Below are 144,179 nucleotides of genomic sequence, written 5' to 3' on the forward strand. Positions count from 1 at the left end.
GGATGGGTCCCACTGCGGATTGAAGGCGAGTTCTAGGCCACAACCACAGTCCAGTATATAAATTAGCACTGTCACAACAAGGCTGTATTCCCCAACACGGTCCTCAAGGCTCCCCAACAGTTCAAGTTTAAAGCTGCATAAACACACACAACGATTTTTTTGAACGATCATCGTTAAACGGTATCATTTAACGATAATCGTTTGAAAAAATCGTTCACTTTCTGAGTCAAACGATGAATGATTATCGTTCATACGCATTCACGTTTGTAGTTCAGTCACACTTGTCAACTCAACGATTTTCATTAAGGGAATATGCAAAAATCGTTTGTAGTTCAAAAAAATCATTCATTACACTTTAAAAAAAATCTGACAGATAATCTGACAGAAAATCGTTCATAAAATCGTTGGTAACAAAATCGTTGTGTGTGTATGCAGCTTTAGAGATAGCCATGGTTGAGGACACATGGTTTAATCAAGTTGACAGAGGTACTAATTAAGTCACCTGTGGTCAAGCATGATAGCCTTAGCACCTAAACTGTAAGGTTGCCTAGAGAACGGAGTTTGGGAACCTCTGTCATAGTGTAACACTCATATAAATATTTTAATCTAAGTCCCAGCTAGCCCTCTCATTCACAATTTAATTGGCTGCCAGGGCATACTGGCACTTGGAGAAGTTCCATCATACCCTGGTACCCAGGGTGCATGGGCCTGCGGGTGGTGCACTTGAATAAAAAAAATAGGGGCGTGGCCTGGCAGCCATTTCGAGAAGACGCTTGGCACAGGGGCTCCCGGCGCTCGCCTTCTCTTTGCCGCCCTGCAGTGCTTCCGCTGCTGCCATCTGGCTCTGGGAGCATCTCCCCGGTATCCTACACCGGGCGCGCATCAGGTGGTGGCGATCGCGGAGCCGGGGGAGGATCTCCCGTCTTCCTCGCGGGTTGCGGCCCTCCACCCTTCCACAAGCCGGGACCTCGAGTTTGGAGGCCTCCCTGACAATCGCGGAGGTGACGGCGCTGAGGCGCGCAGCACTGGCGCAGCACTAACTCACCACCCTCCGCTGCCCTGATTGGAGACCTGCGATCTCCCCCCCAGGTACCTTGCCTCCTGTCGCGGGATCTGGACCCTCTCTCACTGCCGGAGCTGACCTCCGGAGCTGGGGACTGTCAGCCATCTTGGTCCTCCCAGCTGTGCTGAATCCTGGTGTGCCTGTCGGGGCCTGCTCCTGGGGCTCATTGATAGTGGGCTGGCCTGTGTCTGTTGTCCTCGGTGCGGCTCGCCCCTGGGGCACTGTCAGAGGCTTGTGTCCTCTCTGCCCCCTCTACCACCAAGACTCCTAAACAAGGGGGAAGTGATATTTCGCAACACTTCACGAGAGGTACGAAATCATCTCAACAAAGGGGTCCCCCTTCCCCCCCTTTCATTGCCATGGATAAAGGTGGTTCTCACTCACCCACCCCATCCACTAAAGAAGACATTCTAGCTCTTCGCTCCCTCATTACGGAGTTTAAGGACTCTCTTGAAACCAAACTCGACAATGCAGTTGCCTCTATTAAAGCTGAAGTCTCAACTCTGGCTGCAAGAACCACTAAACTTGAGTCTCGCCAGGATGGCTTTAAGAAAGCCTTAAATGAAACTAGCAGAGACCTGGATCATGTCGTCAGTGAACTTTCTGACCTTCGCTCTAAAAACGAAGATTTGGAAAACCGGGAATGTAGAAATAATATCCGCATTCGTAACATCCCGGAATCGGTTTCTCCTGATGTTCTGAAATCATATCTGTATAGACTTTTCGCTTTCCTACTCCCTGACCTTGGCTCACGCTCACTACCACTTGAAAGGGCTCACCGGGCTCTTCGGCCGAAACCCAGGGACAACGACCCTCCTCATGACGTCATTATGAGGTTCCTTAGTTATAAGGACAAAGAACTCGTTCTCAACCCTACAAGGGGTAAACCACACATCCTATTCGAATCAGCCAAGCTCCAATTCTACCAGGATCTTTCACCCCTGACGATTGCCAAGAGAAGAGACTTTCGGGACTTAACCAAGGCTCTTCATGATAGAAGAATCAGATATCGCTGGGGGTTCCCCTTTAAGCTTATTGTAGACCTGAACGGCAAGACGGTTATCATTCGAGATCTTCGTGAATGTAAGGACTTGCTTCACTATCTAGAGGAATCGGGCCCCTCCCCTGAAGGGAACCCCGATGTTTCGTGAGTGCCTTACCCATCAACAATTGTCCCTTGTTTCTGCTATATTATTCTTCACACTTAAGTCTTGTTTTTTTTTACTAACTTACAACCATGATCTGATTACTGGTTTCCGCTCTGTATTTACCCCACCCCGTACCTCTCCCCTTTCTTGCTCGTCTCTCTTCTAAGTAATATAGTTGAGTTGTAGATTGTTTATTTACTTTCCAGATATGGTTATCATTTGTTACTAATATCTGAAAAATTCGGTATTATCTTCTGTAGCTATTTTTTTACATATATCTTTAGCTGTTCCCTTTATTTAGCTACTAGCTAATATTGATCCGTTATGCTATTTACTGTATATTTTCATTTACTTTATTCATTTTTTTTTTTTTCTCTTTGTAATTATAGTAATCTTTATGGTTACCATTTGTTGCTATTATTGGGACAACTCGGTGTTATGTTATGTATCCATTTCCCATAATTATCCCATATTATCTTTAGCTGTTTTTTCAGTTTAGATACTAGCTAATACAGATCTGTTATGCCGCTAGTTGTTTATTATTATTATGTTTTATCTTTTATGCCTTGCTCTCCTTACTACAATTGTAATCTATAACTTCACCCTATATATGTTTCCTCCCCCTTTTTTTTTTTTTTTTTTTTTCTCTTGTTTTTATTTTTTGTATGTCTCTAAATTTTGCTCTTTTTGTGATTGAAATTACCAATCTGTTACTTCTTTCCCCTTCTCGCCCCTTTCTGCACCCGGGGGATGCTTCTGATCCCATACAAATCCTTCTCTGTTCTTTTCTTCTTCTCTTTTTTAGGAGATTCAGATCTTTCTCTAATTGCGACACTGTCAACATTACTTGCTATTTTTGTTGTGTTCTACTCTATTAGAGGGTTATTTGGCTTTTTTAGCCTGCTCCTCTCTGGATTTCTAAGTCCAACCTTTTGAGTACATTCTCCTCCTTCTTTGTAGGTAGGGTTTTCGTACTCAGTTCCTGTTGTTGTTGTGGTTTTTTTTGTTTTTTTTTCCCCTTCCTTCTTCTCTCCTTTTTCTTTCTCCCCCCTTCTTATTTTCTCCCTCACTCTATTTTTTCTCTACATTTTCCCTTGCGAGCTGGGACCCTTCCATTCCACTGCTCCTTCCTAGCCTACACAAAACTGACCAGATATGCCTCTCACTATAGCCTCAATGAATGTCCGCGGCCTCAATACTCCTCAAAAGCGTTCCCACCTGTTTCGCACTATTCGATCAATAAAAGCCGACATAGGCCCTGATTCAGACCCACTCGCGAGCGGCTGTCCGCTCGCAAGTGGGTCGATGTTCTGCACTGAGCATGCGCACGACGGAGGGAGCTCCATCGTGCGCATGCGCCAGACGCGACGAGCTAAGGACTTTCCTTCGCTCGTTGTGTCTGATCAAAGGGGGCGTGCTGTCGATGTTGATTGACAGCACGCCCCCTTTGGTGGGCGTGCCGGGGGCGTTCCTCCCTGACGGGGGCATTCCTAAGGGAACGCCTACCATCAGAAGCCGGCCCACTGACATCACTAGTGATGTCAGTGGGAGTGATTTTGGCTCTGATAGAGCCAAAATCACTCCGGGGCTTGCGGTTGAAAACCTCAACCGCAGGCTTCGGCTCGCAGTTTCGATGGTTGCGATGGTCACGACCATCGCGGCCATTAAACTGCACGCTCGCATAGGCTGTGGGTGGTGACCCACAGCTATACGAGCGTCCAGGAGGACGCTCCATTTTTATGGAGGGCGGCCCTCATTCAGAGCGTGCGCTCTGCTCAGAGCGCACGGCTCTGAATGAGGGCCATAGTCCTTTTGCAGGAAACCCACTTCCGCTCACCAAACCACCCCTCTCTTACCTCCAGATACTTCTCCACCATGTTGTATTCCTCCAGTACGTCTAAACATAATGGTGTGGCCATTCTCATTAAAAATAACTTACCTTTTTCCCAAGAATCTGTATATACCGATGCGGATGGTCGATACATTATTTTCACTGGCAGGCTCGGACACACAGAGGTGACTATCGCCACAGTATATGTAGGCCAATGTCGTCTCTTTAATTCCTTTTTTAAAATACTGTACAAACGTCGTATTGGTCACTTGCTTCTTGGTGGCGACTTTAACTCTGTTCTGGATCCGACCTTGGATAAGTCTCTTTCTCGGAACCGCCCTTCCACTTGTCCTATATCTAAAACTCTAAATAAACATATGAAATCGGCTGGTCTATTTGACACGTGGCGCTCCCTCAATCCCTCTTCTAAGGATTACACATTCTATTCCAACCCCCATCGTACTTATTCCAGAATCGATTTTATTTTATGTAGTCTCCCCATTTCCAAACACCTTACAGATGCGAGTATCATTCCTAATTCCTGGTCTGATCACTCTATCGTTACTTCCTCCCTCGATTTCTTAGATACCCCGGTTATCAGGCCCACTTGGCTTTTGAATGAGACCCTTCTTAAAATCCCTCACTTCCAAACAAAAATTATAGGTGTCTTAAAGGATTGCTTTGCTCTTAATGTCTCCGGCTCCGGATGTTCTCCCATGGAGTGGGAGGCTCATAAGTCCGTCCTTCGTGGGCACATCATCAGCTTTGCTTCTCACAGAAATAAAGAACACAAGCATCTTCTCCGATCTCTCACAGATCAGGTTCACCATTTGGAGTCTCTCCATAAGCGCACGCCCACTGATGCTCTCTATAAACAACTCACCACTGCAAAATCTGCCCTTAACTCGATTCTTTCTGAAAAAATTTAAAAATCTCTTAGATGGCTGAATCAGCGATTCTATGAAAAGAGCAATAAGGCGGACACTCTTCTTGACAATCGTTTAAAGGCTCGCAAGGTTGCTATGGCGATTCCTGCGCTTAAGGACCATTCTGGATCTCTTCAATACAGTCCCTCCAAAATCAATTCTATCTTTAAAGATTATTATTCTTATCTTTATAACCTTACAGATCACGATCCGTCCCCACCCCCCCTCCCCATCTCCATTACTGACTACTTCACTTCTTGTGATCTACCCCACATCGATGCTTCCACCTCTGAATCACTTAACTTCCCCATAACTGAGGAAGAGGTTACCTGTGCACTTAAACATCAGAAACCTTCGAAGGCACCTGGTCCGGACGGTCTCCCCTTTTCTTACTATAAAACATTCCAGAGCTCTCTAATCCCCCATCTCACAAACTCTTTTAATCAAATTTTTGAAGGTAACTTTTTTCCCACTGATACCACCAGGGCTAATATAACAGTTATCCCGAAACCATGTAAGGACCCCCATTTGGTAACTAACTATCGACCAATTTCCCTTCTAAATACGGATCTCAAACTTTTTGCAAAAATCTTGGCAAATAGACTAAACCCCATTCTCTCTTCTCTTATTCATCCGGACCAGGTAGGTTTCGTCCCCTCCCGACAAGCCCTCGATAACACTAGGCGTACAGTGGATCTTATACATCATGTAAACTCTATTAAACTTCCCTCTCTCCTTCTTGCTCTTGATGCCGAAAAGGCCTTTGATAGGGTCTCTTGGCCCTTTATGATTAATACTCTTCTTGGCTTCGGTTTGCATGGTAGATTTCTCCAGGCCATTAGGGCCCTTTATCATAACCCATCTACTTCGGTTCTTGCAGGGGGTCTTCTTTCTGACCCCTTCCCCATCTCAAATGGCACTAGGCAGGGGTGTCCTCTATCCCTGCTGATTTTCGCTCTAATTATTGAACCCCTGTCCTGTAAGATCCGAGGGAACCCAGACATTTCTGGCATTCAAGTAGGCGACTCCTCGTATAAAATCTCTCTATTTGCCGACAATGTCCTCCTTACTCTCACCAACCCCTTGATTTCCCTCCCAAATCTGTTCCAAGAAATCTCCCTTTATGGACAATTTTCCGGTTATAAAATCAACAATGACAAATCAGAAGCTTTACCCCTCCATATTCCGAGGTCGTCTCTAGAGCTCCTCCGTCTTAATTTAAATTTTAACTGGCGTTTGGAATCTATTAAATATCTAGGTGTCAACCTGACAAAATCTTATCACGGTCTCTACAAGGCAAACTATCTCCCTCTGTTTAGAGCCATAGAACAAGACCTTTTACACTGGCGCTCTCTATTTATCTCTTGGACAGGCCGTATAGCCGTGATTAAAATGAATGTCCTTCCCAAACTCCTCTACCTTTTCCAAACCCTTCCTGTGGCAGTCCCTCCCCGCGTTCTATCTTCTTTACAGGCAAGTTATGGTAAATTTATCTGGAATTACAGAAGACCTCGTATACGTAGAGCAGTCCTTTTTAAGACCACTTCAGTTGGCGGCCTAGGTCTCCCCTCGTTATCCAAATACTACCAAGCCTCTAGACTTAGTCAATTAGTCTCCTGGCACTCTCCAAAGGGAACCAAACGATGGGTTGATCTTGAATCAGCACTCACCAAAACCCCATCGGTCTCAAACCTACCGTGGCTCCCCAGAAAACTCAGACCTCTCTCTATCTCTTTGGTCCCATCAGTTTCTCTTACTTTATCTGTATGGGACTCTCTCCATACTAAGTTCTCTCTGTCTACTCACCCCTCGCCTCAGACACCTCTCTGGTTTCACCCTTCTTTTCTCCCTGGCCACTCGCCCCATATGATCTCTACATGGTCTGCAGTTGGCATCACCCGCTTTCATCACATCCTGGGCAATTTTGCCCCCCATTCTTTTACTGAGTTACGGGAGATACATTCTTTACCGCAGTCCTGCTTCTACCAGTATCTCCAGATTCGCCACTTTGTCCATTCGTCCCTCTCTTCTCTTGACGCTTTACGAAACCCCACGGCTATGGAACGCCTTTGTATTTATAGACCTGCGGAAAAGGGCTTAATTTCTCAGATCTATCATTCTATACTAGATCAGGATAGCCCGACCCTAGAGACCCATGAGTGTTGTTGGGAGATAGACTTGGGTACCTCTCTGGGAGAAGATACTTGGGAGGCTATACGCCTTAATATATCAAAATGCTCAATTAGTGTCTCCATTAAGGAAAACTCTTATAAGGTGTACACTCGATGGTATCTTGTCCTGGAGCGTCTTCACCAAATATACCCTAATTCTTCTAACCTTTGTTGGAGACAATGTGGACAAGTCGGCTCTTTCTACCATATTTGGTGGTCCTGTCCATGTATTGTCCCTTACTGGTCCATGGTCCAATCTACTATATTGTCAATGATTCCCTATGCCTCCCCTCTTACTGCTGCTTCGTTGCTTCTGTGTGCCCCGATCTGTCAACTTTCCAATCATGAGAATAAGTTGGCCCTACACATCTCCTGTGCCGCCAAGTATCAGATTGCTAGCTCTTGGAAACAACCACTCCCTCCTACTCGTCAACAGTTCCTCAACCGCGTCTGGTTTGTGGCCAAAATGGAATATATCACAAGCCTTCAACACAACACGGTGGACAAGTTTAATGCAATCTGGTCTCCCTGGTATGGCTTCCAGGGTGTGACCCCTCCTGGTCTCTCATAATTATTTGCCCTCTGCTCTTTTCTTTCTCTTTTCTCTCCCTCACCCTCTCAAATTCTTTATTCTATCCCCCCAGCTCGTTCTCTTCCTCTCCACCCCCTGATTTTTATTTATATAATTTTTTTTTTTTTTCTTCTCTTGATATTTTGTTTCTTTGTTCTGTGCTACTTTTTTAAGGAATTACAAAGAAAAAGGAGGGAAAAAAGGAAAAGTTAATTTTCAATATCAGTATATCATTATACTTGTTACCTATCTATTTGTATGATGAATAATTACTGTTTATTTTGTTCCTTAATCCCCCTTGGGGACTGCACTGTTTTTTTTTTCTGTTTCTCTTGTATTGATACCCCAATAAAATTATGTGATTAAAAAAAAAAATATATATATATATATATATATATATATAAAAAACAGACACACCTAAAAGAAAAGCACTCCTTAAATAAATAAACACTCCCCCCTTTCACTAATGTACTGTATTACTCACTTAAATCCTCAGTGATGGTCCTTTGCTGTTTGTGTAGGTATCCATGAACTTGAGAAAAAAAAAAAACACATATATGATGCATGACTTGTCCGTAAAGGGTCCCGTCGCAAATTACAGGTTATTTCCGGTCATGGCCGTAGGAATGAATAGGAGCACTATGATTGGTCAGAACATAGTTTTCACAATCCGCCAATAATTCATGTTTTCAGGATTTATTTAACCAGGCAATGATGACAGATCTTTGGTTGGGTCAGTAATTATCCTACCGGCTGTTTCCACAGGTGGAAATCCTGAAAACATTAGCTGTGGTGAGTGCGTGGTACTTTTACATGTATTTACATCAGTGGGGTGAAATAGAAGGGGGACACTGCCAGCAGGGGCGCTGAGAGGAGGGGGGGAGCGGGTACAGATTACCCGGGCCCGGGTCCGGCTCCACTCCCCCCTCCTCACAGCAGCCCAGCACACAGCGTGTGCTGAGCTGCAGTTGACTGCTCGTGGCTGCTGAGTCTCCTATGCCTGTGCGGGGGAGCGATCACATCTTTTTTTTTTCTTCTTCTTCTCGGCAAGGGGGCGTGGCCACGCCTCCCGCGATTAGGCCACGCCCCCTATTACCGGGGCCCGCCACGGCTCTTGGCGGGCCTGACTGCCAGGGTTGGCCAAACATTATGCAACACTGGTCTGCACTTTGGGTCCTTGTTTGTGGAGTCCTGGTCTCAGCAGGAGTCCTCACTGGCCTTTAGGAAGGGGATTTCAGGTGAGTATCCCCTCCAATTCGAATAAAGGCGACAGGACGTAAATTAAAAATATACTGAAAAATAATAATTAAAATAAATTATATTTTACAAGTTTACATAGGAATTCAGGGCCTGATTCAGAGCCGCTCGTAAGCGGCCACTCGTTTGCTCTGAGCGATGTTCGCACAACTGCGCATGGGTCGTAATGCGCATGCGCCAACCAGTCATTGCGGTCGGAAATCGTGCGCTCGCAAAACAGCGAGGGGCTGCTAATTTGATTGTTAGAATGTACCGTTTGTGGGTGGTAACAGGGGAAGGTGCTTGAAAACGGGGGAGTGGAGATCCGAACGCAGGCGTGCGGAGGGGGGAGTGGAGCCGGACCCGGGCCCGGGTAATCTGTACCCGCTCCCCCCTCCTCTCAGCGCCCCTGCTGGCAGTGTCCCCCTTCTATTTCACCCCACTGATGTAAATACATGTAAAAGTACCACGCACTCACCACGGTCAAAATGGCGTTTAATGGGAGTGCATAATTAGTAAAGGAGCGTCATCGACCAAGTCACTTGGGTGTCTTTTAGCCTGAACTGCTCGCAGTGATTGCGGGAAGTAAAACCTACCACAAGCACTGCGAGCAGCTCAGATGCCTTTCGAAGTACCCGACTAATCTAATAAATACCGGAGATGACGTGTAATGCGAACGGCAAAGGGGCGTCTTTACAAAATAGCGAGCGCATTTTTTGTTCGTTCGCTCAGACATAGAGGCGTCAACAAACCGCAAAGAGCGAGCGCTCAATTTAAATAGCCGGCCCCTTTTTTGGAACGACCGTCCGCAAATAGCGTCCGGCTCTGAATCAGGCCCTCAGTTCGGCCGAGCCCTGTGGCAGTTATAGGCCGGTATCCTATTAGCCGCAGTAAAGAACCGCGGCTAATTACCTCGCCCGAGGCTATGCAATTTGCCCCGATGCCGATACTTATCAGAGATTTTGTTTCACCTGCTCGTAATAAGAATCCATTTTTCCCACGATCGCGGCAGTGAAAATATATAGGTCCGCTAATTTTCACAGATCCTATGTCGTGAGAAAAATAGAAAGTTTTCGGACGGAAATATAAAAAACAACAAAAAAAAAAAAAAAAAGATTTTTGCGTCCAAAATTTTTTCTCTGCTAATAGGATCCTGCCCATCGTGTTAGAAGTCTCTTGTAATCTCTATATTTTAGCAAATCTCCGCAGACACGTGAGACAATGGAAGTAGCGCCCAGACTGTAGAACAGCTGGCGACACCACCCTAGCAGAGAGGTGTCTGTATCAGCTACACAACACCTCATGAGAGCTGACACTAAATCCTAAATCAGTTTAGCAGCCAGAGAGGCAAGCTCGGCCTTCCTGGGATAATAGGTGTAGCTCTGCAGGATTAGCAGGTCATTGCATGCCAAACATTGTGCAGACATGATTTCATTTCATTATTAACTTAATTTGTTTTTGTCATAAACATATGCGTTTCCTTGCAAACTTGTAAAACTTCCGCCTACATAACCTTTATTCCTTTTAATTAATTACATTTTTTTTGGCATTTGGAGAAGTAAACATTTGATTATTCTTACCTTTCATGATGTAGTAGGGGTGACTTGCAGTATTTTATCTTCTCTTGGAATATCACTGTTGGCTGTTTACTGAGGGGAAAAAAAAAATATAGAAGTTGCTGACTGCATGCTGCCATATTTTATTAAAAACAACTCACACTTGCTACTGTGTTACATTATGTTTTACAACTGTTTAATACATGACTAATACATGTAACTGTCCTATGTGTCAAACACCATTAAAACGGGATGTTATATGCTAGAACAGAAATGGCGTTAGCTACTGGGACCAAGCTCCGAGCTTGGTAAATTCACCAATTAAGCAGCTCCCATATAGGGGTGGGGGGCAGCTTTTGTTGTAGAAATTGAAGGACTGATAATGGGTGTGGGTCCCCATAGATACATTCAGGGGTTCCATTTATTTGCCTGTACCACCTGGAAACATCCATGTGCAGGGGATATGTTTCAAATATATTTGATAATTATGCCCCTTAAACCACAGAACTTTTAAAAAGATTCAATTAACCAATTGGTCCTAAAGGGTAAGCGGGTTACTGTATGCCATATTTTTTATTTGTGCATTTTTAAAAAAAAAATTATCAGCAAAGCTGCAAATATAGGTGCAGCCACCTTTTATGGGGCGGTTTGCATTAAAGAATGGGGAGCTGGTGCTTCTAGACATTGCTCCAGGTAAGTTAGTGGGCAGTAATAATCAAGATTTGAAATTCCAGACAGATTCTTATTTAATGACTTGGACCTTGCACCAGGCTGGTTGTGTGACACAGAGTAAAGTCTCCCCACTTACCTAAAACATAATGTTTACTCAGCTGACTATTAGCCTGATGTCCCACTAGAAACAGTGAAGGACCTGGTTAGAATGTCCAGACAGGATTCCCTATTAGGACCTTGGATGATTGATGACATGGGGCAATACTCTTCCCTTGAACTCATAAGTTGGCTCACTGAACTAGTACTAGTAGCCCAGTGCTCTTCAGGCAGAGATGGTGGACATCATGGTTCACAGTCCTTATCCCGCTGACTTCTTAGTAGTATCATGAATGTTCCACCAGGTTGTTTGAAGCCACCAGTACAGACAGCATGTTCTTGCTCAGGGGACAAGTAGCTAGGTTCATTCACTGTGAAGGTTCTGGTTCTAAGCACCATGAACTCTTCTTTTAACTCCATGGATGTTACACCAAGCTGGTGGATGACATTGATAAAATTCAACATATTCTTCTAAAAGATAAACTATCTTAGCGGATTAACACCCAGGGACTGTGAAGGTAGAGGTCCTGGTTGGAATGTACAAGCATCCTACTGTTTAGTATCTTGAATGCCTAGGTCATGAGCTGTCTCAGAAGGCTCATAGCCAGGTTCTCTACTAACAGTGATGTTGGAGGCTCTGGTTTGAGTTTCTGGGCAGGATGCCTATTATGAACTGGGGTGTTACACCACATTGGTTAATAACATCGAAAAAAGTTTCCACTCTTATTTAAAACATTCTCTAGAACAGTAGTCTAGAAGCCGTGTGCTCTCCTGTGGGCAATGGTGGAGTCCCAGGCAGACTTATATTGTAGTACCTGGGATCAGAGCTGTAACTAGACTTTTTGGTGCCCTGTGCCTGAAAGAGCTTTGGCGCCCCTCCACCCCTCCTTCCCTATTTTTCAAATAGGGACATAAGACACACTTGAAAAAGGGGCCATGGCCTCATTAGGAAGGGCCAGGGAAGAGATAGGGAAGGCCATAAGATGCTGGGGATAAAATAAGAGGAAGCTACAAGTGAGAATGATAGTAAACAGAATATTGACAGGCCCTAACAGCGCCCCCTGCCCTGCGATGCCCTGTACTATGGCACAGGTCGCACCACCCTAGTTACGGCCCTGCCTGGGATATTGCACCAGGTTGCTCAATGAAATTGAGTTTATGTTCCCACTTACATAGAGTAGGCGGATTACCTTTAGTACTTGTTTTATTGAATGAGGCTGGTTGATAATATTGAGAAATGTCTCCCCATTATCTTGAAACATGAGCTGGTGTCATGGGCTAGTTGCTTATAGTCAATTGCCATTGGTAATGGATGCCATGGTTCGAATCCCCAGGCAGGCTTCTTTTTTCTACATTGGACATTGTCCTTGCCTGACCAGTGACATTGAGAAAAATGTTATGTGTTACCAAAAGTGTAAGTTTGCTCAGCAGAGTTCTAATATGGAGCGTTTTAACAATAATGGAAGTGTCATTTGTTTAAAGGGACAGGTATTTACCTACTGCACCAGGGTGGATGATGCCATGGAAAAAAAGTTTATATAGTCAACAAAAGCATAAGATGGCTCAGTGATATCAAAGCCAGGTGCTCTACTGGCAGCAACGGTGGAGGCCCTGGTTTGAATCCCTAAGTCTTGTTTTCAGTATTTGATATGTTCAATCAGGCTTCATGGTGACATTGAGAAAAGTATTTGGCATGCTCTGAATTTTGGCTCTCTTGTATATTTGAAGCCAGATGATGTAATGGGTCACTTGTTCAAATCCTCAGCAGCAGGCTTCCTTTTAGGAAATTGCTGCAGATTGATTGAAGACATTGGGAAAAAACCTCTCCTGTTGCATGAGGTGTAGGTTGGCTCAATTGGCTGGTAGACAGGAGCTCTCGGTAGAGTTACTAGTTTGAGTCCCTCCTTTTAAGTTATTTGGATTTTCTTGTTTGATGACATTGAGAACAATCTCTGTAATTACTGAAGCAAGGAGCTGGCTCATTTGAGTGGCCAGATCTTTTCCTGTAAAGGTCATACAGGTGAAATGAGATAAAGTACCAGCCAGTCAGCTCCTAACTGTCATGTCATCAGACTGTGTTTGAAAGAGGACAGTTAGGAGCTGGATGGTACTTTATCTGCGTCCACTTTCTCTCCATCCAAGGCTTAGTAAAGAGACCCCATAGTTTGAATCCTTATGAGTTTCTAATTACTTTTAATATTATACCAGGTTCTATCCTGGGTCAGAGTATTAGCAGCTAGATCAAACACTGCCAGGTGGTGGGGCTGCCTCAATATACCAGTATCCAAGTGCTCTGTTGGCAGCTATAGCAGAGCCTCATGGATGACTCCTCAAACAGGGTTATCCTTAGTACCTTATTATTATTATTATTATTATCCTTTATTTATATGGCGCCACAAGTGTTCCGCAGCGCCTTACATAGTACATAGAACTAATAAGTGAACAAGAAACAAGTAACTTACAGTACATTACAGTGCAGGACAGGGACACAACTTATATACATTGCTGAAATAGTGATTAAAGCACTCACAATAAGCTGCCGGGAGTTGGCGGTCCCGTGTTAGGTGCCCTAATGGGGAGTAGAGAGTAGAAGAAAATGTAAAGAGAAGCACATGAGGGAAGAGGTCCCTGCTCATGAGAGCTTACATTCTAAGGGGAGGGGCAGACAGACAGGCGTGACACAGAAGGGGAAGATAGGAAGGAAAGAGCATGAGGTGGGTTAGGAGGAGTGCTGGAAGGCCTTGATGAAGTAGTGGGTCTTGAGAGCCCGTTTGAAGATTTGTAGAGAGGTGGAGAGTCTGATAGGGAGAGGGAGAGCATTCCAAAGGTAGGGAGCAGCACGGGCAAAATCTCGGATGCGGGAGTGGGAGGAAGTAATCAGTTGGCAAGAGAGGCGGCATGCATTAGTTGAGCGAAGTGGGCGGGTGGGAGTGTGAAGGGAGAGAAGGTCAGAAATGTATGCGGGAGAGGATCTGGTGAGGGCTTTGTAGGTGAATGTAAGAACCTTGAATTGGCATCTGAAGGGGAAGGGGAGCCAGTGTAGGGCTTGAAGGAGAGGGGAAGCAGATATAGAACGTCTGGAGAGGAAGATGAGCCGAGCAGCAGCATTGAGAACAGATTGTAGTGGAGAGAGGTGAGAGACTGGGAGGCCAGCTAGGAGAAGGTTACAGTAGTCCAATCTGGATATGACCAGTGAGTGGATGAGGGTTTTAGTGGCATCCTGGGTGAGGAAGGGTCTAATCCTGGAGATATTTTTTAGGTGAAAACGGCAGGACTGCGAGATGTGCTGAATGTGCGGTTTAAAGGAGAGGGAGGAGTCTAGGATAACTCCAAGACAGCGCACTTTGGGGCTAGAGGAGATAGTTGTGCCATCAATAGATAACGAAATTGTGGAAAGTGATGTAGTGGAAGAGGGTGGGAAGATGATCAGCTCAGTCTTAGACATGTTAAGTTTAAGAAAGCGCTGGGACATCCACGAAGAGACAGCAGAGAGACAGTTGGAGATACGGGTAAGGAGCTCAGGGGTGAGCTCAGGGGTGGAAAGGTAAATTTGAGTATCATCTGCATAGAGATGATATTGGAGGTCAAAGGAGTTAATGAGTTCACCTAAAGAGGATGTATATAGGGAGAAAAGGAGAGGTCCAAGAACAGAACCTTGGGGAACTCCTACCTTTAGTGGAAGTGGAGGGGAAGAGGAGTCATGAGAGGACACAGCGAAGGAACGATCAGAGAGGTAGGAGGAAAGCCAGGAGAGGGCAGTTTCACGTAAACCGAGAGAGTAAAGGATTTGCAGGAGGAGAGGGTGGTCTACAGTGTCAAATGCAGCAGAGAGGTCAAGGAGAATGAGCAGAGAGTAGTGACCCTTGGATTTGGCAGCAAGGAGGTCGTTGCTGACTTTCGTGAGGGCAGTTTCCGTGGAGTGGAGAGATCGGAAGCCAGATTGAAATGAGTCAAGGAGGGAGTGGGAGGAAAGAAAGGTGGTAAGGCGGTTGTAGACAATACGCTCAAGGAGTTTGGAAGCAAAAGGGAGAAGAGAGATGGGTCGATAGTTTGAAAGTATGTTAGGATCAAGGGTAGGTTTTTTAAGAATGGGGGAGACAAGAGCATGTTTGAATGCAGAAGGGACAGTGCCAGATGATAGGGAAAGATTAAGGAGGTGAGCCAGATGGGAACAGGCAGAAGGAGACAAGTGGGAGAGGAGACGGGAAGGGATAGGGTCAAGAGGGGAGGTGGAAGGAGGGGAGGACCGGATGAGGGCCAAGACTTCCTCTCCAGAAGCAGGGGAGAAGGATGTCAGAGTTGGTGAGACAGAAGGGGAGGGGTGGTAAGGGCAAGGAGGGAGAGGAGTGCTAAGGGTCTGATGGGATATGATGTCCTCACGTATGGAGTCAATTTTAGATGTAAAGTAGGTGGCAAAGTCGAGGGCAGAGAGCGAGGAGGGAAGGCGAGGAGGGGAAGGGCAGAGTAGGGAGTTGAAAGTGGCAAAGAGACGCCGGGGGTTTGAGGACTGGGAGGAGATGAGGTTCTTGAAATATGTTTGTTTGGAGAGAGACAGGGAAGCACTGTAGGAGGAGAGAATAAATTTGAAATGGAGGAAGTCAGCCTTAGAGCGTGACTTTCTCCACTGATGCTCCGCAATTCTTGAACACTTTTGTAGGTATCTGGTGCATTTGGAATGCCAGGGTTGTGGTGTGGATCTGCGAGGGTGAGTGGTTATTGCTGGAGCAACAGAATCAAGAGCAGAAGCAAGGGAGGAATTGTACAGGGAAGTAGCTTGTTCAGGACAGGAGAGAGAAATGATAGGGGAGAGAAGAGAGTCCAGCAGGGAGGAAAAAGCAACAGTGTCAATAGCCTCAATATTACGCTTAGTAATGGTAGCCTTAGGAGTTAGAGGAGGGCAAGGAGAGAGGGATAGGTTAAAAGAGAGAAGGTGATGGTCAGAGAGGGGGAATGGGCAATTGGAGTAATCAGAAATATCACAACGGTGCGTAAAGACCAGGTCAAGTGAGTGCCCACTCACATGGGAGGGTGAGGAGGTCCATTGGGCGAGACCAAATGAAGAGGTGAGGGTAAGGAGTTTAGCTGCAGAGGATTCTGTGGGAATGTCAATAGGAATATTAAAATCACCTAGGATAATGGAGGGAAGATCTGAGGAGAGAAAGTGAGGGAGCCAGGAAGCGAAGTTGTCAAGGAATTTGGAGGGAGAGCCAGGGGGACGGTAAATGACAGCTACTCTGAGGTTTACTGGTTGGAAGAGTCGTATAGCATGAACCTCAAATGTGGGGAATGTAAGGGATGGTTCAGAGGGTATTAGCTGGTATGAGTAACTGGTGGATAGAAGGACCCCAACTCCACCACCATGGCGACCCCCAGGCCGGGGGGTGTGGGAGAAGGCAAAGCCCCCAGAGGATAGAGCAGCAGGAGAAGTGGTGTCAGAGGGTGAGATCCAAGTTTCAGTGATGGCTAGGAGATTCAGAGAGTTGGAGATAAAAAGGTCATGGGTGGGGACCAGTTTATTACAGACTGACCTGGCGTTCCAGAGGGCACAGGAATAGAGAGATAGCATTTGTGGGGGAGATGTGAATGAGATTGTCCGGGTTGCTGTAACGTGGAGGTGAGATTAATTTGGGGGACCGATATGAATAGAGTTTAGTGATGGTGCGGGCACCTGAGCTGGAAAGGGAACCAATAGGAGGTGGGCAGGGAGGGAGATGTGGATGGCAGTGGGGTGAAGTGACAGGGAGAGGAGTGTAGGAGGAGGGTTTGGTGGTGGGGTAGTAGGACAGAGGGGGGGTAGAACAGGAAGAAAGTGGAGTAATGGGTGAGGAGTGAAGAGTAGGCAGACAGAGGAGGGGGGAGAAGGGGAGGAGGAGGTGGAAGAGATAAGGGGGAAAGGATAAAGGAGGAAGCAGGGGGCAGAACAGAGGATTAGGTAGAGACAGAGGGAAGGAGGGAGTTGACGAAAACCTTGTCATGGTGTTTATAAGTAAACAAGAGGAAAGAAATTTGGAAATTTAAATGAGATATGAGTGCAAGAGATTTGTAGGAATGCAAGTAAGAAAACAGTGACGTATCAAAGAACAGTGTATCAATATGTATGCAGATTAACAAGATTGTTATAGGGAGAAATAAAAGTGGGGTTCTAAAGTGTGCAGAATGTGAAAAATAACGCAGATTGTAAGCAGACAGAGGATGTGAGGCTAGGCAAGAGAGCTGAGATAAAGGACAGTGTTTCAAAGTTGATAGATATAAACTGACATGGGGAAAAGTACGATAAGCATTGAATTGTATGCTAGAATCAGTAGGCCAGCATTATTAATAGCATTAGAAGTGTTCTTGCCGTGATTGTACAGGGAGTCCAGTTGTAGTCTGAGTCTTTAGATTGTTGGGGTTTGTTGCGTGATGGACCTTTTTTCTCCTTAGATTACGTACTAGACTGAATGACGACAATGAGAACAGTAACTAGGCTAGTCTAACGGGTAAGCTGGATCAGTGTACTAGTAGTTCTGATCTATCGTTGCAGAGGAGGTGGAGGTGCTGGTTCAAATCCCCACACAGGTTTAATATTAGCGCGCACTGTATTGTTTATGCCAGGCTTGTTGAGGACATTGAGAAAAGTTTCCCGGCTTGCTTAAGTCTGCCCAGGTGACCTCTAGCCATATGTCCTCATGAGGGTGTAAGTCCTCTTTTGAATAATAGCAAGACTCCCAACTGGCACTGCCATTAGAACACTCAGCTACTACTGTAGTCCACCGAGCCACCTCAGGCTCTGAATAAAGGTGAGACTTGTTAATGGCTTCAGTAAGATGGCTGCAACATACGATACTAAAAAGCCAGCAAGGTGATTCCAACCGAGGACTCTGTTTTGTTTGCGTTTCTATGTATAACATCACTGGAGCATAACTACGGAGTAATAACTAGAGATGAGTTGTTTGGTTTTTCCGGGTTATGTTATGTTCGGATCTCAAAAACGACATGTTATTGGCTATCCGGCTCTCACGTGTTTTGGATAGCCAATGAGATAAATCCAAACTTAAGCTAATTTGGCGAAAAGAACAGAATCAAAACCAAACCGTTCATCTCTAGTAATGAGTGTAGCTCTTCTTTATTCAGCCATAATAAACTTTACACACTCTGGCCTGATTCAGACCCGCTCGTTAGATGCGGCCACTCGCTCCCAGTGTATGGAAATTCAGCTAAGTGACGTCAAGGCAGCGGCTCGCACAGCAAGGCATAAGCACGCCCATTATGTCTTGGCGAGCAATCACTTTGTGTTTACAGATGCCCACCAGCCTGTCTTTAGCCGCCCACTAGCGTAGGTCATCTCCAGGAAGCATATACAACCATCGGTACATCGGGTACCATCGGATCTGACCGCTGCGCTTCCGGTTGACTGTACCCTACTGCAAGCAGTTCAGTGTAAATAACAACCAGGTGACGTGTACTATGACGCTGCCTGTTAATTATTCTCGCTTCTGAAACGGCGTTGAAACACTCTAGCACGCCTGCGTCTGCAACTCCACTCCCCCATTACTACTGCCCTGCTCCTGTTACCACCCACAAACGGGCTCTCCTGTCACTCATTCCACTGGGCTGTCTTTGCAGGGCGAGCGAGCACATTCCGATCACTCGTACTAGTTTGCACACACGCACTGCGAACTACACGCATGCGCACATTAGAGAACATCATCTGCAACGAGCGGCTGCTTGCTAGCTAGCAGTTCTGAATCAGGCCCTCTATACCCAGGACTACACCCACTTCCCAACATTCCCCATGGTCCCAAGGAAAGATGCTGAAGATTCAGGCTTACACATTTAGGGCGCTACTTATTAATGAGTTTTATCATACGGAGCAAATTTTAAAACTTATTGCGTATGATAATGGTGCTCCAGCCAATCAGCTCCTAACTGTCATCTGTTTGAAAAATGACAGTTAGGAGCTGATTGGCTTAACCACCATTTATCATACACGAGTTTTAAAACTTGTTGCATATGATAAAACTCATTGATAAATCTCATTGATAAATGAGGCCCTAAATAAGGGAATGTCTACAAATATTAAGCATACATATATAATGCAACAACATCACATCCTATTTTCTTTAACCACTTGCCTGGCATGGTTGGATCAGATGCAACCACGCCAGACTGGGCTTTAACTGACATGGTCGCGTCTAATGCGACCAGTCAGAAATGCCCACTAGGCGGCTGCGGGAAGCTAATCTTCCTGCAGCTGCCATTATCAGAGGGACCTCCTAGTCCCTCTGCACCCCTCCTATGTGTCCCGATCATTGCTGGCCACAGTGATCGGGCACCCGGCGGCACCCCCCTCTCAGCGCGGCTGCAAGGGCAGCTGTGACACACATGCAAGCAGCAGCTGCAGCTCCTGGTAGTCGCTGCTGCTGTTGTGTCCCAATCACTGTGGCCAGCAATGTCCGGGAAGCCAGCTTTACCCCATCCCCCGGCACGGCTGCAGGGCAGCAGACACTTCAACCAAAGCAGTAGCCGCAGCTCCTAGTACCCGCCGCGGCTACTGCATTGTGTCCTGCAGCTCCCGTGGACAGTCGGGAGGTTGGGGACACTCAGGCACTGCCACAGCTCTGATCTGTTAAGCAGAGAGCAGCGATGCCATGAAGCTGAATGAATGCCACATGCATGCGCGCAGCATCCATCTAGTGGGGGAGGGCTGGTTTCGCCCCCAACATGATATAAAACAGGGGCGTGACTTGCAGACATGCCCCAAAAACCGCATCACACAGGGGGTGTGGCCTCATCAGGTCCGGCGCTAGGTGTCTTGGCACCCTGCGTCATCCCGTGTTCTCCCCGCCCCTTCCCTCACTGCACACTCCCCCTGTGCTTACATTATTCACAGCAACCAACAAGGTGGAAGGCGGGCTTTCCTACTGCCGGACCTCGGCGCCCCTGTGTGAACGCACAGCCGGAACATACCTGGAGCCGGCCCTGAGCTTTATGGTATAGAGGCCATGCCCCCGTTCTGAGCATACGCTCCTTAGGAATCTAAAATGTTGAAATATATATATATATATATATATATATATATATATATATATATATATATATACATATACATACACACACATATACACACTGCAATACCCGGCACTCCGGTGCCCGCAGGGTATACTTGCTCCGGTGCCCTCTCCAGGAATAAAACTTCCATGCATAACAACCAGGTCAGAGCGGCACTCAGAGGCTGTAAATTTCTTAAATCAACTTAGGTGTTTATTTTGGAGAGCGCCAGTATATATTTAGTTTGCCAATATTGATTGGTTAATTATAAGTTAATAACCTCAATTTCAAAATGTTATTATAACATCTCCAGAGTACACCCAAAACAAATTTCCAATAATCAAGAAAATATTATTAAAATCAAAACTTATAAAGAAAAATTCACAAATACAGAATTAATATCACCCTTGTGAGTTACAATGTTTACTCTTGTTAGTTCCCCATTTGAGTAAGGTTCTGAGGTCAACCAGCTAGAAACACTGTAAACGACAAACGGTATCACCCAACGCATTTTGGCAATCGTGACTTCTTCAGGGGTGTCTTTAAGGACAGAAAAATGGGTGTCTCAGTGTATAGCAGATATAATTTAAATGTTTTCATTTTTTTTTTTTACAACATTATACTTTTAAAACCATAATGTTAATTGTATATATAATATCTATTCATCCATTTGAATAGAGGTTAGGTACAGAAATGTTAACTTTAAAAGATTCCAAGGGTTTAGGTATGGGAACTTTAAACAGATCTATATAGACCTATTTCCATTGTAAATATAATTGACAATATAACTTAGAGCTTTTAAAAGTACACACAGAGTAAATGGTTTCAATTCCAGGTAATTTCTTTTAAGCAATTATAATGCTATAGTTTCTTAATAGCATCTCAATGACATACAATTGGCAATATTTACATACAATTGGTTACACACAGGATTAATTCCCTGTTAAATTAGTGTTAATTAACTATAGGACTCACAATTGGTATAAGATACCCTTTCAATTGAATTTAGCTATTACAATTAGTACTCACTTGGTATTGATGGCTCAGGCTTCTCAAATTAAGTGTATAATATATGCTTATAGGTTTTAGTCCTCAAGTAACAATCCTAATGGATAATAATTGATTGTTAGAAACGTACACAATATTTTTTGATCTTGCACATTGTTTTTTGATATTTATTCCGTTACTTAGAATATGTACTTGCTAGTTTAATATGTGAAGCGGTTTAAAATCAGCTTTCATTAATAACAGACTTTATACCTATTAAAGATAATAATTAAATTATTTTCAAGTCATTATTATTTTAAAGTCATTATTATTTATACATATACACACCTATTTATAGTCATGTAGTTCTGCACTCACGTCAATCCAGAATTAATCGCTGGGTTGCTTGTGATGAGATGATGTTCTGACTTTGTGTAATTCCACATTCCATTGGATATGGAAAATTGATTGCAAGCCTTGATAATGGTCTATGCTTAGACTGAAACGTTGGTATTTACTGCAACCTGGCTTGAATTTCCTTACTATAGATAAAAAAAGAAACTGCTGATTTTTTGTCAAGTCTGGTGAGTGCCCTTGTAACCGCGCTTTTTAGTGTGTGGTTCGGATCTTCTATACACACATATATATATATATATATATATATATATATATATATATATATATATTGTAGCAAGGTCGGGGAATTGGTACCATCTCCTGGGGTAGATGGCACTGCGCAGCAGCTGAGAAATCACACAAAGTCCACTGGTCTGGTGCAACTGGTCTCCACCAGTTTTATTAGGCAAACAAACAAAATAAACAGAAATAAACACCCTGCCGTCTGGCACTAACTATACAGAAGTGATCCTAGCTCACTAACAAACAAAGTATTAGAAGGGTTTTTCAGGTTTAATTTACCTGCTTCCATCAACCTGATTCTCACACAGAGACACGAAAGTCTGTCCTTTCCCCAGGCATTATCTCCTTCTAATGCTCAGCCTCACAGCACTAAAAAACAGCCACACAGGTGAAAACCCTAATTAGCCTCCTGTGAAGCTAATAACCCAAAAAGCTCCTAACACAAATACCTTCCCGAGGTTTCAAAAGACACAGGTCAGGAAGCTAGGGCAAATATACCTGCCTTCCACTATGATGCCAGTGACTTTGTCACTATATATATATATATATATATATATATATATATATATATATATATATATATATACATACACATACCTGTCCCTCATTCCGTCGCCCCAGCTAAGTTTTATTTTAAACTATTAAAATAACTTTCTAATAAAAAAAATAATACATTTTGGGGACATTGTTTTGAAATTAGCCAGTTAAGTGGTTAAAGATCAGTATTCCTCAGAGCTACAACACAACAATGTAATACAGTGTATGTTAAAAACATTTAACATGTTTCAATGGGTCTCTCATTTCTGCAAATTTCTTTTTTGGGTCTCTCATATACTGTTTGTGTTTCATCAACCATGCTTTGACCTTTCGTGATACACGGTTATTAATTATACATGTCAGATGAAGGGTATTTTGTCTTCATGATGGTTAGCTTGAGGTCCTAAATCCACCCAATTTCTTCTTACTTCTGTTCCATGTTCTGTGCGTATAGTATAATGAGGGTGCCACTTGTGCTGGCACAGTGCCTTCCTGCACCCAAATGCCTTTCTCATGGTGTCCGAGATGGACTTGGTCACCCAATCTAAAGGGGTGATTCAATAAGATTCGCAATTGTAAAGCTGCATGCAATTACGTTCTTGCTATTATGCAAATGCAGCAGGAGGTGTATGAGACCACCTCCTGCATTTGCGATTCCAGCACTGCGACGGAGGTCGCAGGCTGGGATTACCATCGGTGGTCGATGGTCGCGATGGTGGATGGTGCCCGGCCGCCAGCCAGCTGAGTAAGCCCCAGCTTACTTATCAATGATACTCGCTTTCCCTTCCGTTTTCAGAGCTAATCTAGTTTTATTTTCAGCTATTTATTAAACGCAAACTGTCCAGCGAGTGAAAACGTTATTTAAGGTCTTGGAAAGCATTTTTTTACACAATTTTGCTGCTGACGAATCAGGGGCTTCGTGGGTATGGCCCAGATTGCACATGCGCAGACATATATCTATGGCTGGTAGAGCAGTGTCGCTGTGTACTGGGGGAGGGGGAATACAGTCACGCTGTGCAAGGGGAGCATTGTGAGGGGGGCAGAGTGACCACTTCTGCCCGGCCTCCAGTGAATGCCACCCGCAGCCCTGCTCAGTCATAGTTAAATGGCGGAGCGATATGGACCGATGTCTGCCTCGCTCTCTGAGGTGGATGGGCAGGGCCAGGGGGAGAGGAGAGCACTGATTGGCTGGGGTGGGGGAGTCGCAAAGTATTGTGGGAGCTGTTATATAAAAATCACCGGGCACCGAGTAACCAGCGCTCACCAGCGCTGGATTAACAGCATCTTGTACCATATAATGCAGGGATCATCGCAGTGACCAGCATATAATACAGAGGACATTGCAGTGACCACCATATAATGCAGGGATCATCACAATGCCCACCATTTAATGCAAGGAACATTGCAGTGACCACCATATAATACAGAGAACATTGCAGTGACCACCATATAATACAGAGACCATCACAATGAGCACCATATAATGCAGGGAACATCGCAGTGACCGCCAAATAATGCAGGGAACATCGCAATGACCACCAGTTAATGCAGGGAACATTGCAGTGCCCACCATATAATGCAGAAATGTTATGGGGGGTGAAGCTGCCCCCTTACCCCCACCCACGTTCCGGCACCTATGGATGTATGTAGTGTCTTTACCTCAAGCTAATTAGAGTAATAACACTCATCAACATTAATTTTATTGCCAATCATATTTTAGCAATTTTGGGGTAACTTTGTGGTGCAGATTCTGAATAAGAAATTGGTTTTGCTAGATTGGCTCTAATTTTTTAGATACACGGATGAGAAAGAAGGAAAACACATTAGACCAGAGTTTCCCAAACTTCATTATTACAGTCTAGGTTTTAAGGATATCCATGCTTGAGTCCAGATGGGTAAATTAAATTGACTGAAGTATTAATTAAGGCACCTGTGCTCAAGCATGGATATTCTTAAAACCTGGACTGTAATGGCAGAGTTTGGGAACCTCAGCAATAGACAACTGTCAACTGACAGTCGGCTGGTTGGCCAATCACTTATATATGAAGGGAAGGAAAATTATAGAATGATCGTAGAGTGAACACTTAGGGGTAAATTTACTAAGATGGGAGTTCTATTTAAGAAGTGATGTTGCCCATAGCAACCAATCAGATTCTACTTCTCATTTATCTAGCACCTAGATAATACCTGGAATCTGATTGTTTGCATTGGACAACATCACTTCTTAATAGAACTCCCATCTTAGTAAATTTACCCCCTAGAATATTCACGTGTCTCACCTTCTAGAATGTTCCAATAGATTCCCATATGCATGTGCCGTAGCTAAGTTCCCTATTACTTGAGGGCATTACCTCAAGAACTAGAACCAATTTGAAAAAAAATACTTTCATTTTTTAATTCAGCGGCCTCAAAATACCCTAAATTGGTTCAAATATCCTTGGCAACTAAACATTTTTTTTGTTGTTGTTGGGCTGTGTAATCAATCAGTCATGACAATCTACGTCTTCATATTTCTGTAGTCTTATAAGCATTTGTTGAATTCTCATGGGACAGTCATGTAATGATTAAGTCATAATAGCTACTAATGGCTTGTGGTCAGTTTCTACTGTAAACGCTTGACCATACACAAGCTGATGAAACTTCACACATAGTAAATACAGAGAAGAAAGAAAGATTGTCTTTTGTGGTGTACAATACAGAATATTAAAACATAACTTTTATTGTTCATGTTATAAACATAACAAAATAAAAAAAACATGTAATTATTGTTTGTTATATCATGCAGAGTATTATGCTTCTTAGTATTTTGCCATATGTAAGCCATACTTGCCAACTCTCCCTCATTGTCAGGGAGACTCCCTGAAATAGTAGCAATCTCCCTGTCTCCCTGAAGAGTCTAGCAATCTCCCTCATTTCATCCTTACCCCCATTATGAAGCTGTTATATTAAAAAACAGAGATATATACATTCAAATGGGATCATTAGTGTCATTTCCTTGCGTTGGTTATTATAAGGCACAATGATCCCTATGAATTTCTGAAAAGTATTAGTGTGTTTTCATCAACAAACAGATCTTACTAACTGCTTTTGGGCTGGTTACATTTGGATGTAAGTCAGGTTTAGGACACGCCCCTCAGATTTAACAGTACACGCCCACTGTAACACGCGCTCATAGGTGCTGCTTTCACAATCTCCCTGAAATGCTTTTTCAAAAGTAGGCAAGTATGATGTAAGCTTGATTTGACCCAAAGTGGCAAATACCTAAGTGTGCATTAACTTACTAGTCGTTACTCAATAAAGGTATATTGAGTTCCCCAACATCAAAACTTGAATTCCCCCCAATATTAGCAAAAATAATAGCAAAAATTCGGATCACCGACTCTCATCAGTGCGCAACCCTGGTGCTTACCAGTCTGCTCAGCACGGAGACTGTTTGGTAACACAGAGGGGCCTATTCATCAACACGAAAATAACGGTTTTAAGGACATTATCCGTAATTACCGTTATTTTAGTATTCATGAAGACACTTAACACGGTATGCAGTCGGGAAGCCGGTGGACCTAATCCCCGACAGCCGGCATCCCGACTGCTTAATCCCGGCGAGGGTTAAATGACAGGCGTCTAAATCTAGACGCCTGTCATTTTACTGATGCCGGGAGACTGGCGCTCGGCATCCCGATCGAAGTGATGCCGGGCGCGCGAGCGCGGACAGCTGCCGGGGGGAGGGTTAGGTTAGGGGCTCCCGGGGGGATTTAGGATTAGGCACCCCCCCGGGAGATTAGGTGTAGGCTAGTGGGAGGGATAGTTAGGGTTAGGCACCCCCGGAGGGAGATTAGGGTTAGGCACCCCCGGAGGGAGGTTAGGGTTAGGCACCCCCCCGGGGGACTTAGGTTTAGGCGGCGGGGAAGGAGGGTTAGGTTTAGGCACTTAAAGGGGGGATTAGGTTTAGGCACTGGGGGGGAAGGTTAGGGTTAGGTACCACCAAGGGAGGGTTATAGTTAGGGGGTAGAATTAGGTTAGACAATACTTACCTTGGAAGATCGGGATTTCCTCCTCTGCTGGGATGCTGCTGTCGGGATTCCAACCGCCGGGCATGGGTCCGTCGGTAAATCATACCGATTTCCTTAACACAGGAGATATCACTGATATCTCGTGGTTAAGTCCGCCTGCGTTAATTTCCACACTGCCAATACATTAGTATATTAGTATGGGGATATGGAAATTAGGCTATTCATCAAATTCCGAAAATTATGTATTTTCGGAATTTGATGATGTTACTATCCGCCACTCTCAGGTGGCGTATAGCAAGTTACACTTACCTGCTGTCAGCTGGGCAGCTCCTCTGCCGGCTCTCTCCGTCACTCTGGTCCCTTCCTAGGCTCCGGCCGCTGCGCTGTGTTCTCACAGCATTGCGGCTGTGAGAATTAAATAAAGTTTTTGGACTGCCTATCCGTGCTGTCTGCTGCAGACCGGGGCCGGGCGGGATTATAGCTGTGATAAGGTATGTATAGGCAGGGAAGAGTATCTGGGAAAATTATCTATTTCCCGAAATGCTGTCATCGCAAAAATGACAGCTTTTCGGAATAGATAGTAATGGAGAGGAGGAATGACGGATTCCTCCGGTAATTAGGTAGAGCTCCAACCTAATTACCTCCAGAAAATTTTTTGTTATAATGAATAGGCCCCTGAGTACCTTGTTCCTCTAATGTCTGTGGAGGCTATTTCAATATGGCAGCTCTGACTCCTAAAAGTGAATGCAAAGATGCAAATACACTTTTCCTATCTATCGTGTAGCCTACTGTATATGTTTTCCTTAACTTTTTTAGAAAAATGGAACAACAGTAGACTGTACCTTTATAGAGGGTGGTGCAAGATGGCCGACGTCGACGCACCTGCTTCTCTATGGGTGAATAAAATCTTTGATAAGTGCTTTATTTTTTTTTTTTTTTTTACAGACCATGAAGCAGGTTGTTCTATTTACTGGTGCAATGTACAAAGGGACCAGTATTTGGCAGCGGTTCTTAAATATTTTAAAATAATGTTCTCTGCCCTTCGCCCCTCTATTTTCTTGTGAATGGAGGCGTAAAATGTGTAAAGGGTGAGGCTGCTCCCTAAGCTTGCGGGATTTTTTTTTCCTATCGTTGTTGTACTCTCCTAACTTCCCTTTTCTCTTTGTTTCACAATAACTCCCAATTTTAGGTCATTTATTTATCATGTGCTGGAGAAAAGTCTGCAGAGTCCGGGTAAGTGAGAGAGAATGAATAGCCGGAGGCTGCATGGCTGTTTACAGGCACAGAGGAAGTGTCAGCTCGCGCTACACCGCAGATTTGGGTCCTAGAAGTGGCATTTAAACATCTGTTGGGTGGGGATGATCTGGAAGCAGCCAGGCCCCCTGAGTGATAGCCTCACTTTCTGGCGGTGTGCCTTATCCCTCATCCTGTTCCCTGCCTCCATCTGTAGAGCAATGAAAAAAGCGGGGCTATCTGACTGACCTTTAAAAGAAACATTCTTTTAAAGAAGAGGCCACTGAACATTACACACAAGCAGATACTGGGGCTGATTCTGAAACTAACGAAAGTGGAAACGCGGACGGGTCCCGTGGATATCATATCTGCAAACTGCGCATGCAGTGAACGGAGAACGAACGTGTGGACAAAGGACCTGATTCAGACCCGCTCGCAAGCGCGCAGCGCTCGCAAGCGGGTCGATGTTTGCCCCCTGCTCTTGCGCCGCGACGGGGCGGCTGTCGATGTTGATTGACAGCTTGCCCTGTTTTGTAGGCGGGGAGGGGGGGGGTGCACAAACGCAGGCGTTCCCTCAGGAACGCCTGCCATTTGTGGGCGACCCTACTGACCTGGAGATGGAAAAAAGAAAAAAAAAATGCCCTGATTCAGAGCAAGCGGCACTGAATCAGCCCCAAAGTCCTCTTTCTGAAATATGGGCAGGAACTGGTGGGTGGGAGTGTCATGAGAGTGCTGTGAGTCTGTAGGCTGAGTTCAGCGCACGCTCACAGCGTGCGAAGAGGGGGCGCCTGTCTCAGACAGATCTCATGGACCCAGCATGGTCCTGATATTGATGATGATGGCTGGGGAAGGAAAATCAGTGGGCGAGTCAGCCTTCCACATGAAAACAGACAGATAATCAGCATACTCGGAAGGAGGCTTACCGCAATGTCAACAGTTATGATGTTGACATTGGAATTGTCGGCATCTGCAGAATGTCGACATGTCCATAATGCTAACATGTGAAATGTTGACATTCTGCAAGAACCGGAGGGTTAGGGCTAGTCAACAGGAGGGGTAGGTTAGGGTTAGGTACTCGGCGGAGGGTTAGGGCAGGGGCGTTTTAAGAGAGGTGGCAGCCCATGTGCGGACTCAGTGCGGGCCCCCTCCTCTCTCTTGCGGTGCTGCGGCGGGTGGTGCGGCAGTAGATTCTGGCTTAGAACGGGCCTCTGGGAAAATGGCGCCAGCGCCGTTTTCCCGGCGACAGCAGTACTGCGCATACACGAGTCACTGGGAAAATGGCTGCCCCCATTTTCTCAGTGACTTTTGCTGCTCTGCAGAGCAGCACTACTAGAGACAACGAACAGGTAAGTCCCGATCGAAGGGACGCCAGGCGCCGATAGCCACGGGTATGGGTTAGGTTTAGGGTTCCCGGGGGGGACTTAGGGTTAGGCACCCCCCCGGGAAGTTAGGTTTAGGCTAGGGGAAGGGGGGTTAGCGTTAGGCACCCCCAGGGGGAGGTTAGGGTTTGGCACCCCCCGGGGGACTTAGGTTTAGGCAGTGGAGAAGGGCGGGTTAGGTTTAGGCACTGAGAGGGGGGAATAGGGTTAGGCACTGGGGGGCTAGGTTAGGGTTAGGCACCCCTAAGGGAGGGTTAGGGTTACAGGTTAGAATAGGTTAGCAAATACTTACTGATCGGGATTTTCACTGCTGCCGGGATTCTGCTGTTGGGATTCGAACCGCGGGCCATGTGTCCGCTGGTAAATCATACCGATTCCGGGAGAGGGTTAGGCAATAGGGGAAGGGATAGGCACTAGGGAGAGGATTAGGTGTAAGCACTAGGGAGAGGTTTTGGGCTAAGCTACGAGGGTACAGGGTATGGTTAGGATTAGGCACTTTGGGAAGGGTTAGGCACTAGGGAGAGGGTTAGGGTTATGTACTTTGGGAAGGGTTAGGGTTAGGCACTAGGGAGAGGGTTAGGGTTAGGCACTAGGGGGATGGTTAGGGGTAGACTATATGAGGGAAGGATTAGGGTTAGGCACTAGGGGAGGGGTTAGGGTTAGGCACTAGGGGGATGGTTAGGGGTGGACTATATGAGGGAAGGATTAGGGGACTAGGGGAGGGGTTAGGCACTAGGGAGAGGGTTAGGGGTAGGCTACATGAGGAGAGGGTTAGAGCTAGACACTAGGGAGAGGGTTAGGGGTAAGGCTAAGTGAGTGGGGGTTATGCAGTAGGGGAGACTTAAGGGTAAGGCTATGTGACGGGAGGGTATGGTCAGGTTTAGGCACTAGGGGGAGGGTTAGGCACTAGGGGGAGGGTTAGGAGTAAGGCTACATGGGTAGAGGGTTAGGGTTAGGCACTAGGAAGAGGGTTATGCTACCGGAGGAGAGGGTTAGGCTTTATGGAGAGGGTTAGGGGTAGGCTACATGAAGGCAGTGTTAGGCACTAGGAGGAGAGTTAGGCACTAGGGAGAGGATTGGGGATAGGCACTAGGGGGAGGGTTAGGGTTAGGCACTAGTCGAGAGCATTAGGGGTAGGCACTAAGGGGAGAATTAAGGGTAGGCACTAGGGGGAGTATTAGGGTTCGGCACTAGGGAGAGGATTAGGGGTAGGCACTAGGGAGAGAGTTAGGGTTAGGCACTAGGGAGAGGATTGGGGATAGGCACTAGGGGGAGGGTTAGGGGTAGGCACTAAGGGGAGAATTAAGGGTAGGCACTAGGGGGAGGATTAAGGGTAGGCACTAGGGGGAGGATTAAGGGTAGGCTTAATGGTGGTATGGTTAGGCACTAGACAGAGACCATGTCGGCGGAAACTCTGCTGTAGGTGATTTAGGAGTCTGTGTACTAAGCCTTGGAGAGAGATAAAGTGCAGAGAGATAAAGTACCGACCAATCAGATCCTAACTGTCACTGTACAGGCTGTGTTTGAAAAATGACAGTTAGGAGCTGATTGGTTGGTACTTTAACTCTTTCCACTTTATCTCTCTCCAAGGCTTAGTACATAGATCCCTTAATTCTCTTCTATTGAGGTGCGTAAACGTGTTCCAATGTGAGATGGCGGGAGGCTCCGCTATTCGGCACAGAAGGTAGCAGCGCTTCTACACTGACTGATCTCTTTCTGACCGTATGTTCCCAAGGACTCTGCTGCCAAGAGAGTAATATACCAGCTGGCATATTAGTGAAATCGCCCTGCACATGTCCAGGAAAGTAGGCGCACAAGCAGATGCAAATAGCGGATGATGATGATGGTCCCCGGGACTACTTGTGATTGGCTGTATGTGAAGGGTCCGTTGTTGCTGATTGGTCATTTCTTTGTCGCTCAGGCGTATATTATACTTTTGTGTGTGTCTGTTTAAGCAAATCATTTTTCCCATCCATTTGATGGGGAGTCATCTCTGCTGTACTAGAGCGGTTCTAGCAGTTTAATGGATGCCCAAATATGGTCTAGCCCCTGCTATACAAAGCTGTGATTCCCGGTCTTGTAAAATGAGGGGTGGGGACACCATGGCCGTCATCAAGCCACTTCATTCGGGAAGTGTGCCGGCTGTTGATATTGCTACATATTGTCTCTCTTCCCCATACCCCAATGCCCTTCAAACACCGCACATCGTCCCTCCCCAAATCTCCTACACTCTTCTCCTCCAGCTTGTCAGTATTACGGGCCTGAGTCATAGATTCACAGTACAGCATACTTGCCGACATTTAAATGGAGCTTCCCGGGACCAGGCTCCTTCACTAGAAGCAGGTGGGCAGTGATAGGGCGGGGCCAGATGATAGTGTCATTAGGTCCCACCCTCTTATAACAAAAATCGTGGACATTTGGATAGGGGGCGGAGCCAAATGACACGATTATCATATAATTGCATCATTAAGAGCCCCCCTCCCCCCACCTGCGGATTCATAGTAAGATTCCCCCCATTCTGCCCACTTCACTGGGAAGTGAGCAAGATTGCAGGAGAAGTGCCTACTCTTCCGGGGTTGCAGAGGGGTCAATCATAGAGCAGCTGTTGGGGCACATTACATCGGCACATGTGCAGTGCGGCTACTGGGAACACCCAGACCGAAAAACGATGGAGATTTACGTAAATACTGAATTTGCGCAAATCTCTGCGTACACAAACTCTACTTGATAATTAGAGGTTTTTCCACTTATAAATTATTATCGGACAGGCGCCTTAGGCCCTCATTCAGACCCACTCGCGAGCGGCTGTCCGCTCGCAAGTGGGTCGATGGTCTGCACTGCGCATGCGCACGACGGAGGGAGCTCCGTCGTGCGCATGCGCGAGATGCGCCGAGCGAAGGACTTTCCTTCGCTCGGAGTGTCTCATCAAAGGGGGCGTGCTGTCGATGTTGACTGACAGCACGCCCCCTTTGGTGGGCGTGCCGGGGGCGTGCCTCCCGGACGGAGGCGTTCCCATGGGAACGCCTACCGTCTGAAGCCGGCCCCACTGACATCACTAGTGATGTCAGTGGGAGTGATTTTGGCTCTGATAGAGCCAAAATCACTCCTGGCCTTGCGGTTGAAAACCTCAACCGCAGGCTGTTGTTCGCAGTGGCGATGGTCGCGATGGTCAAGACCATCGCGACCATCATCCTGCACGCTCGTATATGCTGTGGGTGGTGACCCACAGCTATACGAGCGTCCAGGAGGACGCTCCATATTAATGGAGGTGGGCCCTGATTCAGAGCGACCGCTCTGGTCAGAGCGTCCGGCTCTGAATCAGCGCCTTAATCCTTTCCCTCAGTATGATGACCTCAGAGTTACAGTACGTCTCAGAGTCTATGACGCATCTTTATAATGAAGACACCTCTAGCATGAACAGCATTCTGTGCCCTGTAATTCATTCCGTAAACGTGTCCTCGGCCCTCCACCTAAATATACAGACACAGATGCTCTCTAATCCCGAATTCGTCAGATTAAACGTTGCTGTCAGGGCACCTGACTGCTCGCTGTCATCTTCAGCGCAGATGAAAAGTCAGCTGTTAGGAGACAGTGATGGATCTGTGAGTCACACCTGATTCATGGATGGCCCCCATGTCTGTCCCCATAGAATGCAGATTAGGAAACTCCAGGACGCTTTGTTCATGAGCATTTTGTTAAGACCCAGAACATTAGCAATGCAGTCATGAACAGCAGGACTGATACAGACCCATAATACCACCACCCATGGAATTATTTTCAGCTACTCTCAGCTTTCATTGAAATTAACTAGTACTCAAGAGAAACAAGAGTACAAAGATTAATATTGAAGAGAAGTCTGGGGTGGGAGCAGCTGTTCTTACCAGAATGATAGATTAGATAGATTTTTAAATAGAATTTTAATAAACTCACAGTTTCAGCAGACGTGTTCTACACCCTTACCGTGCCTTGGCAAATGTCCACTATTTGGTAATTTATTATTATTATTATTATTATTATTATTAATAATAATAATAATAATATAATTATTATTATAATAATAATATATTTTATACAGTGCCAACATAGGGCACGATTCTATTCATCACGATGTAAATAGCGATAGTAAAGAGCTATTCAATTCATCGCGATGTTAGGTCAGGGAAGGCTCGTTATCGTGTCTTAAACAGGGTGTTTAGGCGCGATAACGGGCATTCCCCGACCTAACTTCCCGGCGCGAGGCTGTTTTCCAGACGCGAAGGGCAGAAAACAGCCTCGCGCCGGGACTTTTGTCGGATTTCTGCTCTCATCCCCGGAGGGATGAGAGAAGAAATCATTAGTCGAACTTGGCAGCGTGGTGTATTGAATAGCTCTTGGAGCTCACTCCCGGAGCTATTTACATCGCGCTGAATAGAATCGTGCCCATAGAATGCAGTGCTTTAAGGTGGGTAAACACTAGATGATATGTTGTCCTATCCCGCGAATCGGGCTGACATACCGGACGCATCGTCTAGTGCAGTCCTGGCCAACCTGTGGCTCTCCAGCTGTTGTGAAACTACAAGTCCCAGCATGCCCTGCCACAGTTTTGTTATTAAGGAATGCAAAAACTGTGGCAGGGCATGTTGGGAGATGTTGTTTTACAATAGCTGGAGAGCCACAGGTTGGCCAGGCCTGGTCTAGTGTGTACCCACTATGCGCGCTCCCACGGGTCGTTCATTGGGGTCGTGTCATCGGCCTGCACTGCACGTATGGCCGATGGAGCGACCCAGCTGCCGACACCGGCAAGGTCAATGTTGCCGGTGAACGATATATCGGGCACCGGATTATGCAGTGTTTACCTCCCGCCCGTTATATCAGTCAACGGTGGCATTGGTGGGTGGCTAAGTTTGTACCCAGCCTTAGAAATCTATGAGTGTTACTGAGACACATCACACCCTGCGCCACTAGAATTTCCAATCTCATTTTCCCATCATGGGGTCTTACACGCACCTGTGATTCCTTGGACCATGGAATAAGAAAATTAAAAAGAGCACCTGGATAAAACCCACATGAACAAGAGGAAAACATACAGACTCAGGGGCAGCTTAAGAGAGGAGGGGGTTCACGTGCAGTATGTGTGCGGGTAGCGCAGTTTATTACACTCTGGTACTCTGTGTCAGAGTCTACTGTGCGTGTCATGTTCCCCAAGATTGCTCTACTGCACATGCACAAATCTCCTGGAAAATGGCCGCCGCACCATTTTCCCAGTGATTCGTGCTGGGCCACCTCAGGAGGTGAGTATAATATATGGTACAGGGTGTGCGGTGAGGGCTCCCCTGGAACCATGTATATAGCGTTCTGGATTGGAATAGTCCCAAGGCCAGTGGCACTCCCTTCCTTGATGCCTCTATATTAAAACTAAAAAGTTTATACTGAATACAGAATGACTCATACATTCATTTGGCATTGGCGTATCTACAATGGTGCAGGATGTGCGCTGTACACGGATACCTGCACCCATAGAATTATACACATCTCTCCAGAATACCTGCAGCAGCAACAGAAAAACAGCTTATCTGACATTTACCTGGAGTCACTGGGTACATGACACGGGGACCTTTGTACGCCAAAGCCAGACTCTACTGTGCTGCTGGAGGGGGCCCGCAATGAGCCTGCACATGTGCCACTTACTCTCAAACCAGCCCTGCATTTCGGCACCATGTCCATAGGGCCTGATTCACTATCGATTACGCACGCAATCGGACGATTGTTGCGATATGCGCGTGCGTATGCATCCCAGTGCGTGAACTAGCCATTGCGATCGGGACTGCGATCGCAGTGACTATGCAGACCCATCGCAGAGTGATTGACAGGAAGAGACAAGAATTGTACAACGTGTACAAGAAATTACAATCATAACAATTATCTTGTTAATACAGATGTACATTAAAATTGTCATGAAACTATTAATTGTGTAATTATTATGACTTCAAGTTCAAATTACAACATGATATAACCAAACAAATAAAAAGAAAAGGAAGGGCAAAATATAGGGATGGCCATCAGCCATTGGTGTTTTCAAAACATTGAAGATGGTCGGCTGATGTTAACTAGTTTTGCCATCGATGGCAGAGAACAAATGGTTCTCCGACATCGTTGGATGAGTGGGAGACAATGTTTTTTTTTTACCTTGACAGGATGGAGCTTAGCCCCGCCCCCTGCGACCGCTGATCCCAGTCCCCATTTTTATTGGCCGGCGGCCTGGCGTACCCACAGCAGCGGTGGCCATAGAGGGAGTGCAAACCATCGATGGTTCACCATACAAGGGTTTTTGTGCTATCGATGGTAATCATTTCCCTCCAAAGCAATATTGTACATAGGACTGCTTGGTGTAGCCCTGCCTTCATGTTGCTTGGAGCTGATGGACTCCACAAGGCAATATCCCCTCTTTATTGATTCTGCTCTTTTCTCTACACCCTAATTCAGATCACGCTCCTCTCTCTATACTCTGACTCAGGTCATGCTCCCCTCTCTATACTCTTAACTCAGGCCATGCTCCCCTCTCTATACTCTGAGGTCATGCTCCCCTCTCTACACTCTTACTCAGGCCATGCACCCCTCTCTACACTCTAACTCAGGCCATGCTCCCCTCTCTATACTCTTACTCAGGTCATGCTCCACTCTCTACACTCTAACTCAGGTCATGCTCCCCTCTCTACACTCTAACTCAGGCCATGCTCCCCTCTCTATACTCTTACTCAGGTCATGCACCCCTCTCTACACTCTAACTCAGGCCATGCTCCCCTCTCTATACTCTTACTCAGGTCATGCACCCCTCTCTACACTCTAACTCAGGCCATGCTCCCCTCTCTATACTCTTACTCAGGTCATGCTCCCCTCTCTACACTCTAACTCAGGTCATGCTCCCCTCTCTATACTCTAACTGAGGTCATGCTCCCCTCTCTACACTCTAACTCAGGCCATGCTCCCCTCTCTACACTCTAACTCAGGCCATGCTCCCCTCTCTACACTCTAACTGAGGTCATGCTCCCCTGTCTACACTCTTACTCAGGCCATGCTCCCCTCTCTACACTCTAACTCAGGCCATGCTCCCCTCTCTACACTCTTACTCAGGCCATGCTCCCCTCTCTACACTCTAACTCAGGCCATGCTCCTCTCTCTATACTCTCACTCAGGTCATGCTCCCCTCTCTATACTCTAACTCAGGCCATGCTCCCCTCTCTATACTCTTACTCAGGTCATGCTCCCCTCTCTATACTCTAACTCAGGCCATGCTCCCCTCTCTATACTCTAACTCAGGCCATGCTCCCCTCTCTACACTATAACTCAAATCATGCTCCCCTCTCTACACTCTTACTCGGGTCATGCTCCCCTCTCTACACTATACCTCAAATCATGCTCCCCTCTCTACACTCTTACTCGGGTCATGCTCCCCTCTCTATACTCTAACACAGGCCATGCTCCCCTCTCTACACTATAACTCAGGTCATGCTCCCCCTCTACACTATAACTCAGGTCATGCTCCCCTCTCTACACTAACTCAGGTCATGCTTCCCTCCCTACACTATAACTCAGGTCATGCTCCCCCCTCTACACTCTAATTTAGGTAATGCTCCCCTCTCTATACTCTAACTCAGGCCATTCTCCCCTCTCTATGCTCTAACTCGGGTCATGTCCTCATCTCCCCCTTATTCTAATACACCTCTCCTGTCCACATTCTTTTCTATCCATCCTTCCCTAAGGAACACTAAGTCCATTGTCCCACCTCCCTCTAATGTATCTTACTACTCCGTCTACATTGTAAGCTCTTACGAGCTTGGTCTTCAATAATATACAGCACAGTAATCAGCAAAAATTATTATATGGGTGATTAGGGGGTAAGTCCGTCACTTTGTCATGGGCACCCAGACCCCTAGGTATGGCCCTGAAGCTCTGTCCTGTTGAAGGCCTAGAAGCAGAGTGATATCTGAGCTATCACTTTGTTTTTGGGTCCAGCTGTCAACGGAGTAGGATCCAGTGCCAAGCTTAGTAAATCTAACCATTTAGGTCCCCATGCAAATGAATAGGGGCTACTTTTGTGGACGGAAATGGAGAGACCATGGCAGATATCAGAGATCTGCTGCGGCCCCTCCTTAGATCCAGGGGATACTTACATTTTGCAGGGATCACCTGTGTAGGCCATCGACCATTGATGTTTAACAACCGTCAATGGTCTACCATCGATGGTGAAGATCCAGTGATTTTCCACAGAGACAGCAATGTTATTTTTTTTTCGTTCTCTGTTGAAGGGGGCTTGGAGATTAGCACGGCCCTTATCATACTGCTCACCTCCGCTCCCCTTCCCTGATTGGCCTGATGTGTAACAGAAAGTAAATGTCCATCGATGTGTTCCCAAAGTGAAAAAGTCTGTTCAAAGCGCTTTCTATAATAGTAACTATGTATTACTAGGGGCTTTTTGTATCAGCTGGAAAAAGTCTGTGTTTGGTGCTTGTGATGCAATTTCTGTGCATTTTGATTAATTTCCTGTTTTACCGATACTAGACCTTAGCTTGACCTTGACCTTGCACACTTATGGAACATATGATCTCGGTCATGAGGTAAAGGGATTTCTGTAGGCGATGACAAAGTAGCCTAAAAGAAAAAAACACAGTAGCAAAACAAAAAGTTGGTCTTGATTCAGAGTAAGGTGCAAAACAAGAAAATGAGAGAAAAAAAACATGTTGGAGTGCATGTGGGGCAGATATAACATTTTAAGAGAGATAATTAGAATAGGCTATGTGCCCTACAGATGTGTTCTCATACATCTACTCTACGCCATGCAGCGCTCATACAGATGTGTTCTCATACATCCACGCCACTGAGGCGAGCTCAGGGAGGACAGAAACCTCCCGTGGAGCAGAAGGGTACATCTACGCCAATACGCCATGCAGGGCGACTTGCCTGGCGTCTAAGTCACGTCTAGACTACATCTACACCAATACGCCATGCAGCGCGACTTGCCTGGCGTCTAAGTCACAATGCGATCAGGACGCACCAGCAGACTGTGCTGATTAATTCATTATGTGACACATCTGTGTGCGCCCGAGTCTGTATATGACCTACAACGGAACTTGGATTGAAATAAGCTGCGACCACTACATTGTAGCACTTCGTATACAGATTCAGAAACTTGGTGCATACAGATACAGTATACAAGTGTATATCAGAATCATCAGCACAGTCTGCTGGTACGTCCTATTCGCATCGCATTGCGACTTAGATGCATTTTCGGAAGCTGGTGCACCGAGAGGGGCTTTATAACGCAACTGCGTTAAAGATGTATAAGGACACATCTGTAGTTTAGTTCTACATTTCAGTGTAAAAACATAACTGCCCAGTATGTGTTAACTACATGCTAAGCAGCCGGTATTTCCCTGCATGCATGAAAATAAATGCATCCACCCCTAGGATTGCAACATGGTATGGTCCAGGACCAAATTGATCCTTGATTGCTCCTTTTTTTTGCTTCTAACTCCGAATCCGGTCCTGTATGTCTGATACGTGTTCTCCCTATTTCAAATATTTGAACCTACTGTAATAAAACATTACACAGGCTTGTCTGGGACGGTGTTTATCCAGCCTTAAATTTATGCAGAACCAACAATGTATACTGCAATCCAACCTTTGGTTGGCTGTTCTGATCCATATTTAGGTGAGCAGTTGTGGATTCTAGTACTTTACTTAATCTTTTCTGGTAAGTTGCTGAGTCAGAGCCATATTCAGACAGGTGCAAGTTTACCAAGAATCTTGCACTTTTGTGTGTGTGTGTTGGGAGGGGGGCACTCAATTTTTTTTTAGCACCTCAAGAGTAATTTTGCCTAAAATAGTTATTCTTAGGTAAAATCTTTGGGACTTGCTTCAGAAACTACTAAGACTCCCCCCCCCCCCCCCCCCCCATATGACTAATTGACATGGCAGCCTTCTTCTGCCGCTGTGTGTATGAGATCTTGGAACTGTTGTAAGTCTGTGTATGTAAGCCCCTGTTAGGTGTGTTTGTGACCTAGTGTGTGTGTGACCCCCAGTGTGTGTTTATCAGGAGCACACATACCCGTGATGATTCCAAATTGGACGCGAGGTCTGTGTGATTTTTGGAGGGAAAAATCCTGCACCTAATTAAATTGCCCCTTAGTGTCTCACTCAAGAAAATGGACACTTACTATGGAAACTAGATCTGTAAAGGTGTACATTGCGTCTCGGTATGCAGTACATTATTATTATTATTGTCAGTTATTTATATAGCGCATACAAATTCCGCAGCACTTTACAGAGAATATTTGGCCATTCACATCAGTCCCTGCCCCAGTGGAGCTTACACTCTATGGGCCTGATTCAGAGCCGCTCGTAAGCGGCCGCTCGTTCGTTCCGAGCGATGTTTGCCAACTGCGCATGCGTACGGATCGTAATACGCATGCGCGAACCAGTCAGTGCGGCCGAAAATCGTTTGTTTGCTAAATAGCGAATGCCTGCTATTTTGAGTGACAGGAGGAGGCGTATGTGGGTGGTAACAGGGGAAGGTGCTTGAAAACGGGGAGTGGAGATCAGAACGCAGGCGTGCTTAAAGGTCAAAACGGGCGTTTTATGGGTGTGCATAATTAATATAGCAGCGTCATTGACCACGTCACTGGGTTATTTTATAGTCAGAACTGCTCGCAAGATTGCGGTAGGAAAAACCAACCACAAGAATAGCGAGCAGTTCATACGCTGGTCGATGTACTCGATTAATCTAATAAATAGCGGACATGACGTAGGATGCGAGCGGCCAGGGGGCGTAGTTTCCAAAAAAACGACCGCAAGTTTTGTTAGCTCATTCAGACATAGAGGCGTGAACAGACCGCAAAGAGCGAATGGTTGATTTGAATAGCCACCCCTTTTTTCAGAACTAGGGTTAATTTTTGTGTTGGGAGCCAATTAACCTACCAGTATATTTTTGGAGTGTGGGAGGAAACCAGAGTACCCGGAGGAAACCCACGCAAGCACAGGGAGAATATACAAACTCCGCACAGGAAGGGTCGTGGTGGGAATCGAACCCATGACCTCAGTGCTGTGAGGCAGTAATGCTAGCCATTACACCATCTGTGTTGCCCCAACATGACAATGAGTAGCTATGGAAACAATGTGCTGCAAATTAAAATTGTCCCTCGTGTTGCTTATCGTGTAGGAGCATCGCCATTACCCACTGCTGTTGCTGATGCCCGTGATGATACCTCAACCTACGGTACGGTGGCCTTTGAAGCGTAGAAGAGGATCTGCAACAACGCATCAAAGGATTTGCCACTACAATGATATTGATTGCGATTGCTTGATTTCTAGGCCTTTGTAGCCCACACTATTGCCATTATCTACTTTCAATTCTCATCTAGCTACTCTTCATCAATATGACAAACCCTTTAACTACTCTGGGATATGTGCCTCCTGTGCTTCATCATTCTAAAGGATATCGGTCACTCGGACAATCTTTCGCCAGTACACTGGCAGGGGATGCAACCCGGAGTTTAGAGATATGGCCCCATACACCTGCGATGGATTGCCGCGATCCCGCGATGCTGCAACCCGGCATCGCAGGATCGCAGAAATCCAACATGTTGGATTTTGACGATTGTGATTAAAAAAATATCTCAATCGTCAAATCGGGGACATTTAACGTGAAATGTCAGCGATCCGGCGACGGATCGCTGAACACCGTTGGTGGGAGATAGGAAATTTCCGATCGCATCCCTGCATCGCGACGATCCGTCGCAGATGTATGGGCACCTTAACACTGGAGAGACAGCAAGTGGGCCAGGAAGGCGAATAAGTTTTGAAAGAAGCTGTTCTTACAATTAGCTATTTATGTTCCAGCCTTATTTGTCTATGTAAACAATGGAACTCACACAGTGGGAAATATACATGTGTGTAATAAGATCCAACATCTAGGTGGTCATAATTTAGACCTTACCAGGTACAATATTGTATTTGTAGAGAAAAAAACCCCCAATAGATTATGGGGTCTATTTACTAAGCTTTGTTAGGAGATAAAAGGCCTGATTCAGACCCACTTGCGAGCGGCTGTCCGCTCGCAAGTGGGTCGATGGTGTGCACTGCGCATGCGCACGACGGAGGGAGCTCCATCGTGCGCATGCGCGAGACGCGACGAGCGAAGGACTTTCTTTCGCTCATTGTGTCTGATCAAAGGGGGCGTGCTGTCGATGTTGATTGACAGCACGCCCCCATTGGTGGGCGTGCCGGGGACATGCCTCCCAGACGGGGGCGTTCCCAAGGGAACGCCTACCGTCAGAAGCCGGCCCCACTGACATCACTAGTGATGTCAGTGGGAGTGATTTTGGCTCTGATAGAGCCCAAATCACTCCGGGCCTTGCGGTTGAGAAACTCAACCGCAGGCTTCAGCTCGCAGTGGCGATGGTCGCGATGGTCAAGACCATCGCGACCATCATCCTTCACGCTCGTATAGGCTGTGGGTGGTGACCCACAGCTATACGAGCGTCCAGGGGGACGCTCCATAATTATGGAGGTGGGCCCTGATTCAGAGCGAGCGCTCTGCTCAGAGCGTCCGGCTCTGAATCAGGGCCCAAGTGAACGTTGATTAGGTACCAGCCAATCAGCTCCTAACTGCCATGTCACAGGTTGTGTTTGAAAAATGGCAGTTAGAAGCTGATTGGTTGGTACCTTATCACCAATCACTTTATCTCCTAACACAGCTTAGTAAATAGACCCCTGTATATGGTCACCACCAGACTGATCATGAACTTGCTATCTAGGATATACTCCCTGCAAAAGCCCCGGTGACTGATAACTCAACTGGGCAGGCACATTTAAATGCCCGTCCAGTTGTGACGTCGGTCACGAAACATCGGGCCGATGATTGGTAAGTGTTTATCCACTTACCAATCATCAGATAGGACAGCAGATTGGCCAGATGGTCGTCCTAACGTGTACCCAGCTTTAGTCATGGCAATTCTCCTCTTAAAGTTAAGATTAGAATATCAGAGAGCTATATGAAACACGCTTAACGATATGCTCCATGAGCTATATCGTTAAGTGTTTTCCCTTGAACTGCCAGGCTCAATGTCAGGAACGAAATTAAGCATACACACTGAACGATATCATTAACGATATCATTCAGTAACGCCACCCTGCCACATTCCCGAACTTGCAGAACGTGATGATATCGTCAGATTGTCCTGCAAGTTCAGGCGATAGAAGACATCATTAGCGATCCACGGGAGCTCGCATCGTTAACGATATCCTGCATACACACAACGATATTGAACGCAATGATATTGTTATCATCCATATCATTCACTTTATCATCCAGTGTGTATGTGCCTTAAGACTATCACAAGATCACTGTGGATTGTGGAATTTTCGGGATCTGTGGCTCCTTAGAACAGATTGCCATTAGATGTATACTAGCAGTGAACTATGCGATTAACTGGAAAAAAAAATTACGGAATACCCAGAAGAGATATAAGAACACAAGTTAAAAAGAACGTGCCGAGATAAACCATGGAGTTTGTTTAGTTAGTTAAAAGCTCTAGTAACACTGATAATTGATGGTAGCTTGCTATTTGTTTGTGTTCGGTTTATCATGTATTTGTCCACATTCTTTGTCGAATGCTGTCGTCTCATATGCATAAATGGCTGAAGATTATGTATCACATCATTTCATTCAAAGGCAGTAAGTAGAAACAATGTACTTTTGTTTAAAGAATACGGAACAGTCAAAGTGAAAGATTTGTGGATATCATCAGGAGTATTAACATTAATGCTGAATTTGAGCTTGAAGAGGCTCAAAGGATGAGAATGTAGAAATACGTACGCCTTCATAGCCAAACCTTCATTAGTTACAAGGATTTTTGTATGTGACTTACAAATTGGTCTTCACATCTTGATTTCTTACAGTACATACAGTACACAGAACATTGTAGAGTGCAGTTTTTGCATTAGAACACAAGTCTTTCACCCCAAGTATTTTAGTAAATGCACCAAGCTTCATACAGCTATTGTTTGGTAATAAAATGTGGCCACAGTTTCTGCAGTACTGGAGCTGGGTCCAAGTGGCATACTGGTATTTGATCCGAGCAAAGGACTGTCCATATTGGGCACATGTGATTCAGCCATCGAGAACCACTTCCTCCATCATGAAGTCACTGGTAGTGGCCAACTTTTGACCGAATCGCCAAACAATGATCCTCTCAATAATCAGACACAGAGCTTGTGTTGGTGACACCGTGCTTGTCTATTGTAGCATCTCCCCAAAGCAATTGGAATACGTACAAGCCCCCACTACTCTTTACCTCTAATCATGGTTGTACAGTATTTGCAACATTAAATCTAAATATAGAAGATCTGGGCCTTGAGTTTCTGTACAAAGGGTCCCAGTGTTAAACTCAAAACTTTTTTACAGTTGAAAGAGTTTGTTTCCCCGTAAAAGGGAATCTCTCCAGGTTTGTGATGATCTAACCTTTTTATATCAAAATTTAAAGGCCGGATTTAATTAGCCACAGAAGCGGCCAGAAGCTCGGCTCATTACCTCCCGCTAGCTGATTCCTGCTTGCATCCTATGGAGGTGCGAGCAGGAGTCAGCTACCGTGATAGGCTGATAAATGCGCAAAGCTATCAATGGCCGCTCGCCTCTAAATAAATCTGTTCCTATATATTTAGATTTACCAACATCATGTTTTCACACATTTTCGCCCCCTTCATATCTACATCTCCCATATTAAATACTATCTTTTAAATGTTATTTTATACCTTTGTATTGTAGTTTAGATGCCCCGCAGTATTTCATTGGTGACCCTGCTCTTGCCGTTAAGTGAAAACAATTCCCACAAGTCAGTAGCTTGTGATTAGTCGCTGCAGACAAACTCATCCTAGGTCAAGCACGCAGAATTGGCTTATTACCAAAGCTGTGAGCTCAGCCTAGCGAGGGCCATTCTCAATAATAAATACCATTTTATTTATTCTCAGTGTCTTACTTGCACCCACAGAGCTTGGTGTTCGCTAGAGGTCTAGCCCTCCGCATGTTGATTTTGTTGAACCCTTGTTTATCATGCTTTGTATAGTGGGCAATGCTATTCTAGACTTTGATGCAATCATGTTATTCTTGCCAACAATATTTCCTTTTGTTTTGTAATAGTTTTTTCCCCTGTTCCTATTATTTTTAAATGTATAATATTATTATTGTTATCCTTTATTTATATGGCGCCACAAGGGTTCCGCAGCGCCTTACATAGCAGGGTTGCCTACACTCCCGATTCGGGCGGGAGCCTCCTGATAAACGGGTGCAGCTCCCGCCCCCCCGGAAAAGGCAGGCAAGCCTCCCGTTGATCCCCCGACCCCCCCCCCGCCAATACCTGTTAAACCCCTGCTGAATCGCGTCATTTTGGCCCCGCCTCCTGCCCCCTGCTCACAATGCCTGTTTTTTCGGCATTGTGTAGCGAGGGGGGGGCAAAATGACATGTGTGTGGCCCCGCCCCCTGTCACACCCACAAAACAACCTCAGCCCGTATGGACACGCCCCCTTTTGCCGGCCACGCCCCCTGTTCTGCCAATCTGGCTGCTCCCTCCCGGAAGGAGCAGCCAGATAGACGGCAAGTATGTTACATAGTACATAAACAAATGAGCATTCATGAAAAACAGTTATTAACAGTACAAACAATGCAGGACAAGGATATGGTTTATTAACATTGCTGCATAACACTTAAATAAGCAGCAGAGCGTCTGCAAACAACTGGGTGCCCTTGTGGGGAGTTAGGAGTAGATGATAGTATAAGTAAGGGAAGGAGAAGCACATGAGGGAAGAGGGCCCTGCTTGTGAGAGCTTACATTCTAAAGAATAATAAATAATAAAGAATATGTTGAACAAAAATGGTGGAGTAAAAGTTCTGCTGTCTCCCCTTCTATGTCACTGACTATGAAGTTGATGGATATTACAAGTTACACTAATTAGGCAGCACTGTGGCACAATGGCTAGAATTGCTGCCTCACATCACTGCGGTCACGGGCCTGATTCCAACCATGTCCATATCAGTGTTTAAGTTCAACTGCTCATAAACTAGATATGTAATTTGTCCTGTCAGCAAATGGAATGCTGGGCCCAAGCTGCATTCTCACTTTCGCCAGCAGGGGGAGCTGTGTTAATGCCAAGGAAAACAAAGCTATGATTAAGATCGTAGAAGGGTTGAGCTTACTACTCTGGTCTGCTTAAAAACAACCAATGTGAGCAGCTTCCCATAGCCATCTGCTCAAGGAGAGTAAGGAGACTGAAAACACGCATCTGCATCTACCAGCTCAGGAGCTAATCTCTCGCAGGCAGTCTCAGACACAGATCTCACCATGACATCCAACAACAGAAATCAAGGTAAATCCAACTTTCCAGGCAGTCCTACTACCTCCCAACTTGTCACAGTACAGAAGTGAGATGAATTCTGGCCAGCGAGAACTGCACTGCAGACCGATCGCTGCCAGCCAGGTCTATTTAGGACAGTTATGACATGTATAGTCCTCCCTTACCCTGAATTAAAGCCTCTGCTGGAATGAAAAGTCATTGATTATTTACGCCAAGGTATTACATTTCCTAATGTCTCTGTGTTGTCATTAATTACCCTAGGTGGGAAAGCTTTCGGCATCCTAAAGGCGCAGCAGGAGATGCGACTGGAAGAGGTGAACCAGGTGAGACGATGGGGAACAGGCGGGTTACACTTTGAAGTTCTTGTAAAACTTTTTTTTTAACTTTGTAGAAGTTGACTTGGCTACACCAGTCTTGTTCTGACTCCTATCCATAATGGTCTTATATTCATTAGCCTTCACTAACCACATTAGCCACACTGTGGCTCCCCTGTGTTGTGGAACTACAAGTGTCAGCGACGGCACACTGGAACTTGTAGTCTCACAACAACTAGTTATCAGTGTCTAACCTGTGCAGTTTTGTTGTGGCAGTGAAGAATTACTGTCTACACATTATATTTAAATGAACCGTTAACAGCTCACTCGTATTGTTCTTTATCTGTAAGGCCAGTCGCTTCTCAGACTACAATAAGTTATAATCCAAAGTAAAATAGTCACGATTCCCTGACAAAAGGGGAACTATAATTGTTTTATTTGACTAGAATTACTGTCGTTTATGGCTGATCTGTTAGTGTTTATGTGTTGTGTATAGTTACATTCCTTCCTGTCTTATCTCTGGACTTTATTCAGTGCTGTGTGAATAAACCACTGTCAGAGTGTTGGGGGTCACTTGCACAAGCAGAGAATAGACCCAGAACTATTAATCAAGCAGGGAAATTCCTCTTTGTGCAACTTCTCTTTTCACTTCTGGTTTGATTAGGTGGAAAGGAGAGAGCACTAGTTCCTGCGCTGTTAGAACGATGATATATACAAGTGATGGTGAAGCAGAGAGTTTATGCCAAGCAGATTGCTGGCCACTTTTATCTGTGCTACTTGTTTTGGGATGACTGACTCCCCCTGTTTCTGGGACCCTCTAGCCAGTCATAGAGATGTTACCGATGATCTCTGAGCTGTACTGGAGGAATTTCAGGTCTCTTTGTGGCTGTACAACATTCCTTCAGTCTGTTCAGGGCTGGGAATCACATTCTTGGTTTGATCAAGGACATGCAGTAGTTGTAGTGAAAGTGCAGGGAACAATAGGACAAGCCACCAGGACCTTTATCACTGAAATAATGACTGGAGGAAAGATATAGGGTTGTCATCAAAGGTGAAACGCATGTGGAGTGTGCCTGCTTTAGGGGCCAAACCCAAGCAGTGCGCTTCTATACCTATTAATGTATCCTCACACACTGTGGCTTCAGTCCCGGCAAACAGCCCCATTCCGCGCGCCAGGACCCAGGAGACTCGGCCGAGCGTCTTTTTAGCTGAAAATGTGCATCTTATCCGCATAAATAAAACAACTGGGTGCGAAAAAACTACTTTGCTATATTACACCGATGTGCGACATTTGTACAGAATGAGTCTGAATCTGTATACGAAGTGTTACGGTGTAGCGGACATGGCTTTTTCTCACGCCAAGTTCCGTTGTGCTTCATCTGCGACTTTGCACGTGTTTAAAACTATTTCCTGTGCAATGAAAGTCCCAGCCCAGCGTCTGCAGTACATTGCGAGTGGTGTTTCGCTGCATCTGTGATGGCAATAAGACACAACATTTCTCTCTCGGAGCAACTTAGTTGTGCCGGGCGTCTCGAACCTAGGTCTATGGTGTTATTACTGTATACTGTTGTTATTCTACATACTGCCCTGTGAGCGATGTACAGCACCGTGACACTAACTATATGACATGTACCGCAATGTAAGATAAATGCTGTAGTACCTGGGAGAAAGGAGACAGGAGGCTCAAACACGATCAGCTGTAGTAATGACTATTTTCAATATCACAACTAGGGACGTACTTTGGGAGGCAATCGGGAAGCCGGCTGCCTAAATACTGGCAGCAGGCTTCCCGACTGTCTTATCCCGACAAGGGTGAAATGCCGGGCGTCTAGATGTAGACACCCGCATTTCCCCGACACCGGGAGACCGGCGCCTGGCATCACGATCGTAGTGATGCCAGGCACCGCGAGCGGACAGCCGCGGGGGGGGAGGGTTAGGTTTAGGGCTCCCGGGGGGGACTTAGGGTTAGGCACCCCCCCGGGGGGGTTAGGGTTAGGCTAGGTTTAGGCACCCCCGGGGGGGACTTAGGGTTAGGCACCCCCCGGGGGACTTAGGTTTAGGCAGCGGGGAAGGGGGTGGTTAGGGTTAGGCACTTAGAGGGGGGATTAGGGTTAGGCACTTGGGGGGAAGTTAGGGTTAGGCACCCCTAAGGAGGGTTAGGGTTAGGGGGGTTAGGTTAGTGGATACTTACCTATCCACGATCGCGATTTCCAGCGCTGTCGGGCTTCCGCTGCGTCGCACTCTGCTCCTGTCGGGCTGCCGCTGACGGGAATCGGCCGGCGGTATTTCATACCAATTCCCGTACTTTATATATCAAAGAATATTTGTGGTATTTCCACCCCAAAAAAAACACACAACATTTTTGGGGGGTAGTCGCAAGGGGTTGGGTACGGGATCCCGGCAGTCGAGAAGCTGGAGGTCAGAATACCAACAGCGTCCCGACAATCAGAATCCAGACTCCTTGAAGGTAAGTAGGCTAACCCTCCCCTCCCGCAGCCGTAACCCCACGCAGCCTAACCCTTCCCCCCCCCTCCCAGCCTAACCCTAACCCTCCCCCTAGTGCCTAACCCTAAACCTAACCCTAATACTTACTGTCGGGATACTGGCGATCAGGATTCTGGCGCCAGGATTTCGATTGCTGTCGGGATTCCGGCGCGGGCATCCCAGCCGCCAGATTGGTAACTTCATCCTGTTGCAAGTATTAAGTAGCACCCATATATATATGTACGGCGGATCGTTGTAGATATCTTTGATATCTGCTGCGATCCCCCATTCGCCATATCAGAGGCAGCCCACATATTTCTATGGGGGCTGCTAAAATGCCAAATTGCTCTTCAGATGGGGTTAACCTTTGTAGCCTACGGGCAGCAGATTGCAAAATTTACCAGCATAGGGATCTGTGGGATTTCTCCCCGGCAATGGCTGCTCACACATGCGTGGTCTGATGGCTGAACATGCACAGCAACGCAGCTGGCTCCCGAACTATAGTAGGTACTAAGGTGATCTCATCTAGCGATTAGTGATCTATTTACTCTTAGCACATTGCAGAGATCGTCTCCCATATACGGGCTCACTAGTGATGTCAGTGGGGCCGCCCCCAAACGGTAGGCGTTCCCATGGAAACGCCTCCGTTTGGGCTGCCACCCCCCCGGCCCGCCTTCCAAACGGGGCGAGCTGTCAATCAACATCGACAGCTCGCCCCCTTTGGATCGAGACCCGCTACGACCGCCGCTGTCGGTCGTAGCGGGTCTCACGCATGCGCCGTCGTGCGCATGCTCTGTGGGGGGCCATCGACCCGGTCCGAGTGCATCGGCGCTAACGACCAGGTCTGAATGACCCCCATAGACCCCTTAATTTCTTATTGCCGTGATAAGCATCTAAAACCCAGTAATAAATATTTTTGGCGTATAAGCAGAACCGTCCACATCTCGAGATGAATTCTTGTCGGGACTGGCAGAGCATGCGCCTCGTTTATTATACATCATCCTCAGTGTGTATTTGATATACCCTGCAGCAGGGGCAAAATACAAAATATACGCCTCCTATGGGGCGTAAAACTAGGCGTAAATGCACATATTTGCTGGTCTGAACCTTGTCTAAGTGAGAATGTCCCTTCATACCTCCCTCCCGCCTCTCCGGACGTTGCATCCGTAATGCATCCCACTTACACGTTTCTGTCTATTGAAACCAATTAATATAATGGTCACTCGACATCAGCCCTGTGTCATAATCAGCTTTTACCAACCATATTGGTTTAGGTTGTGGTTTCTTATAATGTCACTGATACGTTTGTGACACATCTGCAAAGTTACTGTTCCCTATGTTGCTGTATAATATTGTTCAGGATTGGATAGGAACCTGCATTTGGGCAGCCACTAATGTATTGTATAAGAAGACTTGCGGTTTGAGTGCCTGCTGTTTGGATCTTTGACAACAAGAATAAACAGTTTTATTTGTGGATGGGGAAAGGTTATGATATAAGTTTGAAACCAGCATGTGCAGAGATTATGTTTCTGGGGCCTATTCATCATTACTAGAAAAAAATCGATGGAGGTAATTAGGTTTAGAACTTGCATGGAGTTCTACCTAATTACCGGAGCAATTCATCATATCTATTCCGAAAAGCTGTCATTTTTGTGATGACAGCTTTTCAGAAAATAGATACTTTTCCCTCTCTACTATAACTTACCGCAGCTGTAATCGGTGCTGCGTATGCGACGTTACGTTCACAAAAGCAGCGCATGCGCCGCGCTGATTATAGCTGCGGTAATTCTGTGTCCGTCCGCCACCCCCAACCCCTGCCTCCGCTCCCCTCTCCCACCTACCAGGCCGCCTGTCACAGGCTGCAGCCACGGACCCCGACCTCCCATCTGAAGATTTTATAAATTTTTTTTAAAAACACTTTATTGGCTTTTTATGTTTTTTTTTTTTTATTAATGTTCTGCTGGGAGAACATAGTCTGTGTCAGAGCAGCAGCCGGAGGAGGGACCAGGGAGAGACGAAGGGACCTGCTCACGCTGAAAGCAGGTAAGTATGGCCCGCTGTACGCCACCTGAGAGTGGCGTATAGTAACACCATCAAATTCCGAAAATACATAATTTTCTGAATTTGATGAATAGCCTAATTTCTACATCCCCAAACTAATGTACTAATGTATGGGGAGTGTGGCAAATAAAGCAGACGGACTTAACCAGGAGATATCAGTGATATCTCCTGTGTTAAGTGTGTTACTGTATACCAGGCTTGCCTACCCTCCCGATTTGGCCCGGGAGCCTCCCGATTTTCGGGTGCCACTCCCGGGCCCCCTGGAAAGGCAGGCAAGCCTCCCGGAAGCCTCCGACCCTCCCAACCTCCCCCCTGAAAAAACTAGAAACCCCCACAGAAAGGGGGCCGGTGACGCGATTTGCGCTGAATCGCGTCATCGTGGCCCCGCCCCCTGCTTCACAGTGCCGAAAATAACGGCATTGTGAAGAGGGGGCGGAGCCACGATGACGCAATCGTCCGGCTCCGCCACAATGTGACACCAAATGGCCGGCCCAGCCCCCGGCTCCGCCCCCAGTGGCCGGCCCTGCCCCCACGCTGTTAGCCGACAATCAGCTCCCTCCCGGAAGGCTGGAGCTGATGGTCGGCAAGTATGTATACTAAAAAAAACGGTAATTAAGGAAAATGTCCTTCAAACCGTTATTTTAGTGTTGATGAATAGGCCCCTCTGTATTCATAGAGCAGGACCGGACCAGGCATGGGTGATCCGGGCGGCTGCTCCATGTCCTTGGGAAAATTGTGAGACAAGGAAATATAGCTCCTGTCTTCAGAAGCGAGATGCGCAAAACTTGTACGTTTGCCAACGCAGGGATGGTTTTGGGGAGCAGAATTTGGGGTGGTTTTGAATTTCAGTACCTCTAACCAACCCCCCGGGGAATATGACCATGTACCCAGCAGGGCATGCCGACAGCCCTTTTAATTGGCCCATTGCCACCCGTACTGTACAGAAGTGCAAAGTGTGCCCGCCGGCCGGTAGTTGGAGAGGGAGCAAGGGTCACGGGAGGGTTTGTTAAGCATGGGGGAGACCAGGACATGTTTGAATAAGGAAGGGAAGTTAGTAGAGGAGAGGGAAAGTTTGGGCAGGCATCAGGAGAGAGAGATTGGAGGAGTGAGAGGGTATAGGGTCTAGGGGGGCAGAAGGAGGGAGGAGAGAAGGGCATGGACTTCAGGCCTTCAGACATGAGAGAAAGAAGACAAGATTGGCACTCCTGAAAAAGATGGAGGGAATGGGGAAAGGATGGATAGGAGGAGGAGGCTGAAAGCGGCCTGCACTGGGAGGAAATGAGGGATGTGAAGTAGGGAGCTATAGAAAGAGAGAATTCATTTAAAATGGAGAAAGTCGGTGAGAGAGCAGAAGAACATTTATGGAGAAAGTGGATTAGAGTGGAGAGTAAATGGTTGGGGGGGGGAGGGTAGTTTGTAGGGTAATAGTGACAGCGGGGGCAGCAGAGTCCAGGACAGATGGGAGGACTCAGCCATAGAGGGAGACTAGATAGATAGATAGATAGATAGATAGATAGATAGATATGTAAAAATGGATAGATAGAGAGATAGATAGATAGATAGATAGATATAAGATAGATAGATAGATATGAGATAGATAGATAGATAGATATGTAAAAATGGATAGATAGATAGATAGATAGATAGATAGATAGATATGTAAAAATGGATAGATAGAGAGATAGATAGATAGATAGATAGATATAAGATAGATAGATAGATATGAGATAGATAGATAGATAGATAGATATGTAAAAATGGATAGATAGATAGATAGATAGATAGATAGATAGATAGATAGATAGATAGATAGATAGATAGATATAGATAGAAATGAGATAGATAGAGAGATATGAGATAGATAGATAGAGATAGACATTAGATAGATAGATAGATAGATAGATAGATAGATATGAGATAGATAGATATGAGACATACTTGCCGACAATCAGCTCCAGCCTTCCGGGAGGGAGCTGATTGTCGGCTAACAGCGGGGGGCGGGGCCGGTCATTGGGGGCGGGCCAGCCAATTGGTGGCACATTGGAGTCGGAGCCGGTGCCGCATGATTGCGTCATCGTGGCTCCGCCGCTCTTCACAATGCCGTTAGTTTCGGCATTGTGAAGCAGGGGGCGGGGCCGCGATTCAGCACGAATCGCGTCACCGGCTCCCCCATTGCGGGGATTTCTAGTCTTTTCAGGGGGGAGGACGGGAGGGTCGGAGGCTTCCGGGAGGCTTGCCTGCCTTTCCGGGGGGCCGGGAGCGGCACACGAAAATCGGGAGGCTCCCAGCCAAATCCGGAGGGTAGGCAAGCCTGATATGAGATAGATAGATAGATATGAGATATATAGATATGAGATAGATAGATAGATAGATAGATAGATAGATATGAGATATATAGATATGAGATAGATAGATAGATAGATAGATATGAGATAGATAGACAGATATGAGATAGATAGATAGATAGATAGATAGATAGATAGATAGATAGATAGATAGATAGATAGATAGATAGATAGATATGTAAAAGTGAATAGATAAATAGATAGAGAGATAGATATGAGATAGATAAATAGATATGAGATAGATAGATAAATAGATAGATAGATAGATAAATAGATAGATAGATATGGAAAAGTGAATAGATGGAAAGATAGATGCTGCATTAACATTTTACATACAGACTTGTAGTGCACGGAGGATAGATGTATGTGGACACATCTGTAGATAGATGGATAGACAGACAGACATGGCACTATGGCATTACAAGTGCCTGTTTTAAAATCTTTTTAGCTTCTTTTGATATTTAATAAACTGCGGCTTCTTTGCATGTAAAATACAGTCATAAACTTTAATTGTTTACCTAAGTGTGTTTTCTTGGCATTCACGTGACTACAATATAATAGGGATTTAGCTGCCTCTCCTTCCTCCTCCTGTTACTTGGGTGTATTTGGGTTAATGAGAAGTTCATCTCATTCACCGTAGAGCAGAATTAGTAATCGTTGCACAATACGCTATTTCCCCACAGCTGAATTGGTATAAATGCTCGCTGTTAATCACAGTGATTACGGTAATTATCATACTATACGGCTAACACACTGCTTAGAGTAACATGAATCAGTGGCATCGGATACATAACAGACGTGGGCTGGGATCCAAGAGATGCAGATTACGGATCTTTTACACGTCACAGTGTCAGTCTGGTTAACTCACGTGCTCCTGTGCACGCTGCCAGTACGACCTTGGTATAAGGAGAGCCTTATCATTATCATTATTTCTTATGCTAGAAAATACAATAAATATATCTTGGGTGAATATACTTACGTCATTTTCAGAAATGAATATAATATATATGTAGTGTGATGGTATTATGACCGAAGAAATGTAATCACATCATTACTTACAGACGTGTCCTGATATATCTAGCCTCAGTATGCCACGCAGCGCCACTTGCCAGGTCATACTTACCTACTCTCCTGGAAGCTGCAGGAGGCTCCCGAATTTTCGGGGAGTCCCCCCGCACCCCTGGAAGAGTATTTGGATCTTCCGCACCTCCCCCACTGGGGAGATAATTGCTGGGAATCGCGGTATAAATGGCGTGAATCGCGGCTCCATATAGAGAGGGCGCAGCTAAAGGACTCAAAAACGCGTCACTTAGCCGAATGACATAGGAACCCGTCAACACCCCCCCCCCCCAAAGTGGCCAGCTGTGTCTGTTCTCCGGGCATCTCCCAGGGAGCAGAAAATACAAGTCGGTAAGTATGCACCAGGGCCCTCATTCAGAGCCACTCGCAAAAAGCGACCGCTCGCTCTGAATGAGGACGGATGGTTTTTTTTTTTTAATGCCGGCCTCCTGGCCGCTCGCTAAGCTGTGGGTGACCAACGCGACCATCGGGGCTTGCGACGAGACCCTTGTGGTAGGGTCTCGTCTGCCGCAAGCCCCAGTGAGCTTTCGGCTCTAATAGAGCCAGAAGCTCACTACTGACATCACTCGTGATGTCAGTAGGGCGGCCCCCAAACGGCAGGCATTCCTTTGGGCACGCCTCCGTTTGGCCAGCCACCCCCCCTTCCCCGCCTACAAAACGGGACGAGCTGTCGATCAACATCAACAGCGGTCCCGTTTGTAGCGAGCCCCGGCGGAGAGAATTTTGAGCGGGTCTGAATGAGGGCCCAGGTCTCATGAGACTCTGCTAGTGTCGGGCGTCTTTTTTTTTTCTAAGTCACAATGCGATGCGGCAAGGACGCACCAGCAGACTGTGCTGATTAATGTGATATGTGACGCTCGTATATCTGTGAGCACCGGAGTCTGTATATGAAGCACAACGGAACTTGGAATGAAAAAAGCTGCGGCCGCTACATTGTAGCAATTTGTATACAGATTCAAGTGTCTCATATAAATGAAGCAGCACAGTCTGCTGGTGTGTTCTAGTCACATTGCATTCACATTGCATTGCAAATAAAAGACGCAAAAAAGATGCCCAGCGCTAGCAGAGTCTCACAGGGCCAGGCGCTCCGAGAGGGGCTTTTTGGCGCGACTGCAACAAAGATGTATTTTGTACTTTGTGAAAGTGTTTCTAGGAAGTGTTCTAGGAAGCCTGAAACTTGGGCAGACCAAAACTGTCCAGAACTTCTCCCTTTCACCCCTTCCGTGCGCTACGCTCGACATCTAAATGACGTACAGGGGTCATTAAAGAAAACGGGCGTACACACTTTTTTTACCTTATAGAGAATATGTAAACAAAAGGGCTCTTTGTATACTTGTATACATTTAGGGCTCTATTTACTACAATCCGCATTTGTAATGCAGATTGTAGTGTAATATTACCGACTGAATTCGCATTGCGAATTCAGGCAATATCACAGGGATTTACTACAAATCCCTTGCAGGGACAGAGCTTGCGCTAAAGCTCTGTCTCTGCTAATCTGCCCCGCAAACTTATCACGGTATTTTCGCAAAAAGTGACAAGTGCCGACGCATGCGCTGACCGACCATCGCTAAGCCCCGCCCCGCGGCAATAAGCCTCACCACCCGCGGACCCACGCGACCCCCCACTCCCTTAATTACACTTAAGGGGCCTATCCATTAGCAGATAAATTGAACGATAGAACGATATATCGTTCAATCGTTCAATTTATCTGCTATGGATAGGCCCTGAACGATGACAGATGCGCACTCCCAAGGCCGATAAATTGAATCTTTCATCTCTCCAACATGTTGGTCAATTATCTCATATCGCTGCCAGATATTAGCAATATCGTGCAGTTTATATGCGGTAAACGACGAACGACGAAAGATATTAGCAGCAGCTACAGAGCGCTGCAGAGAAAAAAAATCCACTCCCTGAATGATGCCATGCAATATCGTTCATCGTTTGCCAAAATCTGTCATGTACATGACAGATATCGTTCAGCACAGCCACCGGAATTTTCAAGGGATATCTTTTGTCTTTCATCACTCAGAAAAACATCTGCTAATGGATAGGCCCCTTTACCTGCAGTCATCGGTGCTCCGGTGATGTCCTCCGTGGCCCCGGTCAACTGACATCCCATTCTGCACTGGGACCTGGTCAGGTGACGACCGGGCACCAGTGCAGGCTAGGAGACCAGCTGGCCGGAGGGGAGACATCACCGGAGCCCCGTCCACCGGTCCCTGGACCCAGGTAATTTTTTTTTTCTTTTTTTATTTAGCAGAGATCAGCGTGTGATCTGTTTAGACCACACAGCTGATCACTGGGGCCGGCTCCGGGCTCTGCTCTGCCCGTTAGAGCTGAGCAGGAGTCCGGTAACCGGGGTAGACCCTGGATAACGCCACCTCCAGGTGGCGCTATTATCACAGGGCTTTCACCCGTAATTTTTTCACAATTTATTTTTTGTAACTCTGGTCGGATCACATTTCCCATTACAATTATGGGAAATGCAATCTGATTACTAAAAATAAGTGATAATTAGGGCTTGGAGTAAAATTTTATGAATTCTACTCCAATTGCCCTGTAGTAACTTTAGGTGATACTAAAATAATGTGAAGAGGATGTGAAAAGGTTGTTTTCACACCCTTTTCACATTATTTTAGTATCACCTATAGTTATTACAGGGCAATTGGAGTAGAATTCGTAAAATTCTACTCCAACCCCTAGGTATCACTTATTTTTAGTAAAGCAGATCGCATTTCCCATAATTGTAATGGAAAATGTGATCCGACCAGAGTTACTAAAAATAAATTGTAAAAAAATACCGGGGGAAGCCCTGTGATAATAACGCCACCTGGAGGTGGCGTTATCCAGGGTCTCCCCCGGTTACCGGGCTCCCACTCTGCTCTAACGGGGAGAGCAGAGGCGGGAGCCGGTACCAGTAATCAGCTATGTGGTCTAAACAGACCGCAAGCTGATTGCTGTAAAAAAAAGAAAAAAAAAAATTGAAACATTTTTTTTTACTTACCTAAATCCAGGGACTGGTGATCAGGCCTCCGGTGATGGCTCCTCTCCGGTCAGCTGGTCTCCCACAGTGCACTGCGGCCCGGTCATCAGGTGATCGGGCCCCAGTGCAGTATGGGAGATCACCTGATCGGGAAGCCCGGAGAAGATCACCGGAGGCCAGGAGGATGCAGGTAAGTGTAATGAAGGGAGGGGGGGGGGGGGTCGCGGGGGTCCACGATCGTGGGGAGCGGGGCTTAGCATTGTTGGGGGGTAGCAGCGCAGGCTCTTAGTCGCGGTATTTTTTCCGAAAATACCGCGACTAGAGTGCGGATGGGATCCGCAGGGACAGAGCTTTATCGCAAGCTCTGTCCCTGCAAGGGATTTATAGTAAATCCCTGTGATATTGCCTGAATTCGCAATGCGAATTCACTCGGTAATATCACACTACAATCCGCATTCAATATGCGGATTGTAGTAAATAGAGCCCTGTGAGTCCTAAAGTATTACAATATCACTGACAATATATAAATCAGTTTTCTGTGCTGACAGCGATGTTGGTGAAGTTTAGAACTCTATTTTTTTCTCTTTTTTTCCTTCAGGGATAAAACAGGTGTGAGGCATATTATTATGATAATATAATATCACTGATCTCGTTGTGTTAGTGTTTAATTAATCAGACATACAAGGGCCTGTCAGGTGCTTGCGACTGATTGCATTTAATTAAAAACAAACACACACTTATAAAAGTACTAAACGGAGACATATTACTGAGACGTGAGCAGGACAGTTTATAGTTGTATTGTCAGTAAGCATCCATTGGTATTGTCCAACTAGAGTAGGCACACAGTCAGGGCTGGCTTAAGGCACGTTCGACCAGTGCGGCCGAACAGGGGCGCCAATCCATAGAGGGTGCACCCCTCCCAACCATTCCGATTTCAGAAGGACAGTCCCGTTTTTCGGGCACTGCCCCGCTGTTTCACCCGCGGGCCGAAGTGTCCCGCGGGCGGTCGGAAAGTTGGGCACCCCCACCGCCGCAGCTGCGCGGTGGTGCCGGACCCCGTAGAAGAGGAATGGGGGCATGAACGCGGCATCCATTCAGTGCAGGAAGAAGGCTGGGGGCAGCCCAGCTACTGACAGAGTGCTGGGCTCGCCCCCAACCTGACGTTAAACAGGAGGTGTGCCATATGGGCACGCCCCCAAATAGCATCATTAAGGGGGTGTGACAATGGTCACGGGTGGTAAGGCTGCGTGCAGGGTTACCAAGCGCCTCAGTCTCGGTCTGCACAGGGCGCGGCTCCTCCCACAGCCGGCCCTGCACACGGTCATATTGCATTTGTTTACATACCGATTAATGGACTGTGGGCCTGATTCATTAATGTTCGCTATTGCGATCGCAGCTCCGTAATTCATTCTGCATCAGTCCCAGTGTGTTTGATGCAGTTGTATACCCCTTTCAGACTAGCAGCAAAATCCCGGGTTATTGCCCGTGAACCCGAGATTTTGCTTAGTCTGAAAGGGTCCTTAAAAAAAACCCGGGTCGACATTTCAACCCGAGTAATAACAAGGTTTACTTAGAACCCATGATCTACCCGGGTCATAGTGCAGTGTAGACAGGTAACACAGGTCATTCGACCTGGGACCCATTTACAGCATAGGAAGAGCCAGCGCTTGGAGATGATCTCATCACCAAGCACCAGCTCTGCACCCGTGTGCAGTGACATGGCCAACCCGGGAATAAGTCACCTGTCTGAAAGCGGTCTGAGCCGAGAAGCATCCGGGTTGGACCCGTGTTCAAAATCCAGGGTGGACCCGGCATTTTGATCTGAAAGTGGCATAAATGAGGGGGAAACGTATGAAATCCTTTAAAGAAGACAAGTGGAGATGTTTTCCCTAGCAACCAATCAGCTTCCAGCTATTATTTATTTAGTACATTCTATAAAATGACATCCAGAAGCTGATTGGTTGCTATGAGCATGGTCAAATAAATGAATAGGTTGATACTCAGATGATCCACTATGGCCACAGACTAGGAAGAATATAAAAATGGGTCGTGACACAATTTTAGAGAAAAAAAAAAAAGGCTGTGCAGTAAAAAGAAAACATTAAAAATAAAAACGTTGTGGGGCTGAATCTGGGAGTGAGCGCATCTTTTGCGTCGCTACAAGCAATTCCCTGGTGTACAATCGTGCGTCAGAATGTGCAAGGACTGAGACGGCCCCTTTAGCGTCTTTAGGTGCTTAAATATCGCTTGGTGCATCTCTAGACAACACCATCGTTCTCTTAATCAAACCTTGCACCAGCCTCATGTTGTTAGGTGAAGACTTTCCATCAGAGTATGGCATCCAAACTGAGCGATTAGGTGTCGGAGTTTGCAACCAGTTCAGCGACACTCCTGCGACGCTCCCATAGCACGCCCATATGATGGACCATCTCTGTGCAGCTGCACATTGTCACCTCCCAGGGACGCCGTATACATTTTCCATACATTTCTGAGACTGCACATCTCAGGCTCTGTGCACACGGACTCTGGGCGCAAGCGTATTGCAGCTTAGACACGTGCAGTAGAAAATAATCGCTCAGCTGTGTCTGACATTGCGTGCGACTTAAACACACTACTCAATATGTACCCAGCACGATGGCGTTCGCGGCGGGACCCAGCAGGGGTGACGGCATCAGCAAAGTGCATAAACACTTGCCAATGCCGGCAGCGATGGAACAACGGAGGGGGCCATGTTGCATTCGGCACTGACTATATCGCCCGGCATACCTGCATGCAGGTCAGATGGACGGGCTGCTGACAACATAGCGGGTACACCCGGCATTAAAGTAAGACCCTGTGTCTCCCCCACAATTCTCAACTAGCACTTGCGCTAGACGCCTGGTTTCCACTATAATAGGGAGGGGGGTCCTCATGCTATAGTGAAAATCAGCCGAGCATCGCAGGGCTGGTGTGGGTATGGTAACCTTCCAAAAGAAGACCACTGGCATGCTGGCTAATAATGGGGCTTTTTCTGACCCTCCACCACCACCACCACCACCACCACCGGGGCTGTGAGGGTTGGGGATAATTTTAGGAGAATCTACTAAAACCTTGTCTGCCATTATATTAAATCTAAAATAAAGTATTTAATTATTTTTTAATTTATTATATATATTACATTTAAAATAAATAATTTTATTTTTGAATCTATTATATATGTATGTATGTATGTATGTATGTTTATATATATATATACACTATATATATATATATATATATATATATATATATATATATATTAACATAACAGAAAATGCAACAGTCAACAGAACTCCCCGACACAGCCAGCCAATCACAAGCAGCCAGCCCGGGGAGGTACGTCATGTTTTTCATATCCCCTTCCTATAGAGTACAAGCTGGTTGTGAATTTGCATGAAGGGCGCGCTGCCCTGTTTTGTTTTTTTTAAGAATGGATTTATTTTTATTGCACGCTGCTCTGAGTATGGGAAATGTTCTGTCTGATTACACGTTTACGGTGAGATCGGATCTCCACAAGCTCTGAGCCGATACAAAGTTCTTGTGCTTTTGCAGAGGAGCAACCCTGAAAATGTACCTTCTCACCACGTTCTCTTCTGTACGGGACATTAGGAATTAAAATTTACTTGGTTACATTTTGACACATCGCACAAACAAGAGGCCACAGCATTCTGTAGGCATGACATTGGCCCTCATTCAGAGCCGTACGCTCTGAGCAGAGCGCACGCTCTGAATGAGGGCCGGGCTCCATGAAAATGGAGCGTCCTCCTGGACGCTCGTATAGCTGTGGGTCACAACCCACAGGCTATACGAGCGTGCATTTTGATGGCCGCGATGGTCGTGACCATCGCGACCATCGAAATTGCGAGCCGGAGCCTGCGGTTGAGGTTTTCAATCGCAAGCTCCGGAGTGATTTTGGCTCTATCAGAGCCAAAATCACTCCCACTGACATCACTAGTGATGTCAGTGGGCCGGCTTTTGACGGGAGGCGTTCCCTTAGGAACGCCCCCGTCAGGGAGGCACGCCCCCGGAACGCCTACCAAAGGGGGCGTGCTGTCAATCAACATTGACAGCACGCCCCCTTTGATCGGACACACCGAGCGAAGGACTTTCCTTCGCTCGTCGCGTCTGGCGCATGCGCACGACGGAGCTCCCTCCGTCGTGCGCATGCTCAGTCCATAACATCGACCCACTTGCGAGCGGACAGCCGCTTGCGAGTGGGTCTGAATCAGGTCCATTGAGTGTAGCAACAACAGAGAGGTACAGAGAAGCTGTACGCGTCTGTATGCTGCTCAGGGTGTCTGGGTACTATATACCTGTTGGAAATTATGTGTGTGCAGGTGTTGATACTGCAGAGTTATATAGGCCCACACCATCGTATGACTCAAACTAAGAACAGCCCAGTTACTTAACCAGTAGTGTTGGTTTATTGATAGATAATAGGTACAGCCGTTCTCACTGTTACATGTACACCGATACTGGAGCGAAGCTTGAGCGGAACGAGGTCCTATACATCTCACTAGCCGGTGAGTGTATGCTGCTTGTAGGTAACAATGCAAAATGGGAAGCGGTCGGTAAGCCGGCTTTCCGACTGCTTAATCCCGGCAAAGTACAAATGACAGGAGTCGAAATCTCGATGCCTGTCATTAGACCTACCCCGGGAGCCCGACACCCGGCTTACTGATGGAAGGTAAGCCGGGCGATGGGAGCGGACAGCCGCGTGGGGGGGGAGGGTTAGGTTACGAGCTCCCGGGGGGGACTTAGGGTTAGGTACCCCACCGGGAGGTTAGGGTTAGGCTAGGGGAAGGGGGGGTTAGGGTTAGGCACCCCCAGGGGGAGGTTGGGGCTAGGCACCCTCGCCGGGAGACAGAGGGTTAGGCTGCGGGGAAGGGGGGGTTATGTTTAGGAACTTAGAGGGGGTTAGAGTTAGACACTTGGGTGGGGGGAGGTTAGGGTTAGGCATTTAGAGTGGGGTTAGGCACTTGGGTGGGGGAAGGTTAGGGTTAAGCACCCCTAAAGGAGGGTTAGGGGGAGGGGAATTAGGTTAGTTATACTTACCCTAAGGACGATCGGGATTTCCTCCTCTGTTGGGCTGCTGCTGTCGGGATTAGAATCATACTGATTCCATGCAGGATGCTAGAGCAGCTTTATTCAGCTATACAATAAGCAGGAGACTTCTGTCTCCCATCATGTCACTCTACACCAGTGTTGGCTAACCTTGACACTCCAGCTGTTATGGAACTACATAACCCAGCATGCACTGCTACAGTTTTGCTATTAGGGCATGCTAAAACTGTGGCAGGGCATGCTGGGATATAAAGTTCCACAACAGCTGGAATGTCAAGGTTAGTCAACACTGCTCTACACAGTACTAGGGGTGGCCATCGACCATCGATGATTCATGCTCACCCTTTAGCAAAACTGTGGCAGGGCATGCTGGGATGTGTAGTTCAACAACAGCTGAGGGGCCCACCCCAACTTTAACCAGTGATGCTTTCATTATATACTTCACCTTTGTGTCAGTGTTAGGCTTGTTTATTATAAGGAATTTTATGTAGATACATAATAAAATATACTGTCATTTTCTCTGCTCTCCCTCGTAGAAGATTGCATAACACAGTGTCAAATAAATCAAGTGTTCTGCCGAACAGATGTATTTCAGTCATCTGCTAGGAATTAAAATGGAACTCTCTTATTTTGTATCTTTGCAGTTGGATCGTTCATCCATCTCACTGATCTTAGGGCCGGATTCATTACGGATCGCTATTGCTATAGCAGCTGCGATTATACAAGCAGTTCTGCTGCGAAAATATGCTAATGTTTGCAACTGCGCAGCCAGCATAGAAACGCCCACTACCATTTTCACGCATCCGTAAGACCTCGCAATCCTTTGTATACATTGGTAACATCGGACCCTAACGCAGAATTACAGCAGGTCTAACCTGTCTCAGAAATTGCAAGTCTCGTCGCACTTAGCGAGTACTCAAGCTGCATATGCCGTCGCCGTGGCAAGGAGGATTGCCCGCCTTCCCGGAGGTCGGGAGCGGCACTTGTTTTTCGGCAGGCTCTCGACCAAATCGGGAGGGTAGGCAACTATGGCGCATACACACACAGACACACACACACGTACAGTACACTGATCTCATTATCATGTTCACAGAACCAGCTTGAGATGCTGTGTGCTTCGTGACATTGGGGGAGATGTTTGACCGGGCGGCTAATGGGTGGCAAATGTCTGGACCTGCTTTGCCTATTATCGCAGTGAAGTGGGTCCAGGCACCGGCCGCATGTATTATTATTAGGTTTGCCAAAGAGTGATAATACACCTGCCCGGTGAATCGCACCCTCCCTTTCGGCATCTGACTGGCGCTTGCAGTGAATTAGTGAAACGCCGGCCAGAAACCACCACCGGCACTCATGCCGTTAGTTAACACGGTCCCTGGCTGCATATTCCGGGCAGCCAGGGAGAGTGCTGTGGTGCGGCAACAACAGCTGCAGCTGTCGAAATCGATAGCTGCAGTTGTCGGCACGGTCAGTGCCACAAACCATTCATACATTGCCACACCAGATGGCACCCTATCTAGGTACAGCGGCACCGATAATGATCACTTCACTGCATTATTACATATGAGGAAGCGATACCTACAACACATAACGTGCGCAGTTACTGATTTCACAGTTATCGCATCTTCATACTGTACATCTTCCCCATGGCGCGTTATGCTTCTTTAACCATTAGAAGGTGGGTAGACTCAGGAGCGCCGAGAGGGGGGGGGGAGCGGGTACTAATTTCCCTGGCCCGAGCTTGCTGGAGGGGCCCGGCGGGGGTCCGGGTCCAGCACCGCTCCCCCCTTCTTACATCACAGCAGCCCAGCACACGCTGCTGTGCTAAGAAGCAGGCACAGCAGTCTCCTATGCCTGTGGGGGGAGCGATCAAGCTTATCACGCCCCCACTGGTTATGCGCCGGGCCAAGGGGGCTCACTGCGCCCCCCTCACCATGCAAAACATTTTTTTTAACCTAAGGGGTGTGACCACGCCCACCACGATTGGGCCATGCCCCCTTTTTTTACCGGGGCCTGGCACGGCTCTTGGTGGGCCTGGGTAGACTGTGGCCATAAAGGGATGCACGTGGTCAGCAGCAAGACTCAGACTGTGGCATTTAAATGATGCTCAATTGGTGTTAAGGGGCCTAAGTTGTGCCAAGGAAACATGGTGCCCGGTATAGAGTTGTATACTATGCAGAAGTTTGCGCAGTTGATTATCGGCCGTCTGGACATGCGTCTGAAGGTACATAATCGTAGTCACTTGCAGCATGTTTGGCACTCAGGGAGCGTTTGTGGGAGGTAACGGAGTGGTGGGAAAAGACACTGGTCCGTCGCCTCCGTTGGATTTGCAAAGCTGCGTGTGGGTGTCTCAATACAAATCTGCAAATCGTGACTGTCCCACCAAAACTGGGAATCATGTTACTCTCAGGACAGTGGAACAGGCCCCTCAATATGGGACTATCCTCTTTAAATCTGGACAGTTGGGAGGTATGTACCTGCTGCGTCAGGTCCCTGTGCCTGCTGTTGCGCTGGTCCCTGAGATAGTGGTGTACAGCTGCAGGCCGCAGCACAGTAGCATATACAGTAACCAGCAATTAGATAACAGCAATTCAGTATAATGTGGGATGCATGTGCAACTTTGCGCGTCTGAGTCAACAATCTAAAACTGAAAACGTTTTACCGGAAAACTCGCACTACTAAAGTTTCTAAGTCAATATTTCAGTCCCTAGATAGCAGCAGCTATCGGTGAGCGTCTGATTAACCCTTTAGAGGAATGACATCATCACGTCTTATAAGAAGAGGATACTTCTTTAAAACACAGGCAGACAAAGCTTCTGAAAGTCTGAATATTTGGCATACCGGCTGGAGGCAAGGAGCTGAGTCCCAGGGGGGCACGAGCAGCAGGGTCCTTATATGGATAATAAGAACCCTCCTGGCTGAGCAGATTGCTGGGTGAGGGAATATTACTCCAGTCTCAACCTGGTGCGGGTCTGAGGTTCACCTCTTATTATTATCTACACCTCTGTATTTTATCACAGAGGCATCCTAATATGTGTCCGCGTTACTGAGATAGACTATTAGCCTTATCTGTGTGCACTGACCTATCTCGCGGATCCGATAACCACACCATCCGGTAATCTGAAAGGCCCAGGACTGAGCCAATCTCCCACTTATGAGGAAAGGTTGGAAGGATCCTATTTTCACCACGGTTGAGAAAGCCCTGTCGTTCTGATTGAAGGATAGGTTATTTATAGACCAAGTCGCTACATGACAATCGTATCAATCTCATTGCTGTGGTTTCATTTTTTTTTACTAAACAGCCATATCTAAGTTTCAGAGCAGCTAAATACATATATAAAAAGGCATACACTGAAGATGTGGGACAGTGTAAGTAATCTCCCCGCCAGCTGATGTTTTATGTTATCAGCCATTTTAGGTTCAGTTTAATAGTTTCATGAAAGTATCAGAATCGGTTCTAAGTCACATGTAAGGCGCTGCAGTTCCGGGAACCTTGGCCGATCGTAAATCCTATGCAAGTATCTGCCTGTATTCTGAATCATACGCATCTATGTTATCACCCCAATCCCAGTCCCCCTGACCCCAGAGCCTTCCGTTGTCACTAGTAACGGCATGCTTGGTGCAGAGGAATCGGCTGGGACTGGCATGCACAATCCATACGCACAACATGGCTATAGGCCCACGACACATTTCGCTGATGTGCGAATTACCCGTTGCCGGCCTGTTGCCATCTGGTTAAGCCCATTCAGCCAGAGAAACGGCTGAGGAGCGTAGGCAGTGTATGACTCCGGTCCCTACAAGTGTGTTGGCACAGAGAAAGAGGGGGCAAGAAGGTAAATGCCCTCAGGGCTGCTACGGCCCTTACAAGTGTGTTGGCACAGAGAAAGAGGGGGCAAGAAGGTAAATGCCCTCAGGGCTGCTCCAGCCCTTACAAGTGTGTTGGCACAGAGAAAGAGGGGGCAAGAAGGTAAATGCCCTCAGGGCTGCTACGGCCTTTACAAGTGTTTTGGCACAGAGAAAGAGGGGGCAAGAAGGTACATGCCCTCTCGGCTGCTCCAGCCCTTACAATTGTATTGGCACAGAGAAAGAGGGGGCAAGAAAGTAAATGCCCTCTGGGTTTACTGGCCTTACAAGAGTGTTGGCACAGACAAAGAGGGAGCAAGAAAATAATGACCTCTGGTCTGCACCGGCCCTTACAAGTGTATTGGCACAGAGAAAGATCGGGCAAGAAGATAAATGACCTCTGGTCTGCTCCGACCGTTACAAGTGTATTGGCACAGAGAAAGAGGGGGCTAGAAGATAAATGACCTCTGGTCTGCTCCGGGCCCTTACAAGTGTATTGGCACAGACAAAGAGGGGGCATGGATGTAAATGCCCTCTGAGCTGCTCTGGGCCTTGCGGATGTGTACAGTCCCTGTGTTTACAACTTATATTGCTATCTGTCTGATTGCTGGATCACTCAGGATCCTACCAGGAGCTCTGTATCAGAATTCCCCCAAAGGGTTTTATATCTCATTGTAAGATATCACTCATTAAACATGTAAACTATGCCGACAAACGCAGTTATTACTGATCAATTGCTTCCTCCCTGGACTTGACCTATACATGACCATTACATGACCTTCTTATGCTGGGTGCCATCTGGTACCCTTGGTTATTTTTTAAAGTATCTACTAACTATGCAGCTGAATGCAATTGACGCCTTGCACCTGCCCACTACGCCCTTAGTTTTGGTCACTTCTGTATTTGTTACTTATGATTTTCGATATTTAAATCTTCACCGATGGATCCTCTCAGATCCCTAGTTCATACCCCCCTTCTCTTTACTATTCTTATTTGTTTGTGTTTTCTATGTACATCAGCTAACTGCTATGACTTTACCCCTGGCTACATAACCGGCTTTAATACTTCCTTTGGATTTCACCCATTGACTATTTCACACCATGGATTGGTGTTTTCCTAGAGCAAGCATTGTTTTTAATTATATCTTTATTATTTGTTCCCTGTGTATTTCATATATTTGGCTACATAAAAACATATTTCCAAAAAAAAAAAATTCCCCCAAAGGATGATCTTGATTATCCTACAAGAGATCACGGCTGGTGGATTAACGTGGACTGTGTAGGTCCTTCATATAACCTCAGAAACACCGGAGCATCTGGAGGAGGAAACCTACTATAATGCAGCTTGGTAAAGAGACATTGTTAAAGTAGTCTAACAGACCCATTAGTGTGAAATATGAGAACTGTACTGTGCCAAAGAGCGCACTCTGATAGGTCTGGTCATTGGGTGGTTCTACCCACTATTTGTATACAGGCCAACAGGCGTAGTAGCTCATAACAGTCCCAGGTCACTTTTCTCTGGCTGCACTGTGCAGGAGGGGGCTACAGGTTTTGGCAAGTTTGTGCACAGATCTGAGGACGTCCTGGCATTCCCACAGCCTTGGCGTAGACCCCCGCCAGTAGCTACGTGGACTCAAGAATGAGTTTAGAGAATAGAGGCTGTGAATAGCAACCGGGGGATACAATGAGCCTGGCAGTGTCAGTGAGAGAGACCGCTGTGACTGTGTTAATGCATGCAGGCAGAGGATGGGAAGACAATGAGGTCTCTTTTATGTGTCTTTGCCTATTAACCCCATCCACGACGACTGTATCCACCAAGCTACTGTCATCTTACCCACGTAGAGTTACAGAAAAAGCTGTATACAACCTATAATATGCATCTACAGTGTCATTATCAGCATTGATAAACAAAATCCTCAAAATAGCCCACAATATCACTGGCTGGTTTCATCCTCAGATGGATTAGTAGTTTGTTTTGTTGTTGTTTTTGCTGCTGATTAAAGAGAGACTATTAGAGGATGCAGCTTCAAAGGACATCCTACAGTACATAACCGATTTTCATCCGTGTGCTGCACAAAGCAGTTCCATCGCCAACATTGTATAAATGCATAGTCCAATTACCAAAACACAATCCTCCGATGGAAAATAGGATGATCCACAAAGTTTTTTTATTTGATATAATGCTTCGCCTGCTTTACAGCTGCTAAAAAAAAAAAAAAAAAGATATAAAGAGAACCTGTCACAAGGTTCGGGAAGCAATCGGGAAGCCGACTGCCTAAATACCGGCAGCCGGCTTCCCAACTGTCTTATCCCGGCATGGGTGAAATGCCGGGCGTCTAGATGTAGACGTCCGCATTTCCCCGACGCCGGGAGACCGGCGCCTGGCACCCCGATCGTAGTGATGCCGGGTGCCGCGAGCGGACAGCCGTGGGGGGGGAGGGTTAGGTTTAGGGCTCCCGGGGGGGACTTAGGGTTAGGCACCCCCCCCGGGAGGGTAAGGCTAGGGGGAGGGAGGGTTAGGTACCCCCGGGGGGGACTTAGGGTTAGGCACCCCCCCGGGGGACTTAGGTTTAGGCAGCGAGGAAGGGAGTGGTTAGGGTTAGGCACTTAGAGGGGGGATTAGGGTTAGGCACTTGGGGGGGAAGTTAGGGTTAGGCACCCCTAAGGAGGGTTAGGGTTAGGGGGGTTAGGTTAGTACATACTTACCTATCCATGATCGGGATTTCCAGCGCTGTCGGGCTTCCGCTGCTTCGCACTCTGCTCCTGTAGGGCTGCCGCTGACGGGAATCGGCCGGCGGTATATCATACCCATTCCCAAGGTTCTCGGTTAGTTTCCATCCTATGGTTTTATAACATAAGGCGTGATGTGCGCTAATTCCTTCGATGCTGCGTCTTAGTAGTACAGCAAAATGATGGCAAAGCCGCAGGAGGCATCTTACATAAAAAGACGCCCACTGCCGGCATCTCCGATTCGCTGCTGCTTCCGAAGACACGGCCATCAGATCAACTGAGTGAACATCGGACATCTGAGGGCCTTCGGGTTACTCAGGATGTCTGGGAAAATCAAGCTGCTGGGGCCAGTGAAGCTGCGTCCAAGGACGCAAGCGCTGGCTTTGGCACGGCCAGGAAATGGCTCCCTGTCACCGCCCCCGAATGCCAGCAGCAATGTCAGGCATGCTGCGGCTTTTGGGGCACTGCGAACGACGTCACAGAACCAGATCTGAACATGCCGTGCGGCTCCTGGGAACGCGCAGATCTGTAAACATTGGAAATTTATGTAAGTATGGAATTTACGTCAGTCTCGGAATCAGGGACACGGCCTGTTTTACCCAGCGTTCCAAATATTGTTGCAACACAGTAAAAAGCTAATACTCCTTCGGGCGGCTTGCCGAGATCTGTCGTACAGATTAGGGAATTGAGGTGGACGTGAAAGTTTAATTCAACTGTGTGAATTTAATGTGGCGTTAAGGTATATGAGTTTATTAACCTATATATATATTTTAGAGTAATAAAATATACTACATCACATTTAACATTTTCACTTTTGCTTTGCAGTAGACAGTAACTAATCTCATTTTATTGTCACCTGGAGTCTGCTTCCTTTATTGAAGGGGAAGCAGAGTAGCAGAATTACAGCAGCTCACAGCTACTCTATTAGACAAGAGTCTAATATGACCACAGACAGTCTAACAGGTTCCTAAATGTAACTGACGTGCATAAAATGACCTCAGCTGCAATGCCTGAATGCACTTAGAGAATGGCACAAAAACCATCTATGGTGAACTATCAATGGTTTGCACCCCTTGATAGCCACAGGGGGGGCACGGCGGGCCACGGACCAATCAAAAATGGGAGTGGGGCTTAGTGGCTGCCGAAGACGGGGCTAAGCGCCGTCCCGTCAAGGGAAAAAAAAAAACATCGGCTCCCACTCGTCCTTCGATGACGGAGAACCATTGGGTCTCTGCCATCGATGGCAAAATCACCAACAGTTAACCATCAATGATTGCTAACTATCGATGGACGATGGCCATCCCTACCTTTGCGCCTGATCCTCCAACTCAAAAGTCTGTTCCTTCTCCCTCACAGTGGGAGCTGTTGGGGTACGCACCCAGGCTGCCACTGCTCGCACACTGAGTAGACCTTACACAATTATTATGTATCTCTCTCTATATATATATATATATATATTTATGAATATATTCTGTTATCTTATCATGTTTGCTGTACTAGAATGTTGCCACATTTCAATGGTAATTTACAATAGATATAACATGCAGCCCGTGGCGCGCATTAACTATTGTGGGACTACAAGTCCCAACATGGCATGTCAACCACAGGTTGACATGTTATGTCTTATGCCAGCTAAACGGTTTTCAGCTACTATAAATGAATAAATAGAAACCAGAGAATTTTATCAACTTGCTTAAAAGCAAAATACTTTAATTGTGAGGAGGAAAAGTAAATATTTAAAGTAATATTATAACTAAAGGGAAGTTGTAACTTCCTTTTTCCTATGTTTACCATTTTGACACAATTTATGAAGCTTTTAAAACCAGTATCTTGCCAAAATTGTAGAAGTATAAAAAAAAATCACCAAATGCCTACTTACCAAAGTAAATTTATGGGCTATACGACCAACAAAAATATTCGCTAATTTTCAGTATCCCCTGAATGTATCTGGGGAAGGGGGATGGGGGGGGCGCGGAGGTGTGGGGTGGTGCAGCAGATATTGGAGATATGTTCCTATGGGGACTGCTTTTTTGATGAACTTACCAAAATCCGGAATACATCTCCAGGTGGTGCTAGCCTCTGCAGCCTTTGTGCACTCTGCATTGAGTTCTGCATTGCACCTGGTGAGCTGCGACGTTCCAAGCCTCTGACTTTAATTAGCTGAGATGCTGTTTGTATTTTAGTTTTTTTTTTTCTCACCTTAAACAAAAGTTATTTACATGCTACAGTTAAAGAAAAAAGTTTATCCAGAAAGTCAGATAATTAAATATGTAATTCTCATTCTAAAGGTGCATACACACACAACGATTTTTTGAACGATTATCGTTACACGATATCGTTTAACGATAATCGTTTGTAAAAATCGTTCACTTTCTGAGTCAAACGATGAACGATTTTTGTTCATGCGCGTTCACGTTTGTAGTTTGTAGTTCAGTCAGACTTGTCAACTGAACGATTTTCAGTAAGTTAATATGCAAAAATCGTTTGTAGTTCTCAAAAATGGTTCATTACATTTAGTAAATGAACAACTTTAGTAAACGATTTTAGTTCATTTTTTCAAGGGAGAAAATCATTTACTAAAATCGTTCATTAACTAAATCGTTGTGTGTGTATGCAGCTAAAGAATTTAAAGTATACATATGTTCATTGCTCCTTTCTAGGTCCACAAATTATAGGGAGTGCTGCACTAATAGCGGGTTCCAAGCAATACGTAGATCTACAGTAAAAAGGTTGACAGTGTCTAGGTAGACACCAACTGTTAGATAGGCAGTAGGTCGACAGGTACAAAAGGTTGACAGATTGAAAAAAGGGTCGGCACACAAAAGATCGACATGGATGAAGGCCGACTGGTACAAAAGGTCGACATTGTCAAAAGCTCAACACCAAAAAAAACAAAATTTTCGACACAAAAAAGTGGTCTACATGTTTTTTAGGGTTACAGGAGGGTTAGGCTCTAGAAAGGACGGTTAGGGATAGGCACTTACCCAACGGGTTAGGATTAGGCACCAGGATGGAGGATTAGGGTGCCCACACACATGGCGATCAGCCGATGTGTACGATTTGTGGACGATTTCCCTTGAACCTGTCCCCGGCAGCTCTGCACACGATCTCCACACGATCTCCACACAATTTGGTGTCCAATCTTCATACGATCTCTCCTGCATCCAGACTTTCACAGTGCATCGTGTCCTAGATGGTCAGATCTGCCCTACTGCAGATCTGAAGATGCGATGTGCGACTAGCGGGGACACGCATCGCATCGTGATCGTGAGTGGGGACTCACGATTTACACTCAATTTGGCCATATTTTACACGATCTGTCTTTCCAATGCGTTGGAATCGACCAGATCGGGTAAAATATCGCTATGTGTGTGGGCACCCTTAGAGTTAGGCACCAAGGGAAGGGTTAGTGTGTAGATTAGGGTTTTTTTTGTGTCAACCAGTTTTGTGTTGACCTTTTGAACATGTCGACCTTTTTTACCTGTCGATCTTCATCCATGTTGACATGTTGTATCTGTCGAACTATTGCCTGTTTAACAGTGCAAGAGATGGATTGACGTGTGCTGCAGTATAGGGCTTGGAGTGTTCCAAGGCAAAACATCCAGTAAGGTTATGGTACAGTAAAGTGGACCATTGCAAATAATACATACAAGGGTGCTCCTGCCATGAAGCACGGGTCAATGTCTTGCCTCTGGTCACTGGTGGCATCCTGGGGAAGATGGGGTGGGGGGGGGGCAGACTCAGTTGCCCTTCTGCTCGCTCTCCCCACTAATTGTCATGGTCAGTATGCTACAAGAGAAGCAGGGGATGTGCATTGCTAAGTTAGTGAATGACCGGATCTCTGCTCACTACCTCCAGCCTTGCATTATGATTGCAGTATTTGCATTGGTGAGTGCGAGCATGGCCTCCTCGTCATAGGAAGCCGCAAGAGCAAGATTCCTCGGCTAAAAGACGCGTACCGCGAAAAGACACGCATGAGCACAAACAACAGAAAGTGGCTTCTGAAAATAGCTGCAGCTTTGTTTTTGTCCAACTCTGTATAAGGCCCTGTGTGCCGATTTGTTTTCCCCTGCCTTGCAGCTCACCTCCGTCACCGTTTCAAGGTACAGGGAGCTGCCCTATCACCACCAACCCTGCTGCTCAGTCTAACCTGCTATATAATTCCTGTTGTGTATTTTACGTATACTGTTTCATTTTGCACTTTTATTGTAACTCACTGTACAGCGCTGCACACACGTTGTGCGCCTTAGAAATGTAATAATAATAATGATAATAACAATTGAAGGGTTGGTTGGGCTTCAAGATACAGTACATCTCTTATGGGAGAATTTAAACCTATGATCAGGCTAAGGGTTGTTGCAACGATTGCAGGCAGTAACAATGTGTTTAGGAAATAATGACATCACCAAGACGTGAGGCATTCCATACCTTTAGTGTGAGGCATGAGGTGCCCCGTGCCTTATTTCCTAATCACTGGATCGGCTGCATTCTGATCTCGGTTCCACCCAAACTCCACCGAGATGAAGACATTTTATTACCTAATGTATCTGTTTAGATTCCACAATGATGAGAATTAGGGAACATTGCGTATAATATATATTTGTTATCACAGACGTGTCTGTTATCAATATATTACTGCGGCCCCTCCTCTTGTCGCAGTTGCGTATTTATGCTATAATGCCACAACAAAGTCCTTTCCCCTCCCAACCGGACCTGGGGTTCCAGTTTCGCTGTTACTTTGCATGGGGAAGCCTTCACCGAGTCTGGAGACCTTTGCCAGTGAAACTCGCTATCACCAGCTGTAGGGCTTTGGTTGATAGTAGAAGCCCTATCTCTGGTCAAAGCTAGTGCTGTCATCTGAGAAACAGCTTCTCTTTAGTAAATAGATCTGTAAAGCTGGGTACACACGTAAAGATTTTCTGTCCAACCATCGAACTAGTTGATTGGTTGGAATGAAAATCTGGTAACGTATGGGAGTAAATGATGATCAGCAATTTGCTCCTAAATGCCAGAAAACAGATGAAAATGGTCGTCAGACAAGTTTGTTAAATGTTTGATCTAAACAATTTGTTCAACAACAGTTTTGGTCCATTTTCCGGCGTTTGGGAGCAAATTTCTGATTGTCATTTGCTTTCATACCTTACCAGATTTTCATTCCAACCAATCAACTAGTTGGATGGTTGGACAGAAAATCTTTACGTGTGTACCCAGCCTAAGAGAGAGAAACTGCGGACATATTAGTACTGATGTTGGCCAAACCAGTCAACATTCGAAAAAGTCAAATGAGAACAAAACTCCCATGACGCACCCAAACCATGTGCAGAACAGCTAATTATCCTGAGACTCCAAAACCACCTTCTGATAGGCCCGTTGCCTTATGGGTTCTGAGAATCAGGACAGTCCCATTAAGACTGGTGCTATTGTTATTGTATACAGTAGGTCAGTATCACAGACTTTTGCTTTGTGTATGAATAGATGCAAATTCCAAGCCATGGAGACAAAAGTGATTTTATGTATTTGTCTTAATTCTGCTGTAAGTCCAACTCTTTTATTTTCCTTCCTGCAGGAATTTCTTACGGATGAAAAGTACATGGACATAGAGGATATAGAGGAAAAACTGGCATCATGCAAAAGTAAGTTCCCCTTCTGCACTGAGATCGCCTTGGAAAGATCAAGCTAAGGTTTTAAAGTATGAGCCAACTTTTGGAACTTTTGTCCGAAATGTGTAGATACAAACCCTACTCTTGTCTGGTTAGCAAGTGCTTAATGCTTCAGTGTCTGCATCTTCAGGTATACACAGTTCTCAGCACACTTCCAGCCCCTACAACCATATCACCCGTAGAGATAGATCATACATCGTGGTGAAATGACTAGACCTGCCTAATTTTTAGAGATGTGCGCTGACCACCGTGTTTTTTGTTTTGGATCTGGATTATCTTCGTGTTTTGGTTTTGCAAAACCACCTTCAAGTGTTTTGGTTTTGGATCTGGATTTTCAAAAAAAAAATAAAAAAATTATAAAATGTTTTTCCAAAACAGCTAAAATCTTGTCAGTTTTGCAATCCAAAACCCGAAAATTGGATTTGAAATCCGAATACCAAACCGCTGGAAGATCAGAACTGCGACTCGGATTTATCCGGATCTCCTCATGAGATTAGAACCGCGACTCGGATCTGTCCGGATTCACCAAAGTCGGTTGGATTTGGATTTCTGGAGATATGAACCACACATCTCTACTAATTTTTACATGAAATAAAAAAAATTGCTATAGCCCATGTCAGCAAACTAAAATTTTAGTAAAATACAACTGCTTGACGTCTCTGGGCCTGATTTAGCAAGGAAATCTGCGAGGGCACCTGGTCCATTCTGCGCAGGTAGACTGGCAGTGATTGCCAGTCTGCTGCCGTTTGTGGGCAGGGAGGCGGCGGTGTTGCTGCCGTTGGGGGGAGGGAAGAGGCTAGGATCTCCGTCGGCTGACGGAGATTTCCTGGCCTCTTTCGCTCATCTGCGGCGGCTGGCTTGCATGACCCTGCAGCTCAATTAATGCATGGAGGAGGCATGATGCCTCCATTTGCATGAACATATTAGCGTCCATGGACTCAGACTTCCGGGCCCTGCAGGCTGACAGGACCCGGCCAGGCTACAGTAAGCCTCAGTTACCGCAGCCTGACCAAAGGGGCAAACATTGCGACCATAAAGATGGGACCTCGGTCGCAGCGCTGGGATCGCAGATACACCAAGGAGGTGTCAGACACCTCCTGCCACAGTTGCAGTTTTGCACTTGTGTTGCGGCTTTGCGATTCCGTCCTCTGCTGAATAAGGGCCATAATACAGAGGTGAGGCAGCCAATGTTACCAATAATGATAATAATAGTTGTTTAATACATGTGTTTCCCTGGCCAGCCACTTTCCCACAAGCTGCAGCCAAACGGCACTGAATAACACCATGTGTATAATCCTGTTAAACAGATTGTGAGCCAGATAATAGCTGCTTTTTCCCTGCACATCATCGGCTCTGATAATTTGGTTTTGTGTGCTCTATTAACATTATGACTGTAGGTGGAAAGCTATGTTCCGTCAGACAGTGGAAGCCTTGAGTGTGACTGTCCCCACCCACCAGCTTGCATTTGTCTATCTCAAGATTTCCTTAGTGCAGTCCCACAGAGTCCTGATTGTGTGAGCTCCAACATTCCTCCCAGCAGTGGAAGGTTCAGCTGTTCGCTGCAGTACTGTACTGGGATACAGAAAGGCAGATTTTAGTGCAGCCAGGGAGTGTCAGGCGCAGATTTCTGTCACTTCCACTTGGGATGACATGTTGGAGCTGATAATCCCAGTAATTTTCCTCTTGTGGACAGTGTGAACGGATGAACTTGTAACATCAGGGTTTTTGTTTTTATTAGGACAACACGTTCTCTATCAGGTTTAGTGAGCAGACGACATTTACTGACCTAGGCCCCGCCCTGTCCAGTAGCCACGCCTCTTACATTCTGTAATCAGGGTGGGCTTGTCACCGTAAGGAATTATAGTGACAATATACTACACCATTGGTAAATCGTTTTGCGTTTAATATAGCGCCAGCGTCTGGTTAAATGAAGAATTATGGCCAAATTTATGAAATGGGCAAATAAAATATGCTTTACTTATCTTCGGTGCAGAGATCCTCCCATCTGGCAAGTACCACTGATGGGTCGGTAAATCCCTGGCACTCTACTTCTTTGCTTTTGCTACTATTCCAGGTCAAAAAGGCTGCAGTCCTATCTGTGTAGTGCCACCATAGACCTCCCATGTGGATGGGACATCCATGGAATCCGCAATGCCTTGCTCTACTTTGTTGACGTCATTTAGCGGAGCGCACTATGCAGCCCTCGCTCCTTATTAATGCTGTTCATCACATGGGACTACGGGGCCTATTTATCCGTAGTTCCCCGGCTGCTGCCACAGGGCCGATTCTTGATTGCTACCATTTAAAAAAAGAAATAAATTGTATTCATGGCAATACTCTGCTGGCCTGGCACTTCTGGCCCGAGGTGGAAAGGGTTAACTTGCCTCTTCACTGTGCCAGTCTATGCCGGCATGCCAGCGCAGGAGCTGGATCGCGCATGCGCCAAATAACTGAGGGTGCAGATCTGGCTTTTAAGTTCAACTTTTTAAAAGATTTTTTTTAAAGAATAAAATAATGTTTAGAAATTCAAAATTTTAAAATATTGTAAAAACAAAGACACTGAAAAAAAATGCTTTACACTAATACATTTTAATCTTGAGATGGCAATAACAGACCAGATATTAGCCCGGTAACCATGCGGCAATGCTAGTTTCGCATATTTAAGTTACTGGGCCATTCATCATCAGGGGTCCGAGTATATGGACCACGTGATATGGACCACCTGATATTCAGCAAACTCCGAAAATTGAAAGTTTTCTGAGTTTTCCTGCGAGAACAAGCGTCATCTTTAGATAGCGCTTGTTCTCGTAGCTCTGCTCCCTCCTATGGTATGGAGTTCTGGGGATGCGAAGAGGGACCCCTCCCCTGCCTCTTCACTGACTCACCAGCGGCAGAAGCACCTGTCCCCGCACCGGAGTACTGATGAATTACTCTGGTATTAAGAACCCAATACAGCCCCCGATGATGAATGTTAGCATTCTGCGATACTGTAGTAGATCCGTCTGTAGTTGAATCATCCCCTTAGTCCCTAACCAAACGTAATCAGTATGTAATGCCGGCTGTCGGGATGCCTCCTGTCAAAATACCGACAACAGCATCCCGATGATTGGTATCCCGACAGGGGTTGGGTAAGTATACTTACCCTCCCCCCTTCTCCCCCTAACCCTCCCTTCTTGTAGCCTAACCCTCCCCACCCCACACCCTCCCCATTAGTGCCTAAACTAAGTCTCCCCCCTTCGTGCCTAAACCTAACCCTCCACTCTTAGTGCCTAACCCTGACCGCCCCCCCCAATGCTGCCTAACCCTAACCTCCCCCCCAAATAAACAAAAGCTAACCCCGCTATGGTACCTAAACCTAACACTCCCCCCTTCCCGCAGCTAACAGCTAAGATGCCCCGGACTTACCTGGTTCGGGCTGGTGTCTGTCTGTGTTCTGGCGTCGGGATTAAGATAGGCGTCAGTATTTTGACGCCTATCTTAAGTCCCGTGTCGGACTTCCAGCTTCGGGATTCAGATCAGCTGCATGCGGTCTGCTAACTACATCCCAACCAAACAAATGTCTTGCAGGGAATTACCTGCCTTGCAGGAACTGTTTTAGTCATCTTCCTGTATCATGCAATTTAACATACAAACATGAATTGTCCGCCTATGTTGCAAAACAGTGAGGGGTGTCCCCCTTTTGACTTCTCCGTTCTGCACATGGCAGTCACCTATCTGACTCTGAAGCAGTACCACAAGCTGATTCCAATATGGGAAACACATTGGGACTCTTGCAAAATACAGACACTACAGGAGGGGAACCCTGGCATTGTTTGGTTTCATTCCAATTTATGATGTATCGTTCACAGATTCTTCAAACGTTTATGGAATTCTCAGGGCAATTCAGGTTTCACATAGGCAGTGACCAGGCTAAAAAACACTGCTCTTTCTCACACAGATTAAAGTGTTAGAGCAAAAATGCATATTTCATTTTGTGTAGATTACTGACTCGCAGCAATTAAAAATTTGCACGACAGAGGTGAAACTAGGGGCGAATGGGGGCAGCAAAATAAGGAGTCAAATGAAGCTGACCTATCAGCATCCTGGGAACTTGTAATTTACATATCTTACCACATTAGGGCACCAGGAGGGTAATGTGTAGCTCCGGTATACGTTTATGATGCCGGCGGTCACAATGCCGACCGCCGGCATCTAGACTACAGAATCCCGGCGAGGGTTAACTAACCTACAGCGGGAGACCGGCATCCCGATCGAAGGGATGCCGGGCGCCGAGCGCGGACAGATGCGGGGGGGGGGTTAGGTTTAGGGTTAGGGTTAGGCACCCCCACAGAAGGTTAGGGTTAGGTTAGGGGGAGGGAGGGTTAGGGTTAGGCACCCCCGGGGGAAGGTTAGAGTTAGGCACCCCCTCGGAGGACTTAGGTTTAGGTGGCGGGGAAAGGGGGGGTTAGGTTTAGGCACTTAGAGGGGGGATTAGGGTTAGGCACAGGGGGGGAGGTTAGGGTTAGGCACCCTAAAGGAGGGTTAGGGGGTAGAGTCAGGTTAGAAAGTACTTACCTTCTAGACGATCGGGATTTCCTTCCATGTCGGGCTGGCGCTGCCGGGATTTGCGGCTGGCTGTGTATCATACTGAATCCGTAGCTCTTTGTACCCTGTCAGCCAACTGGATTGATCATAGGTAAGCCTTATGCTTATAAACACAATAATAGCAAAACTGAAAAAAACAAACAGGTTAAGCAAACAGCAAATTACATTTCCATACCCCAACCGCGTCTTTTTCTCACTCACTTCAGTAGGCAATCCTAGCCGTTGATCCACATGCTTCACGATCCACCTGCATACCAAACTTCACTACCCTGTGAAAAGTCCAACCTGAACCATAAGCCTCTGTGGGCACTTTCCATGAGAGAGACGCAACTTCTGCCCTGCGTCCACGTCATTTTAAACCCCTCTCACATTCTCACTGCCCATGGACCTCCTCTAGTCCTCAGCTGGCTGCTTAGTGGCTCCAGCATGTCTGCTAAAGTAGGAAGTGACTCAATGAGACATTTGCCTGTGTATATAGACGCAATGTCTAGGAGACATATTACAGTACACAAATTCCAGTATTTACACAGTAGTAGCAGTGTATGTGACCTCACCAAGCAACATGTAGGAATTGTACAATGGACTTACAATGCATGATCAATACAATACTATAAAAGCAAAGTTAAACATAGCTTGGATGAAAACCAGTGTCCAGCAGAGTAAACCACTATTTTTAAAGTACTGGTACCCCCATATCATCTCAGGAAAAGGCCATTTTACATGTAGTAAAACAAATCAAAACAAACAAATTAATCCCCCGGACATACCATTTCAATTAACCTTATTCACTGTACCATATTCAATTACAAATAAAAATATACCTTTATTGGATTTACTTAATAAAATTAATTAGATTGTAAGGTGAAGGTAAATAGGGGCCGGGCTTCATTGGGATGGACTTCATGGTGGGAGCATAGGTCAGACTATTAATAATTAGCTAAATGCCTCCAATCTTGTTCAGTAGTAGAGGGATTTACTTACAAAGGTGCTTTATGTATAACTAAAGCAAGTTATGCAAATATATTCAAAACTGTGCCCTACGGCAGTAGCGCCTTCAGATTTGATAATCATTTTTTTTATTTGGATACATTTTTATTAGAAGTTTTAATAAAATATGATTGCACCGCAAGTGAAGTAATAACATAAAAATGCTGTATAAAACCAGCTGAAGAAGAAGAGATGGAAAGAGGGATGAACACAGCGGAAAAAAAAGAAGGATACAGAAAAATAGAAGGAGAAGAAGAGGAATGGGAGGAAAAGGGAGATGGGGGAAGCAATAATCAGGGCACAGAACACTAAAAAAGGGAAAAAAAACTAAAAAAAACAAAAAATGGCAGAAAAGGCAAAGAGAAGACAACCATGGTACTTAAATCGTATTTACGCAGTTTTATCAATGCTCCCCCAGTGAACATCGCATACGTGAGAATCCCCCGTAACAGCCTAGTACAGTTGCAAGTGAAGATATATTTCATATGCGTATGATTCTGCCTCGCTCGTAGTTGTTGTTGCTTGGTTCTAGATCATGCGCAGAGCAACAACATACACGTTAAATTCTGCATTAACCCCATTGTGTAATGCAGGAATCATCTGATACTTTTCTGACACACTGCAGCCTGCAATAATGTGTGCCGGGCACTGATCGGTCGCAACCCCATAAGTACTGTAATGGCGCATACACACTTAACGATCCCCTCCATGAGCAATATCGTTAAGTGTTTGCTGTGCTCAAAGACGTTAACGACATTGAGCCTATACACTGAACGATATCGTTAACGATATCGTTCAGTGACTTCCCCGGCAGCATCCATGAACATGCACAACCTGACGATATCGTCAGATTGGCCTGCATGTTCAGGCGATGAAAAATATCGTTAACAATCCGCGGGAGCGCGCATCTTTAACGATATCTTGCATACACACTGGACGATATAGTACGATAACGATATCGTTCAATCGTTCACAATATCGGCCAGTGTGTACGTGGCATAAGTCTTACTCTCTTTTAAGCGAATCTGTCACAAACACACAATGGAAGCAGACATTTTGTGGGCTGAACCAATATGCACAGAACTGGGCAGTAGAAGAATTTTGAGGTGGCCTAGCGCTTTGGAAGCACGTACTAGGCACTGGGTGCAGTGCCGCCGACGCACCCAGTAGCATGTTCCTCAATGGGGCATAACCACACCCCACTGAGGGATTATTTTAAGGACAATGTTGGGAGGTATAATTCACCTCACAAAATGGCTGCCTTCTCAGGTGACAAACCCAACTGAACAACCCCTGTTACACTGTTAGAAAAGAAACCCTTCCTTATCAGAACTTCTCCTTTAGAATAAATCCAGACCATTATACTACTCACTATAGTCTATTTTACACTCCTTGCTTTTGACAATTGCCTTGATTTTCTTGGCCTTTCTTATAAAACCAAACCCAGCTTCGTCCCCTCATGACTTCATATCACCAGCTCACACAGGACAGCTGCCAGATTAGTCATCTGCAGTGGAAAAGGGGCCTTTGCTGAAATATCAGGATAGTGTGCCAACAACTGTTGTTCAGTGTGCACAGTATGTACACAATACAACATTCGGCAGTGAAAGAATAGGAACATCCCTTTATACAGGAATCCCGAGCCCTCGGCCCATGTTATCAGTGCCTTTGGCTTATTACGTTTCTATGAGTAATTGGTGCAGGTATTCTGACCTGTCAGCCCTTCCATGGTCAGGGTCCTGTAGACCTGCACAAGTATTTTCTGGGGTGGCTAGCAGACCACACTTCACTTTAGTGTAGTATGCCGGCTACGTCTGTCATAACGTCCCTTTGTTTTATCCTGTAGACCTGCACAAGTGTTTTCTGGGGTGGCTAGCAGACCACACTTCACTTTAGTGTAGTATGCCGGCTACATCTGTCATAACGTCCCTTTGTTTTGTCCTGTAGAATTTTTAACTGCTTTATTTTGAGCCGGTTATTTTGATAGCATGTTGGAATAAATGTGAGTTTTATTATGTTGGGTTCTAAAGGAAAACCCAGCAGAAACGACGCTCAATCATTACTCTGACGTGTGTCTTCAGAACATCAAAGTTAAACACCTAAATTTCATAAAGAAAAAAAAAGTTTCTCAGGAAATGTACTAAGCTCTGGAAAGTGATAAATTGCAGAGTGATAAACTACCAACCAATCAGCTCCTAACTGTCATGTTACAGACTGTGGCCCTGATTCAGAGCCGGACGCTCTGACAGAGCGCTCGCTCTGAATCAGGGCTGTCCCTCTTAGTTTTTAGAGCGGCATCCTGGCCGCTCGTATAGCTGTGGGTGGTCAGGAAGATGGTCGGGATGGTCAAGACTTGTGATGTCAGTGGGGCCGGCCCTAGACGGTAGGCGTTCCCATGGGAACGCCTCTGTCTGGGCAGCCACACCCCCGGCACACCCACCAAAATGGGCGTGCTGTCACTCACCATCGACAGCACGTCCCCTTTGCAGCGAGACCCGGAGCGACGGCTTGCCCGTGGCTATCCGGGTCTCGCGCATGCGCACGACAGAGCAGCCTTCATCGTGCGCATGCGCACTGGGCCAACATCGACCCACTTGCGAGTGCTCAGCGCTTGCGAGCGGGTCTGAATCAGGCCCTGTGTTTGAAAAATGACAGTTAGGAGCTGATTGGTTGGTAGCTTATCACGCTCCAATTGATCACTTTCCAGAGCTTAGTACATTTATCCTAGAAAGAAAAAAACCATAGATATGTTTATGTAAATGGATGCATCACATGTCTGGTCTGACTTTTTGGGCTCAAGTTAATGATTATATATAAATATTTACATTGCGTTGAGATTACTCTGATCGCAATTGCAATCCATGCTGAAACAGGCCCTTAGTCATCTCCCAAAAATAAGAAAATATTGAACTGAGTTGCGTTTTGCCTCCGGGGAATGTGAGGAGGTTATGAGGCAGAGGCTGAAAGTAGAGGGTGTGAGCTCTGCATAACTAAATCATTTTCATTACAGTATGTAATATTTATAGCATACAATGCAAAGATATTTGTGTGCTGATTCATTCATATAATTCCTTCTATTCAACATCATCATCATCTGTTCTTTCTTTGTTCTAGACAAGTTCATGGATTTTGACCTGAACGATCAAGGGGAGATTGGTGAGTGATCTTATTGTGAAATGATCCCACACGATTCATGTTTTATTCATCCAGGATAAACTCTGTTTGCGCACAATGGCTGGAAGATCTTAACTAGAAACATATATTCCCAAACGATATTACTTTTTAAGTAAAGGTGCTGAAATCACCCATAGTAACCAATCAGCTTGTAGCCATTATTTTATACAGTGTACTTGATAAATAATAGCTGGAAGCTTACTCGTTGCTATGGGCAACCTCTCCTACTGGTCCTCTTTTGAAAGTTTGTTCCGTCTCCCCCTAAATCTATATCCTACTCTCAGAATATTTCATTTACTTTAGTTATTGCTTCATCAAATAAAATAGTTTTCTAAGCGGTTTCTCAAGCTGCGTTCACGGTACGATATCTATGAAGGATAACGATATCGTTCAATGATATATCGCTCATATCGTTCATTTTTATGCAGTGAACGACCAACAATGCACGTTCCCGCATGAACGATAACTATGATCGTCCGTACAACTAGGCCAACTTGCACGATATTGTCAACTTTGCCTGTTGAGAGATGTGGCAGGATGGCTTCACTGAAAGGTATCTTTAAAAGATAACGTTCAAGTCGTTGGTGGTACAGATCGTACCGTATGTATGCATCTCTATGCTGCGTACGCACGGTCCGATTTAAATGAACAATAACGATATCGTTCATCATTAAATAACTCATATCATTCATTTTTAAGCTGCAAACGATCGACCAACAATGCACATTCCCGCATGAACGATAACGATATCTCTAATCGTCCATGCATGCAGGCCAACCTGGACGATATCTATCAGTGCTTGCAGGAGGGAATGGTCGTTGATCATGGGTGGATGAATGATATCATTCAACCAACACACCAGGAAGTTCAAGGGAGATCGTTCAGCGATATCGCTCGCTGAACAGATCGTCCCGTGTGTACCCAGCATTACTTGGCTCAGTGGAACCAATTTATTTGTAGCTATGGTTTATCATCTCCAGGTGCCATAGATCTGGTTTGTCTGCTAACTCTGACTCCAAGCGGCTACTGATCTCCTAATTTACACTACATAGTGGTCCGTACCCCTTTTTCCTGATAGAGAGGTCTGCATGTAACCTGTAACATACATGGGTGGGCACCATAAATATCAAGTCAGCCTGTCCCATTGACACCAATAGAAGGAGGATGCACTGGACGGTTAGCAGCAGAGATATACTAAAATATTATTTGTTTTCCTGTAAATAATTTCTTACAGTAACCCCATTGCTGTTTGCACCCCTTAGGCAGGTCACTGATGAGCTCTTCTCCCTTATTATTTTTGGATTTGTACCTTTTGTGCTATTAATTATACTTAACTATACACATCGAGGTATATTTATTAAAGTGCGGTTTATTGATGTGGAGATGTTGCCCGTAGCAACCAATTAGCTTCTACTTATCATTTATCTAGCACCTTCTAGAAGATAATAGCTAGAATCTGATTGGTTGCTATGGGCAACAGCTTCACTTCTATAAACCTGCACTTTAGTAAATATACCCCATGGCCTCTAATCTGTTGCCTCCTTTAGACATAATGGGTCTCAAGATGATGATGGAGAAGTTGGGGGTCGCGAAAACGCACCTGGAGGTGAAAAAGATGATTGCAGAGGTGACCGGAGGGAACAGCGACGCCATCTCCTACCGGGACTTCATTAAGATGCTACTGGGAAAGCGTTCTTCAATTCTTAAAATGTGAGTAATCCTCAATTTACTTTAACATCCACAATTTAACAAGCGTCCTGGAAGCGACACGAACCAGTGGTTCCGTTAGACTCTGCATTCAGATTACTGGTTCAGACGTCAATCAAGATCTCATGTCGGCCATTTTGTTCCTGGAATGTTTGCTGACAGTCCCCTCCTATTGGTGGAAAATGGTTGTTAGCCTCAAATTGGCACTAAATACATATGTCGATATATGATTGTAATACCTTCTTGCTACTACACAAATTCCAAATTCGTGTCACTTCCTCTAGATCACTTCTCCAATTTTCATGTCTCTTGTCCTCCTTGCATCAAGAGTCGCATTAAGTAACTGTAAATGTATTTATTCAAGTCTCAATTCCTATTAATAATAAGAGGGATGGGTTCCCATTTTTCTTCTTCACATCCTTTTTTACAATGATTCCAGACGCACGTCGTATCGATGCTGCACGCAGTTGCTCGATGGTATAAGAAAATCCATCTGCTGTAGGACTGGTGCTAGTTTCAATGACGCGTCCGATGGTGCACCGATGTGTGCGTTTAAAGATGCACCGAGACAGATTTACAGATGCTGCAAATAAGCATCTCAGTATTCACTTAATCGGCTGCGGCAACAGACGCAGCCTGTGCCTGCGACACAGAATCAGCCCCAGTAAGGCAAATCCTGGATGGGTAGAAGACAGAAATTAAGGGCAGATTTGCAGGAAAGCATCAGCGTAATGAACTCTGATGACAAGCAAAACAGGGTATCACCTGTCTCTCTACATTATAAAAGCTCTACATGGAAATGCAACTCTAAAGAGTCCATCTGCTGCTGAACTCTAACACATGTTGTACTGCAAATCCCTTCTCTGCATCCGCTGTGGGCTCACACAGAAAAGCTCATTAAAATAATTTGCTCACAATGCATTTCAAATGGAACGCGACGTATGCAAACTGCTGTGAGTTTGGTGCAGGGACTGGGAATGATCCGAGCGGCAGTTGGATCCCGCTGCACAGTAAAAACCTTGAAAAATTGTGCAGCCGCGGATTGCACTGCTTGTCTAAATAGCAAATGTGATCCCAACGCCTGAACGAGATTCAGAGCAGCGTTCCGTACGGAATGCACAATGCGTTTTTATATAGTACTCGTCTTGAAAAGCCCTATTATGTACATTGAAAGAGAAGGGGTATGCTCATTTTATAATGGCACGTATGCAGGCTGGGTATAGTAAAAAATATAAAAAAAAAAATTAAATTTATTGATGGAAGATATGTTTTCTGTAATATTTCTTTAAAAATCTTCAGTGAAATCATAGGTAAGCAAACTCAACCTCGGTGGTCGTAAAATCTTTTTGAACATTTTTTTTTTATGGTATGCAAGCAGATTGGGATATAATTAAAAAAAAAAAAAGTCATTTATTAATGGAAGTTATATTTTCTGCAATATTTCTTTAAAAATCTTCAGTGAAATCATAGGCAAGCAAACTCAACCTGGGAGGTCGTAAAATCTTTTTGAAAAGTTTTTTGATGGCATGCAAGCAGGCTGGGTAGAATTAAAAAATAAATAAAAATAAACTAATTTATTGATGGAAGTTATGTTTTCTGCGATATTTCTTTAAAAATCTTCAGAGACATCATAGGCAAGCCAACTCAACCTCGGAGGTCGTAAAATCTTTTTTTGAAAATATTTTTCTTTTACAAAAGTTGACTCAACCTTTATGTAAGAGATTCACGTACGGCAGGGCTGACGCAGAATTGAACGCAAAAGTCATAGCCGTAGTTACAACTACATCGCAGTACGGAAAAAGTGTGAATATTCAGATTTTTGTGGAGTTTTGCGCATTTATGTGACCACACTGGCCCAATCCATACGCTTGCTTTTACAACCATCATAACCATTGCCTAACATTGGGATAAAGATCTGTCTGAGAACATGAGAGGGACCTGACAAGGAAAAAACCCAAAAGCTGCTTATGTCCTTCAGACAGTGAGCAAGGGAGGTAGGAGCTAATAGGAGGCTGAAATTGTTAAAGTTTGATTTCATTATATAAGTGTTTTTCAGTACCATTCTTTATTCATGGCTGTGTTCTTAGGCAGAATTGTGAGCGAGCCTGCTCCCTTGCCTGAGAAGCAACCCCACACATGAATGGTCTCAGGTTGCTTTACTGTTGGCAAGACACAGGCCTAATGGTAGCGCTCACCTTTCCTTCTCCAGACAAGCGTTTTTCCAGATGCCCCAAACAATATGAAAGGGGATTCATCAGAGAAAATAACTTTACCCCAGTTAATAGCAGTCCAATCCCTGTACCTTTTGAAGAAAATCAGTCTGTCCCTGATGTTTTTCCTGGGTAAAACTTGCTTCTTTGCTGCCCTTCTTGACACCAGGCCATCCTCCAAAAGTCTCAAAAGTCTACTGTGTCATGCCAACAGTAAAGCATCCTGAGACCATTCATGTGTGGGGTTGCTTCTCAGCAAAGGGAGTGGGCTCACTCACAATTTTGCCAGCCATGAATAAAGAATGGTACCAAAACATCCTCCAAGAGCAACTTCTCCCAACCATCCAAGAACAGTTTGGTGACGAACAATGCCTTTTCCAGCATGATGGAGCACCTTGCCATAAGGCAAAAGTGATAAGCAAGTGGCTTGGGGAACAAAACATAAAAATGTTGGGTCCATGGCCAGGAAACTCCCCAGACCTTAATTCCATTGAGAACTTGTGGTAAATCCTCAAGAGGCGGGTGGATACACAAAAACCCACATATTCTGACAAACTCCAAACATTGATTAGGCAAGAATGGGCGACCATCGGTCAGTATGTGGTCCAGAAGTTGATGACAGCAAGCCAGGGCAAATTGCAGAGGTCTTGAAAAGAAGCGTCAACACTGCAAATATTGACTCTTTGCATATACTTAATGTAATTGTCGATTTAAGCCTTTGACACTTATGAAATTTTTGTAATTTTACTTCAGTATACCATAGTAACATTTGACAAAAAGGTCTAAATACACTGAAGCAGCAAACTTTATAAAAACCAATGCTTGTGTCATTCTCAAAACTTTTGGCCATGGCTGTACATCTGTGAACACCATAAAAAAAGGATATTATTAAAATAAAATAAAAAATGACAAATTTCCAAGTCCCAGTTAGGATCCAACAAACGGCTCTGGTAACATCACTAAGGGCCTTTGCATACATGTCTGTAGCAGAGTACAGTAGGCGTTGAAATGTCACAAGTGCCATATTGTATGAAGAAAACAGTGCCACCGAGAGGGCAATTATCCAGTAATTACATTTGAACAGCGCCAGATTTTAACAGATTTTTCATAAAAAAAAGGTAATTTTTTTTTTTAAGATGGTAAAACTAGTAATGGGTGTGATATGTTCTGTCGACATCAGAAAATCGGCATGTCCCGAATGGCGACAGTTAGAATTTCGACATGGACTTTATTTCGACATGTAACACGCCAACATAGAGACATGCCAGCTTGGTCACTGCATCCACATTGTGCATGTCGGCAGTTACAATGCCGACATATAATTTTTCACTATTTTAGCCTCACTGTTGACATGTACAATTTTCACAACGTGTCGACAATATGACCATGTTGACATTTTTTATGTCGACATGTTGCGTGCTGGCTTTCTGGTGTGGACATTCTGATCGGATACCGTAGTAACACATGCTCGAGAATGGGTTTATGGGAAGGCCGTATAAGTCAGGTGTTTGGAGTATTCTGATCGCCCAACTTTGGGCAAAGTCAATTTGGCAAAGGGGATATCACCGTAGTCCAACATGGGACGCGGTGGGTGCATGCTTGTGTCATAGTGGGCATGGCCACGGAATCGGTATGAATCACAGCCGGACCTAAGCCTGGCGGATGAAATACTGACGCCGGAAGGCCAGCAGCTGAAGGTACCGACAGGGGAGGTAAGTAGGCTATCCCTACCCCTCTCCCCCCCTAACCCTCCCTTAGGGGTGCCTAATCCTAACCTCCCCCCTAGTGCCTAACTCCCCCTCCCTGCACCCTAAACCTAACCCTCCCGAGGGGGGCTCCTAAACCTAACCTTCCCCCGGTGGTGCCTGACTCTAACTGCCTCCTTCCCCTACCCTAAACCTAACCTTCCCGGGGGGTTCATAACCCTAAGTCCCCCCGGGAGTCCCTAATCCTAACCCTTCCTCTAGTGCCTAAGCGCTCCCGGCTTACCTACGATCGGTATGCCGGGTGTTGGGATTTCAGCGTGGGGCTGATGATAGGCGTTGGTATTTAGATGCCAGGATTTCAGTCGGGAAACCGGCGGTCAGCATATCGACCACTGGCTTCCTAACTGCATCCACATGCCCACATCCCAGGCAAGAATGGAGGCCGAAGGGGCAAAATATTAAAATCCAGACCTGTCCAATAAGCCGATCTTCAGTTTAATGTTGCTTTAATTTCTGTGCTAAATGCAGCTTGTGCAGAGAGTGTGAGGAATCAGGGAGGCGGGATGCGAAAGACTCTGTGACCCTGGCTGTTGTTATTCTTTCCAGCCACGTGCTGGGCACTGTTGTCTGTGACTTGTGGGCATCAGACTCCTCTCCAGCGTGCAGGATGGCTGAACGGTCCCTTGGAATGCGCTGGGTCATGGAACTCTCACATTACCGAGCAGCTGGCTGCAGCTGGTGGCTTTGCCGTCTTCTCTTATCCCCCCAACAGATTGCTGAGCCATGCTAGCAGGTTGTTGATGGCAGGCAGATCACAGGCCATGGGCTGCAACACCCAGCTGTGGAAGTCAGAAAAACGGTAGGAATCAGGATACACTACGATCTCCACCCTTCGCAGTGTAATCAGTGTGGATATCGTATCACGGCAGGAAGCTCGCCCGTAAAAGTGAAACTTCTTGAAGCCCTCGTAGAATTGGACGTACGCATACAATTTTAAGCAAAATTTGCCCAATTTCGTAAAGCATATGCGCACAAAATAACTATTTTACACTTCACCGCAGATTTTGTTGCATCTTGCGATCACAGGGCCTGATTCAGAGCCGGACGCTATTTGCGCTCGCTCGTTCAGAAAAAGGGTCCGGATATTTAAATAGAGCGCTCGCTCTTTGCGGTCTGTTGTCGCCTCTATGTCTGAGCGAGCGAACAAAATATGCGCTTGCTATTTTGTAAAAACGCCCCCTGGCCGTTCACATCATACGTCATCTCCACTATTTATTAGATTAATCGAGTACATCGAAAGGCGTCTGAACTGCTCGCAGTGCTTGTGGTTGGATTTTCCTACCGCAATCATGCGAACAGTTCAGGCTAAGAGACAACCAAGTGACGTGGTCGATGACGCTGCTTTGTTAATTATGCACACCCTTAAAACACCCGTTTTGACTGTTTGGCACGCCTGCGTTCGGATCTCCACTCCCCGTACCTTCTCCTGTTACCACCCACAAACGCCTCATCCTGTCACTCAAATTAGCAGGCACTCGCTGTTTTGCGAGCACTCGATTTCCGACGCAATGACTGGTTGGCGCATGCGCATTTCGACCCATACGCATGCACAGATGTGCGAACATCGCTCGGAGCGAACGAGCAACCGCTTACGAGCGGCTCTGAATCAGGCCCACAGTGCTTAGGGAGGCGGCTCGGGGGATGGCGGAGGGCGTGCAGGCACCGGACAAGTACAGAAAGGGTGTGTTCTTAGACCAGGAAGAATTCTCATAGCAGACTCATACGCGCCGTATAAACGCACTCATTATGCAGACACTTTTGATTGGTTGATTGCACTTCGATCGCTTGCACTAATAGTATATAATATAATATAATAATATAATATAATAGTATAAACTATTAGTGTGGCTGCTGCGATCTATTCGCCTTATATCATTGATAATTGCCTTCATTCCATGGCAGGAAAGAAGTTTCCTATTTGATTTTATTTTTCAAAGGGGACGTCAATGGGTGTTTGTTATTTATTTGAATTCTGGGCCTGATTCAGAGCCGGACGCTCTGACCAGAGCGCTCGCTCTGAATCAGGGCCCTGCTACATGAAAGTGGAGCATCCTCCTGGATGCTCGCATAGCTGTGGGTGACCACCCACAGCTTATGCGAGCATCCATTGATGGTCGCGATGGTCAAGACCATCGCAACCATCGGGCTTGCGACGGAGACCCTGCGGTAGGGTCTCGCTGCCGCAAGCCCTGGAGTGATTTTGGCTCTATCAGAGCCAAAATCACTCCCACTGACATCACTAGTGATGTCAGTGGGGCCGGCTTCAGACGGTAGGCGTTCCCATGGGAACGCCTTCGTCTGGCAGCCACGCCCCCGGCACGCCCACCAAAGGGGGCGTGCTGTCAATCAACATCGACAGCACGCCCCCTTTGGTGCGAGACCCGGAGCAACGGCTATTCCATCGCTAGCCGGGTCTCGCGCATGTGCACGACGGAGCTCCCTCCGTCGTGCGCATGCGCAGTGGGGTAACATCGACCCGCTCGCGAGCGCAGGGTCTGAATGACCCCCGCTGTTAGTACTTTTATTTTGCATTTGCGTCTGTATTTAATTGTATTTTACATGATAAAAGCGATTGTAGTGTTTACTAATAATAACACAGACAGACTGTCATGCTGTATATACAGTTTATTGCAGCACTAAGGGCCGGATTCAGCACGGAACGCAGATCTGCATACGCTCGCACCCGGCCGCTGCGAAAATATGCTAATGAACCCAATCGCAATGACACCGCAGGACAAGAACCAGACGCCCACCACTACATAATGCTGCCAACTTCCCTTTACTCACATCTGCAATACCTCGCTAGACAGCGAAAACATCGGTAACATCGAGAACCATCGGACCCATTAGCATAATAGTGGTTGATCTGATCTCACTCAGGATTTGGGCCGCTTGCTGTGTGCATCTAGAGCTCTTGCTGCGTCTTCCGTTGCAGGAGCTTAATTATGCAAGTCCCTGTAACGGCGTCCAAACGCACTCTGGCACGCCTGCGTTTCACTGACCACCTCCCGTCACCACCCCCAAATGGTCACTTCCTGTCAATCAGTGTGTGCTGACACTTCGTGCTCCCTGCGATCGCTACCCGATCGCTGCGGCTGGTTCGCACACTGTGATGCATACGCCGGGTGCGTGCGAATTCGCGGCTGCGTTCCTTGCTGAATCAGGCCCTATATTGTGTATGCATTGGGCACTGTAACGTTAGCATTTAAAACTGACGACGTCTCTTGGCGCGAACCAGGAGCATATTCTACTGTTGTCTCATGGCATAAGTCTGAGACGGCTGTGGTACTAAATGCGCTATAACCAGCGCTATCTGACATTCATAACGAACCTGAAGGCAGATAACAGAGAGAAAAAATAATTTTCTCTGCGTTATCGGCAAACATCTAGCAATTTAAAATAAGTTAGAGGTTTTTAAAAAACGCTAAACGCCCTTTTGTGGCTTATTGTATATTCATCTAACGGCAGAATTACCCGCCAGTATGTGTGCTAACCTGCAGCGGCATCCCCGGGGTCTGGCTGTGCGTGAGATCTCGCGATTGCGCAGTGCGGCCGGCCAGGTGGTCAGACACAACGCATCTCCGGGGGCCGAGATGTTAATACATCTCGCCGTTATGGCTTCCTGCTTTGCCTCAATAAGAGGTGAAGCAGGAGGAGCTATAGCGGCGCGATAGTACATCTCCCCCAAAGTCTGACACTGCAGCTTCTGTTATTCATTTGCATAGCATAAATTTTAAGCCGAAATTTTGTTTATTAATATTTACAATGGACTGGGCGTTTGTACATACTACCACATAAGCCTTTACAATGTCTGCTAAAGCAGTTCTCACCGTCTACTATGTATAGAATTCCAAAGGGAATAACCAGACGCCAGCACAAAAATAAAATGTAAGCATTTATTATTATTATTACCATTTATTTATATGGCATCAGCAAACTCCACAGTGTCCTACATTTGGCAGCCAATGGAATACTAAAACAAGACAGGGTAGCAACAGACAGACAGAGGGGTGAGAGGACCCTGCTCGCTAGCTTAAACTCTATAGGAGTTTTATACACATTGGACCAATCAGATCAAACAAGGGTCTATGGGCCAAATGTAATAGGTAGCGGGCTTTTGAAAGTGCCGACTGTTAAGGTGCCCATACATCTGACCGGTATTTCCGCGATCCTGCCACACGATCGGAAATGCCGATCTGCCGGGTGGAAACGCCAGCCGGCCAACATCGATGGTCAGTGATCCGTCGCAGGATCGCTGAAATATTACATGTTATATGTGCCCGATTTGACGATCGCGATTATTTTTTGATCGCGATCGGCAAATCGGGAAAATCCAACATGTTGGATTAATGCGATCACGGGTTGCAGCATCGCGGGATCGCGTCAATCCATCACTGATGGATTGGCCCCATTAGCGGTCAGATTTAAAGAGTCAATGTTTTTTAAACAAAAGCAAACTGCCTTTGCCTTACTAATCCTCGCTGCTTTAAAACTGGCCGGTAACTCTGCGAAATAGCTGCAATTTAAAAAACCCGCTAGCTATTACATATGGCCCTGTATGATGGTTCATGGTCAGTTATTTGTACGAGTATAGAAGAATGAGCATAAATGTCCTTATTCCCGGCACACACCCAGCACACACCCAGCACACCAGTCTGCAGAATGGCGGTGAAGCAGCTGCTGGTGTCAGATTTATAAACCCTGATACCACCAGCTGCCTTCTCAAGCCTGATTCAGAAGTGGGCACAAGTGGTGTTGGTGTTGTGTGGCAAAGGAGCAGAGAAGTTATGGTAATGCTGTAGGTGGTGTCTGGTGTATTGAGACGTCCATCTCTGGCTTCTCTGATCCGCTGCCTGCATCCGAAGACGCGCCATCGGCAACAACATGGTGAACATCGGACATCTGAAGAACCCATAAGTTGCTCAGAATGTTTGCCGCAAGTAAGCTGCCGAGGCCAATGAATCTGCTTCGGTAGACGCAGTCGCCTACTTCGGCACGGCCCTAAAATGCCTGTTTTTTTAAACGCTCCTCCCAGTCACTGCCCCCATAAGGCAGGCTGTAGCTTTTCCCACACTGCGACCGGAGCCGCAACAGTATCTCGGCACTTGCGCAATGCGGCTTCGGTGCAATATAGAAACCATCGGACAGCGACAACCGAATTGGCACAGCGTCTGATGCTCATTTATGTGTGCATATATACTCAATTCAATTTTTTTATCATCATCAAACAGTTATTATTTTACTGTACTGTAGTTATAAGGCTTTCCATTTCTTTAAGCAGAGTTTGTACTTTACTACTGTAAATTGAGCCCTCTGGTTTTATGTGAAGTCTGCTTTTGGGGCACTTTCAGAATATTTTCCCAGAAATGATACTCATTGTTGATATTAAAATGAACTACGGTAAGTATCAGTACTGTATGCAGGAATGGGTTAATGCACATATTTAAAGGGATATGTCTTATTTTTATAAAAGTGCTGAAATCCAACTTTTGCATGGGCACAAGCTGAAAAACCTGTGTTATACATTGCATTGTCAGATGTGCCATTACCGTAACGTGGGACATTGGGACGGTCCCTGAATAGCAGGGACGGTTGGAAGGTATGTTAATGTAAGGAGGGGAATGAAAACAACATGAAAATGAATGAAACCACAGACTTACATAGTGAAAGGAGCAGGGTCCCCCAGCAGCACAGAGTATATCAGTAGATGAGTGATGTGTTTTTGAGGACAGGGCTGCATGTGACAGGGGCAGTGACATGATGTGAGGAGGGGGAATGGAGGCAGCAGGAAGCCACAGACTGAGCGTTATATAGTGAAAGGAGCAGTGTCACTCAGCAGCACAGAGTATATAAGGAGATGAGTGATGTGAGCAAGGCCGGATTGGCCATCTGGCACTTCGGGCATTTGCAAGAAGGGCTGATGGGCTCATTTCCAGTTCATGGAGAGCGGAAGTACCCCTGCCCTCTACCTCTCGCCGCCAGATACATGCTATTAGCTCCGGGGGAGGAAAGTGGTGGCGGCAGTGGGCCGGGAAAAGAGGGGGGCGTGCTGCGTGGCACATCCCCCTTAAAACTAAACAGCAACCTCTTCGCGAGTGCGCGTGTACCGTGCAGACGGCAAGGGCATATGTACAGCCCCAGTCCGTCCCTGTTAATGAGTACAGGGCTGCATGTGACAGGGGCAGTGACGTGATGTGAGGAGGGGAATGGAGGCAGCAATAAGCCACAGACTGACATAGTGGAAGGAGCAGTGTAACCCAGCAGCACAGAGTATATAAGGAGATGAGAGATATGTTAGTGAGTACAGGGCTGCATGTGACAGGGGCAGTGACATGATGCGAGTAGGGGAATGGAGGCAGCAATAAGCCACAGACTGACATAGTGGAAGGAGCAGTGTAACCCAGCAGCACAGAGTATATAAGGAGATAAATGATGTGTTAGTGAGGACAGGAACAATGTTGTGAGGAGGGAACACTGCAAACTTTCTAATGACCTGTTGATGACTATTCTGACGTCTGTTCACACTACAGTCAATGCTATCCTTCTGAATACAATACACAAAATAATTGTAACTCTTCCATATGAAACTAGGTATGTTTACTTTACATATTTCAATCATTGTAATTACTGAACATACTGGCTCATCTGTGTATAGTCAGTAGGCGGTGCCCATGCCCCACCTGTCTCCAGGCTGCACTCACATTCTGTTAATGTGTATGCAGGGAGAGAGAACTTATAGACGTGTATTATACAGAATAACCACTATGCCTGGCTTCCTCTCTGCAACCTAATTCATGCCGTACGAACGTGTTCATTTAATATGCCCTCTAATGATTTGCACCTGCTGATTGTATCTAGGCTAATCCCCTGCCATTCTTACATCACTGACAAAGGGATTAAGCCTCTGAGATTTGATTCTTCTCCCCGTCTGGGATGTGAGGAAGTGAGAATCTGTCAGCATTGTCTTCTGCGCTGACGCCCACTTTCAGTCACCATTGCAGAGGGGAACCTGTTCTGCATCTTGAAATACTCGTCTGCATGTTTAACTGCAAGGCAAATCATGACTGACACAGGAGGTATCCACAGTACATAAATGTGCGCATTGCTTCAAAGCCACCACATCAGCCAGTCATAACCTGACACATGGAATGTTGTGCACGGCTGCTGATGTTGGGTTGGGTATGAAATCTCGGCACTCGGGATGATGCCTGCTGTCAAAAGACTGACAACGGCATCCCGACAGGGGAGAGGTAAGTACCCTAACCTTCCCTCCTTTACCCCCTAACCATAACTCTCCTGTTGTGCACCCTAACCCTCCCTACCCCGCACCATAACCCTCCCCCCTTAGTGCCTAAACCTAACCTCCCCCTTAGTGCCTAACCCCCACCTGGTGGTGTCTAACCCTAACCCCCCCTATACGTAGCCTAACCCTACCACCCCTTCCCTAACCCCCTGGGGTTCCTAAACTTAACCCTCCCCTGGGGCGTTTCTAGAAAGGAGGGGCCCTGTGTGCACTCTCCGTCACGGGCCTACTCCTCTCATTCCAGGGTCCGACAGCGGTGGGACTCCGGGTGCAATGTGTGCAGTGCGGGCCCCCCTGCACCCATTATAAATACGCCCCTGCTCCACCCCCCCAGCGGCTAAGACCTAAGGACTACCGCTGTACTTACCATTTGGATGCCGGCTGCCGTGACCCCGATGTCGGCATTTCCCCTCTTGTCGGGAATCTGGTGCCAGTGTCTTGTCCCCGGTTCGGGTTTTCGTCACCCAGCATGCCGATGGTCGGCATTTTAACTACATCCCCTGATGTTATTACACATATTTGCAGGCATGTAGTATGTGGCTCACTGCCAACCCAACTTTACACCCCGGGTCAAGTGTCGACTGTGGCTGGACACATACACACTGTGATACTGCCACCAATCACGGCCAACCGGACCAATAATAATAATAATAAGTTGGTTAAAATCAATCAGATCTTTATTTCAAACGATGACCACGGATGACCGATGTTGGCCTGTAGGTACATAGTAAAGGCTCCTTCATTCCACCTGAGTGTGGCCAAATTAGACATTGATCCTGTGCTCCTGTTTGCAGCCATCTTACCTCTTTGCTTTGTGAACAGAGGGCCTGATTCAGACCCGGTCGCAAGCGCTGAGCGCTCGCAACTGGGTCGATGGTGGCCGACAGTGCATGCGCACGACGGAGCTGGCGATGAACGATGAATGAGACCCTACCACAAGGGTCTCGTCGCAAGCCCGATGGTCGCGATGGTCTTGACCATCGCAACCATCATCCTGGCCGATCGCAATAGCTGTGGGTGGCCCCTCCAAAAAAAAAAAAAGCTCGGCCCTGATTCAGAGCGAGCGGCTCTGAATCAGGCCCAGAATTCTGAGTATTAGTTCTTTGGCCATATGTAATAGTGTGAGAGCTTACTGCTAAACTCTCACCCTATTACATTTGGCCCCTTATCTTGTTTGGGTATATGCACAGTACTATTATATTGTATCCTGGAAATATTTCTCAGTACAAGGTCTTATATTGTATGTAAGGTAAATTGTGGTGTAGTGCATCTCTGGAAATAATTCTATGTATATGTCCTGCTTCTCATGTTCAGGATTCTGGATAGTGGGCCTGAGTCATTGCGGATCGCTATTGCCCAGCATCTGACCCCCCCCCTCAGCCCGTTCTGTAGAGCGGTCCCAGTCGCCGCCCTCTACTCTCCCAAACACCGCAGCCTGTCAATCAAGCTGCGTCTTGGGGCAACTGTGAGCGATCTCGCAGAGGGAGACCTGCACATGCGCAGTACAGATCCTGCGTATGCGGAGGCCTCTCACAATCGGAATTGCGTACTTCTCTGAATCAAGCCCCTTGTGCACACCGGCATTGCATGTTTTCCCTCGCATCCTATAGAGGTGCGAGGGAAAATTTGCGATGTCAGCACTACCGTGAATGGCCGAGGTGCCTTCGCCGTGATGCCTGCCAGCACATCGTTTTGAACTGAGGGCCTGATTCAGACCCGCTCGCGAGCGCACTGCGCACGCCAGAGCTGCCTCCAGCGTGCGCGAGCACCAGCAAGCGACGATAGCTCCGTCACTCCTGGGCTCACTACAAGACGGGGCGGCTGTCGATATTGATTGACAGCTCGCCCCGTTTTGTAGGCGGGGTGGCTTGCAAACGGAGGCGTTCCCGAAGGAGCACCTGCCGTTTGGGGGCAACCCACTGACATAACGAGTGATGACAGTGGTGAGCTTCCGGCTCTATTAGAGCCGAAAGCTCACTGGGGCTTGCGGAAGACGAGACCCTACCACAAGGGTCTCGTCGCAAGTCCGATGGTCGAGACCATCGCGACCATCACCTGGCCGCTCGTAAAAGCTGTGGGTGGCCACCCACAGTTTAGCGAGTGGCCAGGAGGCCGGTTCCAATGAAAAAAAAACACCCTGATTCAGAGAGAGCGCTTTGCAAGAGCGTCCGGCTCTGAATCAGGGCCTGATTTCCACCGATAGGGGCTGTTTCTGGGTTGGGAGCAAAACAGAAAAAGAGCAAGTAACTTTGCCCCAGAACAAACCATGCTGTAAAGCAAGGGGCGCAAATATATTTATTTTGCATGCAGGGTAAATACATAATGCTCTTGCATGTTACTCACAAATGCCGAACAGCTTTATTTTTATACTGCAATGTAGATTTGCGTTTGAACGCACCCTTCTAAAGTTTTAGGGGTAAATTTACTAAGATGGGGGTTCTATTAAGAAGTGATGTTGCCCGTACCAACCAATCAGATTCCAGGTATTGTCTTCTAGAAGGTGCTAGATAAATGAGAAGTAGAATCTGAGTGGTTGCTATGGGCAACATCACTTCTTAATAGAATTCCCATTTTAGTAAATTTACCCCTTAATCTCACTGTACAATTTAGATCCCCCCCTCCTGCAGTGCAACATGGTTTTGCCCATCACCAAAGTCACTTGCTCTAATTTTGCTTTGCTCAGGAATAGCCTCACAATCTCAGCACTGTGAGGAGGATGTAACGCTAATGCTGGGCATACACTATACAACTATCTGTCAGATATCTTTCCAATCCGGCTGGTTGGATTGAAAATCCGGTAATGTATGGGAGCAAATGACAATCGAACATTTGTTCACAAACACTGGAAACAAGACAAAAATGGACGCTCAGCCAAATTGGTTAAATAAAATAAATGTAACCAATTTGAACAATCGTTTTTGTCTGTTTTCCAGTATTTAAAACCATATAATCGATTGTCATTTGCTCCCATACATTGCCAGGTTTTCATTTCAACCAGCCAGATTGGACAGATATCTGACAGATAATTGTATAGTGTATGCCCAACATAAGCAGTGCACCCACCGTGCTGAGAAATCTATAGAATTGCACATAATCTCATATACTGAGAATTGCATACAGAACATAGGAAGTGTACTGTGTACACTATAAGCTAACGGCGATCTTCACCTGCCGAGAATGACTTTGGTTAGGTAGATTTGTTCACGTTCATTGCCTGTGCATACCCCGCCAGACCTGTAGATACAATTGAAGCCAGCGCACAGACCTAAGCTTATCTGCTGTGCGTTATCGCAGTAAGAGAGTTGCTCTCGCTTTCTCTCCTCCTATGAGGGGATGGCGACAGTTCAGGCTTTAGAAACATTTTGAATGGCGTAGATATGACATTAATCACAGGACTGTACCCTGTAACAATTGCCAGACTCACAATCTTCCGGCTGATACAGAATGTAATAATACGGGACAGCAAACCTAATAGATACAGTCTGTGAAAAACATCTTTGTTGTGTATTTTTATACTGCTAGTATGGGGAGAACAGTGACAATTGTAGCTGTCTGATGTGATTTATATAGTAGGGTTACACAGAGCACAGCAGCAGTTTCTAGGTATTCTCCCTATAGAAGTTACAGCAGCAGCTGCAGGTTATGTTACTCTAGACCAGGGGTTCCCAACCTCGGTCCTCAAGGCACACTAACAGTCCAGGTTTTGAGGATAGCCTTACTGGAGCACAGGTGACTTAATTAGTACCTCAGTTATTTTGATTTAACCATCTGTGCTCCAGCCTGGATATCACTAAAACCAGGACTGTTAGTGTGCCTTGAGGACCGAGGTTGGGAATCACTGCTCTAGACACTAGAGTCACTCTTTACTGGTGGAATGTACCCTGTTTTTGTTGGCTTCCATACATTAGGTCGACATCAGAAGGTTGACCGTACAGAGGGTTGACGTAACAAAATGCTCTGATAACAAAAATGGGTGTGATACAAAAGGTTGACAATAATTTGTTCGACACCAAAAGGTCGACATGGGGAAAAAAAGGTAGACATAACAAAATGTTGACAGTACAGAAGGTCGACATGCTCAAAAGGTCGATGTGGACATGATCGACACACAAATGGTTTCTGTGTCAATCATTTCCATGTTGACCTTTTGTACCTGTTGGCCTTCTGTACTGTCTAACTTTTGTCATGTCTATCTTTTTTCCATGTCGACCTTTTGGTGTCGACCAAATTATTGTTGACCTTTTGTATCACACTCGTTTTAGTTATCAGAGCCTTGTCTAGGAGCCTGTAAATGGCAACTCACCACTACCGCTAGTTGCTTAGGAGATTACTCATTATGTTGTTAGTAGCAGAGGTGGATAGTAAATCATCGGAGCAATTCAACATTGCTCCAGTGCGGAGACAGAAGATCTGCTGTCCCCACGATCTCTATCACCTTAGCACTGCCATGCAGGGGCGTTTTAAGAGAGGAGGGAGCCCGTGTGCCCTCTCCTGTCTCTAGCGATGCCAAGGCGGCCGGCAGGTGCAGTAGATTCTGGCTTAGGGACGTCAGTACCGTGCATGCGCGAGACCCTGGGAGAATGGCCGCTGATTTTTGCTCTGCAGCGCCGCCAGCTCGGTTCCCGCAGTCAACCTCCAAAAATTGGTTTTGCCTTTAAAAAAATTGGCGCTTTAAAATTGCGGGAAGACTCGCATTCGTTCCCGCAGCTCGCAACCTATTACATAAGCCCTATAGACTCTTAGGGGTCTATTTACTAAGCAGTATTAGGAGACAGAGTGAAAAGTGATAAGGTGCCAGCCAATCAGCTCCCAACTGTCATCTCACAGGCTGTGTTTGAAAAATTACAGTTGGGAGCTGATTGGCTGGCACCTTATCACTTTCTTATCACTTTTCACTCTGTCTCCTAACACTGCTTAGTAAATTGAATGTGGCTGATGTGACCAAGAATTGTGTAAGCATTTATATATATAGTATAGTTTATATACATGTTATTGTCTATGAGGGGTGGGCAATAAGCTACCCTCTAGCTGTTGTTGAACTAAAAATCCCAGCATGCCTTGCAACAGTTTTCAAATGGCCGAATAGCAAAACTGTGGCAGGGCATGCTGGGATGTGTAGTTCTACAACAGCTTAGGGGGTGGGCGCTTATGGTTCACTCCTAGTAGCTGGTACATAATTTTCATCTTGCTGAATTCATGTCACTCATCGTACAGTTTACCATTAGCCTGTCTAGCAAAATATTGAAGTTCTGCAATTTACTGTTTTGTAAACCCTGTAGCTCTATGTGTTTTGTGCCTGTAAGTATTTATTGTCACACTGGATCTGCAATGGTTTAGCGGCTGTCAAAATATCAGGAACTGGCAGTTACAAACATAATATTCATTGTTTTGAAGTATACTTGAGGCCACAGTCAACCCTGGGCAATGGCATAAGCCACCCAGGTGAATATCTATGGTGCCTTTGCTCCAGGGTGGTCGACCACCACGCAAGAGGGCCCCCGCACCCACATCGTTTAAGGGGCACCTGGTAAAATCTTGCCTAGGGTACCACATTTTTTAGGGCCGGCTCTACCTGCTGCCTAGCCAGAGTTGACACCAAGTGCTACATGCCATATTGAGGCCGCTTGTTCCTAGTGAATGGATACGCTGTATTCCCACATTGGTTCAGTGTACAAAATGGCTGCCTTCACAGAAAACTTGTGTGCCAGTGATTGCTGTGTGATTATAGCAATTTGCAGCATGGGGCTGCGATAGGCATAGAATTCTGCAGGGTCATAGACATCCGGCCTGGGGCCCATTACTGCTGAGGGGGTGTGGCTTAATAGTGGGAGTCGTGGCCACACCTCTCTTAGAAAGAAAAATAAATCAAACTTTATTTGCAAGCCCCTCTCAGCGCCCCTGGAATGATGTCATCAAGCCCTAGTGATGTGGGCAGGATGTGGGGGTGTTCCCTGCTCCTGAGAGAGCTCCCCGAACTTTGTGAGTCCCCTGGACATTCTGCGAGAGTTGGCAAGTGTGCCCCACAGTGCATAGGTGAAGAGTACACTTTAATAACTGATCCAGCAGATATGAGTCACAAGATATTTGGGAACTCCTCGTGCTCCAGAGTAAAGTATTACATGGACAAGGTTATGACACGTGTCTTTTGTTATAGGATATTCTGCGTACTCAGTTTTCCTGGTACGGCACAGGGCAGATCTCAGGGAACCCATCTGAATCATTTGGAATCCCGAGTCATATTTTTTGCAAAGCTAGAGGCTTTCATCTAACACCCCATCTAATGCCTTTCATTTATAGGAGATCAGAGATTCCGTTACCTTGATCAGTAAACTCTCTACATACTCTATAGAAAGTGCATTACAGCTGTAGGCTGACTGAAGATAAAGGCTATAGATTAGCAATAGCTGGACTACAGAAGGCTGGGCATGTTCAATCAGCCGCATTAACCCTCAATCCAATTTAACATGGCCGGCCGAGAATTTTTGTCCTATCCAATTAGCCGCGCAAATTTAGCTGCACTCATTTTCATTAGGATTAACGCTGCTTTTTTTTTTTTCTCAGAGCCCCTGAGCGGGTGAAAAGTTTCTGAAGATCCCTAATCCACCCCTAATGATTAGGCAAATATAAGTTTTTAATTAGCTCAAATTGGCCAATAATTAGTTACATGTCATTTTTATGGTGATATTCTGAAAAGTGCACAATAATGGGTGAAGTGATGTGGAACAGGTATATGGGGGTGCTGTATGGACAGGTGTTTTTAACCTTGCAGGTAGGAGGTGTTTTTTCACACATTGTTATAAGTGGCTTCAAATTAGGGATGTGCAGGCTCGGATAGGTTCGAGTTTGCACGTTGAGTTCGGATTTTTCCCTCCAAAAAAACGGAACTCAGAAAGAGGCAAAACGTCATCTTACATGGACAAACATCATCATTCCTGGACAAAAGTCCAGGAATGATGATGTTCGTCCATGTAAGATGACGTTTTGCCTCTTTCTGAGTTCCGTTTTTTTGGAGGGAAAAATCCGAACTCAACGTGCAAACTCGAACCTATCCGAGCCTGCACATCCCTACTTCAAATGACACAAAAATCCATTTACGGGTTTTTGTACGCACCACAAATTAAACTACAACAGTCATTTGCTTGAAAAATCTTCTTTTCTATAATTTTTTTCACTTTTATTTTAAAAAAAATGCAATAATCAGCCATTTGAAAAATATTTTGAGCCCAGATATTTTTCTTTTGCCCACTAATAGACATATATACTGTTATCAAATATTTTTGTGCACTTTTTTGGGGTACAGGGTGATTTCCTCAGTTTTCCCCCACACTTAACGCAGCTATTAACAGCCGAAATTAGCATGCAAATGATTTTTCCAATTGAATTGGTGGAGAATCGGGAGCGCGCATAGACGCGGTAATCTGAATTACTGCACCAAATGCACAGTCATTCCATCCGCAGTAAAAAAAAACAAAATTTTTTACCTCAGATAATTGAATATGCCCCCAAACCTTTACCCCTTTTATTACCTCTTATGCCCATGGCAGATGGGTAAAGGATGATAGTAGATAGGGGACTATTGGCAGTCTACAATCAGGAACCCATAGGGCTTACTGTGTGTTCATTCACCTAAGGTCACCTGACTGCACGCACATAGACGAAGACTGCGTGGAAGTACGCGCTCAGGGCTGGGTGTGATACAGCCAGCAGACATGCAGTCACTGAGCAATTATATGCGCCTCACAGGAATAGTAGGGCGCAGACAAACATACCTGACAGTCATCCAAATACTTCACAGCATCCACTTAATCTGCTACATAACTATGTGATGTTTCCTCAAAGGACAGATGTCTGCTTTGTGGCCTCTATCAATGTACAGGTGTGTGTATAAGGGATCCAGGCACAGGTGGGGACCCAGGATTGCTGGGAGGGAAAGCAGTCCCTGTAGTATACAGACTGTTTATAGCATTGTTAACGCATTCAGAGGCGTCTTTGTCTTGTGATGTTTATTCTGGCTTCCAATCAGAACATGCTTACTACACATATGTAAAGGTGCTCACACACATAGTGAAATTTTACACGATTTGGCCGATTTCGACGAATCGTGACGACGAATCGGGTAAAAAAGGTACAAATCGTGAGTTTATACTCACGAGCGCGATGCCGATGCGCGTCCCCGCTCGTCATACATCGCATCTTCTGATCTGCCGTGCTGTAGGGCAGATTAGCCAATCTGGGATACAATGCATTGGCTGCAAGATGGATCTTTAGTCAGATTGGACATTTTTAACTCCAAATCGTGATCACGACGGCAAGGGAGTTCCCGTGAAAGTTCATGAGGAAATTGGCTATAAAATCGTATCGTGAGGACATCGGTATGTGTGTGGGCACCTTCAGTCATAGGCTGTTTCAGAGATGGACACTAATACTATCTCTGCTGTGAGTTTGTACGCAGTGGCTGCGCGAACATACGCAAAAGCAGCCGTCAGGATTTGTATTGAGACTTCCGCCGGCGGCTTTGCAAATCCAAGAAGCGACTACAGGCGAAGCATCGGTCGCAGCTCAGTTGATTATCGAAGTTCTGAGTAACCCTAAGGTCATTTAAAATGGCCGCTGGACCAGAGACTCTTAGGGGCATTTGCAACTCCGTTTGGGATTGCAGTCTGTGACCCCCCCAAACGCCCGCATTTTCGTTGCCACTCCCCCATTACCTCCCCAGAAAATGCGTTCCTACTGTCAGTCCTTGCTGCGACTGCCTTCGGTAATGAAACATGCCGCATCAGGGGAATGCACAGATCACCGATGATCGCGCAACTGTGTAAACATCGGCATAATTTTATTTAGTTCATTTTTATTCAGGTTAGAATAACTTCTATATTGCTAGCAAGATAATGTGTGTGTCCTGTATTAGATTTGTGGTCACCGCTCGTCATAAACACCCAAGATGGCTGCCATGTTCCCCCTTGTTATTTCCCCATCATTCCAACTGAAGAATACATTTTAAAAAATTGCCCAATGTCTCCCCAAGCAGCACCCTGATATAACAACCGAACCCCTGATCTGCCCTGATACACCCTCTGTTTATTGAGTCCATGCCCAGAGTCCATATTACCTGCAAGAAACCAGGACTGTCATGCAAAAATCAGGACTATTTGGGGTGTGCTGCTCTAGCACCTGTTATAGGGCACCGATGGTTCTTGCTTTTTCCTACAAGCTTCAAACATATTAAACAGATGAACGGGTTTTTACAGTTTCTGTTTTAGCTGATGTACAAATGGACAGAGAGGTTGCTACGGTTGTTTTAAAAACACATTGGCACCAAGGTCTGACACGGTATCGGAATGCCGGTGCGCCAGATGCAGGCCGGCGTGTTAATCAGGGTTTATCCAAAATGCTGTGTTGGTTTCTCAGCCCACCACTCGTACATTAACGGAGAAATGTAGAGGTACTCGGCATCACTGCACAAAGCAGCAGCGCAGTGGAATGTGCTCTCCGGGTTTGGAAAGGGTTCCTATCAGAGTGGATAAATTGGGGTCTTTGTGGTCAGGTAATGTGTTACCTTGCTGAGAATAAAGCTCCATTAACACAGTCACACACAGCAGGTTTTGTGTCCTCAGAGTCTCTTCTGCGCCTCCAGTTACATCAGCCCAGCCTGGGGAACACTGGGAGTCTTTGTCAGGGGACCCTCCCTTCCCTATACTTGTTTCCATCCTTCTCTCCCCTTCAGCTCTCTGTTATCGGCTATTATCTATCGGAGCATGAGCCTTGGTTTGGGAGGAAGGGGTGGCGGCCTCTGGTGTGTGTGAGCCTGGCTCTGATGTGGCTGAGTGCCTAGCTCCTCAACAATCCGCGTTCTGTGCGCCTTGTCATTTCCCCCTGCTCTCAGAGCAGGAACAGGCTATTTCAATGCATTCCCAGGGGGTCTCCAAATGGGAGCTCTGTGTCTTTCGCTCACTGAAGAGGGGATGAGAGGACAAGGGGAGGGAGGGGCTGGCTGCAATGTCTCCTTCAATGTTGCTCTCACAGGGGACTTAGGGCCTGATTCAGACATGGACGCCAAGCTGCGAACGCATGCTATGGACGATAATCGCACGTTTGCGCATGCGTATACGTCAATATGCGCATGCGCGAGTCACTCACTGCGCTCGGGAATTGTGCGCTCGTAGTGCACAGACTGGACGCTAATTTGAGTGACAGATTGCAACGTTTGTGGGTGGTAACGGGACGGTGCTTGTGAACGGGGGAGTGGTTGTGCGAACGTAGGCGTGTCTGGGCGTCTAATCAGCGTTTTAGGGGTGTGCATAATTAGCAAAGAAGCGTCATTGTACACGACACTTGGTAGTATTTTAGCCAGCACTGATCGCAGTGCTTGCGGTGGGGTAGGGTCTACCTCAAGCTCTCGATGTTACCGATTAATCACACACTTCCAGGAGATGACGTGTGCAAAGAAAGAAAGGTGGGCAGCTTTATACCGGTGTGCGATCGCTCTGCCGTCGCACTCTAAGGCATAGAGGGCGTCCTTCCACCAGTGCGATTACGGCATTTGCATACCCTGCCCCTTTTAGCTGCGTGCGTTCGCAGCTTAGCGTCCGGGTCTGAAGCAGGCCCTTAATTCAGAGGTGGATGGAATGGCGATATTTGCGCTGTTTTTTGTACTGCGCGTGCAACTTAGTCGCACGGCGCATGCGTATCAAATGTTAAGAGACGGTGGTCGTAGTGAGGATTTGGATGCAGAGTGATTGTCAGGGACCTTTTGTGGGAGGTAACGGTCCCTGGCGACTCAAATGCAGGCGTGTCACAACTTCTGTGGGTGTGTCGCAGCCAGCGACTGCGTCGGTGTTCGCAGCTTCACTGGCCCCAGCGTCTTACTTCAGACGAACATTCTGTGTCACTTACTGAGAGAGTTTAAGGGGTCTATTTACTAAAGCTTGAATGGACATAAAGGGAACGGAGATAAAGTACCAACCAATCAGCTCCTAACTGACAGTTAGGAGCTGGTTGGTTGGAACCTTTCTCTCTGTTCACTTTATCTTCATCCAAGACTTAGTAAATAGACCCCTAAGTTACTTAGGGGGTCTATGTTATAAGTCTTGGAGATAGTTAAGCACTGGACGAGGACGATGTGTGTACAGAGTGATGTCGGATGCGGCGGTCCCGGCGGGACCCTCGGCAGCAAGGCATCACTAACGATATCCCCAGATTGGACTGCATGTACAGACGACTGGGGATATCGTTAACGACCCACTGGAGCGCGCATCGCTCGTCGGTAAGTGCATACAGACTGGACGATTTGAACGATAAATATCGTTCAAAGATGTCGTTATCGTTCATATCGTTCAAATAAATCGTCCAGTGTGTGCGGGGCTTCAAAGTGGACGGAGATGAAGTACCAACTAATCAGCTCCTAACTGTGACTTTAAAGGCTGTGTTTGAAAAATGACAGGAGCTGCTTGGTTGATACTTTATTTCCGTCTACATTATCTCTCCCCAAGGGGTCTATTCATTAAGAGAAAAATATCACCTGTAAAAATTAAGGATTGAACTCGCTGCGAGAAGACGGAGAAGGCCAGTACCCCCCTCCCCTTCCCCTGCCCAAACCTGGGGCTTGTGTCCTGCCCCGGCAGAGCTGCAGCCGCCGCGGGAGTCTGTGACCACTGCTGAGACTGTGCAGCCCCGCAGTGTCAGTCCCCCGCTGCCAGTCAGTCCCCCGCTGCCACTGCTGTGCCCTCTCCCTTGGCCCCGGCTCACATGAGCACTGCCCATGGAGCCGGGAGGCAGCTTCATTAAGGTAAGAGGACACAGCAGGGAGGGATCTTTTCAGATGCCTCTGCTGAATTGGATCTGTACTCCATCTCAGGATGGCTTACAGTACCACTGTCAAGTTCCGGAAAAAAAATGTGGAACTTGATGAATTAGTATGGGTACTGTGGAAATTATCCAGAGACAATTGTAACCAGGAGATACAGTGACATCTAATTTTCACCTACTTTTGTAGAAATTAAGTGATGATAAATAGACCTCCAAGGCTTAGTACATAGACCCAGGCTTGCCTACCCTCCCGATTATCGGGTGCCACTCCCAGCCCCCCGGGAAGGCAGGCAAGCCTCCCGCAAGCCGCCATCCCTCCGTACCCTTCCCCCCCCCAAGAGTTACTAGCAAAACCCCCGCAGCGGGGAGGCCCGGTGATACGATTCGCTCTGAATCGCGTCATCATGGCCCCGCCCCCCGCTTTACAATGCCATTTACTCCGGCATTGTGAAGAGGGGACGGAGCCGGCGATCTTGCGGCCACGCCGCTGGCCTGCACTGGCCACGCCCCGCAACAGCATTATCGTGCGACCACGCCCCCCGCTGTAAGCTGACATTCAGCCCCCTCCCGGAAGGAGGGAGCTGAATGTCGGCAAGTATGCATAGACCCCTTAGCAAGTTCCTTCTGAATTTCTTGTCTGCTATTGCTATGTGGGAAAAAAAAGTCAGTGTACAGCTGAAAACAAGGCATGCTCCTAAGCAGTCCTGCTTGGACTTGTAGTTCCACAACCACTGGACGCTGCTTTTAAAGGCAGCATTATACTGTAAAGTCATTCAATTTTGGAAACAATATACGGTTTGTATGGTTCTTGATGCTAGAAAACAAACATGGTTACACTTATTCTTGAGAGTATCTTTGTTCAGACGTTAATGCTTTGTAATGCCAAACAACATTTTGTTGATAAGTTTACCACCAGGTGATGTTGCATTGCTGTCTATGAAAAGATTGCCTTTCTAAAACTGGATCATAAACAACATAACAGCACCCAGAAAATTCACATAAATGCAGATCCTAATTGACCTATACTTTACACTTACAGAAATATAAAACGCTGCTTACATACAGAGGCTATTCATTAAGAACAAGCCCTGAAGAATGGTTTGGCTTTGTACTGCCACCTCTTGGCCTCAGATGGCACTGCAGCACTATTTTTCTTGGAGCATTGATGTGTTGTAGAGCTAGCCATCTATTGTCATTTACATTAAATTAGCCACTGAGGGACAGTTTATGAGTTGGGTCAAAGTCGATAAAGCAAGTAACTTTACACCTTGGCAAGACCATGTTGCACTGCAGGTGGGCCGTTTTAGAATGTGCAGGGAGATTTAAATTTGGGAGGGTCGTATCCAAACACAAATCTAAATTGCAGTGCAAAAATAAAGCTGCCCGGCATTTGTGGGCTACATGCAAAAGCAGCCAGTATTTACCCTGCATGCAAAAAAATATATCTATTTGCACCCCTTCCAGTGCAACATGGTCTGTCTAGGTGTAAAGTTACTTTTTTTTTTATTGTTTTTGCTTTGCTCCCTAACTCAGAACTAGCCCCTCTGTAGTATGGCTCCATTAAGAAGGCACTTTCAAATACAGAGACGTTATAGGCCTTATGAGGTCTAGATACCAGACCGATAAAGTGGACGGAGATAAAGTACCAACCAATCAGCTCCTAGCTGTCAGTTTACAGGCTGTTTGAAAATTGCAGTTAGGAGCTGATTGGTTGGTACTTTATCTCTATCCACTTCATGTCTCTCCAAGACTTACTACAAAGACCCCTTGGTCCCTAAGTTCCCAAACGCACAGACAATCACAGCTGTGACTGGGACGCCTATCTGGCACCATCCTGTAGTTTGGTGCGTAATAATGGACTGTAAGGTCTTTCTACTGAAATATTCCCTATTTTGAATCTAATAGTGATTTGCGGTAACTCTGCGGCCTTGCATTGCTTCCCACCCAGTTGATTAAATGTCACTGCAGCCAATACTGTGCATTTATCTATCTGCCAAGAGCAGGATCAGGGATGGGCGTCCATCCCAGGAATGTTACAGCTGTGCGTGTATCGCTGTCCCCCTCACCAGCTCGCAAGTTCTCTTGTTTATAGCGTTACTCCCTCTTTTATTGAAAACAGGTTTATTTGATCTGTTACTGAAATGCAGCATTCGGTCATCTATTGTCTTTTCTTCCACCATAAACCCAGTCAGGTGGTTACAGCTGGTGAACAAACATTCCCTACTCTAGTAAGTGTGCCCAGTCCAGACAGCTTATGTCTCATGGATTTTAGATGGGCACATAAGCCAATGGGTTTTGGGCAGCTCAACCTGGAATAACAAGCCTTGGGAGTGGAGGTAGCTTGATAATAGCACCTTATAGACACATGATTATGCGGCAGAACAAGGTGGCTGGCTGGTGTTATTCTCTCCCAATATATTGTAGCTGCTTTTTTACTGTCACTGGGCAGAAAGGTACTGTATCTATACCTTCCAACTGTCCCGCATTCAGTGGGACAGTCCCGTTTTTCTGGGACTGTCCCGCTGTCCCACCCGCGGGCCACAGTGTCCCGCGGTGGGGGGGAAGTTGGGGAAAGTGAGCGCACGGCATCTGTTCACCAGTGTAGGGAGAGCCTGGGGGCTGCCCAGCATCTCGGAGAGTGCTGGGCACGCCCCCTATAAGGACATTAAGGGGGAGTTTCCGTGAGACTCCGCCCCATTTTATTAAGTCACACCCATTTTGGATAAGTCCCGGCCCCTTTTCGGCCGCGCGTGCCTTATGTCCCTCTTCTGCAGACTCAAAAGTTGGGAGGTATGTGTATCCCATAGTAACCAATCAGGTGTTTCCTTTTAAATAGTAAAACTACTTTAAAAATGACAACTAGAATCTGATTGGTTGTCATGTCTGTGTCATTTTCCACTGAGACGAGTAATAATTAAGTACAATGTATAGACCATTTGTATACAGCCACAAGTAGCACAAATCAATATAGCTTTATCTAGATTCAGCCTTTTCTATTCTGTCTGTCTCAGTCCCTGCACAGGAAGATGTTCTCATATCAGCATCCAATATCGCTGTGCTACTGATTTTCCTCTATTCCCTATCAAGCCTTGGAGAGAGATGAATTGGACAAGTTCCCCATAGCAACCAATCAGCCGCTCACTGTCATTTTATAGACTGTGCTAGATAAATGACAGCTAGAAGCTGATTGGTTGCTATGGTAACTTCTTCACTTTATCTCTCTCCAAGGTTTGATACGTCTTCCCCTTTAGCACAACAGGTAGGTCCTCAGATTATACTGAGATGAAAACGTCCTAATGAGAACCTAAATGACGTTACAGCTGTAACAGAATCTTAATGAGTACAAAATAAGTTCTTTGCATATTTAAGCTCTGTCTACTTTATATACAAACTAATAGTTAAACTAATGGTTGCAGTGGTCTCCTGGGGGCAGCTCTCGCCATCCAATTAGAGAGTCTGGCCACGTTTTCGCAGACCAATTATTGCACTTATAAGAAGTGCGGCTCAGCTTCAGTATTATTCCTGCATGTGTGATAAAGAATATTTAGAGACATCAAGCGGACCACCATAAGGGGAGGGGGCAAGATGAGAATGTATGTCCCAATACTATGATGACGGCTGTGGACACAAAAACAGCGGGCGGACCGGTCTTCTGCAGAAAGATGGGCGGATGTTTGCCATAGGTGGGCGGGTATATAGACTATAGATAGACAGTTAAAAGGTCGACAATGTCTAGAGAGAAACCAGGTGTTAGACAGGCAATAGGTCGACACACAAGTGGTCGACTTATTTATTTTATTGTTTTAAGGTTTAGGGTTAGGCACCATGATGGAGGGTTAGGCACTTACCGGAGGGTTAGGCACCAGGAGGGAGGGTTAGGCACTTACCGAAGGGTTAGGGTTAGGCACGAGGATGGAGGGTTAGGCACTTACCGGAGGGTTAGGGTTAGGCACCAGGAGGGAGGGTTAGGCACTTACCGGAGGGTTAGGCACCAGGAGGGAGGGTTATAGTGAAGAGTAGGGTTAGAAAAAAGAAAATTATCAACCATTTGTGTGTCGTCTATTTTTTTGGGGGGGTCGACCTTCTTCCAAGTCGACATTTACTGTGTCGACATTTTGTCCCTGTCTAACATCTGGTGTCTAACTAGACAATGTCGACCTTTCAACTGTCTATCTTTTATAGCACACCCAGGTGGGCGATACTCACATAAGCACAAAGTAGTAAGTAGGCTGCTGCAGCCGACGGGAAGATGGACACAGATACGTCAGACTCCGGCCTTGTGTCGGTATATTCTATGGACTCAATGTCGGTGTGTAATAGTGAGAATATTAAATGGGCCATGCAGAGGGTGGGGGAGCGCCCATTGCCCAGACGGAGCTAGGCTGCGTAAAAGTCCTCAGCTAAGTGCTCTCCTCTTCCTACATAGTAAAAATGTCTTCATATATCAGCACTTTTTCCACCTCTAACATTTTGTGTTTCTTTTTTTTTTCCAGCATTATGATGTTTGAAGGTAAAGCCAATGACACCTGCCCGAAACCAGTGGGGCCTCCTCCCAGGAGAGACATCAGCAGCCTTCCCTGAAGAAGGTGAACGGAACGGCTGACTGCACTATTTTCCTTGCATAAAAGCCAAGTATTTTGGAGCCCTGTTACAACGGACATTCACCAGCGGACGAAGTTCCTGGAGAGAACGAAATACGCTCTCTCCCACCACCTCTTCTTCATGTCTTCATCCTATCGCCCAACTTTACCCCCGATCTGTCATATAGAACTACTACTATTTATTACAGGGAGTAGCTTCGGTGATGCGTTACATCTCAGTGGTCAGATACCAGTAGGGTAATGCTACTGAGGTTTAACAGGCCAGGCCTTACCAATGATCTCTGAAAGTGGGAACAGCTAGCGTTACCTCTCAGTGCCTTCGCTTGCTTAATACAGTTTTGGTATGTTGTCGTTTTTTTTTCTCCAATCTATTAGAGTGTAAGCCCTTCGGGGAACTGATTTTCGTAGTACATACCAAACCGTTGCGCCGAGCAGTGTGCGTTGCTCTACAGTGGCATACAGGTGTGTTTACACGTCATGAGTGTTTTTTTTTTTTTTTTTTTTTTTATGTTGGCCTAATGTTCTTATGTGATATCTTAATAATGTATATTTTGTAAAGAGTTGTCTATACTATTCAAAGTCTGCATCTTTTTATTCTCCGCACATAAAGTTAAACTAAAAAGAAAAATGTGATTTGGGTGGTAGGGGAGTTTGAAAAAGTTAATACATCAGAAGTTGTATAGCTTGGTTGCAAAGCAAAGCTAAAATACCTTGCAGGACTAGAGTTCGATTGTTAAGACTTTACCCCAGGAAGAGCATGTTATGGAGACGTAACTGATTGGTTCGAACGACCCCCACACCAAGAGCCGTAACTAGACTTTTGGTGCCCTGTGCCAGAGAGAGCATTGGTGCTCCCCTCCCCATTTTTTAAATAGGAACATGAAAAAGGGCCATGGCCTCATGAGGAAGGGCCAGGGAAGAGATAGGAGAGGCCAGGAGATGCTGGGGATAAAAGAAGAGGAAGCTACAAGTGAGAATGATAATAAACAGGAAAATCGACAGGCCCAAACAGCGCCCCCTGCCCTGCGGTGCCCTGTGCCATGGCCCACTTCTGTAGTTGATAGTGGCAACATCTTTTTGAAGACTCATATTCGCTGCAGGTTAAAGAGGATAAATGGAGGTGTAAATGCTGGTTACACACCACGGGGAAGAGCAACCAATCAGATTTAGTTACCTTTTACCTAGTACATTCTATAAATTGAGAGCTACAATCTGATTGGTTGCTATGGGCAAAATCTTCACTTGCCCCCTTTAGTAGGTTTGCTAAATCTCCCCGCATGTGTCAAATGTGACCTCATTTAACAGGATGAAGTCATAATACTGATCACGGGTACCACGCCAGAATCCAACCACCTGTCAGAATCCCGACACCGACATCCTGACCGCCGGCATCCCGAAGGTAAGTAGCGGGGTTAGGGGGATGGTTAGGGTTAGGTACTAGGGGGAGGGTGTGGGGAGGGGGAGGTTAGGTTTAGGCACAGGGGGGAGGTTAGGTTTAGGCACCAGGAAGGCAGGATTAGGATTACCCAGCACCATTTGGCATGCGTTGTCACAAGTGGATATCCACCCTAAATTTCACAGCAAGCAACCACGGTAGACCTCACAACAGATGCCTGGGCCTGATACTACTAGGGCCCTAAATCCTGTCTATCTCTTCTTCTTCTCCTGCCAGTAGCCCTGAGAGCTGTAGTTGATGACATTTCCTAGAACGCTCCATTCTACGAGTAGCATAGGGATGGCCATCGAATGCTTCACCATTGATGGTCTTTACCGGTGGTGTCATCAGAACTTTGCATAGATGTCAGGAAACCATAGTTGGAAAAATCGATGGGCACCACTACTGTGGGACACCTGATTGTGCCGAGCCACTCAGAAGCAGGGTGGGGCTAAGCACACGACGGAGCGGAATTAAGCAGAGAGTGCCAGATAAAAAAATTACATTACCGCTTCTCTGCCATCGATGGCGGAGAAACATCGGACCTCCATCATTGATGTAAAAACTCATCAACGGCCATCCCTGGAGTAGCACCACAAGCTGACCACTATCAATGCATCCAGAGATGGAAACGAGCTTCTGGTAATAGAACAATAACAGAACCGGCAGCTACTATAACATCTCTAGCAGACAGGTCCCAGCACTCTGCAGGACAACTGATGTCTCTCACACTTTCCTAGTTACCATTTCCTTCCCTTTCACTTGCGGTTAGTGACCTCTTCTCATCAACAATGGCGAGATCTCTCTGCCAGGTTGGAGAGCCTGTGCAGTGGAAGCACCACGCTGTCATCCAATTGAATTCTGGTGGAAGAAAGCAGCTGGGCAAGTCTCCGTACGTGTCCACTGGCAGTATGCTGTGGGCATGTGGCATATGCTGGGCACTTGTCTGTTCTGCATTGATCGAATTATTCTGGGCACGATGCACAGGGCTTCATATGGTGGGCATGAGCGTCACAAGCTGGGGACACGGCTGCACGCCATGGACTCACCCTGTGCTTATCAGCATTTGGATCATGCAACAAGTACAACAAAGATCACACTGCTGGTGAAAAGTATAATGATAACCGTGTTTATAACGAGGAAGGCTGTTGGTTGTCCTTGGCACACATTTCAATGAAAGGATGAGGAAGTTTTTCTGAAAATCAGAAAATGAATCACTGCCAGAACGAAAATACACAGCAGATTTGTTACATTAAGCTCAATGTTCCGCATGACATATGGATTACAAAAAGGCAAATAGTGTCGTTTAGGCTCCCAGTGTCTCAGTCAAGGATCGCCAAAAGATTAAGATGGCAATTAGATGCACTACCAGTAACCAAAACGTAATCATTATACACACTAAAAAGTGAGTCACTTTCAAATAAAAAACGAAACAGAAACACAAAGCTTCGAAAAGTTTAGTGGTTGCAGGGTTAGGCAATGCCTCTAGAAGGAATGATCTGAGGGTGGCCAATAAGTGGCCCTCCAGCTGCTGTCGAACTACACATCCCAGCATGCCCTGCAACAGTTTTAGCATGGTCAAATGGCAAAACTGTAGCAGGGAATGCTGGCATATGTAGTTCTACTGCAGCTGGGGGGCCGCCCTAATTTAATGCAGGTCTTCATGTTCTTACAGTATATTGTGACTATTGTATTGCCCGAAATCACCCCTTACTACAAAACAACACATGTAAAAATTAAAATTCTCATGGATTTCAATCATTTGTCAGCATAAATGCAGCCAGCTAATTGCTGCTATGAGCATGAGACCTATAATCTGTACAATCGGTCAACCAACATTTCTGAGTTACCTGGACACATGGGCGTAATTATAAGTACAAGGGGTGCAGCTGCTATGGGACCCAGAGCTGAGGGGAGGGGGCATCTTCCTTGTCAAAGTTACATTTGTTATATATACTTTCCACCATTGGGTGGTACATAGGGGCCCTTACAAACTTTTGCTATGGGGTCTTCAAATACCTAGTTATATCCCTGCCTGGACACGTCAGGCTGAAGGTACAGATCCTAAGTTCTGTAACTAGCTAGCTAAGGGACTGTCCGTCATCCGGATGTAGTCAAGAGACCGACGCTGAAATCCCGATAAGACAGTTAAGATAGGCGTCAAAATACCGACGCCTATCTTAATCCAGACACCATAATCCAGGAGGACGCGTGCCCGAATGAGGTAAATCTGGGGTGCCCGTCCTCTTAGCCACAGGGGAGAGGGTTAGGTTTAGGGCAGTTAGAGGGGTTATCGTTAGGTTTTGGGGGGGGAGGTTAAGGTTAGGCACCCTTAGGGGGGAGGGTTAGGGTCAGGCACCACTGGGGGGTTAGGTTTAGGCACTAAGGGTGGAGGGTTAGGTTTAGGCACGAAGGAAGGGGACTTAGGTTCAGGAACTAACAAGGAGGGTTAGGGTGCGGAGTGGGGAGAGTTAGGCTACAAGAAGGGAGTTTTAGGGGGGGGGGTAAGTAAACTTACCCGACCCCTGTCGGGATCCAACCATCAGGATACCGCTGTCGGTATTGTGATAGGAGGCATCCCGATAGCCGGCAGAAAAATGTAGACCAGACGCGCAAATGCTCTTTTGTGACCTCTTGCTCCTATTTTTTTTATACAGAGAAGCACAAAGTAACGCTTGCTGGGATGTATCATTTTGCATCTTCTGATGGGAGAAAGGTGGGTGGATCGGGGCACCTTACACTGAATAATAAAATGCTTTGGCACATTCTGGGCTTGAAGCTGGGTGGCAATGCAAAGCCAACGCATCTAGTGCATTGTGGGGGTGCCTTGCTTATCAGATAAAATAATACAAATGATAGATTTTCTTTAGAGGGGTGTGGAGGTGGCCCTCAGTACAAAGCAGCCAGATCCACTGAAAACCTGCTGCAGGTGGACCAGGCAGCTCCAGTGTCTATTAGGTGAATCTCCTGTACTTGGCGTTACGGAGGCTGCTTTGTGCGACTGCCAGATTCAGGTTTGCACTCAAAGGACTGAAAGAGGGACTTTTTAGAAAGAATATTGAACTTTGAAACCCATACCTTGTCTCATTAGAGTTAAGTCATTTGAATCATTAGCAGAACCCACAAGACTGAGCCGCGAGTGGGTGTAGGACGAGATGATCTGAGTCTGAACTGTTTGGCTCTGTGTGACTTGGCCTCAACGTCAACTACACCCCATAGAAATGACCGGAGATATTGGCCAGATAGAGTTGCAATATTAGTTCTGAAACTGTTGAAGTAGAGTCCAGGGGAGTATATACACTGAATAAAGACAAAAAAACAATACAATGTGTGTATTTAAATAGAGGGTGTGGAAGAGAACAATATGTTCAATGCAATAGACGGTTTAGGCAGCTCACAGTGATTATTATTTTCAGCTCCGTACAGAAAGGAATAGGAGTTACAGTAGGTGCCTGGAGTCACGGAGAGGGCAGTGTTGGAGGGACGGATGTTGTAGATGCTCCGTTGCAGTGCTGTGCTGTTGAAAGACACATTATTAGGGTACTTCCCATAAGAGGACCATTAAACATACAATATGGGCAGCATTATATGGCGTTGCTATCAATAATATTCACAAAAGGTACTGTAGTAGGTAAATTCAGGTGACCACTGGAGACTAAGGTGTAAATTTACTAAAGTGAGAGTTTTCAGAAGTGAGTTTTAAAAATGATGTTGCCCATAGCAACCAATCAGATTCTACTTAGCATTTAAATAGCACCTTCTAGAAGATAATAGCTAGAATCTGATTGGTTGCTATGAGCAATATCACTTTTAAAACTCACTTCTAAAAACTCTCACTTTAGTAAATTTAAGGGGCCTATTCATCATCACTAAAATGACCCGTTACACATACAAAAGTGCTAGTTTCCGCATATTTAAGGTAACGGGCCACTCATCTTCAGGGGTCCGATAGGACCACCTGATAGTCAGCAAACTCCGAAAATGCTTCGGAGTGTTCCTGCGAGAATAAACGCCATCTTCAAATGGCGCTTGTTCTCCCAGCCCTGCTCCTACCTACGGGAAGGAGTTTCGGGGATGCAAAGAGGGATCCGATCCCTCCGCCGCCTCCTCCCTGGCTCCCCGGCAGCTTTGTGCATGTGTGACCCTCAGGTCTACGTGCGCAGAAGCTGGTGACCGGGACAGGTAAGTAACGCTGCTACTTCTGTGAGAGCGAGGACACCAGAGCACTGATGAATCGCTCCAGTGATAAGTATCCTCCGCGGCAAAGTGGATACTTAGTCATTGGTGGCCATATGGCCCCCGATGATAGATAGATGAAAAAACTCCGGGACAGACGCGTTAAGTCATATTTAGCTTCGTTAACCTCTGAAAATGGTGTTAATGTCGCTAATTGAATATGCCCCAGAGCATAATACCTACCCATATCACAAATACAGTCATTATTTAGCTTCAGACCCAACCCCACAGCCGGCGGCACATAGTGATTTCCATAAAATATAGCAAACTTAATAACACAAAACACATAGGGGCACATTTATCACTAAATATTTGCAGCATATTCCTGGGAAACACCCGATTTGGAGGGATACCCACAAATATTAAGCATCCCCTAAATGTACTATGGAGAGATCACAGCAGATATCGGAAATACTGTATTTGCTGTGGACCCTCTATTTACAACAGAAGTCGCAGCCCCCATAGGTTTCTATGGGGGATGCGATGCTGTCAGGTTTACCACCCTCCGGATTTTGGGCCGCACAGCTGACGCCATCTAAAGATGGTATTGTGCCTCAGCAGTCTATGGGCTCAGTAGTACGGGCTACAATTCGCAAACTAACCGGGAGAGGGATCCGGCTGGCAATGGCCGCTGCACATGCGTGGTCAGTAGACCGCGCATGCACAATAGTCTTAAGAGAGGGGTGAAGAGACAGCTGATGCGATCACTTCACATCGCAGGGAATGGGCTCCTTACAGAAGAGTGGCTGGACCACCCGAATCCCGCCTACTTACTAATGGAGTGGGCAGGATGTTGAGATAATACAGGGAATCACCGGTCTGTAGGGATAGGATGGGGCTAAAATGGTGCAAACCACGTCATATTAGCCTCGCCTCTTAAACCAACGGCCCCGCATTTTGTGCCATTTTGCCGTGACGGAGGCAGAGCCTATGACGTGAGGGTTGAGCCCCGCCTCGCCCTCTATAGTGGTATGCTGTATCTTCTCGCCCGGGCATGTAGACTTTAAAAGTAAACAGTGTAGCAGTGGTCTGCATCGAGTCGGTCATAAATGCAGGAGAGATCGGCAATATCTCTTGCGTAACAGAGATAAAAAAATAGGAACCGCGCAAAACAGGTGTGAGCTGCAGATTCCACTTGATTTTCGGAGTCGATTAGCTTGATACACAGGCCCCTTAGTCCATACTTTCTGGCTGCTTAGACTGGGGGGCCGTGATGGTGCGATCGCGTCATTGTGGCCCCGCCCATGCCAGACAATGCAGCGATTATCAGCAGGGCCATGATAACATGATTCAGTGTCATCGGCCGCCCGGACCGCTCACTTCTCTCTGGAAGTGTTCAGCTGCAGGCAGGTGGACGGGCGGCCTCCGGGAGACTTGCCCACTCTTACGGGCATCTGGGAGAGCCAGCAGACGTTGCGGGAGTGTAGGCAAGTCTGTCTAGTGGAGCATACACACGGTCAGATTTGTGAGATCTGTCAGATCTGTCAGATGAACGATTTTACCAAAGATTTGAACGACTGAACGATATTTGACTGCATCAAAATGAATGGAATCGTCCAAGTCTGACTGCAAACACATCAGATGTCAGATATCGTTATCTGACCATCGGGAACGCGCATCGTTCATCGTCCATCATTCAGGCATGTCAGATATGTCAGATTTTCCTTCAGAAAAACTGAACGACTGAACGATTTTTTAAATCGTTATTGTTCAGATCTGAAGAAAAGTCTGACCGTGTGTATGTACCATTAGTCCCGCTGCCCTAGTGATGTCCTAGGAATAACCTGTGTGCCTGGTCATGGCACAATTGTGTACATAATACTATTTAATGTTTTAGAGTCAGACGATTTTTGTCCATTATGTTGCAGTAATGTGAAGTGGAAGTTGGTTGTGTAACACTACAGCGATCAGCAATATCACAGCTGCATCACTTCTCTAATCTTATTAGATGGGAAACAGCGTCTATAATATACAAGGACCTGTTGCTGACAGAAGCTTTATTGAAAACTTTGGGCCTGATTCAGCAAGAAACACAGGGCCTGATTCAGACCCACTCGCGAGCGGCTGTCCGCTCGCAAGTGGGTCGATGGTGTGCACTGCGCATGCGCACGACGGAGGGAGCTCCGTCCTGCGCATGCGCGAGACGCGACGAGCGAAGGACTTTCCCTCGCTCGTTGTGTCTGATCAAAGGGGGCGTGCTGTCGATGTTGATTGACAGCACGCCCCCTTTGGTGGGCGTGCCTCCCAGACGGGGGCATTCCCAAGGGAACGCCTACCGTCAGAAGCCGGCCCCACTGACATCACTAGTGGGAGTGATTTTGGCTCTGATAAAATCACTCCGGGCCTTGCGGTTGAGAAACTCAACCGCAGGCTTCGGCTCGCAGTGGCGATGGTCGCGATGGTCAAGACCATCGCGACCATCAACCTGCACGCTCGTATAGGCTGTGGGTGGTGGCCCACAGCTATACGAGCGTCCAGGAGGACGCTCCATAATTATGGAGGTGGGCCCTGATTCAGAGCGAACGCTCTGAATCAGGGCCACAGTTGTTAATATGCACGCAAACGTCCGCTTGCTGCGTACTGTGCAAGCATCGCAGTGTGCGAACCGGTCACTGTGATCGGGATTGCGATTTCAGCGGCTACGCAGACCCATCGCAGAGAGATTGACAGGAAGTGCCGTTTGTGGGCGGTGACGGTGGGGGGGGGGGTCGGGCGAACGCAGACATCGTTCCAACGCCGATTCATGGGCGAGCATAAATTATCCACTGCGCTACCCTACTCAGTCTGAGGACTCATAACGTGCGCTGAAGTTAGCAATTCCTGAGTGAGGTCTGACCTGCCTTAACGGTGCGTATGGGTCCGATGTTACTCGATGTTACCAATTATTTCGCTATCAGTATACTGATGTGAGTAAGGGGAAGTGGGCGTCCTACCGGGTGATCATAGAATGAGCAGGCACTTCGCTTAGCATTGTATGGGGGTAGATTTACTAAAGTGTCTAAATATGAAAAGTGTAGATTTCAGCTTTTATCTAGCAGTCTAGAAAATGACAGACAGAAGACAGCAACCAATCAGATTCTATGTCTGTTTTAGAAGCTTTAGTAAATCTACTTCAAAAACAAAGAATTTCTATTACAATTAGAACATCAATGTATGTCCATATTTGCTTAAACCGTACTTCTGCAGACCGTTCTCCGAGTGATCAGGGGTTGTACGCATCTCAGTTGCGTCTCGGCTGAGTAGGCGCAATATTTTTATCAGTAACATTACTAATGCTATTGAAGGGAAATGATACATTTTTGTAATTGATATGACAATATGTGACAAGTAGACACACTGAGTCATATTAAGACGGGTGCAAATTTCTGCATCTCGAGATTTGCCTGGACCATACTTACCTCCTCTCCCGGAATGTCCGGGAGGCTCCCGAATCCCGGTTGGCTCTCCTAGACGACCAGGAAAGTAGTCTCCAGGGCAGCCTCTCAATGACGCGATTTGCGCTGAATTAAGTCATTGTTGTCCTGCCACCCTTTGCAACAAGGAGCAATGCCACGCCCCTGCACCATAACCCCGCAGCTCTCAGCTGGCTGCCCTATGCGGGAGGGGAGCATCCGTAAAGTCGGCAACTATGGTTCAGAGCTGCATGGACAGCAAATGTTCCTGGTTACTATTGTCCTCATTAGGGAGTATCTACACCCTCTCAATAACAGATGCCAAGGAGACCCCTCCAATCAGGCATCAATCATTTCTAGTCTGAATAAAATGCATGTGTGGCTGATGCTGGGAGCAATGCCTAAAAAGAGCCAGTATGCGCTCAGCATCTATGTACAATGTAGAGGGAGCCTGGGGGCAGCGCAGCATCGAGGAGAGTGCTGGGCACGCCAACACAGTGATGTGGACGGGGGAGCCGCGAGGCTCGGCCCCCTTTCCCCAAAGCACCATCCCCTTTTCCCAAGGTTCCACCCCCTTTCCGTGTTCGGCGCGCAATGTCCCGCATCCTGGAAGAGGAAAGTTGGGAGGTATGCTATATGGTGGACATGGATTTATACCATCTCACCGAGCAAGGTGTAAGCGAACTCGGGGAGGTGTTTTTCCAAAATCCTCACCATGGGGTATATTTGCTAAAGTTTGCAAGTTTTTAGAAGTGGAGATGTTGCCCATAGCAACCAATCAGATAACATTTATCTAGCACCTTCTAGAAGATAATAGCTAAAAGATAAACCTGCAACGTTAGTAAATTTACCCCATATTGTCATTTTTCAAGTAGTTTACCAATTAATAGGAAACAGCTGATTGGTTGCTATGGGATACAGGGCCTGATTCAGACCCGGTCGCAAGCGCTGAGCGCTCGCAATGGGTCGATGGTGGCCCAGGGCGCATGCGCACGACGGAGCTGGCTCCGTCGTGCGCATGCGCGAGACCCGGATAGCGACGGACAATGCGTCGCTCCGGGTCTCGCACCAAAGGGGGCGTGCTGTCGATGTTGAGTGACAGCACGCCCCCTTTGGTGGGCGGGTCGGGGGGTGGCTGCCCAAACGGAGGCGTTCCCATGTGAACGCCTCAGTTTTCGGGTGGCCCCAATGACATCACGAGTGATGTCAGTGGGAGAGATTTCGGCTCTGTTAGAGCCGAAATCTCTCTGGGGCTTGCGGCAACGAGACCCTACCACAAGGGTCTTGTCGCAAGCCCGATGGTCGTGATGGTCTTGACCATCGCGACCATCTTCCTGGCCGCTCGCTATAGCTGTGGGTGGTCACCCATCGCTATGCGAGCGGCCAGGCGGCCGTTCTAAAAAAAATAAAAAAAATACCAGCCCTGATTCAGAGCGAGCGCATTGTCACAGCGACCGGCTCTGAATCAGGGCCACAGTACCTTTCTGTACAGTGATAGTAAAAAAGACACTACAGTCTATAGGGAGGGAGTAATACCAGCCAGCCGCCTTGTGCTTCCGCGTAGTCATAGCTCCACCTACTGTACTTCTATGCCTGGAGGACTCCTGGAGCTGACCAATGGGATGCACAATTGTTGTATATAGTTATATACAAGCAATCAGCACTGGGTTAGGACCACATAGGGCTCAAGATGACATATTGGTTTTGTCCCACTTACGTTGTTTCTCAAGAGAGAAAAAAACTGGTTATGGTAATCCAGGTTCAAGTGGCCCATGGGCCTTTGACAGGAATGGGTATGAAATACCGCCGGCCGCATTCGATTCCCGTCAGCGGCAGTCCGACAGGAGCAGAGTGCGACGCAGGGAAGCCCGACAGCGCTGGAAATCCCGATCGTGGATAGGTAAGTATCCACTAACCTAACCTAACCCCCCTAACCCTAACCCTCCTTAGGGGTGCCTAACCCTAACTTCCCCCCCAAGTGCCTAACCCTAATCCCCCCTCTAAGTGCCTAACCCTAACCACCCCCTTCCCCGCTGCCTAACCCTAAGTCCCCCCCGGGGGTGCCTAACTCTAACCCTCCCTCCCCCTAGCCTAACCCTAACCCTCCCGGGGGAGTACCTAACCCTAAGTCCCCCCCGGGAGCCCTAAACCTAACCCTCCCCCCCTGCGGCTGTCCGCTCGCGGCGCCTGGCACCACTACGATCGTGATGCCGGGCGCCGGTCTCCCGGCGTCGGGGAAATGCGGGCGTCTACATCTAGACGCCCGGCATTTCACCCATGCCGGGATAAGACAGTCGGGAATCCGGCTGCCGTTATATAGGCAGTCGGCTTCCCGATTGCTTCCCCTTTGACAAGAGCATATGGATGATCCAACTAAGCCATTGATATGGTACCAAGAGAAATACTGATGTTTGCTCACTTCTTTTCTCAGTGCCAACCCGTTTGTGTAAAAACAAGGTGCCATTATCCTGCTACCCCCACTCCCAAGGCTTGTTTTTCCAGGTTGAGCTGCCCGAAACCCATTGGCTTATGTGCCCACTTAAAATCAATGAGACATAAGCTATCTAGCCTGGGTACACTTACTAGAGTAGGGAATGTTTGTTCACCAGCTGTAACCACCTGACTGGGTTTATGGTGGAAGAAAAGAAAATAGATGACCGAAATGCTGCATTTCAGTAAAAAATCAAACAAACCTGTTTTTAATAAAAGTGGGAGTAACACGTTAAAAATGAGAACTTGCAAACTGGAAAGACTCTATCATATTTCTATCTTTTCTGAACCTATCCACACCCTGATTAACATCATAACCCCACGCCCAATTTGTGTCACACACGCACAGTATATATAGCCGTTCCGCCGAACCCAAACTATCATATTGTCATAAGATTGTCAGCCCTCAGGGCTTGATTCATAGTCGGTCGCTCTGACAGAGCGCTCGCTCTGAATCAGGGCCGGTCTTTTTTTTTTTATAACGGCCTCCTGGCCGCTCGCATAGCTGTGGGTGACCACCCACAGCTATAGCGAGCGGCCAGGAAGAAGGGTCGCGATGGTCAAGACCATCGCGACCATCGGGCTTGCGACGAGACCCTTGTGGTAGGGTCTCGTTACCGCAAGCCCCAGAGAGATTTCGGCTCTAACAGAGCCGAAATCTCTCCCACTGACATCACTCGTGATGTCAGTGGGGCCGCCCCCAAACGGAGGCGTTCACATGGGAACGCCTCCATTTGGGCAGCCACTCCCCTGACCCGCCCACCAAAGGGGGCGTGCTGTCACTCAACATTGACAGCACACCCCCTTTGGTACGAGACCCGGAGCGACGGATTGCCCGTCGCTATCCGGGTCTCTCGCATGCGCACGACGGAGCCTGCTCCGTCGTGCGCATGTGCTCTGGGCCACCATCGACCCGGTTGCGAGCGCTCAGCGCTTGCGACCGGGTCTGAATCAGGCCCTCAGTTCTACTGGCAGACAAATGATATTAAGAGCAGAACATGTTTGTATTGCTTAGAATATACTTTCCCCATACATGTCCTGGGAGGCTCATCAATCTCAACATTTTATGGTCCCAATAAGCCAGCACTGCAAGTCAGTTAGGGACTTGAACTTGCCAAATAGATCCCATGGGGCTATAATATTTTATTTAAAATTTGTGGCGGTATGTCTTTTAAACTGGCAGAAGAATAGAAGAAGTGCTGCGGGTAGCGTGGAAAAAGTCTGCGCTGAGACGCCTGATTATTCCTGAAGTATTATCAGAAGACTGATTCAATCGCAGCAGTTGTGGCTACAGAAAGTACGTCTATGTTATTCCTCTATAAATAAGCCTAAAGCCTAAGAGGTGCATCCGTCTGCAGTTAATGACTAACAACGCTGCCAGGTACAAATCTGCAGTAATACCACAGAGACCAGCCGACAATTAGCTTTAGGCTTCAGACTCATGAGAGTTAGTTTTAAGACATTAATGAATATTCGTACGGCCTATTAAAAGCGTGTTGACACTCTTAGTGCAAACATAAATCTACTCTCACAAGCGTTAACACTTGGTAAAATATTTTGGAGTTCTGTGTGAAAGCCCATTAAGGCCCTGATTCAGAGCCGGACGCTCTGACCAGAGCGCTCGCTCTGAATCAGGGCCCTCCTCCATTAAAATGGAGCGTCCTCCTGGACGCTCGTAAAGCTATGGGTCACCACCCACAGCATATACGAGCGTCCAACAAGATGGTCGCGATGGTCTTGACCATCGGACTTGCGAGTGAAACCCTGTGGTCGGGTCCTGGAGTGATTTTGGCTCTATCAGAGCCAAAATCACTCCCACTGACATCACTAATGATGTCAGTGGGGCCGGTTTCAGACGGTAGGCGTTCCCATGGGAACGCCTCCGTCTGGCAGGCACGCCCCCGGCACGCCCACCAAAGGGGGCGTGCTGTCAATCAACATCGAAAGCACGCCCCCTTTGGTGCGAGACCCGGAGCGATGGAAAGTCCTTCGCTCGCCGGGTCTCGAGCATGCGCACGACGGAGCTCCCTCCAGCGTGCACATGCGCAGTGGGGACCATCGACCAACTTGCGAGCGTACTGCCGCTCGCGAGTGGGTCTGAATGACCCCCTAAGTACATACATAGGGGTCTTTTTATGATGCTGATATAAGCTTACTTCCCTTTACGCTTCCATCTGCAGCGTTAGGCTGTCGGTACGGTGAGTAAACCATTGCAGAGTAGAGGGGATTTTTCTACCAAGGCTCCAAGATGGTAAACTGTGGCGATCCTATATTACGGTAACAATTCAATTAGCCACAAGTTCCATCCTTGGAAGCCATGGGTTGCATTATCTCGCACTTCACAGGTTATCGGGCTCTCTCCCGCAAGTTGCACAATTCAATTGTAGAAGCAGGATGTACTTGGCATCCCGACAGTCGGAATCCTGGCTCCAGAATCCCGGCGGTAAGTATTAGGATTAGGGGGAGAGTTAGGTGTAGGGTAAGGCACTATGGCAGGGGCCCTCCAGATGCTGTGGAGCTACACATCCTAGCATGCACTGCCATAGTTTTAGCATGCTGTTATATCAAAAAGGTGGCAGTGCATGCTGGGATGTGTAGTTCCACAGCAGTTGGAGGGCCAAGGTTGAAGCCTGCGAGAGGGGAGGGTTAGGTTGCTGGAAAGGAGGGTTAGGATTAGGGGGAGGTTAGGGATTAGGGTTAGGACACTTACCAATTTGTGTGGGGATTCTGACTGACGGGATGCCGCTGACAATATTCTGGCTGCCCGCATCCCGAACGCCGGGATCCCGTACCCAAGCCGTAGAAGCCTATTTGCCTCAATTGTGGCCGGTGATTGAAAAACTGGAAAAAACACCCTGGACCTCTACAAAAGTGGCATTGACATTGGATAACAATATAGAAGGCTATTAGTGGCCATAAGCAAATATTTTAGGCTCTTAAAAGATGTCAAATGGCTGATTTTTACCTTTTTTATTAACAGTGGAAAAATGATGGTTAGCAAGTGATTTGTAATTGAATAGCAAAAAGTAGCGGTGGCTCGTTTTTTTGACCTGCGGTAACCCCACGTCAACGGGACTCGCAGCAAATTGAGTCAGCCCCAATGTATTGCTGCAATACTGTAAAAGGCCACATACGGATAGTCAACACTCCTGGTAAATAGACCCCATAGCAGACTGTGCTGCAGGGACCCTCTGATAGAGGAGGATTATGCTGCAGTTATATTAGTCTCCTGGAACAGGTTAACCTGAAGTGAAACCATGGTGTAGAAGGGGAAGAGAGAGGGAGGATGGGGAGGGGGGTTCTGGGCAACAGGAAGCTCACCCTAAGTGCACGTCTGGATGCCGCAGCTATAAACCGCAGGGGATAGTGTTATTGCAAATAATATTTAACCAAACAGCATTTTGCTACCATCACAAAGTATGTTGCCTGTGAACAAGACATCTCGCGCCTCTCAGTAGGCTGATTAATACATTGCAACTTGTTGCGCTTTAAAAATGCAGAGCTGAGAAGTAATTTAACCTCATGTGTCTACGTGATAAATGAGCACCTAGAAGCCAGAAAAGACTTCACTGCTATCTGCTGCCTGATAACAATTACACTTAGTGCTAATTAGTTATCTTAAGAAGTGTTCTATCTGCATGCAGTCATATTTATCAAAGAATGTTCAGCCCTCTCCACGAAGACAAGCTGATTAAATAGAACAGGAAATCAAACAATAGCAGTGAAATACAATATGGCTTAATCTGGAAAGCTATTAATATAGATAGAACAGTCTATCTGCAAAATAACTAATGTGTAATAATGTGGTCTGTGGGAGAACTGCGGAGCACGAAAATAGCAACAGCATATACTGTACACTCATATAAAAGTATGTATCAGTAATATAGTGACACATCACTAACATACCAAACCTGCTACATGGGACAGTTACCCTTCTGTCTAATCATAGGCACACCCCAGGGTGCAGAAGAGGGAATAGAGACGAGCCAGTAATATTATAGTGGAATTATAAACTGATACAGACCAGCACAGGCCCCGATCATATTTAATGTTTATTGAACACACGGGATTGTGTTTTCTAATACCCTACGATACAAAAAGGCGAGGCAAGGATCTTCAGGGTTCCCTTTAATCTATGTTTTGCCTCAGCAATGTGCAGAGGAACAGCTTTGGAAATATCAGAGAAGTGAGAGTCACCACTTCCCCTACATCTGTGGAATGGAGCCCAAGAGGGCGAGCTTGCCAACTCTTTACCAAGGCCAGTCGGGAGATGTCAGAGTGGGAGGCCCGCCCAGGTAGGAGGTACAGGGAAAGGGTGCCCTAAATTATGTAAATGTGGACCTTCTTGATGGCGCTATTCGCCGCATATCATGTTACTGAGCCCCCGGACTGCCCACCTCTGGGGAAGTGGGTCATCTGGGAGGCTGATCTACTGTCTCGAGAATCCGGGAGAGCTCCCAGAAATTCATGTGTCTACAGGATCTTCCAGTTAGGGATGGCCAACAACCATTGTTGATTCTATCGATGGTTTATGGCCGATGTCGAATGTTTTTCCCATCGATGGGGGAGAACCAGATGGTTTAACTCCATCGATGGAAGAACATAACCAAATAAGTTTTTTTGGTTTTTATTACAAGGTGCCGGGACACGGAGCATAGCTTCGCCCCCCGACACCCGCGAACCCACACCCCTGGTTCTGATTGGCCCACGAGCCAGTCAGTGATAGAACAGGGATGACCATCGGTTTGGTGAAGACATCGATGGTCATCCATTGCATAGTTGGTTACCATCGATGGCCACTTGCTATTTTGTCATCGATGGTAACCATACCGATGGCCATCCCTACTTCCAGTAGGTTAGGCAAGTCTGGAAGGGGGTTACTGCACCTATCAATCTAAACTGAATAAAAACAAAAGTGCAAACGTTGAGAAAAAGAAAATGATAGTGACGCAGATATGTAGCCGCAGCGGCAAAGGAAGGTGGTGTGTAACAGAGTGGGAAATATTAGCTCAATGCCCAACTGAAACACGTGGTTGTTCATCGGGTACCCCTGGATCTGAACACTGGGCCACATTATCCGGATTTTCCTGCTACTGGCCTTCCATCCAGAGGACCAAGGCAGTTCTAACTATCGGAAGACAGACAGCAGTCATCATAGTGCATGTTCTATACCACAATGCAGAGCTGAGTGCAGGTATAGGGGGAACCTAACATCACTGGTCAGTGTGAAACAACTTTCCCATCCAGTTACCCTACACATACGTACATTGCTCATCACCAGCAGGCTTGCAGCAGCACCAGACATTTATTAGAGAAAGAAATTAAACTGAAGCCAGAATATAGTTCGTCTTCATTATAAACAGTACAGACTTAATGGAACCGCAGAAATTGTTCCATACTTCCCCACTGTGCTCTGCAGGACTTGGTGATATCGTGAATACAATCATAGGTGCCAGTGCTGTGAGTGTTTGAGCATGCCCAATAAATGTGCTGCCACTGAAGATGCCTATGCATGGTGTTTAGATATCATTCCTGAACTATACCTTTCTTTATTAAATCCTAAACCTGAGAAAGATACTGTAGCCAATCAGCACTAATGGGGAGGGTTAGGTTTAGGGTGAAGTGAGGGGGCGGGTTAGGTTCAGGCACTAAGGGGGGCGGTTAGGGCAGGGCCGGCGATTACACTAGGCAAGCATAGGCAGCCACCTAGGGGCGCCGGCCACTGGAGGGCGCTTCTGAGTCCGCCCTAACAACGGAGGGTGCAGGGGGTGCGATTGCTATGGTGCGATCATACCCCCTGCACCCTCCATTTGCCGGGCACCCGCTGAGATTGTGTTACCAGCGGGCGCCTGGCTCCTCTCTAACCCTCGACCCCCCCCCCGGCGCCAGCAGCAGCCGGAGGACGGAGCTCACTCCTGAGCCATGGCTTCCGGGTCCCGCAGTGCACTATGGGAGTGACATCATGACGTCACTCCCATAGTTCCGAGGAGCGGGCGCTGGGGAAGGCAGCAGGAACTGGAGCGGGGTTTAAGGTAAGTATTTTTTTGTGTGTGTGTGTGTGTGCACGTGGAGGGGGGGGCGCTTACTACAGGGGGCACTACTGGGGGCATCATATGGGGGCACTAAAGGGGCTTTACTATTGGGGGTATCATATGGGGGGGATTGGGAGCACTACAGGGGCCCTTACTACTGGGGGCACTACAAGGGCATTACTACTGGGGGCACTGGAGGGAACATTACTACTGGGGGCACTGGAGGGAACATTACTACTGGGGGCACTGCAGGGAGCGTTACTACTGGGAGCACTGCAGGGAGCATTACTACTGGGGGCACTACAAGGACATTACTACTGGGGGCACTGCAGGGAGCGTTACTACTGGGGGCACTGCAGGGAGCGTTACTACTGAGGGCACTACAAGGGCATTACTACTGAGGGCACTACAGGGAGCGTTACTACTGGGGGCACTGCAGGAAGCGTTACTACTGGGGGCACTGCAGGGAGCATTACTACTGGGGGCACTACAAGGGCATTAGTACTGGGGGCACTTTAAGGGGCATTACTACTGGGGGCACTGCAGGGAGCATTACTACTGGGGGCACTACAAGGGCAATACAACTGGGAGAACTACAGGGGCATTACTACTGGGGGCACTGCAGGGGGAATCATCCCTTTAATTCAGGTCATGTGAATATTATTAGAGTGCTGTGTATGTGTCTGTGAGCTGGGCGGAGGGTTTGGGGGAAAACAGGGGCGGCATTGTGAACCTTTGCCTAGGGCGTCCTGAAACCTTGCACCGGCCCTGGGTTAGGGTTAGGCACCAAAAAGCGAGGGTTAGGGTAGGGAGAGGGGGAGGGTTAGCATTCCGACCAAAAGGTGTCGGTATGTCAACCCTGTCGGAATCCCGGCATTGGAATATTGACTGCCGGCATTCCATACCCAACCCCTGTCAGCACTTCACTACAGATTGCATGAGACATCGCGCAGCCTGTATCAGTGTATAAATATGCCATGAATACAGGGCAAGAATGATCTAAAAGTGTGAAAATAATCCGTTTCAAGCTTGCACTGACATTACATTTATTTAGTTATTTATTTAGTGCACACATTACACAGCGCTATGCAGATAAAATTTAGGTTAATCACATCATTCCCTGCCTCAGTGGAGCTTACACTCTAAATTACCTGTCACATGTACACACACACACAAACACTAGGCTTAATTTTCAATCAGTATCCAAATAACCTGCCAGCATGTCTTTGGATTGTGGGAGGATAAAAGAGTACACAGAGGAACACCCACACCAACATGGGGAGAACATGCAAACCCTACACAGATAGGGTCTTGGTGGGAATTAAATCCAGGACCTCAGTTCTGTGAGGCAGCAGGCTAATCATTGTGCCACCGTGCTGCCCTGTACTAGGCCAGTCTTGTGTGCTTGAATGTAGAGGGCATTTATGTAGCTTCCAAATCAGTCAAATTGGATTAATCCACGACATACTGTAAGAGCAAGCAGAGATAAACAAATTCTGAATACTCACAGACCTTTCTGTAACTATTCTGCTTCTGTTATCTATACAATTCACGAAGTAGACTTTTCTGGGAAACCTACAGAATTGAAGAAAGGCAATAAATAGACAAATACTGGAAAATACTTTAAAAAACTACAAACTGTGATGTTTGGACTTGGAAGACCCTATGTGCCCAAAGAGCTTTCCTTAACAGCATAAGTGTGCCACCTAGTGGTGAAATAGAGAATAAAGAGAAGAAATATAATGAACAAAAGGGGTGATTCAGCAGAGGAAGGAATTGCAAAGCCGCACACAAGCAGCTTTGCAGTTCCGTTCCTGCTAATTTGCAAATGCTGCAGGAAGTGTCTGACACCCCCTGCTGCACTTGCGATCCCAGAACTGTGACCAACGTCGCAGACTGGGATATCCAGAGCTGTCTTTAGCCGCGCTGGACCCGGGAGAAGGGGGCGTGGCCTAATCACAGGAATAAAACACTGTTGCAGCGCTACTGCGCGCTGGGGAGGTTAGTGCTGTGAGCCCCTCAGCCCAGCGCACATCCAGGAGGGGGCGCAATCAGGATGATCATTGCCCCCCACAGGCAGAGGAGACAGCAGCAAGCATTCTCACTTTGCAGTCCAGCACACAACAGCGCCCACCCGGTAAATCCCTCTGTCTGTCACTCAGACAGAGGAATAGCAGAGGTTGCTTGCGATCATGGAGTGCCCTACCTCTTGAAAATGCAGATGTCTATGAAGAAAGGGGCTCAAATAAATATGCAAATGGGGGCTTCCACTTTTAATTAATTACTATTAAATATATACTGTATATATTATATATAAATATATATATATGTTGCCATTGTAGGGGGTAACAGTCAAAACCGGGTAGGAGAAGAGCCAAAATGCTCACCCGCAGAGAGCAGTTTCAGTCTTGAGAGTGTAATTAGTATGAAGCAAAGAGCCCTCACATCTGATGCTGATGATTTGTTCCATGTAGAATCCTGGCCCAGAAAAGAGACACTTGTTAGAAGCAGATGAAAGGCCGCATGGAGTTATTAGAAAGTAGCTGGTAATTCTTTGGTATAAAAATTCAAATTCAAAGTTTACAGTTATTTTGCTCTCATCCTCTTGTACAAGGATCCTCTAATTACATATCTGCCATCTCTCCGCAGGACTTGAAATGTATAACATCGAGTTCAAAAGTACAAAAGCCGCCTACTGCAGCTGTCAGTTTATCCTACAGAAACACCAGGAACGACTTCACGAGATAAAACAAGAGTGCTTTACAGAGAGCGCGGATTATTGCTCATCATTACAATGAAGCACGAATGTTGTGGTATTAGATGGCTGGAAGGTAGGAGGCTGACAGTGTGACGGTACAAACCAGGACCATGAGATTTAGAGCCATATTCAATTAGAGGCGAAGTTTTTGCCTGTCCGAATTTTCGCTTCATTCGCCTGTTTTAGAGGCAAATTTATTCCGCGCTCGTCCCCGCTTTTCGCCTAATTCAATTGCAAAACAGGCGAAAACAGAAATAGGCGAATGCGGAACAGGCGAAAAGTACTGAAAGAATTGGGGAAATCAGTCTGTAGCCCAGAAAAAGATACATTAACATAGGGAATATAGTTGTGTACTAAAAGCCCTAATAAGACTATTTTGGGTAGTTAAGTTGTGTAAATTGCTTGCTATTAGCGTCTTTGTAAAAGTGGTGAAGAATGGCATAAAGCTGTATTTTTTAGTGAAAATAAATAGTCCTGTCAAATTTGGGGTACTTGAAAATAGGTGCAAGCATATTTTTATGTCTCTAAAGTGAACTTTTAAAAAACATGAAAAATCCACCTGCTGCATGCACCTGCAATCCCAAAAACACCTGACCCATACTTGGGGACCCCCAAGAAATCTATTTCGATACTTTTAACGTTTATCCCCCCACTTTTAAAATTTTCACCCCAAAAATGACGTCTTTTTTAGGGTGTTCTTAGGTTTTTGTTTCTGTTTTTTTTGCAGATTTGTTCTTTGGGGGGCTGTCCCAAGGGGTCTGAGTAATTTCCCCATGTTTGCACCCCAAAATAAAGATTTTGCATTTCTTTTCACCTGCTATTGATTGGAGAATTTTTTTTGGAGAATTGTTTCCGCTTAGGCGAAATTGTCCTGGTATTGAATTTGGCAAATTTTTTGTAGGCAAATTTTTCGCAAAAAAACAGGCGAATATGGCTTTTCACCTCTAATTGAATTCCCCTCTTAGTGGCAGGGCCATAACGAGGGCTGTGCGAATGGTACTGCCACCCAGGGTGCAAGGTCGATGGGGTGACACGGTCGTTGCCCCAAGAGAGGCACCCCATCACTCTTTTCCACCTTGCACAGAGTGGCAACACCCCAGAGCATAGAAAGGTGCATCTTCCTGCTCCCAGTGGTCCCCCTGGCATCTGTGGTGTGAAATCTTGACATCACATGCCCCAGGGGCAAGGGGCGCTAGTCCAGGGCACAAAGGCGCTCTGCCAAGGCACTGTACAGCGGCTTAATTTAGCTAACAGTAAGAATTATTTAAAAAGTTGCAAAATTGCAGGTCCGCAGAACAACCTGCCTGATGCAACGTCATGTTCTTATATACACTATTGCAAGTGATTACTGCTTAATAATGGCAACTGCAGTGGGGAATGGGGTGCAAAATTACACCCTCCTGGTGAGCAGGGACGGACAGATGGGGCATTCTTTGCCGAATGCAGATGAGGTACAGGAAAGGCCCTCACTGTGCAAAAACAAAATTTCCAGTTGCTGGAATGAGATATTGAAATGAGTTTTACAGGATGACAATTCAGGGTCTAATACCCCTTTCAGATATACAACCCGGGAAATTTCCTGCTCAGACCCGGGAAATTCTCCTGTGCAAATTCCCGGGTATTTGGTTGAGACCCCCTTTTCACACTACAGTGTCTACCCGGGAAATTCCCAGGTAGACCCCTTTCAGACAAGAGCAGGGTTTTTCTGCTTACCTGCCTCTTCTCTGCCGTCTGCTCCTCCTAGCCTATCCCCTCTCTGGCTGATGATGATGATGATGATGTCATCATTCAGCAGCCAAAAGCCGGCCAATCGTAATGCAGTTTTTTTTTTTATTATAATTTTTTTAACATTTATTTTAATTCCCTGGTGGTCCAGCGGGAGTGCGGGCGGCCCGCTGTGGCACAGAAGGCTGGTGCTGGGGGTGGTGAGCAGCAGCGCTGAGCGTCCTATAGGACGCTCTGCGCTGTCAGCTACATGCAAAAGCTGCTTGGTGCTGTCAGCTCAAAGCAGCAGCGCTGAGCGTCTTATAGGACGCTCTGCGCTGTCAGCTCAAAGCAGCAGCGCTGCGCGTCCTATAGGACGCTCTGCGCTGTCAACTACATGCAAAAGCTGCTTGGTGCTGCCCGGGAGTAGTAAATTCCCGGGTAGCACCATTCAGACAGAAGCAGGGTAATTTCCCGGGACTTAAGTCCCGGGATAAACCCTGGTCGATTGCAGGGGCGGTTACCCGGAACGTGTTCCCGGGTAGGTGCCTTTCACACAGACATGAGACCCGGGAATTTTGGCCGAGGAGGGCCAAAATCCCGGGAATCTCAGTATGTCTGAAAGGGGTATTAGTGGACAATTCCAATGGTTACCCACGGAGACCTTTCTCCTTTGCAAAGTGACATTACTGTCATACGTCCTTGGAGGTGTCGTTAATCAGGCATTATCCTAATTTCAATGGGATCCCTGGTGATCTTTTGGGAAAACGCATTCACTGGTGCAAATCTCCCCATTATAAAGTATATATGTGACACATCAGATTAAGGGCCTGATTCAGAGTTGGGAATAGAGAGAGATATCTCTCTCAACTGATCATCTTGGTGAAACCATGCTGCACTAAATTGACATCTAAATTGTAGAGTAATAATAAAGCTGTGCAGTATTTGTGGGCTACATGCAAAATCAGCCAGTATTTACCCCACATGTAAAAAAAAATATGTATTTTTTTTACACCCCTTGCATTGCAATATGGTTTGTTCAGGTTCACAGTTCTCTCTCTATTCCCATCTCTGAATCAGGCCCTAAGTCTCAATGTCCCATTACTGGTATACCATACAGCTGTAATTAAGGGAGTGGTAGGATGATTTGTCTGTTTGCCTGCAAACATTGGGGGTGATTCAGGAAGGAATGCAGCGACTACGCAGACCCATGGCAGAGTGATTGACAGGAAGTGTCGTTTGTGGGTGGTGACATATGGGGGGGGGTATTTGGCCAAACGCAGTGCGTGCCAGTGCGTTTGAGCACCCGTGCATAAGGACACATAGGGGTCTATGTACTAAGCAGTGATAAGTGACAGAGTGAAAAGTGATAAGGTGCCAGCCAATCAGCTTCCAACTGTCATCTCACAGGCTGTGTTTGAAAAATGACAGTTGGAAGCTGATTGGCTGGCACCTTATCACAGACTTATCACTTTTCACTCTGTCACTTATCACTGCTTAGTACATAGACCCCATAGTGTGCAATGAAGTTAGCAATTTCTGAGTAAGGTCAGAGCTTGTGCGAGAGGCTGCGATGGTACTCGATTGTACCGATGGTTTTGCAGTCTTGCTAATCATTACGGATGTGTGTAAGGTAAAGTCATACTTGCCGACATTTCGGCAGGGGAATCCGGGAGGGGGCTGGCAGGTCCGTCCAGCAGGGAGGATGGGGGCAGGTCAAATAGGTGGAGCGGGGGCGTGCCGATAGTGGCCCCGCCCCCGCCTTATAATGCCAATATTACTGGCATTATAAGGCAGGGGGCGGGGCTACGATGACGCGATTCAGCGCGAATCGCGTCATCACACCCCCGCACCGCCCAATTTTGCAGCTGGCGCGGGGGTTAGCGGGGCTTTCCGGGGGACTTGCCTAGTCTTGCAGGGTGTCGGGAGCGGCACCCGATTTTCGGGAGGCTCCCGACAGTCCCGGGAGAGTAAGCAAGTATGGGTAAAGTGGGCGTCCTTGTGTAGTGCAGCGGTGGCGTAGAGATCGCAATGGATTAGCATTCTATCACAGCTGAACTGCGTGCGTAATCACTATTGAATTCACAGTTGCGTTCCTTAGTGAATCAGGCCCCATTGTTCAAAGGCTGGACTTTTTGGTTGTTATGAGCTTCCCCGTATGGCAGTGATTCCCAACCTCGGTCCCCAAGGTACACTAGCAGTCCTGGTTTTAGTGATATCCATGATTGTGCACAGATGGTTAAATCAATATAACTGAGGTACTAATTAAGTCACTTGTGCTCAAGTATGGCTATCCCTAAACCCAGGACTGTTAGTGTGCCTTGAGGACCGGGGATGGGAACTCCTGCCATATGGGCTCGCTAAATAGTCAAAGCAAGTCCCACAAGGTGGAGAACAAAGGCTTCTCAGTGCAAAACTACAGTTTGTTGTTATTTTGCCATCGATGGTAACCAGCCCGATGGCCTTCCCTACTTTCTACTTACACTATGGTTAGGGCCTGGCCTGCCGACCTGGGCAGGAGCAGCACATGCGGGGTTTCTGTACAGCAGTAACTGCACCACTGGGGCCGACAACTTCCTTAGTCACCCAGGGCGTACAGAGCAGCGGTGCCCGGGAGGAGCCAGTCTGGATGCCAGCATCTCACCCTGTGTAAGTACAGCAGGCTTGCCTACCCTCCCGATTTGGCCGGGAGCCTCCCGATTTTCGGGTGCCGCTCCAGGCCCCCCGGAAAGGCAGGCAAGCCTCCCGGAAGTCTCCGACCCTCCCCAACTCCCCTCTGAAAAAAAACAGAAATACCCGCAGCGGGGGGCCCGGTGATGCGATTTGCGCAGAATCGCGTCATCGTGGCCCCGCCCCCTGATTCACAATGCCGAAAATCACGGCATTGTGAAGAGGGGGCGGAGTCACGATGACGCGATCGTGCGGCCCCGGCTCCGCCCGCAGTGTGACACAAAATGATTGCCCCGCCCCCGGCTCCACCCCCAATGGCCGGCCCCGCCCCCCGCTATTAGCCGACAATCAGCTCTCTCCCGGAAGGCTGGAGCTGATTGTCGGCAAGTATGAAGTACAGTGCTGCCCAGACTCACCTCTGTCCCTGCAACCGGCATTGCTCTCCTGTCCTCCCATCCTGCATGCCTGCTCTCTCTGCTTACCCTGTCAATAGTTTGCTTTACTAATCAGTGGGCCTGATTTACTACGGATCGCTATTCTGATTGTACGCACGCAACGCAGTTGCTAACAACAGCGGTGACATGTAAATGTTTGTATTCGCATTGCGATCGCAGCCTGACATAATGACGCCCACTTCCCCATAATCACATCCGTATACTTGGCCAACATAGAGAAACAATCGGTAACATCGGACAGTTAGAGAAGCCCAGACCTTACTCAGGAATTGCTTACGTCAGCTCACGCTATGAGGCCTCAGACGGCCTCTGGAATCGCAGTGGTGAATCTATACACACCCCTGCAACGGCGATGAAATGCCCTGGCAAGCCTGCATTCGCCTGAGCCCCCACCCCGTCACCACCCTCAGACGGAACTTACTATCATTCACTCTGCCACGGGTCTGCGTATCCTATGCGATTGCTTTCTCAATCACAGCGTCTGGTTAACGCACGCGCACTGCGATGCGTACGGATGCGTGGTACAAATTAATCAGCCAATTGCATGCGATTAAGCAATTGCGTTCCTTGCTGAATCAGGCCCAGTATCCTTACCTCAGTTATTGCAGTAAAGAAACAGACTAGTAAAACAAGCATAACAATTTTATTTTTTAAAAATTCTTGCCAAAATAGTTGTCTTTGTAGAAGTTAAACCAATTGCACTAAATGCAATATACCCGTATAATGTACACCAATTGCAATACTTCTTTCCACACTCATGGGTGCTGCCACCTCCTGTGCCTCAGGCTGGGGAATGCACATCATTGCATAGGCTGACACTAACCCCCTCTACCAGCGCTGCCTAGAATATCTGATCTACAATGTCTGGACAATCTCCTGATCTCCCAGAGTTCTCCGAAGTCTGCACTGTAACATGTCATTGTACACTATGCAATTCCTATTGCCTAAAGGAAGGGGAAATCTGCATTATTTATAAAAACAAATAAATGATCCATACTGCACATTATAAATAAAACACGATAACGCAGAGTGGGTGAGAAGAGGGAGGGTTTTGAGACTCAGGGCCTAATTCAGACCCGCTCGCGAGAGAAGGACGCTCGCAAGCGGGTCGATGGTGCCCGCATGCGCACGACGGAGGGAACTCCGTCCGTATAATACTCTCCTTCCTCTCACCAACCCTGCATTAATACCCTCCTTCCTCTCACCCATCCTGCATTAATACCCTTCTTCCTCTCACACCCCCTGCATTAATACCCTCCTTCCTCTCACACCCCTTGCATTAATACTCTCCTTCCTCTCTCCCACGTGCATTAATACTCTCCTTCCTCTCACCCATCCTGCATTAATACCCTCCTTCCTCTCACACCCCCTGCATTAATACCCTCCTTCCTCTCACACCCCCTGCATTAATACCCTCCTTCCTCTCACACACCCTGCATTAATACCCTCCTTCCTCACACACCCTGCATTAATACCCTCCTTCCTCTCACCCACCCTGCATTAATACCCTCCTTTCTCTCACCCACCCTGCATTAATACTCTTCTTCCTCTCACCCACCCTGCATTAATACCCTCCTTCCTCTCACACCCTGCATTAATACCCTCCTTCCTCTCACCCACCCTGCATTAATACCCTCCTTCCTCTCACCCACCCTGCATTAATACTCTTCTTCCTCTCACCCACCCTGCATTAATACCCTCCTTCCTCTCACACCCCCTGCATTAATACTCTTCTTCCTCTCACCCACCCTGCATTAATACCCTCCTTCCTCTCACCCACCCTGCATTAATACCCTCCTTCCTCACACACCCTGCATTAATACCCTCCTTCCTCTCACCCACCCTGCATTAATACCCTCCTTCCTCTCACCCACCCTGCATTAATACTCTTCTTCCTCTCACCCACCCTGCATTAATACCCTCCTTCCTCTCACACCCCCTGCATTAATACTCTTCTTCCTCTCACCCACCCTGCATTAATACTCTCCTTTCTCTCACACCCCCTGCATTAATACCCTCCTTCCTCTCACACCCCCTGCATTAATACCCTCCTTCCTCTCACACACCCTGCAATAATACTCTCCTTCCTCTCACCAACCCTGCATTAATACCCTCCTTCCTCTCACCCACCCTGCATTAATAGCCTCCTTCCTCTCACACACCCTGCATTAATAGCCTCCTTCCTCTCACACACCCTGCATTAATACCCTCCTTCCTCTCACACCCCCTGCATTAATACCCTCCTTCCTCTCACCCACCCTGCATTAATACCCTCCTTCCTCTCACACACCCTGCATTAATACTCTCCTTCCTCTCACTCACCCTGCATTAATAGCCTCCTTCCTCTCACACACCCTGCATTAATACCCTCCTTCCTCTCACACCCCCTGCATTAATACCCTCCTTCCTCTCACACCCCCTGCATTAATACCCTCCTTCCTCTCACACCCCCTGCATTAATACCCTCCTTCCTCTCACACCCCCTGCATTAATACCCTCCTTCCTCTCACCCAGCCTGCATTAATACCCTCCTTCCTCTCACACACCCTGCATTAATACTCTCCTTCCTCTCACCCACCCTGCATTAATAGCCTCCTTCCTCTCACACACCCTGCATTAATACCCTCCTTCCTCTCACACACCCTGCATTAATACCCTCCTTCCTCTCACACCCCCTGCATTAATACCATCCTTCCTCTCACCCACCCTGCATTAATACCCTCCTTCCACTCACCCACTATGCATTAATACTCTCGTTCCTCTCACACACCCTGCATTAATACCCTCTTTCCTCTCACCCACCCTGCATTAATACCCTCTTTCCTCTCACCCACCCTGCATTAATACCCTCCTTCCTCTCACCCACCCTGCATTAATACTCTCCTTCCTCTCACCCACCCTGCATTAATACCCTCCTTCCTCTCACACACCCTGCATTAATACCCTCCTTCCTCTCACACACCCTGCATTAATACCCTCCTTCCTCTCACCCACCCTGCATTAATACCCTCCTTCCTCTCACACACCCTGCATTAATACCCTCCTTCCTCTCACCCACCCTGCATTAATACCCTCCTTCCTCTCACCCACCCTGCATTTGTACCCGCCTTCCTCTCACACCCCCTGCATTAATACCCTCCTTCCTCTCACCCACCCTGCATTAATACCCTCCTTCCTCTCACACACCCTGCATTAATACTCTCCTTCCTCTCACACACCCTGCATTAATAGCCTCCTTCCTCTCACACACCCTGCATTAATACCCTCCTTCCTCTCACCCACCCTGCATTAATACCCTCCTTCCTCTCACACCCCCTGCATTAATACCATCCTTCCTCTCTCCCACCCTGCATTAATACCCTCCTTCCTCTCACCCACTATGCATTAATACTCTCCTTCCTCTCACACACCCTGCATTAATACCCTCTTTCCTCTCACCCACCCTGCATTAATACCCTCCTTCCTCTCACCCACCCTGCATTAATACCCTCTTTCCTCTCACCCACCCTGCATTAATACCCTCCTTCCTCTCACCCACCCTGCATTAATACCCTCCTTCCTCTCACCCACCCTGCATTAATACTCTCCTTCCTCTCACACACCCTGCATTAATACCCTCCTTCCTCTCACACACCCTGCATTAATACCCTCCTTCCTCTCACCCACCCTGCATTAATAGCCTCCTTCCTCTCACACACCCTGCATTAATACCCTCCTTCCTCTCACCCACCCTGCATTAATACCCTCCTTCCTCTCACCCACCCTGCATTAATACCCTCCATCCTCTCACACCCCCTGCATTAATACCCTCCTTCCTCTCACCCACTCTGCATTAATACCCTCCCTCCTCTCACCCACCCTGCATTAATACCCTCCCTCCTCACACCTACCCTGCAAATTTAAACAATAATTTCATATAGAGGTCTTGGGTAAGATCAGCACACTTTGCCCATCCATAAACATGATGCCGGCTCTGTTAGAAGCTGTGAGCATGTCCAGCAGCTCCCAGAGCGGTGGGCAAGCCCCCAACATGACGAAAACGGGGGGAGTGGCTCACAGGCACAACATTACCCACAAGACCACACCCCTTGATGATAGTCCCGCCCCTAGTTTTGGCCATGCGCCTGTACCGCTAGCTTGTCCCTCCTCGCCAGCACGAAAATTTGGTTTGTATGCATAATGTACATACATACACATATATACAGTACACACAGACATATACACACATCAATTCTCCTCACCAAGAAGAAGCCACCTGGCTGTAGTCTGGAGGAAGGGGAAGAGCTTCTAGCTTCTAATTTGATTGACTGGGACTCCGAGGGCAAGAGGAGAGGACCCGAGGAAAGGGAAGGGGTGGCCTCCACACTGCCTGCATGTTCCATATCAGCGCATCACAGTGCCGGTTTAAATTTTCACCTGCAATACGCTGAGAAGCAACCGCTGCTCCAGTAATAAAGCCCGTTCAGCCTATGCAGTGCCCCAGCCATGTTCCAAGCATAAGTGAATTCCCTCTTTAGGCACCTACTTAGGGCATCAATCCAGTGCCAAGGAGGGCGATTTTGTACCCTGTGTTGGCCTCGCCCTCTAATGTAATGACATCACACCAAGGGGGAGGGGCTTCTGACACCAATAAGTGCAGCACTGTCTGGAGCATCCTTAGGCCGCTCTATTGTTTTCAGTCCAAATAAGACTGAATACACACACTTGCATCACAATTGCATACACCATCGACAAATATCATTCTGTCGAACACGATTCTTAGTAAATTTGTGAGTTTGTTTGAAACAAACTCACTGGTATCCATGCAATACCCAGCGTGTTTAAAACGGGGCCAGACGCGATTCTTAGTAAATATACCTCTATGTATTTATATCATACTTGCCTACCTTGCAATTTCTCTTCCCAGGAGAAGCTCGGGTAAGAGAAGCAGGAGGGTGGCGACAAGGACGGAGCCTGACGGTTTCCGTCATTAAGCCCCGCCCCCTCACGGTAAGATTGCTGCAGTTGGCTAGAATTTACATAGGGGGCGGGGCCAAATTACGTGTTTTATGTATAAACGCGTCATTAAGCCCCGCCCCCTACACGGAGACCCGCGATCGGTACGGAAATTCTCCACATTCTGCCCACTTCACTAAGGGGTGCGGGGGGTGACCCGAAGAATTGGGAGCCTCCCGCGAAAACCGGGAGGGTATGCATGTATGATTTATATACAGTATACGTTAATATGGGGCATGAGGCTGTATTTTGCGGCTGTTAGGGCCTGATTCAGCAGCAGACGCAATATCGATATTTTCGCTGATCGAGAGATTGTTAGCTATTTGCATGTACAAAAACTGCACTGCGCACGGACAGCGGTTGCATTGCGATTGTGTTTGTACAGAGGAACCATTTGCAAAGTGAGTGACAGGTAGTCAGCGATTCAGGGTGGTAACGGGGGGGGGGCTGGTTAGAAAAACGCAGACATGTCTCACCGTTTAAAGGCCGTTTCATGGGCGCGCATACATTAGATAGATGGAGCCACGAGCCATAACAAAGAGGGAGGAGGCGGTCCCTTCCCATCATCACCCATGGCTCCTCCGCTTTGCCTCCACTGAGCTGAGGGAATGATTCAGACCCGCGAGCGCTGTCGCTCGCAAGTGAGGCGATGGCCCCCACTGCGCATCCCGCACGCTGGAGCCGGCTCCTGCGTGCACATGCGTGAGACCCGGCCAGCGACGGGCGCTCCGTCGCTATGGGTCTCGCACCAAAACGGGGAAGCTGTCGATTGTGATTGACAGCTTGCCCCGTTCTGGGGGCGGACAGGGGGGGTGGCTGGCCAAACGGAGGCGTTCCCGAAAGAACGCCTGCCGTTTGGGGGCGGCCCCACTGACATCATGAGTGAAGTCAGTGGTGAGCTTCCGGCTCTATTAGAGCCGAAAGCTCACTGGGGCTTGCGGGAACGAGACCCTACCACAAGGGTCTCGTCGCAAGCCCCGATGGCCGCTCGATAAAGCTGTAGGTGGTCACCCACAGCTTAGTGAGCGGCCAGGAGGCCATCTTTAAAAAAAAACAGGGACGCCCTGATTCAGAGCGAGCGCTCTCAAAGAGCGTCCGGCTCTGAATCAGACCTTGAGTCCCATGCTGGCCCTGATGTCAGCTAGCCCGGATGGCATGAATTGAGCGTCAGTCACACAGGAGGAGAGATCACGGTGGCTGTTTCCCTGCTGCTGAGGGGAGGCCTGAGCCGGGTGCTGTGTTGAGAGCTTGGTTGGTGGCACCCAGGACTGGAAGGAGCCAGAGCGGTGAGTCTGGTGCAAATTATCAGTGACTGCAGTGGTTATGTGTGAGTTCTCTGACTGCACTATGCTATCCAGCCATTTCAGCTGACCACCAAGCTGCTGGATCATTCCAGTTTCCATCTGGTGGTGGATCAATTATTGTGCGCTCCCATCCATATCTGACTCTATGTGCGCTCACACACACCAGCCTGGGGGTGTACAGATGTGTTACATACACCTTTTCTCACATTGCTCCAAATAGCTCCATTGGACGTACTACAGACTTTGCCATTTAGCTGCTCCAAACATCTTTTTCTTTTACTATGGATCTTATTCACATACCAATTCCTGTGTGACCAAAGTATTCATCTGGTGTCCCTGGTATACTGTGAGCGAATCTGTAGGCCGCTACACTGTGACTATGACACAGAATTTAGGAAAAAGTATTAATCGCTATCCATGGCAGATTCATCCGAGTTGCGGCAAGCGTCTCATGCTATACATTATGTCGCAAAAATGCTATGTGAATGAGGACAGAGGTCATCTGTATCTGTACACTT

At 46.8% G+C, this 144,179-nt stretch overlaps 1 protein-coding gene across 1 annotated transcript; it reads left to right on the top strand.

Moving 5' to 3' along the window:
* Positions 1-45,341: 45,341 nt before the first annotated feature.
* Positions 45,342-113,052, top strand: AIF1L (allograft inflammatory factor 1 like). The gene is made up of 6 exons (XM_088453484.1): positions 45,342-45,481; positions 45,731-45,792; positions 73,960-74,026; positions 82,739-82,780; positions 84,346-84,508; positions 112,083-113,052. The coding sequence occupies exons 1-6, from the start codon at positions 45,457-45,459 to the stop codon at positions 112,168-112,170; spliced, it is 447 nt and encodes a 148-aa protein (XP_088309610.1). The 5' UTR covers positions 45,342-45,456; the 3' UTR covers positions 112,171-113,052.
* The last annotated feature ends 31,127 nt before the right edge of the window (positions 113,053-144,179 follow it).

Source organism: Taudactylus pleione, unplaced genomic scaffold (genome assembly GCF_031769625.1).
Source record: "Taudactylus pleione unplaced genomic scaffold, aTauple2 ptg000579l, whole genome shotgun sequence".
In the NCBI taxonomy this organism is placed as follows: domain Eukaryota; kingdom Metazoa; phylum Chordata; class Amphibia; order Anura; family Myobatrachidae; genus Taudactylus; species Taudactylus pleione.

Bases quoted from the DNA above. Each gene is read 5' to 3' on its own strand.
- AIF1L (XM_088453484.1), top strand. From the start codon at position 45,457: ATGACATCCAACAACAGAAATCAAG. The intron at 45,482-45,730 runs GTAAATCCAACT...TAATTACCCTAG, and splicing joins ATCCAACAACAGAAATCAAG to GTGGGAAAGCTTTCGGCATC. The intron at 45,793-73,959 runs GTGAGACGATGG...TCCTTCCTGCAG, and splicing joins GACTGGAAGAGGTGAACCAG to GAATTTCTTACGGATGAAAA.